At 37.5% G+C, this 143701-nt stretch overlaps 9 protein-coding genes and 2 pseudogenes across 24 annotated transcripts; 4 read left to right on the top strand and 7 right to left on the bottom strand.

Annotated features, from left to right (window-relative positions):
- Nucleotides 1–4230: 4230 nt before the first annotated feature.
- On the bottom strand, nt 4231–15125 carry LOC148854041 (zinc finger MYND domain protein). The gene is made up of 7 exons (XM_088983581.1): nt 14553–15125; nt 9939–10079; nt 9491–9856; nt 8905–9147; nt 7936–8028; nt 4683–4883; nt 4231–4597 (listed from the first exon to the last, which is right to left on the bottom strand). Exons 1-7 carry the CDS (start codon nt 14889–14891, stop codon nt 4385–4387), a joined length of 1596 nt encoding a protein of 531 aa, XP_088839707.1. The 5' UTR covers nt 14892–15125; the 3' UTR covers nt 4231–4384.
- Nucleotides 15126–30660: 15535 nt separating this feature from the next.
- LOC148854042 (ARM repeat superfamily protein) lies at nt 30661–81003 on the top strand. 11 transcript variants are annotated; one of them, XR_016112829.1, is made up of 23 exons: nt 32126–32734; nt 33069–33138; nt 33218–33290; nt 33432–33554; nt 38181–38350; nt 40626–40775; nt 43344–43490; nt 47953–48013; nt 49537–49859; nt 50427–50558; nt 50774–50893; nt 51196–51282; nt 51816–51944; nt 52161–52281; nt 52381–52506; nt 52923–53057; nt 54691–54842; nt 55055–55195; nt 69751–70071; nt 73020–73334; nt 73441–73693; nt 73826–73969; nt 80408–81003. XR_016112829.1 is itself a non-coding variant. In XM_088984085.1 (22 exons), the coding sequence occupies exons 7-21, from the start codon at nt 40653–40655 to the stop codon at nt 73949–73951; spliced, it is 2244 nt and encodes a 747-aa protein (XP_088840211.1). In that variant the 5' UTR covers nt 32314–32903; nt 33069–33138; nt 33218–33290; nt 33432–33554; nt 38181–38350; nt 39017–39101; nt 40626–40652; the 3' UTR covers nt 73952–73969; nt 80408–81003. The 11 variants fall into 11 exon arrangements, 10 of the variants coding, with proteins under 10 accessions (XP_088840203.1, XP_088840206.1, XP_088840201.1 ...); XM_088984085.1 differs by lacking the exons at nt 73020–73334; nt 73441–73693 and adding an exon at nt 39017–39101 and having other exon boundaries at nt 32314–32903; XM_088984077.1 differs by lacking the exons at nt 32126–32734; nt 73020–73334; nt 73441–73693 and adding an exon at nt 30661–30754.
- A 1035-nt stretch (nt 81004–82038) lies between these two features.
- LOC148854043 (zinc ion binding protein) lies at nt 82039–90822 on the bottom strand. 5 transcript variants are annotated; one of them, XR_016113171.1, is made up of 12 exons: nt 90330–90822; nt 89951–90064; nt 89676–89794; nt 86745–86791; nt 86547–86647; nt 85713–85800; nt 83646–83754; nt 83247–83418; nt 82972–83043; nt 82705–82834; nt 82445–82529; nt 82039–82349 (listed from the first exon to the last, which is right to left on the bottom strand). XR_016113171.1 is itself a non-coding variant. In XM_088985658.1 (12 exons), exons 1-12 carry the CDS (start codon nt 90429–90431, stop codon nt 82321–82323), a joined length of 1152 nt encoding a protein of 383 aa, XP_088841784.1. In that variant the 5' UTR covers nt 90432–90822; the 3' UTR covers nt 82039–82320. The 5 variants fall into 5 exon arrangements, 3 of the variants coding, with proteins under 3 accessions (XP_088841784.1, XP_088841783.1, XP_088841785.1); XM_088985658.1 differs by having other exon boundaries at nt 82705–82818; XM_088985657.1 differs by having other exon boundaries at nt 82445–82532; nt 82705–82818.
- Nucleotides 90823–91500: 678 nt separating this feature from the next.
- Nucleotides 91501–94765, bottom strand: LOC148854044 (E2F transcription factor-like E2FE). Of its 2 annotated transcripts, none has more exons than XM_088985655.1 (11): nt 94401–94765; nt 94242–94309; nt 94073–94125; nt 93914–93991; nt 93760–93816; nt 93564–93669; nt 93263–93330; nt 93108–93180; nt 92928–93001; nt 92414–92825; nt 91501–91946 (listed from the first exon to the last, which is right to left on the bottom strand). In XM_088985655.1, exons 1-11 carry the CDS (start codon nt 94487–94489, stop codon nt 91855–91857), a joined length of 1170 nt encoding a protein of 389 aa, XP_088841781.1. In that variant the 5' UTR covers nt 94490–94765; the 3' UTR covers nt 91501–91854. The 2 variants fall into 2 exon arrangements, with proteins under 2 accessions (XP_088841781.1, XP_088841782.1); XM_088985656.1 differs by having other exon boundaries at nt 92928–92989; nt 94401–94676.
- A 3346-nt stretch (nt 94766–98111) lies between these two features.
- On the bottom strand, nt 98112–105135 carry LOC148854045 (short-chain dehydrogenase reductase 3b pseudogene; annotated as a pseudogene).
- Nucleotides 105136–105877: 742 nt separating this feature from the next.
- Nucleotides 105878–107715, bottom strand: LOC148854046 (protein transport protein SEC13 homolog B). Its single transcript, XM_088984086.1, has 2 exons — nt 107504–107715; nt 105878–107125 (listed from the first exon to the last, which is right to left on the bottom strand). The coding sequence occupies exon 2, from the start codon at nt 107053–107055 to the stop codon at nt 106150–106152; it is 906 nt and encodes a 301-aa protein (XP_088840212.1). The 5' UTR covers nt 107056–107125; nt 107504–107715; the 3' UTR covers nt 105878–106149.
- A 3006-nt stretch (nt 107716–110721) lies between these two features.
- LOC148854047 (uncharacterized) lies at nt 110722–111716 on the bottom strand (annotated as a pseudogene).
- A 3926-nt stretch (nt 111717–115642) lies between these two features.
- LOC148854048 (anaphase-promoting complex subunit 8-like) lies at nt 115643–119362 on the top strand. The gene is made up of 4 exons (XM_088984087.1): nt 115643–116024; nt 116228–116534; nt 117485–118735; nt 118837–119362. The coding sequence occupies exons 1-4, from the start codon at nt 115939–115941 to the stop codon at nt 118921–118923; spliced, it is 1731 nt and encodes a 576-aa protein (XP_088840213.1). The 5' UTR covers nt 115643–115938; the 3' UTR covers nt 118924–119362.
- A 2892-nt stretch (nt 119363–122254) lies between these two features.
- On the bottom strand, nt 122255–124143 carry LOC148854049 (uncharacterized). Its single transcript, XM_088984088.1, has 3 exons — nt 123997–124143; nt 123752–123840; nt 122255–122597 (listed from the first exon to the last, which is right to left on the bottom strand). Exons 1-3 carry the CDS (start codon nt 124030–124032, stop codon nt 122450–122452), a joined length of 273 nt encoding a protein of 90 aa, XP_088840214.1. The 5' UTR covers nt 124033–124143; the 3' UTR covers nt 122255–122449.
- An 8607-nt stretch (nt 124144–132750) lies between these two features.
- Nucleotides 132751–134572, top strand: LOC148854050 (two-component response regulator ARR5-like). Its single transcript, XM_088941110.1, has 5 exons — nt 132751–133374; nt 133491–133564; nt 133658–133735; nt 133832–133902; nt 134188–134572. Exons 1-5 carry the CDS (start codon nt 133176–133178, stop codon nt 134456–134458), a joined length of 693 nt encoding a protein of 230 aa, XP_088797236.1. The 5' UTR covers nt 132751–133175; the 3' UTR covers nt 134459–134572.
- A 4924-nt stretch (nt 134573–139496) lies between these two features.
- On the top strand, nt 139497–142883 carry FH8 (formin 8). Its single transcript, XM_088982723.1, has 2 exons — nt 139497–141194; nt 141300–142883. Exons 1-2 carry the CDS (start codon nt 139834–139836, stop codon nt 142630–142632), a joined length of 2694 nt encoding a protein of 897 aa, XP_088838849.1. The 5' UTR covers nt 139497–139833; the 3' UTR covers nt 142633–142883.
- Nucleotides 142884–143701: the final 818 nt, after the last annotated feature.

Consider the following 143701-nt stretch of genomic DNA (forward strand, 5'->3'; position numbering starts at 1 on the left):
GTAGGTGTATTTTATACATATAAAACGTTGACCCGTGTTAGCTGGTTTGCTCCGAATCCAGCACTTGGAGAAAGAAAAAAGGATTAAGGGGGAAGTTATTAATGGCGCATGGCACCAAATACCCAAAAAAGATAAATGTTATACGTAGTAATAATATTATTATTATGGTGATGAAAGTAATTATAACATGGTAATTCTTTTTGTAAATTAGAAATGTATAATGATATAATGATATATTGATATATAACAAGAGTCGGTTTGTAACAAGTTGTGCTTCAATTTTAAAAATGTAAACTCATTTAAAGTGGTAGTGGTAAAAGAGTCGGTTTGTAATGAAAATTATCTTATATGTTACAAACATCTCTATAATTAGTGATTTAGTGGCAACAATGTTTTTTTTTTCAGGAAAAAGAGTGGTGATTAAATTATATTATAAGTAAAGTTGTATAAGGTAGCATGTTCATAGTAGAGTGTCTTTGATATTTACAAGCAAAATAAGTTAAAAGATGAACTAAAGTGTTCTTATTTTTAGATATGTAAATGAATTTTAAATCCTTAAACTGACTTTGGAGATGCAAGATTCGCCTAAAATGCACTTGATCGAATGCGTGTTAATCATGAATTAATGAAAGTTTTCTACGTTATTAAAAATTTGACTGGTTGAACTGGCTATTGTTGACTCTCATCCGATTGAACCATTCATAAAGGGATTTCATTCGAACTCACTCCCTCAGCCCCTCCCATTTCCTCCACTTCTCCGGTCCCAGTCCTAACCCAGAAAATCATCCCATCAGCCACTCATATACACCGGTGTCCATAAACGTAGTCCATCGGTGGTGACAAGAATTTTGACTGTAAATACAGAAAAGTTATCATCTCCAGTCTCCCACGACTCTTATTTCTTCTTCCCATCTTCTTTTTTCTTCTTCTTCCCATCTTCTTCTTCCAAGAACCATTACTCCTCACACCAACAGTCATCAGTTGTCAGAACAAAGCTACTCTCCCCAAGCCCTAACCTCTGTTTCATTAGTCGTTGTTTTATATTCAAAACCGAGAAACAACAGTAGGATGTGCGATGTGAGATGTTTCTAGTTGACGTGCCCTACCTGTTCATCCTTCAGATTCACCTACCACCGGAGAAAACGAAGAATAAGAGTCGAAGAAGAAGAAGAAAAATGGAGAATCGAAGAAGAAGAGAATAAGGATACGTCACTGTCGCCGGAGCTCTGTCGCTGCCGATGGACAAGGGTTACTCCGTTGTATGGGTAGGGTTCGGTGGAGAGAAATGAAAGAAAGAAAGAACTGAAAGAAGAATCGAAGAAACTGAAAAAACGGGCTTTTTGATTGGATACTCGAACTGGTTCGTTTCCACATGAAATGGACCAGACCACGTTAACGCTCAAACGTGTGTTAACGTTAACGCTCCATATTGATCAGCCATTCACGGGTGCACTCGTCCAGTGCACCCACGGGTGCACAGAATGCGAGCTGGATCTACGTACGTCCCATTACATGTAGTATATTTATTTGATTTTTTTAAGCATATAATATGTATAATATTGTCTCTTTTACCTGTTATTGTAATTTGATGTGTTTCCACCATTAACGTTAACATTGATTGTTTGGCTAATTATCTTTTTCCCTTTTTTTTTTTTTAATTTGGTAACTGTGGCTCTTTGTCTCAAAAGAGGAGTTTCCACCATTAATGTCGACAAAAGCAGAGGTTGAGAATCTACTTGGATGGCTGGTTCATATGGGTCCTACAATCTATGCCCCAATTAACCAAACCCTGTAATCAAGACTTTTACCAAGGAAAAAAAAAGGCTCATGAAGGGGCCACAAGCTAATAAGATGGATTGGGGATCAAAATATAAGTAGGATTTAGCTCTCCTTTGCCACCCCCAGCTCTGCCACGAATTGTCACTGTTCAGATTCAATTTAATTTCTAGGATCCTATTATATCGCAGGAAGACATGTTTGATGCACCGGACACGTGTACAAAGTTCATTATCGTATTCAAGACGCATTATTGTTCAGGTTCTTATTCTTAAACTTTTATTTTACATACTTGTATAGTAAAAAATCTTATATTTTGTATGTATTTGCACTATGGTTTTTTAAAATAAATTGGTGACTGAATCGATCAGGGGTTCAGTTATTGGTTCGAACAGTCTAATCGTTCAACCCGAACGATTGACCCATTCTAACAAAAAAAATAAAAAATTAAAAAACGGTCAAAACCATTTAAACGAGCAACATGTATAATGTAGAACGACAAAGTAAAAAAGCCAAGAAATCTAAAAACTAGAAATACACGGGACTTTTTTTTTGGTTGGATAGAATTTAATGGGAGGATGAGAATGAGATGCATGTATCATATATAAAATGCATATTTGCCTTGGGTTATACATGCAGGTCATAAAAATTAAATTCAACTGTTATATGGTTAATGTTTAATTTGCAGGCATGCTTGAGCTGTAAAGCAGGCTGGGTTGTTCGCGTGCTGGCATTACTCGGGCCATGCTGGGCTTGGGTTCCAGGCCCAATTCGGCATGGCCCACGTATATGTATATAAATTTTATTTTTCAATATCATCATACTATTTTATTCCAGTTTCATTGTATTTTTTCAATTTTATTTTATTATTTTATATAAATAATTGTATATATTAAAATTCATATGGAATAAAATTTTAAGATTTTTTTTTATTTATTGTCTATCTTATTATTTTTTTAATTTTCATTTTTCAATTAAAAAAACAAAAATCGTGCTGGCTCATGGCTCGAGCTTAGGCCATGGACTGTTCCAAGCTCCCCTCTTGGTAGATTTATGCCAAGCAGGCACGGCCCACTACAATGCAGGCGACACTAGCGATTTTAATGATGATGAGTTATGAGTGATGACTACTAAACAAACTCAATTAAGTTTTCTTTATCAAAATACTAATTTTCCCCTAGTTTGGAAGGAGTACAAATACAATTATGTAGAGTGCAAAACCTTGTATTTTATATTATTTTGTATGTATTTGTATTGTACATATTTGTATTTGTACTCCTTCCAAACTGAGCAAGAAAGAAAAGGGCAAATTTTGCCCAGTGAAATTTCAGAAAGTAAGCCCATTGCACTTTTATAAATAGTATAATATAAATGATCAAAATATAAAATCTCTCGTGTAATGGTGTGGTGTTATATTACACACACATAGGACAAGCCCAGATCTCATGCAAACAAAAAACTCTACACACACGGCATCTAACCACATCAGAATTTCCCATACCTGTGTTAAATTCATGGGGAGATGCCCACAGTGCATGGCTCGATGCCCATGCCTTCGAATTTTTGGTTGCTGGAGATCCTTTTACAAACTTCCCAAACAATGTTGGCAATTTCGGCATAAGGATTAAAAGCACAATATGGATAACCACAGTTAATCAGTTTGGCTTCAGGAAACAGAAACTAAAACATGGTAAAAGGATTCAACCGATTAACTGAATGCATGGCTCCAACAGATTGACGGGTTCATGTAACAAAAGGGAAGGAAATTAAGGAATCTCAGGAGAAATCGACTTCAGTGCTCACAAGATCGTGTTCACACCGCTCACACGGTCCCAGTGGTTCTCCAAAACCCATAAAACTATTTCATTGATTCATGCACAGAATAATACTGATAGTAGACATATTGACGTGGCACCGTTGCTTATCAAAGGGGAAAATGTGCATACGTATGAGGGATTGAGCCATTGAGGGTGCAAGGCCCACAGGAAGCAATATGCAACTAGAGTACTGGACAATACAGACATGTCAAAGTTCAACTAATTAGTTTCATCGTTTCACTAGACGATCACTACGAATGAATACTCCGCGCACATCACAGACAAATACGCCAACGTCTCATAGCTAGAACTATGATATCATTCGCATTTCTACAAGGTTCCTTGCTCTCCTGGTTGGTGCAACTCAACAAAAATTTAGTCATTATGTAAATCCAAACTCGTATGTGTTTTAAGTTTGTATTGGGATCCAAAGTCCTCAGTATGGATTTGGATATGATGGTTAAGTCAAAATGTTCTTACCAAGAGATGACAAATTGCCAAGTCATCAGTCGATGTGTCAATTGTTTTTGTTTTGAAAAAACAAAATCACACAAAATAAACATGATTTGAATTTTGAACCCCGGAGACCCGCATTTGAAATTTAAGAAAGCAAGCAAGAATATGCTGATCTTGAAGATTTCAGGGAGAAACATGTGAAAATACGTATTGCTTATTTACACATACCATGATTATCTCCAAGGAGGACATCAGTAACTTCTTAGTAACATCATACAAGCTCAGAGAGAATATTTCAGGACTACAAATAGCACCTACAGCTCCAGTTCAAGTTTTCAACACCTTACCGGCCTCTCATATGTTGGTGGTAAGGAGGGGCAATTTTCATTCATGCTGGCATATGGCTCAATGGTATTATACTGAGGCAATTCCATTTGGTACTCTCCAAGAATCTGGCAGAATGGAAGCTCACCATCTGCATTACTGCACCAACTTGGTAGGCGTGTTCGGTTATTCTCAAATATCTTTAGCATGTAAGCATCACGAATCTGCAAGCAACAGCAAAACTTTGTCAGATAACTAACTACTCGTTTACCTGAGTTGAGATAGACATAAGATGCATTTTACACTTACAGTGAACTCAGTGACCTGAATAGAACTGGAAATAGGATAAAAAATTCCAGCCTCTTTATACATCTCAAGTATAAATGCAACGCATGTTGTTGATTTTCCATCACTGTACACCCATTCATCTTGTTCTGGGATGATAAGTAATTGATCAAAGGAAATGCCACGCCTCTCACTTTCAGCGAGTATTCCAGGCAAGTCCAAACCCTATATCCAACTAGGCATGAATGTTATTTCCAATAAATATAAAAATCTTAATAATTTAGACAAGATGCAAGACGCAATAGTAGTAACGATTAAGGGTCATACCAACCCACAGGAAGCACACAAAAGATGCACATGACAGATAACAACTTAGACTTCCAATGCATATTTGTGGAAATCCATTTTAATAATATACAGATCACATCATTGGGTCAACATGTAAACTGCTTCCATATAAACTAATATGAGCTTTAATATTTTGCAATGTTCTGATATGGAGAATTATGGATTTTTTTTGCAAATATGAGTCGATATTTGTCATTGGACTGAAGAATTTCCTCCATGATTACATCAACAATATACTTGTAGGAGACCTAGTATCTGTCTTTTTCTAGTTCGCAATCTTTCACTTCCCATTCTAATTAACTGTATTCTCCTTCTCGATACATTCCCCCTATAAGCGCTGTCTGGGAAGAGTGTAAATACAAATACTGTCATTTTCATGAACCTTGCTTTTTTTTTTTTTTTTATATGTTCTGAAGGGCTACACAACGGGGGTAGCCCATCTCCCAACCCAGGTGCAGGCGGGATTCGATCCCAAGTCTCCGCTACGACCAGCAGGAGAGATTACCAACCAGCTGCTTGGCACCTTGCTTCATGAACCTTGCATATTTGTGTTCAGTCTTCCAAAATGGAGCTATAATGTCTTATTTATTTCAAACCCTTTACCTTTATTTTTTTATAAAGTTTTGTCTCCCTCATATTTTGCTACTTTTGTTTTACTTCTACAAAATTCCCTATGTCTCTCTAGTTGACAAAGTGACATAGGATTGGTATAATACAAGGATGAATCTATGAGAGTAATAATGAACTGATTTTAAGACTGACAGTAGAGATTAACAAGGTCTAGAAAGTTCTAGACAAATTCTTTGAGAACTATAGGTTCTCCACAAGATGGTGGAAAATAGAAAATTCAAAACTAAGTATACAGATGGATTTTTTATTTATTTTTTGATGAATGAATGGTATTCTATTAAATAGAGATAGAAATAGTACAAGCATGAAGCACCCTAAGAGGAGGCACGAGGTGTTACCTCCCCTTAAAGGTGGTTCCAAACCCAACTCTTTTCAGAATGCAGTTACAAATTAGCCAAAAACAGAGAATCCCTTGAAGCCCCTTGTTTAGCTAAAGAATCTGCCAATCTACTAACCCACTGAAAGCTAACTGACATGGTTCTTGTAAGCCATTTGACTTTTTTGATGATGTCCCTATATATCCAAACAACAGTTTCTGGGTCTGACATCCATCCCACTATCACCTTAGAATCTCCTTCAATTATCAAATTAGTCACTCCAAGTTGGTTGGAAATCTGTAGTCCTTGTAGAGTCTCCATAACCCACTGGACCTAAGCATAAGGACAGAATATTGCCATCCTTATTCCTCAAGATCCCTCCTATACCCAAAGGTCCAGGATTGCCTTGACTGCTCCCATCAAAGTTCGACTTTACAACTCCTTCCGGAGGGGGTAACCAACTTGCTTGTGTTCTATTTTTCTTGGATGATGTGGAGGCCACTGCTGCCCAATTCCTTGTGTTCAATCTTTCTTCCTACTAAATTTTATCTCAAAACTCCATCTAAAAGTCTAAAAACTGTAGTTCCTGAAATTCTGGCAAAATTTTCCAAGTTTTTGTCTTTTTGTGGAATACCTACCCAATATCCCAGTTAAATTGCCCCTACAGTACAGATGGAATTTTTTAATGAGACCATGTATACCTACATATTGTAGGGGCAATTTAAGTAGACGGCATACTGGGTAGGTATTCCACAAAAAGACAAACTCTGAGAAAATTTTCCCAGGATTTCAGGAACTACAGTTTTTAGACTTTTAGATGGAGTTTTGAGATAAAACTTAGTAGGAAGAAAGATGATTGAAACTCATGGAGGAAAATTAGGGATGCCCATTACATAAAATACAGAATTGCTACTACCATATGTTGACTCGAAGAAAAACTAAATGACTATTATGAAATTTTAAATACAACTAAATTATGACTAAACAAATCAAAATACTAGGGTGTGAATAGGCAACATGTAAAATGAGGAAATACTCTTTCTATCTAAAAATACAAAGAAAAAAACATAGTCAAATTTACTTGCTTACCCCTTAATCACAAAGTATATTCAAATATTCTTCTATCAGTTTAAAAAGAAGTTGCAACCAAGGTCAATTTAAATGTTATACATGGTAGGATTAGGATCCCTCTTTTTTTCACTTGAAACCAAATCAAAATATCATTTCATCTCTAGACACAATCTTCATTTTTTTATGCTTAGACAAAATGTCAAAACAGCACAATGCATCATAAGATGCTAGTATGCACCAAAATGAAACAATCAAAACATATTTGTAATGGGACTCCTAGACAAGGTGTCAGGAGAAACAACACCTATTAATGCATGGATTTTCCAAGCTCTTCAAGCTTTTAATGAAGTTTTTAGTAATGTGATTTATGCAGTTTGATATATGGGACATCCATTAGCAAAGCAAGGGGTGAATAGAGAGTCTTTGTTTTGGGCTGTGTTGTAACTTGATTTTTGTTCAGGGGTCACCTTTTCCTTCTGTAGGTGACAGTTTGTAATTCTGATTTTACCATTTCCTATCAAAAAAAAAAAAAGCGAGGCCTAGGGAGGGTCAGATGTACACAGCCTTACCCCTGCACAGAGAGGCTGTTTCTAAAGATTCGAGCCCTGGTCACCCAGGTCGCAATGGAGAAACCTGACTGTTACGCCAAGGCCCACCCTCAATTTCAAGACCTCGGATACAGGACCAAAAATCGGCAATGACCTAGTCTTCCTGTATATAGTAAATGCATAACTCCCAACAGTATACAAGCATCTCTTCATCCTAGAATATACAATTTTTAGAAGTTTAAGGTCTGCCATATCCACTTAATCTTGAATGTAAGAGTCATTAAATCCGAGCAATGAAAAAAATAATTAGGCCAATAGAATCATGCAACATATTAAAGAAATTCAGGAAAAGCTATAACATACATCAGTTCCCAGACGCTTGTTTAGAGCTTCATTCCACATATTAGCAGCATATGCCGGTTGCAATCTAGTCCACATAAACATGACAGAAAGGACCTTGTAAACATGGGGAACAAGTTAGCCATGTCTGAAAAGGCCATGCATGTTTATGTACATACAGCAACAAATACAGATAAATTAGAGATAGAGACAGCAAAAAAGGTGCGCATGTAAACAAAATCAAGTGTATGTATCATGGGCAACATAGTTGGGCTGACTGGCTAGCCGTAAATGGAGAATTCATGAGCATTCCAGCCAAATTTGGAACCTTCTAGATTGAACTTAGTAGATCTTCCTTGAGGTGTCTAGATGAACTTAGACATGCTCTAGTATATTCTTGTTGAAGGGTGTAGAAATGTTAAGGTCTAGGACTCTAGAATGGTTCTAGATGTATCCATTGAGAAGAGTGCAGAATGTTTCTAGAGAAGTCTTGTATGGAGGTGGAACATGTATAAATAGGAGCCACCTCCCTCATTTTTAAATTATCCAAGTAGTCAAGCCTTGTAGAGTAGTTGTAACCATTTCCTTAATGTAATTCTATTTTCTTCTTGTGCAACACTTAGTATGTCCTTGTGTGCTTTGGTGTGTCCTTAGAATTTAAGCTTGAAGGGTCAATTAAGTAGTACATGACTTAGCCAAAGAAGCAGTCAGATTGTGATATATGGATATGGTTAGATACTATATTACCTGATGCAAATATATACACAAAGAGAGAAGGCACATATTCAATGAATTAATCATATTTTACCACAACTATTGTTCCCATCCTCATTCACATGATTGACATAAGTTTATATTCCATTCTCAAAATTTGTCAGTAAGTTTTTTTAGTGATCAATCAACAGGAATAAATCACCAGGCTATGAAGGCCATAAGCAATTTTAAAAACAATGGAAGCTTAAGACACATCCTGTACTTTGTGACAACACATACCAAGTGAGCATCAAGAGGAGGTGGATAATTTTCATCCATGGTATCGATCCAACTAAATATCATGTTATGATAACCATATGGCTTGCCTGCCATGTTCCGAGAAAAGGCCCATGCTGCAGTAGCATTAAACTTTACACGCAATTCAGGATGCAAGGGAAGCAATGCTATATGCGGATTAGAGTTATCCTTGAGTGATAGTTCCCACCATTCATCCCATGGAATTATTACAATAATTTCCTCTCCCTGCACATCACCAATATATAATAGTGAACCTCTAATTTATTGCAATGTTTATACTTGTATGTTTTAAATTCTGAAAACAGCTTATGGTTTAAGATGTTATGGAAATAATAATTGAAACTGTCAATGAACTATAAACTGGATAATAATAAAAACTGTTGGTGATTAACAAAAAAAAAAAAAACAGAATATTGGTGTCTCTCATTAAAAAGCATCTATTTCACATAAGAATGCAGCCATTCTAGATGAATTCATAAACTATTCTGATTTTCCTAGCATGCAATTCAAGCTCAAGATTCATTTTGGTTCTTTCTGCCATATTATTCCTAAATGATCATCCACATACCTTGTCATTCTCATGCCCTGACTCACCAACCCATAAATTTCCCATTTCATCCTTCAAGCAAACTGCTGTGTGACCAGCAAATGCACCTGTTACCCATTTTTCTAATGTCTCAAAACCACCCCACCGCCCACGGATCTTTGAAATTGCTAAGAAATCACCAGAATGAACATCCTCTGGATTGATAATGGAACGCCAAGGCTGAGGACGCTTTTTAAATGATGCCCCCATGTGCTTCTCTAAAAAGGCTATGTTTGCACTCTGACCCCAAGCAGTGTTGGAAAATAGAGGCAACACGTCAAGCAGAGAGAGCAATGTTCCCAGCATTCCTGATGGCATAAGAAACACAGATATTCCATGCTGCTTTACCTGGTCCATAGTCACCAAGAATGTCATCTTTAGACTTATATTATCAAATGTGAAGCAGAAACGAGTCAATCAAGAGTTATACATATTCCAACTCTGCAGGTTCCTCCCATGATGCAATCTCCAAGGTGTGCTCCCTAGAAGAAAAGTAATAATCCCAGGTTACCCTATAGGGTGTAGCAAACACATAAAGATCCATACAGGTCCAGCTGTGAGCTTCGCCAGTCTGCAAAAGGAAGGGGAAGTCAACCAAGAAAATAAAGTAAACAAAAAAGGCAAATGATTCAAAGATCTACAATTCAAACATGTATGAGGCCATAAACTAATAACATATATAGCATATGCAGGATTCTTACTCAGAACATGTTAAGCATATAAGCAACCATGGAAATTCAGTTATGGTAGCAAAGCTATCACTTACGAAACATAAAGATCAATACACCAGTTCTCCAAAACTTGAGAAGATCAACTGCCATAGTGCTGTCTAAATCTAATACATGTTTGCAATTTATAGATACAGTGTACATTATAAAATTGATTTAAGGGATCATTTATGGTGGAGGCAAAGGGTCCTTTCTTGATGTATATATGTGTGTGTGTGTGTGTGCGCCATGTCAGAATGGTTCTCCATTCTCCCCTACCATTTATCTATTTTGTGGTTTTTTTTTAATTTTTATTTTTAAGATTGAACAAAATAACTCAAGTAGCCAATCAACTTTAGGTCTTTAAGACTTTCACTTCTTCTCATTAACCCTATCTTCTCTTTCTCATTAACTCCTTTGATTATCTCTCCTCATTAATCATTCCATTAACTCTCTCTCTCTCTCTCTCTCTCTCTCCTCTGGTAACTCACTCCACTAATTCTTTCTCCTCTCCATTACTCCATTAAATTGCTCTTTTTCATTTTTATTAGGCCCACAAATTTCAAGGCCAAGTCGGACCTAATATTCAAGGCCAGCGTGAGCCCAACCCAGCCTATAAACAAATAACAGTTTAAAAAGTAGCTAATAAAAATATCATAAATAGTTAAATCACCTAAAAATAATGTGAGAGAGAGAGAATTCTAAGGCATAGTTCCCACCCCTTCCATCATTAACCTATTTTAGCATATTTCTAAAGGCATCTTCCATTATTAGTCTATTGTATTCCAAGGAGAGAGAGAATTTTACTCTCATCTAAACTTTTATTTCATATTCAAATTCTATTTAATTGGTTAATTTTCAGAAAATTCTAATTTGAAACCTAATAACAAAAATGAACAAAAAATTACTAAAGTTAATAAAAATATTAAATTTTAGCAAGTTTTTATCTAACGACTATTAAGAATTAAGAAATTAACGAAAATCAGTAGTTCATAAATTAAAATACATTTGAATTCTATTTAAAAATAATTAATATTGATAGGATAGTTAAAAATACTAATAATAAGTAACAAAATATTAAAAGTAATAAAGCAAACCATTTGCATTCTATATAAAAATTACAAAAAAAAATTAAAATAATAAAACTAATAATGGCCAAATTAGAATTGTCATTAGACTCTACTTAGGAATGACCATTTATAACTTAGCCCAACCCGGCTAAGCCAATAAATTTGCGGGCTCAAGCAACAATTTTCTTTTAAGCCAGGTCTAGCTTAGGTCTACACTACACCAAACCCACACATAATGCAGGCAGTAGGTGATGTAGCGTGATCTGACTGCTCCCTGCTGAAGGATGATCTGGCTTCCAATCGAACGGTGAGCTAGGTGAATTTGCAAGACGAAGATCAGAGAACTCGGGGTGGCTAACCCAGCGAGGTCGCTCCGATGCTTAAGTTAGTAATCTGATGCGAACTGAATAGCTTTGAGAACTTAGAGAGCTAGAGAGCTAGAGAGCAGAAAAATCGCGCATACCTTGTGTCATTGCGGTTGGTGCCTTTATATAGGCATTGTTTGGTGTAGGCTTCACGCACCGCATCCGAGATTCCCGGGAGGTTGTGCCTTACCGATCCGAAATCCTCAGAGGTAACCACTATGCACGTTGACCATCCTCTAGAACATTCGATACGCGGGCCAAATTCAAAGAAACGTGGGAGTGTCAGGGTATGCATGTTGAATTTGTCGGCGAGCACATCTCGCAGATCACCGCCTGGTCCTTAGTTAGGTCGGCAAGCCCTCGAGAGAGGTCATGCCTCGCGTCGAGGTCACTTCGGCCGATGACGAGGTGCTGCAGGTCGGCCCTGGACGAGGTGCTACAAGCCAACCTAAGTTGTGGTCGAGGTCGCCAAGTCAGCGATAAAGGCAGGTTGCCAGGTCAGGGCGAAGACGAACTACGATCTGGGACTCCAAATCATCGCTTAGGTGGCATCTAGGTGTCGTCCAGTTGTTTTGGGATGCCATGTGTCATGAGATTATTGGAGGGCCAAATCCGCCCTCATCAGTAGGGTTGTAAACGGATTGGATCCAACTACATTTGCATCTGATTATGAAATCTCTAGATCCGCATCCACATCTAATTATTATGTTGGATTTTGGATTTAATTTGCAACCATATTATTGTGTTTAAAATGGCCAAAAATTTTAAAAGTTTTAAAAAACTAATTATTTTTAAAGTATATATGTATAATTAATGTATATAAATATAAAATATTAAATGTATCAATTATAAACTTTATATAATTATACATAATATCTATGTGTATACATAATTATACTACATATATACATAAAATAATAATTTTTATTAGACTTGGATTTTAGTCGGATCAGATGGGGTTAAATCCGCATCATATCCAATTATTAATCGGATGCAAATTCTAACATCCAAATTTGAGTTATGAGATAATCGAATTCAAAGTCGAATCGGGTATCATACTTTCAAAGTCCATTGACAACCCTAGCAAACAGGGCCCAAGCTAAGCAACCCCTAAGCTCGACCTAGAAGTTATATACATATATGGTAAATATTATTATATAATATTTAGATAACAAATTTTGTATTAATATATAGATAGAAATTTTTATATATTTTTTATAATAGACAAATTAAATAAAAATTTTAGTTTGTAAAAAAAACCATAGTTTTATAATTAACACGAGCAAGCTTGTCTCTATCCTAAGCCTAAACAAATATTATTACACTTGAGGTGTGGGCCAAGCTAGGGCAGACAACCTTTTAAAAACTATTATTACACTATCAAAATCTGGCCCAAAATCTTTTATTTTTTGGTTCATTAGGCTACACAATGGGGGTAGCCCATCTCCTATAGTTCCTTCGGCTTCGATATTATCTAAAAATAGTTAAAATACCAAAAATAATGCATGCATGGGTTGTACTTGGTTTGGTTAGTCCAATTATGAATGTCACAATGCTCTTAGGGGTGCAACTTGGATGGGTTGGGTCAAGTTGAGGATCAACCCAAACCCAACCTAAAGTCTTATTCCTCAAGTTCAGATTTAGATTAATTTAATTATGACTAAAAAATTAATATATAGATTATTTTAATTATGACTACAGCCTAATTTTATATATTTACTAATATTTAAGTATTTTAAATATTTAAGTAATATTCACAAAAAAATGTAACATTTAAGCATTAATAAAATAGAACACTAATAGATAATATGGAGAAATAATCATTTTATTAAGTAATTAGAATAATTTATTGTTTTTGTTAGAATTTATTAATAAAATTAATCCAAATTATTAAGTTACTAAATTATTTTTGTAAGAAATTACTAAAATAAAGATTTTGTATTTTATTTTACTAAAATAAAGATTAAGTATTTTAAACAACATTGCATTTGTTCCTTATAATAGTTATCGGTTTCTGTTGTTTCACTTTCTCTTGACAGATCCTGTGCATCACATGGATCCCCACTAGTGGTCAAATATTGGGCTACCAAGTGTGAGAACATAGGTTCGAACCTGGGAGCAGCCACTTTGTACAATAAATGCCAAAGGTAAGGTCTGGATACCCTCCCAAAACCCCAGATAGCTAGGACCCAACATTGGGTAGTTGCCTTTTTATACATAGTGGAGAGCAATCAAGGGACCTAGTAAAAGGAAAGGAAAAGAAACATTATTCGAGAAAGCAGATCAACCATAAAAGGCCTGTTTACATATGTTAACTAGTTGGAGGAACTTCTAAATATTCTTCAGCTGCATCATACTATGAATATCATTTAGGTCCTTATTAATCAATACAAAGATTCACCCATTTGAGTATGCACAGTTCATAGAATAAAAGCATAAAACAGCTGAAATATAAAACCAGAAGAATGGCCCAAGCCCCCCCTCCCCGAATATTTTCAAGAATCATATTTCGTTAACATAGAAATCCTCTCATGCACGCCTAGTAAACATGTAAGAAAGGGCAAATAAGTGAAGTACTGTACAGCCATCAACCCAGTTTCTGAATGGTGTTAAATATTCGAATTGAATAAAACAAGAACTAACTTTTTTCGAATTATATCAAGGCCAGTTACTCCAGTTTACTGAAACATTTTTTTCTTTTCCTGCAGCGACTATCCACACAATCAATCTAGGGTCTATAGAGCTTTGTAAGACATAATTCAGTCAATTCTATGTGTTAATCCAATTCCCGACAACATCAGCGACATAAAACTACACCCAAACAGGGAATTAAAAAGAAGATGGATTATGAATTGAAGAATTAAAGATATTGATAAAAAAATCGAAGAAATAGAGGACGAACCGTGAGATATATAATACCGCCTCCCAAGCCCTTTTCATCGGTTTTTCCACTAGTGAACTCGAACCTAGCTTCATTACCATAAAAGCAAGCTCCTTTCCACTTGGTAGACGCATTGTTGGGAGAAACCGATCCGACAAAAGATGGCAAGAGATCAACGGCACTGTGGATAGTATTAAGCACAGGCCACGAAACCTGACGAGGCAGAACCGGAAGGACGTCCTTAACCCTAAATGGAACCTTCAAAGCATGTCCAGAATCCAAACCAGTCCCTAGCGCTAAAAAGAATAAGAGCCCCAACCACGTGTGGCGACGGAACAACGTCATCGATGAAGATGCCATGGGTTCAGTTCGAACTGCTTATCCTTTCTTTCTGCAACTTGGGAGTTGCAGAGAAACCCTAGGTTTGAGGTTGCAAGGTCAGGGATGAAGAGAATTTTGATCCATGTTTGAAAAATGAAATGGATTGAATGGAAACTTGGAAAAGGCCTGAGTTGAAATCAGATATTTAACCAGAATTGAGTAGCCAAAAAACAAGATAATTAATTACAATAATTGGTTAATTAATCATTACATATTCCTTTTTTCACGTGGATTAGCTGAATTTGATAGCTGCTATTGTGGCTGTGGACCAATCATTTTCCTCCACACCAGTCAGAAATTCAAATGAGAGATTGCAAATGCACGACTGGTGTTGAGTAAAATGATTGACCCACAGCCATTTCAACAGCAATGAAATTCAGCCATGATCGTTCTATTCGTGTCGCTACTCGCTAAGGACCACAACACAATGAGCACGATCTGATCTTACGTGGAATCTTCTCGTAAGAAGGCAAGCTCTTCGCTTGTCTGTTAAATGGCACCCGGAGTTCTAAACTTCTAATCACCTACAATTGTCGACGTGTCATATTGTCATTGGTCCTATATCGTCCGGTTCTCGCAGAGGATTGACATCCGCTCACCACGTAGTTGTTTCTATATGGGATGTCGTATGCAACTAGTCATGATCCGTCCTAGCGGTACCTTCTCAGAATATTCCAGTTTTCCCAATGTATCATTCCACCAGATGCCCTACGGGCTACGATAAATAAGGGGCGTTCATCGGCCAGGCTGGGCTTAGCACCTGTGGTGAAGGTTATACCCGACCCGAATGACTTAGGTTATATCCAACCTAAATCATTTCTTTTTACTTCTGCCCGAGTCATTCTTTCTATTTCTAGCTCTTCCCCGCTCCCTTCAATTTGTAATAGATCACATTCCTGGTATGTGCTGTAAGTGGTTTGTATGCACCTCACTAAACCACCTCACTCTCAATTTATCATATATTATAGCTTATAGCTACTCTTCAGTATATATGGTGTATGCATCCATCTAATACTTCACATTTATGAAGAAATCCAATTAGCTTAATGAGATGGGTGTTTGGCAGGCTGTGGAACCAATAATAACACCCCACGCCATTGAAAGAATGCATGGGGCTCATGGTGAGAAATTAAATGATCGTAGGTCCCATGTATTTTATTACTAACGTTGAGTTTTATCATTGGTTCTACAATCCACTGAACAACTATTGTGTTCAATTAATCCTTTCTCATTCATGACAACTCAGTCTTTAGATATTATTTCTCAACTGCCCAAGACTATTCTCTATACGACATTACTGACCTTACAATTATTTAATAGAACTTTTTCTTAGTATAAGTGGCATTTGCCGATCACATGAGACTCTTAATGCACCTCACAATTTATACTTTAATTGCATAGGTGGCATCTCCATAGTCTCTCTCATTATGAATTATTGAGCCAAAGTAACAAAAGATGTCATATTTAATTGTCTTTTAGTCCTTATTAACAATCATGGTATATATATATATATATATATACATACATCTTTCACTATTAGACCTTTTCAAGGGCCAAGTAGCCTAATAGGCCAATTGAACATGGACTGTTCTTTTTGGGCTTGAACACGACTTTACGCATGTTGGCTCGAGCTCATGCCCAAAACACTAGGATATATATATATATATATATATATATATATACATACATATACATTTGTCACTAACTTTTTTTAGGTCAGGTTCATGCTTTTCTCAAAATAGCTCAAATTGAGCCTAAGCCCACCCCAATAATATTTTGCAATTATCTATTCTCTTTTCTCAAATTAATTTGAGATTTTTAGTATTTTTTGGGTTTTGAGGTCATTTAATACAAATAAATCTAGCTTGGGCTTTAACATATTCTATTCTAAATATTTTAGTATACAACAAACCTTTAGGTATTTTTGGTTTCCAAGACTACATTTGGGCTCAAGATCTAGGCTTCATGGTTGGACCGGACTTAGGTTTAGGCCTAAACATATTACATTATGAAGAGGTAAAATCAGGCCTGTGAACAAGTCTAGTCACTTCTAACATATAAGCACACATGACATCAAAGTTTTGCTAAGGTTACGAAAATGCCAATGTTACATTGACTCTAAATGGACCAAAATACTAAATGTGACTTACCTTGAATCCAGATTGCTTGAAACAGAAACTGTGTGCACATGATGTCCAATTGCACATCAAGAATATCTCTTATATATGTAAGTCAAATTCATGTGGAGATGTACCCAGTGTGTGGTTGGATGCCTGTGCATCCAGGGTTTGCACATAATTTTTTCTTTCAAGTAAGAGTATATTTGAGACAAGCGAGTGGGATATTCAGCCATTTGAAATTGGCTTGCCAAAATAACATCATGCTTGTGCTCGATTTGAGCTAGAGACTTGAGTTTTAATTATATATATGTATGTACAAAACAAATACTATACATGTAAACAATTATTTTTGAAACTCGAGCTCACGAACCTCTCACAAGCTAAGCTTCATTGGGCTCGAGCTTGGTTCAGAGATCGATTTAGATCAAACCAAATCAAGCTTTTATGAACTGAGCTCAAATAGCTTATAATAAGTTCAATTCATATAATCCCTACTTTCAAAGTGTTCCATCTCAATTTACCTTCAAATGCATCACATGTTGTCCAACATATCTAATAGATTAATCATGTAATAATTCAAGATTGATGGGTTAGAAGAGCAAATACTGGGGGAGTGATCATTACCATGGATATTAGTACATTGCTTGGTTATGGAACATGGAACACCCATTAAGCAATCATTTGGGTATGTGATGAGACGGGATCTGCTCCTCACAAATGGGCACCTCACACGCACATCCATCGTGTATTGGGAACATCTCCCATAAATATTTATTAATAAGTACGAAAGATGTTCCCAATGCATGGTAGGATGTGCGTGTGAGGTGCCAGTTGTGAGGAGCTGATCTGGTCTCATGTGTGACATATGTCCAAAGCATCTTGTGGATGGTTTGAAACACGACATCAAAATTTATTTCATATACCAAAATCTCATTAATTGGGTTGCACGAGAGTATGTTGGATGATTACTATATGTAATACAATGAATGATTGACTTTTTTTAAAAGCATATTACGATTTAATTGAAGGGAAGGGAGAGATCCATCATATGGATGGTCGAACCATGCAAAGTGGTTGGGCAATTTTTCAAAAAAATGTTTTTATCCCTTATGAGAATCGTATTACCTGATTTAGAAAAACTGTATTTTTCAATGTTCATTCTTGAAACAAATCGGACCAGATCTGTAACAAAAAAGATTGAGGGATATACCTAATATGGAATACACAAATGTAACTCCCAACGTAGGTGTTCACGCCCAAAGAGGTCACCAAATCCTACCTCCACTGAATGTGACAGTTTAGGATGAAGTGTGATCAGCAAAGCAGTTCTTCAATAAGAACTACCATCATTCAACAAGGACCACGCAAGGGAGTGTGAGCATAACTTTATATCTGATTTTTCTAGCAAAAATCAAAATCAATATCAAATCTTGATCAGTCCAAGACTATGGAGATCGAACAAGGTAGGGCGGCAAGAACATAGGAAAGAATTGGGTTCTGCAAAAGTGTTTAACAGAAGGAATTCACCCTTTATTTATAACCTATATGGATCAACTTCCTAATCCTACCAGGAAATAGTTCTTTGATCCAAATCTTTATTTGGAACTGAACTCTTAATTGGATAAGACTTATCTTATCCTCTTGCTAATCCAAATCCATATCTAATCTCAAATTTGCTCACTTTTAATTAATCTCATTAACCCATTTCAAAATAGGCTTTAGGTCCATCAAGTTATTAGGCTCACTTCCTTTTTAATTTGTTGGCTAGCTTGGTTATCTTTGTATAGCATGGGACCCTAACATTGATCTCCACAAAAACCATATGGGTTCAGCCTAGCCTCCGTTACAAGGCCTAGCCGAATTCACTACCAAACACAGTGAATCCCTGAGCCCATCAGTATGAGCACTTAGTAGGCTCAACATTTACACTAAATGGTCATTGGTTCCATCCACCTTATGAAGGCCCAAGGACTATGGACTTAAGTGAGATTAGCCCATCAGGTAAAAACCCTAGGTGGTCTTACACTTAACCTCTTAGTCCATAATGATTAGACACTGTCCGACAAGAGAGGACCTCTCCCTCGACTACAAGGTACAGTTCACACTCTCTACTCAGACTGCCCCAACATACCCAGGTTATGACCCCTGCTAAGAATCTCACTGATTGGCATATCAAAGACAGCCTAATCCAACACCTAGTGCAGTATCATAATCAAGTCTAGGGGTTAGTGTAACTTTCAAATTTTTTCCATCTATCTCCAAGGTCCAAGGCACAACTGGAAATTGGTCCGGTTTAAAGTTTCAAGCAAACCCACACTACATGTGCTTCGGGTCTCACCCTGTCAGCTAAGAGAAACCACCCTAACTGACTTGGCAGTACATTAGTGTCAAACTTGGTAGGATAAACCTCCCTAAGTTTATCCAATGGCTGTGAATATTCTAAACTAATACGACTCTCATAAGTGTCCAGTTGAAAGGTATTGCACAAAAACACATCAGATATAACATAAATCAATTATGTACTTTATTCATTTACAATAAATGTCAAAATGTACATCAATCTGATTGGAGCTAAGGGACTGTCTAACATGAATTCATGTGATTTCAATCACACCTCAATAGGACTCAATAGATTCACACACACACACACACACACACACACACACACACACACACACACACACACACATTATAAGGACCACACCATGGAATGCCCCCAAATATTTAAAAAATAATGTGTTAACCATATCTCACCTTTTTTTTACATTGAAATTTTGTAAAGATGTATACATCAAAAGTTGGCTTAAGTGCAAACATCTATTTAGACACAAATTATAGTTAGCTTAGGGGGGATTAGCTTGGTACAATTGGATTTGGTTTACTTTGAAGCCATTAATTTCACTATGTGAAAAAAAAACACGTCGGGATCTGTTGACCACACCGCCTTGTTGGCTACTTCATCCAACCACATGATGGGAAGAGGACAATTTTGTTATCAATATTCACATCCAAACTCCCATAGTTGCACTGTTGATATGGGCAAATTTCTTAAACTACCCTTAAGGTTTAAGAAATTGACTAACTATACCACTATTGTTTCATTGTTGTCTTAAAGTACTCTTACTATTTATAACCATTGGGCAAATTTTTTAAACTACCCCTAAGGTTTAGGAAATTGACTAACTATATCCCTACTATTTCAGTATTGTCTTAAAGTACTCTTACTGTTTATGTTAATTGACTAAATATTCCTTATCGTTAGTGTTCGTTAACAGAATGATTAAAAAGACTATTTTGCGCATCACTCAAAAAACTCAGATTCATGGTTAAACGGAATACATCATTGGTGATCTTCAAGCTCCATCGACAATTCAATTTTGCAACTCATCACTCTCTCTCTCTCTTACCTTTTATATTTTTTTTTGCTTCGCAGCAATTTCCAATAAAAAAGCGACTACCATCCTAGTGGTGGTAAGTGTAGTTCAAGCTATTCGATAATGTCATTGTCACCGATCTTGCCGATCACCACTTAATATATCACTATGATTGGATTTGAGGGAGATGAAGAGAATTAATGGAGTTGGTTTACATTTTCTTGGAAAGGAAGCCCTTTTTTTCATAATCAATTATGGGTTTCATAAGCTCTTACGTCTAAACGCCACTATACCATGAAAGATAATCAAATAGGGCAGTAGCAATTTGAGACATTAAAATTTGAAACTCAAAAGAAGGCAACGACAAAGGAGTTTCAGAAGCTCCCACATTTTGTCTCCTTCTCTCTCAAAATGTCTCTTATTCCTCTCTCATTCCCTACTTCTCTTCTCCCCCTCTCTCTCTCTTGTTTTCTTTCTCTGCTACCGCATCGCCTCCCCCTTTTCTTGTAACATATTTGTATGGATCTCTTTTTCTCTCTCTCTCTCTCTCTCTCTTTCTCTATCTCTATTATCTCCCTATCTTTATCCCCTTCTCTCTCTCTTGTTTTCTCTTTCTTTGTCGTTGTAGTAGATTTGTATCGCATTCCCCCTTTTCTTCAATCAGCGTCAAATTTGTATAGAACTATAGATCTCTTTCTTCTTATCTCATTCGTTATCTATCTTCCCCCTCTCGATCCCCTTCTTCTTCTTCTCCTATCTCTCTCTCCCTCTCTGTCTCTCTTTCTCATTTTCCCATTCGCTATTGTTGCAACGGTATCGCATTCCCCCTTTCTTCGGTCAACAACAAATCTATATCACTATGATCTTGCAAAGTTCACAACGGTGACCAATGTTAGTTATAGGAGAGGATATTGATATTCAGGTAATGACAAATGTGGAGCATCGTTACAACCAAGAGCTCTTTGGCTTATCCAAATCTTGGAGCCCATAGGGGCTCTTGGTCACCGCAACTTCAAGATCATGCCAAACTAACTAAAATAGAAAGTCCTAATTCATATCTCTTGTGACCACAAGAGCTCTTGGTCACACCCAGATCTTGGAGAAGAGTCTTGGTGGAACTCGCTTAGGGTTTCTTTGGTGAGCTAGGGATGGATTTATTTGAACCAATCCATAGTGAAACCAACCCAAATGACAAATGCCCGCTCCTTCTACTGCAAGAACCCCGTTCTTCCGGGGAAGTACTGGTAGAGAGAGAAAAAATAAGAGGGTAAGAGAGAGACCAAGGGAGAACCAAAGTAAGAAAAGGAGAGATTCTAAAGGGTATTTTTGGATTAAAAAAATGGTCATGTGATGTCACATGTGATTGAATGTGACAGAAAGTTAACGATAGGGGAGGTTTTAGACAATTGTCTAAAACAGTAGGAGTACTTTAAGTCAATACTAATACAATAGGGGTAGAGCTAGTCAATTTCCTAAATCTTAGGGGTAGTTTAAGAAAATTGCCCTTTCTTCTATCATGTCAAGGTAAATAAATAAATCATTTTGACAACAAGGTTATAGGAAATGCAAGGACGGTTATAAGATTCTTCCATTTCTTCTTGTTAGGTAAATCTAGTTCTAATCGCTTTATGAGATAGCAATTATGTTTATTTTGTCCGTCAGAGAGGAAAAAAAACTACACAAGCCCAAATTATTATTTTGAGTTTTATGAGGCTATATATCTAACACTTTTATCAAAGGGCTCAGGTAAATTATGTTGAATCTCATTGCACTTGAGTCATCTTGAAAGCATTGTCCTGATTGTATGGGTTAGCTACATAATTATATAGACATAACTATATTAATAGAAAATGTACATGTTTTTTTAATATGGCAATTTTAGATGGCAACAATAGTGATAATGACAATAATAATGTGTTTAAAATATTTTACAAACTTTTATATTTCCATGTGCACGAAATAATTATTATTTAGTACACATTTTGTTGTTTAATATAATTAATGCATGATATTAAAGATGTATCCAAATGGTTTTTACATAATTTATGTTGTATTTTTTTGTCTTTTATCTTTTATATTTTCACTGTTTAATTGTGATATCACTGATTGAACAATATATACAACGATACACATATATGCAAAATAAAAATTATACATGTAACAATTATTTTTGAAGCTCGAGCTCTCGAGCCTCATAAGCTAATCTTCATTGGGCTCGAGTTTGGCTCGGAGCTCGACTTTTATGAACTAATATCAAATAGTTTATGATAAGTTTAATTCATATAAATCCCTGCTTTCAAGGCATCTCATATCGACTTACTTTCAAATATACATGTTGTCAAATATATCTAATAGGTTAACCATGTAGTAATTCAAGATTGTTGGGTTAAAAGAGAAAATAACAAGGAAATGATCATTGCCATGGATATTAGGTACATTGCTTGGTTATGAAAACATGGTACGCTCATTAAGCAATCATTTGGATGTGTGACATGTTTTGAAAGCATTTTGTGGATGGCTTTGAAACACAAGACATCAAAATTTATCTCATATACCAAAATCCCATTAATTGATTTGCACGAGAATATGTTGGACAATTACTATATGTAATACAATGAATGATTGACCTTTTTTTGAAAGTGTGTCATGATTAAATCCATGTAATTTCAACCACACTTCAATAGGTCTCAATAGATTCACACACACACATTATAGGGACCACACCATGGAATGCCCCTAAATGCTAAAAATAAAAGGTGTTAACCATATCTCACCCTTTTTTACATTTAAATTTTGTAAAAATGACCCAAATTTATATGTATCTTAGGGGAGTGAGCTTAATACAATTGGATTTGGTTTACTTTTAAGCCATTGATTTTACAATGTGAAAAAAATGTGTTATGATTGTTGACCATACTACATTGTTGGCCACATTTGTCCAATCGCACAATAGGAACATGGCAATTTTGTTATCAAGATTCACATCCAAACTCCCATAGCTGTACTATTGCTTTCTTCTATTATATAAGGATAAATAAGGGAATCCTTTAACTAGGAGGTTATAGGAAATTCAATGAAGGTTATAAGATTATTCCATTTTTTATTGCTATGTAAATCTAGTTGTAATCATTTTATGAGATAGCAATTGTGTTACTTTGTCCATTAGAGAGGAAATAAAACTACATGGCTCCAAATTATTATTTCAAGTTTTATGTGATTGTACATCTAGCACTTTTATGCAAGGCCTAAAGTAAATCATGTTGAATACAACTACACTTGAATCAACTGGAAAATATTGTCCCAATTATGTGGGGCTGGCTATATAATTATATTACTAGCACATGTACAGATGGCAATATTAAACAATGATGATGGTGATGACGACAACAATAATGACATGTGTTCAAATTTTCTACAAATTTGTATATTTCTATGTGCATGAAAATAATTATTATTTATTACACCTTCTTTTTTGTTTAATATGACGAATGCATAATATCTAGAATGTGCCCAAATGATTTTTTACAAAATTTTATTTTTTTGTGTTTTATCTTTTATATTTTTCATTGCTTAATTATGATATCATGGGTTGACCAATTTGGTTCAAATGGTTTGATTGCTTACTATTTATGTAGACAAATGAAGTTTTTACATTTTGATTAATTAAAAAAAATGTGTTTTACATTATTAAATATATCGGATATAGATCTCATCATTAGAAGTTATTGGTGGAAAATAACAACAATAATAATAATAACAACAACAATAACAATAATAACAATAACAACAACGACAATAGTCCAAATTACATTGTCTACATTCACATGTAGAGAGAGAGAGAGAGATACTATATTCAAAAAGGAAGTATTTTAGTAAAAAAAAAGAGGTTCCACAAGATCATTTATACCCATTTTAGTCAAATGGGCATTCTACATTTTCTTGTTGTTTTATTTCACAAAATTTATTATTTGACAATAACATATTGGTTTGACTAACTTGATTAGATGGTTGAATTACTTACTCGTCACTTGGATAGAATAATGGTTTTGTTTTTGCATTTGTTTAAAAAACATGGGTTAAAAATATTGAATATAAATATAATTAATACAAGTTATTAGTAAAAAAATATTTGAAATATAGTAAGATAGAAATGAGAGTTAATACCTTAAATATAAAACTCCATGATAATGGATTAAACTAGGTGAAAAGTATATAATTTTCAAACCTTACTGATGAGGGTGGATTTTGCCCTCAAATGATATTGTGACACATGGCACCTCAGAACAACTAGGTGACACCTGGAACCACTTAGGCAACAACTTGCCTTAGCCAAGTTGATGGTGTCCCACCTAGCGGCCTAGCCCAGGCACGAACTGGTGGCGTGGCACAGGCGCCAACTTGGCAGACTGGCCCAGGCGCCGACCTGGCGACTTGCGAGACGTGCTCGCCGACAAATTCGGCATGCATATCCTAACACTCCTACGATCCTTGGAATTTAGCCCACGTGCCGAATGATCTAGAGGGTGGTCAACATGCACGGCGATTGCCTCAAGGAATCTCGGATGCGGTGCGTGAAGCCCACGCCAAACAATGCCTATATAAAGGCACCAACTCCAATGGCATAGGAGGGCAAGTAAGCATATTCTAGCTCTCATACTTCATTATTTTTAGCTCGTAGTCTACTATGAGAGTATTGACTTAATCATCGGAACGACCTCGCCGGGTTAGCCACCCCGGGTCCTCTGACATTGATTCCTTGCAGGTCCCTAAAGAACTATGAAGCTCAATAATCAATCTAGCTTGCCACCAATCAGCTCAGCAACTAATAGTTAGCTCGACCCTCTGGTTAGCTCGGCACCTAATAGGTAGCTCAGCCCTCTAGTCAGCTCATCACCTAATAGGCATCCCGACACTCTGGTCAGCTCGGCACCTAATAGGCAACTCAACCCTCTGGTTAGCTCGTCACCTAATAGGCAGCTCGACACTCTGGTAAGCTCAGCCCTCTGGTTAGCTCGTCACCTAATAGGCAACTTGACCCAGTCAGTTCGACACCTACTAACCTGCCCAGCTCGGCACCTAATCTGCCCCCAGCTTGGCTTGGTCAGTTCAGCCTCCAGGTCCTCACCCAGCAAAATTCTCCATTTCGGCCTCTGAGTCATCGGGGCACTTGGAAGCAAACCGAATGATGAGGTACTTAACACAAAAAATTGATACCTCACCAAAAATCGATTCATCAATTGGCGCCGTCTGTGGGAAACGCTACAAAAAGCTTAATTCTCATCCTCTGAAAGGCTAAGTCCTCTTCTTCTAGAAATCTAAGTTCTCACCTTTTAGAAACTAAAAGCTCTCACTTTCTAGTTTCCATATTTTATGAACTCAATGACTATGCATGAAGTTTATGGCCAACAGACTAAGCAGCTCTACTAACTTTATTTCAACTCAGATAAAGCTTCATCAATCATCTTCGCGAGGTACCCTCTACAAATATGAGCTCTTCGTGGCTTCCGCGGGAGTAGGCGGCCAACAGATTGCATGGGCGCCCCTGCCGGTCGAGCCTTCCAAGGCTTCCATGTGAGTTGGTGACTTAAAGTCAGTAGTGCTGCCCCCGTAGGTCAAGCTCCTAATAGCTTTTTGTAGGAGTGGGTAACCGACGTCACTAACGAGGCTGATGCAACGCAGCCGTAGATCTAAGGTGCCGAGCGAATAAAAGACCTCGGCACCACATAAAACCTAGTCACCTCTTCGGCATGGGCAAAATCAAAGATCAATGATAGTGGACTACGAGTCACTCCCAGAACCTAAGGGCTAAAGTGCCGAGTTGGCAAAGACTTCGGCACAACATAAGACCCAGTCGCCTCTTCGGCATGGGCAAAATCAAGGGTAAGGAGAGTGGATTGCGAATCGCTCCCAGAGCCTAAGGAATTGAATCAACGCTTACGAACTCATCGAATTAGTCATTTCAGGCCAAAATGAGCAATCTACTCCCTTCGCTTACTTTCAACTCAGGAGTGGGGGACAAATGATGATGGCGAATTTGGTCCTCTAATGATATTGTGACACATGGCACCTTGTAACAACTAGGTGACACCCGAAACCACTTAGGCAACAACTTGCCTTAGCCAAGTTGATGGTGTCCCACCTGGCGGCCTGGCCCAGGTGCGAACTGGTGGCTTGGCCGAGGCGCGACCTGGTGGCATGGCCAAGGTGCGATCTGGCGGCTTGGCCCAAGCGCGACCTGGTGGCCTGGCCCAAGCGCGACCTGGTGGCCTGGCCCAGGTGCAACCTGATGGCCTGGCTTAGGCGCAACCTGGTGGCCTGGCACAGGCACTAACCTGGTAGCCTGGTACAGGCACCGACCTGGCAGCCTAGCACAGGCGCCGTCCTGGCAACCTACGAGACGTGCTCGCCGACAAATTCGTCATGCATATCCTAACACTCCCACGATCCTTGGAAGTTGTCCCACGTGCCGAACGATTTGGAGGGTGGTCAACGTGCATGGCCGTTTCCTCAAGGAATCTCAGACCACTTAGATGACTTCTCGGAAATCTCGTATGCGGTGCGTGAAGCCCACGCCAAACAATGCCTATATAAAGGCACCAATCCCAATGGCATAGGGGGGCAAGTAAGCATATTCTACTCTCATACTTCATGATTTTTAGCTCGTAGTCTACTATGAGAGTACTGACTTAATCATCGGAGCAACCTCGCCGGGTTAGCCACCCCGGGTCTTTTGACATTGATTCCTTGCAGGTCTCTAAAGAACTACGAAGCTCAACAATCAATCTAGCTTGGCAACTAATAGGTAGCTCAGCCCTCTGGTCAGCTTGGCACCTAATAGGCAACTCGGCCCTCTGGTCAGCTCGTCACCTAATAGGTAGCTCGGTCCTCTGGTCAGCTCGTCACCTAATAGGTAGCTCGGTCCTCTGGTCAGCTTGTCACCTAATATGCAGCTCGACCCAGTCAGTTCGACACCTAACCTGCCCTGTTGGGCTTAGTCAGCTCGGCACCTAATCTGCCCCTAGCTCAGCCTCCAGGTCCTCACCCAGCAAAATTCTCCACTTCGGCCTCTAAGTCATCGACCACTTGGAAGCTGACCGAATGACGAGGTACTTAGCACAAAAAAATAATACCTCACCAAAAACCGATTCATCACTCATAATTAATGAAAAGCTAAATTAAAAAAATAGGGATGTATGTAATAATCACGCTCATATTGGATGTATAATGGGATCAAAATCACATCCAATCCGATTATTGAATGTATGTTGAACCTAATTTTTGAATCCAAAGAATTGTGCCGAATGCTAATTTTGGGGTTTAGATTTGGGAGTCAATTGACCATTCTCTATTATGGGTCTAACACGGGTATAAACACATTCCAAACTTAGACTCCCGTCCATTAAAAACAACAAATTTTCCTATCCCCATCGGGTATTCTATCATTTGACATCGACTAAGTTGGATATGGGGAATTTGAGATTGCTCAAACAAGGATGAGGACAAGGAGGGATATTAATTTAAATATTTGATTGGGAATATGGAATTATGGGTTGGGATGTGAAGTCCCTTTTGTGGTTTTAGTATTTTAAATAGTTTTAAAGTATTATTTATGTATACACAAATTACTTATTTTAAAACATTAAATATGTTTATATTCACTTCAACTCAGATATATATTAAACTAATTTAGAATCTTAGATTAGCGGATTGTTATTTTTTAGGGTAAATTACATATATGTACCTTGTTCTTTGGGGGGTAGTGACATATAGGTATCTTGAACTTTCAATTGTGACACTTGAGTACCTTGAACTCTCAGAAATAGACACCTATGCCCATCCATTAGTATCCGGTCAGTTATCTATAGCATATGAAGTCATGTGCAACTTTAAATATTAAAAATACCAAAACTACCCTTATCATGTATTTTCACCTTGTTTTCTTCTTCTTATTCAACGATGGCAACGTTAAATCTTCTTCCATGGCAATAGAGTTTTTTCTAGACCTTCGTTTTATGTATCAACATGAGAGCTAGTGGTAATATGTTGTTGATAAGTCATCATCTGATGTTGGGTTGGACTGTGATTTGCCAACTGACGACTATTGTTTTATTGTTTTAGTTATTAGTGGGATAATCAAAACTCTGTCAAAGAGAGTTTTTGGATTGATAAAGTAAAACGAGGTTTCCAATCTCTTGAAGTTGTAACAAATGTCGTGATTGGTGACTTGAGTGAGGGTGTTACGAGTTTTGAACGCCATCATCTCCAACAATGCTTAGAGCATTGCCAGTTAGGTTCAGTATACCAAAATCAATGGTGAAGGCATGATTGGTTTACCAAACGATGGTGTTGGATGCTGCATGGAGGACATAGAAGTATAAGCGGGTTCGTTGTCTATGTGGATTGTAGATGGCAATAACTACAAAATTTCCACTGATTTGAAGCATGTGATGTTTGGGTAGATAAGCTCTAAGTTGTTAGAGGAGAATTGCAGAGGTTAAGGGGAAGATGGATCCTATGCATAGACAATGGGGAGAGAGGGATGGTGGGTGGAAGTTGGAAGAAGATATATGGTTGCGTAATTGAATGTGAGTTAATCTACTTTTTTCTATGAAGGCATAAAATGTGATTGTTCCACGGTTGTGTTGATCGGGACAACTGACAACGAACTTGACATCGGTTTGGTAGACCAAGGGCTGGTTGATTGTTGGAGTAGGATAGGTGTATTGGACAAGTTAGGGATTTCAATGGTGTTGCATTTTTAGTGATGATTTTACTCCGTTAGCAAAACCCTTTCATTTAATTCAACCATTGCCATTGTCGCCATTGAGTGATTTTGGTTGAACTCAACCCTCTTTGGCCTATTTCTAGGAACCGGAATGATAAAGAATGTTGTGGCTGCTGCCCAAACCAAGTATTGCCCAACTTATGTCTTTTCGTATCTACCTCTTTAGTAACGATGAACAGGTTTTTGTGATTCAGGTTGGCATTTCTTAGGCTGATTTTTTGAGTGCAAAATTGTATTCTGGAGGTTATTTTACGCTGAACTACTGAGTATTGAGTGGAGGAAGCATCGTACAATGCCAAAGGAGTTGGCCTATGCATAACTCTGGTTTGACTAGTTGGATGTTCATGTTTGCTTGGCTTCCATTCTAATACTTAGAACCAAGGTCATGAGAAATGCTATTGCCATGGAAGAAGATCCAACATTGTCATTGCGGACGAAAAATAAAACAAGGGAAAATACATGAGAAGGGTAGTTTTGATATTTTATAATATTCAAAGTTGCACATGACTTTGCGTGTTATGGATAGCTAACGGAGTACTAACAGATCAACCTACGTGTCTATTTCCAAGAGTTTAAGGTACTCAAATGTCGCAATTGAAAGTTCAGGGTATTTATATGTCACTATCCCCAAAGTATAGGTTATCTATTTATAATTTACCCTATTTTTTTAAATAAAATTTGTTCAATAAAAATTTTTAAATAATAATAATAAAAAAAAGAATTGGAATCATGTCCAAGGAATTCACATCAGCTCCCCCACATGGAGGCACCCCACAAACGTCGCACAACACATTTCAGCCACGTATTGGGAACATCTCCTAATAGTGGTTCATCATTTCACGTAATATCATCAGATAATGTTCCAAATACACAGCCGGGATGTGCTGTGGGACGATGTAGGGCGCCTCATTGTGAGAGGCTGATTTGAACTCTTGTCAAAGATCAGGATGGGGGTTTATGTTTCTTTTCGATGGAGACCGGGGTCGAGGATAGGGTAGGGAGTATGCCCCTTGCTTCCAACCCGACCCGTTGACATTCTTACATCAAACAGTGGTAGCTGGCAACCCCGAAAATTTGCGGGCCAGGCTTGCAAATGCAAACCTTGGAAGTTGGAAACATCAACCGGGCATGTTTGGAACTGTTTACGTTTATCGAAAAAACAACGCCATATCAGCATTTGGTGGGATAGAAGATTTTTGGCTCAAAAATCATTGTTTGGTATGTGCATTTATTAAAAAAACGCAATTAAACGTTTATGTATTTATTTGCATTGGTTTTTCGTGAATATAGCCGTTGGGGGAAATTTCTCGCTTCCTCCAATGCCTGGGCATTTCATGAAACGATGAGCTGACGTGCATTCGATGTGGCTTCTAACGTGTCATCCAGAGGTGGTGATCCGGTGCAACCCGAATCTACCATTCTAAAGGTGGATATCTTCTTGCTCACTCGATGACCTAGATGCTAAAGCACCAAAGAGAAGTCTTTCGCTGTCTCAGAAGAGAACACCCAGTCCAGTGACGATAAGAGAGGATTCTTCGCCGAAGGGAGTAGCAGCTGCCGCCGGTAAGAAGGTCTTCGTTTTCTCCCTATTTTCTCTATGATTTCTCTTTGCAATTCAGATTTCTTAGGTTGATTGCAGTCCAGCTATCTTAAAGTTCTGGTCACAATGCAAACTATACTGATTATGTGCCATATACATTAAAACTGTGAAACTTCATATGAACTTTCCCTCAACTTATTTTCTAATTCTCTTATTTTCTATCAAAGTATTATCATACCAAACACAACCTTGGGATCCAGGTACTAGTAAGACATATTTTTAAGAAGAAAAAAATATATGTCAGAGACATGTTGAAATATATAAAGGTTTGAATTTCTGAATGTAAAGCTACCAAAATTCATTAAAAGCATTGAGTACATTTTGTTATTTTAAGAAGTTAATAGTCATTCTAATAAAATAACCAATTTGCATAAATGGGTAAAACAAAAGTTGCCTGTAAAGCAATCCGAAGTCTATAACTAACACAACAAATAACTCTCTCAGGGGTGGGGAAGAAGAAGAAGAATACTAAGGCTTCTACATTTGGTTTTAGCATACCTTGGCCTAAGTCTGCAAGGCATACTAACTTATAATACCTTGGCTTGATACCTAGGTTGTTTTTTTATTCCATCTTATGAAAGAAAAATGATAAAAATATGGAACCTGTCTAATAGTGTAAACTTTTTTTTTTTGAATTTAACTATGTACGGAAAGGAAAACTGAATAGATTTCACAATGATGTAGGCTTATATACAAAAACTTATATGACTTGTTACTTAACATTGCAAACTTGTTAGTATGGAATACAAAAGGATTTTGTGCTTTTATTTTTATTAATTTTATTGGATGCAATTGAGAGAGAGAGAGAGTAGTAAATTGGGATGTGAAATTTACTTAAATTTGGGCTTTGGCCGGCCCAAGCCATGCCCAAATTGATCTACCTTGTCAATGGTATATTTGTTATTCAAAAGAAAAAAAGATAAGTGGTTTGATAAAATGTTGTAAAGAAGATAGATACTGGCAACTTTACATTATTGCTCAGTTTTATTTTGAAGACTGATACATATATATACATAGAGAGAGAGAGAGTCAAAGTGAAAGTATCATCTATCCACCGTTCGTTGGATGTGGATTATATCATATATTAACCATTAGATCTGAAAATTAGTCTTCAAATTGAAGCATATGTAATTTAGACCGTTGGATTGACTAATGTTTTTTGAAACACCCTACCAACAGCAAATGAAAAAGCATTTATTATTGTTGAAGCGTAAAAGGACGTTTATTGAAATGCCCAAATTAAAATTAACCAAACAACAAAATGGAATTACTAGATAAACGTTTTTTTGATAAATGCCCACTCAATAAACACAAACGAAACCAAACACATAATTAACCAACCATAATAAAGAGACCCGGTTCATGACCTGGTTCCGCAGTTCCGCCACCGCCATCGCCAAGAATCCCATTTACTAAACCGGTAAACCCTAACTAAACACACCAGTTCAAGACGAGAATCTATCTACTACGCGATTGCCGCCAACTTCTCGTATTTACGAAACTCGACGATGCTTAACCAAGCAAAGACATCTTCCAAAACCGTAGTTTCAAGACACCGGAGAGAAGAACTACGCTCTCATTCTCTCTTTCATCATTGACTAGTTGTATCAAGGATTTGCATAAAAAGGCAACTGTAACTCTTTGTTGAGTATAGTATCCTCTCTAGCAACTGGATTGTGAGTGAATCTTGTTGTAGAATTAAAAGGGAAAGAAGAAGAAAGAGGCAATTATAATAGGAAGTGAAAGGACATTTAGAATGCGCATCACAAGATTTCTGGACGGGATGGTTGTGGATCCACGAGTTGTTCATTGAAAGCCAAGGAGACAAATTACTCCATAGAAGCGAAATTGTTTTTTTTTTGTCACGCTGAACTGAACTTGGTGATTAAATTTATATCATCCCTCGCTTGCATTTCGTCATCAGAGAAGGCGATCGAAGCGAAGTGAGTTTCTTCCATTGAAAATCTAGCTCCTGTTAGGTCTAATATCGAGTAATTTGTTCGCATGGGTAAATCCCTACTCTGCTGCAAGTTTGTTTCCTGGGGTTTTATTTGTTCCACTCAATGGAGCTGTGTTCGGGAGTTTTTGCCTTAAGAAATTACAGTTCTACAGGTGGTTTGGCTTTTGAAGGATCTCTTGTTATAATATGATAAACGTTGTTTAGGATCTTAATCATCATAAACTACGGCGAACGATTGGCTCCCTGTAAAATTATTGTATTTCATTCGTTAGTCGATATTTTTTTCGATCCAATTTATTTTGCTGGTATTACTTCAGCACAGAAGCTATGGCACGTTCTAAGCCGACCTCGTCTAAGAAGCAACCGAAGAGAGGCGTGGACTTCAAAGTAATTTCCTGCTCAATTCTGTTCATTTAGCAAGGCATTAAGAGATTATATTCATATTTGTTCCTGTAAATTTGTGCAGAAAATAAAACGGAAGATTGGTCGGAAACTACCACCGCCCAAGAATGCTACCAATACTGAAATCATATCTAAAGGTACGTTGATCCCCAGTTTGAGGACGTTGTTTTTGCACTCGAAATGATTTTGTCTGGATGAACCATTTCTTAATATTGTAACTTTCCATGTTATCTGGCCTGATAACAAATGTTTTTATTGGACTCATGTGGAATGAGCAGCAATTATTCTTCCCGAACAAAGTGTGGCATCGGAGAGGGCAGGTTTAGCTGTGAGTAAAAAAGGGTTGACGTTAAAGGAATTACTTCAGCAAACATCCCATCATAATGCCAAAGTTCGCAGAGGTATTTATCATTGCCCCTAATCTTTACTTATGGCAGTGTAAAGGGAAACTTTATTTACATTTATTGGTTTCTATTTTTGTTTAAGTTGTTAGGGAGGTAATGAAGTGATAGAATTGTTTATACAAACCATCAGCTACACAAATACATACATTTTCTCAAAAATAGTACACTTGACACTTGTATTGAGATGAGGTCCAAAACACCATTCTTGTGATTGTTGCAAAATACCGTGGTTTGGTTTTCTATACTTTGTGATTGAATCTCATAGAAGGTGGGCCCTTTCCTTTCCCTCTCAAGTTGATGGGTCTCAAATTCCAAAGGATTTAATGGAATGTGACAAGATGATCTCAGAAGATATCTAGAGGAAATTCTTGCATCCTCTCCCGTGTTCTTATCTGTAGGCCTCCCTTGTGAAAGATGAGGTGAGGCTACAGTTTGATGGAAGCACATCAGACAATTCTCATAAACCCGTTGGATGCTGGTATAGCTGGAGCTATTTTAGATCAGGACTTGGGAGGGAGCCATTATTTGGATGTAAGGCTGATTGGGATGTTGATTCCACAAAAAAGCCAAGGTCATGTCTGTCCTTATAATGTTGCAGATGACCAGGCAGAAATACTTATTTTAGTTGTTCATCAGGGAGACTAGGTCAATGCCTTTGGATGGAGCAAAATATGGGAGAAGGTCCATGGAGACTTGCTAATTTCTTAAAAAAACAAGGAAAAGACAACTCATTAGCTCAGAAGTCAGAACAGCTGGTTTTCAAGGAATTTCACTTCTACGGCTAATGGGCTTGCTGAATTGAGTTATAAAGGCTTCTGTGTATGGTTGCAGCTTCTTTCCTTCACAGTTTTAGCAATGCCATCAAACTTAGACTCGATGCAAAACCGTTTTGGTTACCCAGTCACCAGTTGAATGGTTCAACCGTTTAACTTGCTATGCAAAAAAGGCATATAGTTCCTGGTTATCTTTTAAAGATAGTTTAATCAGTGATTTAAAAGGCGCGCCTCAGGCACACAGGCGAGGCGCATTTCAGGGTATGCGCCTCGCCTAGGTCCTAGGCGCAGCCCTTTCTTTTTTGCTTTTTTTTGAACATAATGGCTGGGTCGAGGGATCTGCCCCCGGACCCCTGTGCCATGCTCCTCCAAGAACCCTCAGTTTGGTAATATTGTTCATTCATTCATCTTAATAAAATGCCTTCTTAAAAAGCAAATAAAACTAAAATCATTATTTTTTGTGTTAAAACTAGGAACTTAAGACCTAACGTGGGCTTGTTTGGGCTTGCCTCGAGGGGCATGGCACAAAGCTGGCTCGTAGAGTCAGGAATGTAATATGTTTTACATTACATTAGCTATATGAAGTACTGCAATTGAGTGAAAAAAGAAATTACAGGTTTTACATGCTTGAAAATGTTTTATATGTTTGATTTTATTTTTAAATTCTCATTTGAATATGCTCTACGTCTTATGTTTATGTATTTTAATTTTAGATAATAGGTTTTTTAAAACATTATTTTAAAATTTTACTTCATATTTTTATTAATATTATTTTTAATATTTTTACTTTTTTTGAATTTTGTTGGCATTTTTTTTTATTTTTTTTAATTTTTTGTGCCTTGCATAAAAAAGGTGCGTGCCTCGCCTTGCGCTCTGCACCTTAGGTGCAAATTGACCCCTGCGCCTTTTTTGTGCCTTGCGCTTTTAAAACACTGAGTTTAATCAACATAAGCTTAAAACAATAAATGTCATAGTCTAAGAACCAAATAACTTAAAGAGCATTTTGGGTGCAGTTTCCTGGTTAAATTGGAAAATGTCCACGATGGGTTTGAATGGGTGTTAACAAATGTTTATGGTTCCAATTGGTATAGAGAAAGAAACCTAATGTGGGAAGAGTTGGCTGATATCAGGGGCTTATGGGAAGGGCCCTGGTTTATTGGCGGTGATTTTGATGTGGTAAGATTTGCAAAAGAAATGAGCATACTAGGCAGAGAGTAACAACCATCATGATGAAATTCAATGTTTTTATTGGTACTTTTGACTTGAGAGACATACCTCTGGGGTAATCTAGATTTACTTGGTCCATCCTTCAAGCTAATCCAATCTGTTCTAAATTGGACAGATTCTTGGTCTTGGTTGATTGTGAAGAGCATTGGAGTGGTTTATTAGGGAGAACTTTGCCTAGACTTACCTTTGGGTTTTTGACCATTGGCTGATTTGTGTCTTTCAACAAGGAGTGGTTGATGGCCTTACCCCTATTAGGTTTGAGAACATGTGGCTAACACTTCTTGTATTCAAACAAAGAGTGAAGGAATGGTGGAGTGAACAACAATTGAGGATGGAATGGGAGGGGCAGAAATTTATGAAGAAGTTACAGAGGTTGAAGGCAAAAGTAAAAGAATGGACTAAGCTGATTTTTGGTAGACTAGAAGAGAAGGAGACAATTCTAATTCTACAAATTGAGGACATAGATAGAAGGGAATTAGAAGGGCCTTTTGAGAGAGGAAGACATAACTCATAAGATCAAGGTTTCAGTTGAAGAAGGAACTCCAAGAAACTCTATTAAGGGAAGAAATAAGTTGGAAGAAATGGATTAGGGAGGGAGATGGTAATGCTAAGTATTTTCATGCAATTGCAAATGGTAGAAGAAGGAAAAATATTATCTCTTGTTTAGAAATTGAGGGTAGAGAAGCCACAGATCAAGCTGAGATAGCTAAGGCCTTTGTGGATCACTTTAAATAAATTTATTTAAGGCCTCTGAGAGAAAGATGGACAGTTGAAGGTTTGAATTGGGAAACTATTGATGCCTTCTAGAACCAACTTTTAGAAAAAGAGGTTTGAGGAAGATGAGATTAAGGAAGCAATATTTGCCATGGTTAGATCCAAGGCTCTGGACCCGGATAGTTTCACAATGGCTTTTTATCAAGATTGTTGGGAGATTATTAAGCCATATCTTCTTAGAGTGTTTAAAGATGAATGAATTCAACCTTTATCACCTTGGTGCCAAAAAAGGCCAATGCAGATCATTCGAGGGATTTCAGGCCAATCAACTTGGTTACTAGCATTTATAAAATAATCACCGAGGTGTTATCTCTGAGAATCAAACAAGTTCTTACTTCGATCATCTCTCATTTACCAAGGGGCTTTTATTTAGGATTAACATATTGTGGACCAAATTCTTATTGCTAATTAATGTGTGGAGGCCCAGAAAAGAGCTAAGAAAAACGGGGTGGCCATTAAGTTGGATCTGGAGAAAGCTTATGATTTGGTAGATTGGGAGTTTTTAATTAGTATTATGAGGACCTATGAGTTTGGAGATTTGTGGTGCAAGTGGATCAAAGGCTGCCTGCAAACTAGTCATTTTTCAGTGGTTGTGAACGAGTCAGTGAAGGCCTGGAGGGTTTTTTGAAGCCATTAGAGGGAGAGCCCCTCTCTCCCTTTCTTTTCCTTTTGGTGGTAGAGGTTCTGATTAGATTGAGTTTTAAGGCTAGCCAGTTGCATCTCTTTAAAGGTTGGGAGGTTGGAAGGAATAGTGTGGTGGTATCCCATCTCCAGTTTGTAGATGACATTTGGATCTTTTGTGAGAGGGAAAATATAAATGGGATTGAAGTCTTAAAGCTAATGGTTAGCTGCTTTGGAAGAATGTCTAACTTAAGAATCAATTGGAATAAGAGTGTGGTGGTGGGTATAAATGTTATTGAAGAGGAGTTGGGCTCATTTGCGGAGATCTTGGGGTGTGAGAGAGGTGTGTGGCCCTTAAAATATTTAGGCTTACCTCTTGGTGGCAATTCGAGGTCTGTTAGCTTTTGGAACCCTGTGGTGGAGAGAATTGAGAAAAGGCTTGCTGGTTGGAAAAGGAATTACATATCTTTAGGGGGGAGAATTACTTTGATCAAATTCACCTTGGGAATAGAAAAATTGATGAGAGATTTCTTGTGAGAGCTTGGAGATAGAAAAAAGATCATTTGGTTAGGTGGGAGAAGGTGGTCAAATGGAAGGAAGAGGGTAGGTTGGGTCTGGGAAACATTAGGAAGAAAAGCACTACGCTTCCCCCCAGACAATGACAGATTGTGGCGTAAAGTGGTTTCAAGTATTAAAGACAATCTTGTGTCTAATTTCTTTGGGTTATCTTCTTCCCCCAGGGAAGGTTGGAACTTGGGGCTCGTGAGAAACCTGAGAGGATTTGAAATCCCTTTGTGTCTAACCTTTTGAATATCTTGAACAACTTGGTTTTCGATGAGCCCAGGGAAGATAGACGTGTGTGGAATCTCAGTCCCTCTGGGTCATTCACTTGGTAATCCTTTTTCTCTTCACTGGTAGCCTCTACTCCTTTCCATTCCTTCCTTGTTAAAGAAGTCTGGTGTGCCCATGTCCCCCCAAAAGTTAGTGCCTTCTGCTGGGAAGCTTATCATGAAAGCATCAGCATGGGTGATTTGTTGCAAAAGAAAATACTAAATTGGTGCTTGTCTCCCAATTGTTGCATTTTGTGTAATGTAGGCCAAACAACATTTAAAGAAAATATTATTTCATGATTTGTTGACTAGATTTTGCTTCCACTAATTGGTTTGTACCCTTGTACTAACTGAAGAGTCTATGATGCTGAGACAAAGTGTTTTTCTGTTTGATGAAGATGCGTTGACTGGTATTAGGGATTTGGTGCTTAAATACCCAGCAGAGCTGACATTACACAAACTTGCCATAATAGAGAAGCTGCGTGAACGCATTAGTGATGAGGACAAAGTTGTCCGCGAGACACTCTATCAGCTTCTGAAATTAGTGATTTTCCCTGCCTTGAAAGAGGTAACATGCAACATCTTTTCTTCCATAAGTATTTATACAAAAGTTTATGTTCCATAGAGGACAAACTTATTGATCTCTGATGCTGGGGAGTACATTGACTATCCTTAATTGAGATTTGAATGGATAATTTTGAAATTGGCCATTATATTTTTTTTCCTTTTGAATGGCGGAATCAACATATCATTATGGTGATTGGTGAATCACTTGGCTCTTCAAAAGTGAAATGGTAATGACCTTGAATATCTATTACTTGGATAAGGAGATAGCAAATGGATTAGTTGGCTGTCTTGGCAGATCAGGTTAACATATGGAAGCATTATATTTGGGGACTGCAATCCTTTGGGGAGGAATGAACTTTTATGATGATGTAGCTGATTGATTCAAGGGAAATCCCTTCTGGTAGATTGGTTATGGTCTGGTTTCTCTCTTTTTTTCCCCTCTGTTCTCTTTTTAGTCTCTCATTTGTTTTTATTTTTTAATGAAAAAGGTCTTCACTGATAATAAAAGAGCCTTAATGCTTATCATGTTATAAATAAAAAAATTCTTTAAGGCTCATTGGCATAATAAGAAAGAAAAAAGATGCTTTATGACTCATTGAAATATTTTAAAGCACATGGTTTTCCAATGTCGCAGGGAGTGAATGACTATGAATGAGTTCTCTTACAGGGTGCAACCATGCAAGATTTGTATACAAGTGGCATATCTGTACTTCTGGTGAACATGCACCACACAGTACTCTTACATTCAGTAGGTCAGGCACCAATTATCTATGTCAAAAGGATGTACAGATAAAAAAGGTTTTAAGCCTGTTAAGCTTAACTTATAAGATTGATCTTTGTTGCAGCAGAATGCCTTGGGGTCACTGAAATGGGACTGTTCTCCCCTATCTGTTCACTGTAGGCTGAAAATAGTGTACATTTCCATCAAAGGGTAGCACAGTAATTTTATAATCAGAAGGATGCATATAGATAAAAAGGTTTTAATTTGTCAGTCACAACTTCTAGGGTTGATTTATGTTGCAGCTGGCCACCTAACGCATATAAATCGTGCATTGGATTTCTGGGTAGATCAAATGATTTAACTTCAAAGAAATGTTTATGATTGTTCTGGAAGAAGTAGAACAAAATGTTCAACCAGAAGCAGGACCCTTTCCAGTTTCAAAATATGAATGGCTGAAACTATAGTTAAAAAACTGTATTTTTTGATAGTCAACAATAATGGATTTTATTTGTGAGCAAAAGAATCCTCTCCACAAGAGTGGAGGTAATGTACAATAAACAGACAGCTTGACCAACATTCCATTTTTACATATAATGGCAAGTACAGCAAATGTTTGCAAAAGCCCCATCTGGGCCTGGACTATCCCATTCCAGGCTTCCCATATTAACTCCTGCCTTAATCAAACTATTAAAATCTAGGTTGAAAACTTTTCAAGCAGTTTTTTTCTTTTCTCAGTTCCTTTTTTGATGTTTTATTATTTTTATTTTTATTAGTCTATTTATGGCATGATGTTGATGTCACAGTTGAACCAATTGAAATAAGTTGGACTGGATGCCTTTCCATTTTGATGCCTGGTTTGGTTTTCAAACTGTTGATTGAAAAGGGATCTGCATCTCTATCTGTTCTCCTATAGGCTGAATAAGAATATAGAATGTGTGACTTAATATTTTGTTGGAGCTGGGAATAACATGTACTCATATGCGTGTGCAACCAAATTGGTTTGAGTCTTGGAGGATTTGCAGGTCAAGTCAGGGAAAGTCCCTGATTAAAATTGCTAGGTTTAAAAAAGTTCAAAGTATCGATACGATATGCCCGATGGCGTATCGTATCGTATCTTTTGGGGTCTGAAACGCCTGTTTACAGGTATTTTGGGACCCCACTCTTTTTTAATAAAAAATATGTTAAAATATCTTCCCAAAAACCAAAATTTGAAAAAAAACAAAAAAAAAAGCCATTTCCGCTTGTATCTAAGTACCGATACACCTCTGCCGATACAGAGGCATATCGTTACTTTGAACCATGGGTTTAATTTCACTATAGTTGGGGGGTTATTTTTGATGTTGATATATGATTTTTTTCCCAATCTAAATTCATGCCATCTTGGGAGCCAATTGGTTTGTCACTTCATCTCAATGCCTTATTTCTTACGGGAGTAACAAATGCAATGTTCTCTCTCTCAGCATTCTTTAAAATTTGTTTTTCTTTTCCTTTTTCCTTTTGTAAAACTAACATTTTTGCCCATACTAATTGCTTCTTATCGTTTTCTTCATTCTAGGATGTTCCAGGATCCTTAATCTCATTGATGATGGCCTATATATTTAATGGAATGACACATTTAGCAACTGATATACGGTTCATGGCTTTCAAATTTTTTGATCTTGTTGTCCAGCATTATCCATCTTCATTTTTCATGTATGCTGAAAAGGTACACACGTCATTCCCTTAGTATTTTATGGAAATTTGTTACTTGTTAGTGTACTATGTGCAAGTCTGATAGAGGCTTCTTTGTGCAACATAAATAAATAAATAAAAGCCAAATGTTAGGTCCATATCCAGTCTACTTTTTTCTCCCAAGACCCAGATAACTGGGATCAACACTGGGTAATGGCCTTTGCTTGTTTGTTTGTTTTGTTTTTTTGTTTTTTCGTTTTTTTTGTAGAGTAAAAAGAGACAGTTCATTAAAAAAAAGAAAGAAATACAATCCAAGAGGCGACAAGTTGGCACCTCACCATACAAACAACTGAAACAGAAAAACTACAGGAATGACATCTGAATTTCAAGTACATTCCAAAAATTTTCCCTCAAATCTGATTTACTAAGTTGGGCAAAATCTGGAAGCACCCAACCCAATCGACCACTTGCTTCCCAACCACAGTCACCAATGATTTGATGTTCTTAGACTTGTCTTCGAATAGCCTTCTATTTCTTTCGTTCCAGAGGGTCCAGAATACAGCAAAAGGGATACAGCTCCATATTATCTTTGATAGAAAACGGTAACTTTCACTAAGCTTGGAAATTATGGAATTACAATTGTCACCTTCTTAAATAAGGTGACCCCTCATAACATAATCAAATTACAAATTACAAACATGCCCAAAATAAAGTCTCCCTATTAACCACCCCTTGCTTTGTTAAAACATCAACCAAACCATGTGCTAACCCAATTAAACTGTGCTCCAAGCTCCCTTGTCAAGTTTATTATTTCCCTCACATGGTGTCTAAACCAAGTGCCCAAATTATTTGTTTGCATCCAGCCTACGACCAATTTTGAATCCCCCTCCACTTCTAAATGTTAAACTCCCAATTGTTTAGCCAATCTGAGCCCTTGAAAGAGTGCTATTACTTCTGCCCTTAGTGAGCCACCCACTCCTATTGGGTCAGAGAAAAGGGCGAAGGTTCTTCCTTCCACATCTCTAAACACACCCCCAATTCCAGAAGGACCAGGATTGCCTATAGAGCTGCCATCAAAGTTCAATTTCACAGAATGCTGTAAAGGAGGGGTCCAGTCCTCAAGTATGGTAGGAGTGGAGAAACCTGCTACTATGTTCCATTCTCTGGGCAAATGATCTATAGAGAAATCCTTGAAGAGGTCCATAGTTTTCAGCCAATGTATGGCCTTGAAGGTGATGCCTTCTATAAGCTGAAGCAATGTTTTTTCTTGCCCTTGGAAAATCCCTTTTTTTTTTGAGAAGGTAAATTATCATTGTATTAGAATGAATAAACAACGTACAGCAAGATGATGTACTATGGAAACAAAAAAAAACTGTTCTCTCTAACCTTGATCCCCACTTTGCTTTACAAAAAGATTATCCTGTACAAAAAAGGATTCAAAACCTACACCCTTAAACAATCTGTGACCAGACAACCAATAGAACATCTTCCCCACAATTTTCTGAAAAATGGAATCAGCAGAACTTATCTTGCTCTTGAAGATCCGTGCATTTCTTTCTGGTGAAAGACACCAGAATACCACTGCTGGGGTTATATTCCAGATTAATTTTCCTCTTTTATTCAGTCCTTTCTCCCTCCAACCCTTTACAAAGTCCTCTACTGGTCCTGGGCAGCACCTTTGTACTCCTGTTATTTCTCTCTGCCCAAACTTCCCAAATAATGTCTGCTCTCATTGTTCGCCACACTTGAGGGAGGAGTCCACTTACAATCAAAGAGAGAATAGAACCATTCCCAGATATGAGTTACAAAAGGACAGGAGATTAATAGATGATTCACTGTCTCACCAGATGCAATTTCTTTGTTCCCTCTACCCCTTCCCACAAAAAGTCCCTCTGAAGTTTCTCAAAGTTTTTCAGCCACCTTTACTGGAATCTTCAAAAAAGAGAGGTAATAAATTTGTATAAACGTGACAGAACACTTCTAATCAAAGTGATTCTGCCCCCCCAATGAGAGGTATTTTGCTTTCCAGCTCTCCAACCTCTTCTCCATCCTCTCAACAATTGGCCTCCAAAACCCAACTGCAGAAGCTTTAGATCCCACTGGCAAACCCAAATAAAGGAAATGCAACCTTCCAGCTTGGCATTCAAACACCATAGCAAAATGATCCAACCCCTCCCTCCCCACAAACCCCACCCCAATCAACATACTCTTGGCCAGATTTACTTTCAAACCTGTTAGCATTTCAAAATTAGCCAGTATAGCCTAAGGTTCAGCACCTGGTCCACTGAGGCATCCAGGAAAATAAGGGTGTCATCAGTGTACTGAAGATGAGAAATATAGAGATGGCTATATTTTATCTGCCTTGCCATTGTTGATGCCAGAGTCTTAGTGGGACTGGGTATTGGCTTAGATCCTTGTTTCATTTTCTGTCTTGCTTGTTATGTGTTTAGTAATCTAAATCTTTTGAAGGTTCATATATGTCTATTTTCTTATGGTGAATGGAGTTAATTTAATTTATTGGTTTTGCATCAATGTTTCATATTCTTTTTATTTTTGGTGTATGCTTTTTGACAAATTTCTTTAATTGTTCTTCATTCAACAGGTTCTCCAGAATTATGAGGATATTTTACGTAAGAACCATATCTATTTACAGGACAGGAGCAAGCTCAAGAATGCTCTTGTTGGGTTGGTTCGTTGCTTATCACTGTTACCATGTAATAGGAGAACTGTGGATCCATCATATGGAAAAGTACCTCCTACTAAATCTGCTTCTGAATAAATAAATTTATTATCATTCATAAAAAAAAGTACCTCCTAGTAACGATGAAAACTAACTACTACTTTCTGGGTTGCACATTCATCTTTTTCCTTTGTTCTTTTTGTTGTTTTGAGAATGCCATTTTTTTTTTCTTTTCTCATTTGCAAATTGATATTCTAGAACATCTGGGTGCTCAGGTTGATTGTATTACTTGGTGAGTGGCACTTTGGAATTCATATCCTTTTTATTGGCCTTTGTGTTAGTCAATGGTTTTTCTCTTTCCCCTTACAAAGACAAGCATGTATCCTGATGTGTTTCTTTCTCAGAATATGGTCTTTTCTTGGGATGTAGGATTGTGGAGAGGCCTAAGAGAAACTCTTGATGTCATTCGCCTGGCATTTCTTTGATAAGTCCAAATCTGAATATCTGATTGTAGAATTTGATCAAAGAATCCTATTGTTTCTTGTTGAGCAGTACCTCTTAAGACGTGTTTTTTTGGAGGTAAACAGTTGACAATGAATACTTCTGAGACCCTTAAAAGGAGAAGATTTAACTGGCATTTGGCTCATCTTGTACATATGTATTTCGTATTTGAGAAATTTTCTTTTCACCATTTGGATGTAGTTGGACTCCTTCGAGGATGTAGGAAGTCTTTGTAAGGCCTCTTTCTTCTCTTCACCCAAGAAGGGAAATTATTGTAGAAGTGCACATGGGCTGCAATTTTGTGGAAAGTTTGGGAGGAGATGAATGCTATAACATTTAAAGACAAGCCCCGAACTAAAGGAATATCATTGAAAACATCTCTATGAAGGAGGCATATTGGGTAAAAATTGTGAGCATCTTTGCCCCATTTTATAGATGATGCTAGGACCAGCACACCCTCAAATTTGTCCCCTCCAGCCCCTATCCTCATCAAACAAAATTTTGATGGCTGATACTTGGGCAACCCTGGATTTTCAGGCATAGGTGCAGTTTTTAGAAACAGTGAAGGATATATCCTAGTAATTGATTGTTTTTTATTTTTATTTTTTATGCATCATAACTATTTTTTCTGGACCAATAGGTCATGGAGACTCAACAGGGTTTGAATTGTTAGTAGTGTAGCATGGACTAAAACCTGCTAAAACTCTTAATTACTAAGATGTTGTGGTGGAAAGGGACTTGTCAATGGTTGTAGACTCACTTAAAAGCAGCAGTACTGGTTCTTTGACTTACAAATACATTATGAAAGAAAACAACTGGTTAGGGAATTGCTTATTGCATTCAAATCCCTAGGAGATGAACTAACTAGTTGCAGCTAGCCCAATATTAAAAAGAGGTGCTTGGCATAACTCTGATTGTACATTTTTTTATTTTCTTTAATAAAGATTCTGATCACTAATATAAAAATAATTTCAATAGAAACCTAGTTTTCTACTTTGCATTCCCTTTTTTGTTTTTTTTTTCAGTTTGTTTAAAATGGTAAAACCATTACTAGTGTAAGACTTATTTAGGTTATTGAGGACCTTTTTGGAAACCTTATTGAGTTTATTTCCCATTATAAGTAGGTTAAGACTTAAGAGCCATTGTGTGTTAATTAAATTAAACTTAATTATATCATCTTACCTTCTAGTGTGCAAGTTATGAACTCTGTTGTATTAAGTACATATGTAGCAGATGTAGATAAAAAATGGGGTAAAACTACTTTCCTATATATGTTTTAAGTTTTTTTTTTTTTTTTTTTTTTACATATATGCTTTTAATTTCTCAAAAGTTTTGAAGTGGAGATAATCTTATGTTCTATGATGGTTCAACTCGATTTGGTTCACCCTTCTTTACATTTTACAATACAATTATGATTTTGAAAACATTGTTTATGATGTGCATACTTATCACCTTAAGAAAAAGAAAAAAAAAATGAAAAGTGAAATTGGGAGTATTTTTTGGCAGAAGGGAGGCTCAGGTCCTTCAATTTCACAAATTAGAGGATTGGTATCATAATACCCCGCAACTTTTGCTCTTCCAAGCTGGTGTTTGATACAAAATCTTCAGACTGGGCAAAACATTAGGACTCGCACTGTGAAAATAGAAGAGGATTTTAGAGTAGTAATGGGATGAATAAGAGGTGGCAGCAAAGGAAATTTGAACTATAGGAATACCATGAGAGAGATTAAAGCTGCAAAAAGGAATGCGAGCATCACATACTTTTGGCTGCATAGATCAGGAAATGGGTTCCTTGATACCTGGGCTAAAGAGGGTGTACTAGTACTATCCTTGGGGGAATTTATGTTTAAATTGGGGCAGACATCTAAGGCTCTAAGCTCCAATATAACTAAAAGGTTCTGGTGATGATATTACCATCTAAGGCTCTAAAATGTTCTGTATTCTCAAAGAACCAAATTTCCTTCAACCGCCACTAATCCTCCCCCTCAAACACCTCCTGCCCAACATCATCTTCATTCCACATTTCTCCTCTCTCCCCTGTTACATTTTTCTTCATCTGCTCTTCCTTTCTACTCCTCTCAAACCTCTCAAACGCTTTTCTAGCAAACTCCTCTCCACCCCAAAAGAATAAACCAAGGCTTTTTCCCCACCTGAGCGCCTCTTTCTACAAATTTTTCTCAAGGTGCAGAGCTTCAATCTTTTCCACCTTTATTAAACTATGGTTGGCATCTCTCCAGGTCATCTCATTCCTTTCACCACAATTTTGTTTTCCTCTTGAGTTCAGTCAACCCTTAGAGATCTTGACCTGAGTAGATCAAGATGTCCCCCCCCTTACTTTCCACCTTGTCCTTTTCTTCTATCTTCCTCTTGCGCCCCACCTCCACCCCAAGTTTTCTAATCACAACTTCCTTAACTAAAGAGTTTTTAGCAGGAGGAGATTATCACCCTTATCTCTAGCAACAACAACTATTTCCCTTTCAATGACACCTTTGACCGCTTTGAAGTTCTCACCCTTCTCTTCCACCTTTCCATCTTCCAATACTCCTCCTTCCAACCGGGGCTCCACACCTGCTTTCTCCTTTGAGTCACACAGCAGATTTGTGACCAGAGGAGAACCGCCAACCCTAGTCGTTCGAGCTTTAACCATCTCAACATCAGAAGACGCATGATTCTCTATTTTTCAGCATCAACACAGTTACCAGGGCCTAGAGAACATTCGAGTGAAAGTGAAACATCGCTTCTGATGTTCTTAAGATCAGTATATTCCTTCATGTCAAGCCAAATAATCTTCTTCCTACCTGATCTGTCGAACTCGAAAGCCATCCAAATCCTGTCCTCCACCTTAATTCTTCAAAGCTTAAGCGGCCTGGATCTGTTTGACGCCCCAACCTTTTGAACCTAAGATGTTTAAAAGAGAGGCCAAACATCATGTTAACCTGTAACCTACCCAGACGGTTCTTTCTTTGAGGCCCAAAAAACTACTTCCTTGAAAAATAGTCCTCACTCAAACCTTCAACAAGTCACGTGGCCCAACTTAAAAAGTTGGAAATATTTTGCGAGCTAACTTCAACTCCCGAGTCCTCTTCCTCCTCAAGTTTATCAATCACATGTCCCTTCGTTTCGCATGGCACATCATCATTTTTAGCAATTAGATGTACCCACCCTTTCATTCGAATAGGCCCCACTCCCTTCACAAAACTTCAAGACTTTACCCTTCTCATTAACTCTTCTCCCCATCGAGCCCCCCCCCCCCCCCCCCCACAAGCATTACATTTTAAAATTCCAGGATTGCCCTCATCTTCAATCTCCTTTCCTTTGTCGAACTGACCTTTCGGCTCCCTAGCTATCTCCTTGAGTGGACGACACCTCTCACCGCCAATCACTCTCCCCAAACCCATGTTATCAACCCACATCAGAGGGTACCACTACGATTCTTAAATTACATAACTCTCCAGCAAATCATAAGGACAAGGGGTGTGCCCCCTTTATCAAAAATAGTTAGGATTGTGCCTCCTTTGTCAAAAATGTGATTTTCCCAAAAATCCCCCTTTTTATTGCATTAATCTTTCTTTGTTGCTTATAAAAAAGAAAGAGTTGGATTGGTCTGTTGTATTGTAGTCTTTCTATGTTATAATTTTAATAAATCCACTTTTGCTACCTATGAAAAAAATATGGGCATTGTGGTGGTCACCTTTCTTTATTTATAATGGCTCTTCACACCTAGAGTTTAGAGCCTAGTGTGCCTGAATCTATCAAAAGACAGTTTTTTTTTTTTTTTTTTCCACCGGCAGTCTCTAATAGGTTCATAAAGCTTGTTTTCATTACCATTGCTTTTATTTTGTTTTGGCGAGTATATTCTCATATAATTTAATTTCTATTTTCTGCACTGCATATTGTTTATATTTGTCATTTTTTGCCTATCAATTTTCTCTTAAACTTTAATGAACTTCCAGACCACTTATTTGCATGGTTTCATTAATTTTAAATTAATATTGTCTACTTCTAATTGTTATGTCCTTTAACATTTCAGAATACTGAAACTCAAGGGTCATTGCATGCATATGAGCTTGAGGTGCCTAAAGAGCATACTGGTATGCAACTATAGCTTCCTTCTACTTTCTTTTACTTTTTAGTTGGTAAGCACTGGGATATATGTATGCTGTTGTATTAAGAGAATACTGAACTGGGTTGTGGCAACTTGAAGTCCATAGTTCTTTCACTTTTCATAATTTATTTTTATGTTTTCTTGGTAACAGTGGAAAATATGTTAAGACAAAAAATGGAGTGTAGACAAGTAGAATGAACCCCCCCTCCAAAAAAAAAAAAAAAAAAGAAAGAAAAAACCACCACACACACACACACAAAAATACACACTAAAGAGATCACAGAACATGCACCTACTCCCACCCTGTGGCTACTGAGCCATGTCAATGCAAGCAATCTTAAAAGGAGTGTCTCGCACAAATAAAGATCCAAAATAGAAAAAGGTTAAGTTTCAACTTCTGAATCCTTATGAACCAAATGCCAAGAGATAACCATGCTGTTGTACCTTCATTGAACCATTTTCTTTTGTCTAGGAATTTTGTTGAGTAACTTCTTTCTCCATGCTGCTCATTTGACAGGAAAGCCACTGATGTCCACATTATCCCTTTTTGCTATGAAGTCAACATGATTTGAATTAGTGTTACTTGTATTGGTTATGTTTCCTAGATATAGGAAGGACATGGCTGCATATGGTATCGGATATAATATTTACACTAAAAATTGAATTATCCAACATGATCTGACACCCTTGTACAGGGTCCTGGTATCATAGGCCATTTTGACTATTTTCTTTTTTCATCAACTATAGAGTCTCTGTGTGTGTGCTTCCCTACCTGGGGGGGGATCTTTCAGGTAGACATAATGTATTATGCTGGATATAGTTGTCCTTTACAGGCTCAGCTTCTAGACTTATACTTGGAGGTCAGTATCAGATATAATATCGACTTTTCTAGGTTTATCATTTTGTTTTTATGCATTCCTCTGTCCTATTGTTCTTATTCTTTTTGTCTCTAAGTAGTTCACCTTATGGTTGTCTTAGCAGTAAAAAATTATAAAAATAGTGATTGAAGAGAAGGAAGCAAGAAGAATAGACGGATACAAGAAGAAAAGAGTAAGAGAAGAGGGAAAAACAGTTGGTCCACTCTTAAACTTTATATATTTAGCTCTTTAAATGTGATGAAATTACATCAATGCCCTTGTTAAGTAATAATAAGAAAAACATACATAGCTTTTCTACTGATTCCTACAGATTGCTCAACATTTGTTCCCGTTGCATTGAAGTTTCTCCAGTAATAGAAGTAATTTTACTGCTGTCTGTCACTCCTGCCCTTTAACTCTTGGCCTTAGTTATTTGTATCCTTGAATGTTAGAAGCAGTGCAGCATGTCTTTTATGTTTTAATTGTCTTGCACTAGTTATTGTTAGTCTTTTATAATCTTAAAGGGAAAACTTTATATTGGTTTGTCATTTAACTTCCAGTTTGATTTTGTGTTTCATTCCATATTCCATTTTTTCTTTGAAAATAAGATACCAATGTTTGATTGCATCATTCGCTTTTCCTCTTTGTGCAGATCTCTCTTCCATCATTAAGAGACTAGAAGATATTTTGCCTATCTTGGTCAACTGTTTCCAAGATTTCATTCTATTAGTTCACCCAATGTCATCTCTTGATTCCCAGTCATTTGATTGCATGCTATACTTACTTCAGAGCATAGATCTTTCAGTGAAGTTTTTTCTTTATGGGATTGATAAGCATCAAACAGATTTTGGAGTAACAAAGCCTACATATAATGAGAAGGATATGCCGAGGTGGGGAGAGATTGCAACACCAGTGTTTTTGAGGAAATTTTTGGAAGTGTTTCCCCTTAACCAACTTCATAACACTTCAGGAAAAGTGGGTGAATTTCTTTTTCTGAGACTGCTTTATTATTTTTGCAATTTGCATTTGGGTTGCTAATTTCTGTTTAATTGTAACCCAACACATAGGATTTATATGCACTTTCAACAATTTCTGTATATTCCAAAGTCCAAAGCTATCTGCATCCATTTAGTAATACTCAGACGTCTCCCTCCATCTCTACCTACTCATAACCCAAGGAAAATATCATTCTGATTCCCAAATTGGCATGAAAATTTCTACTCTAGTGAAGCCTTTATCACCTATCCAGCTAGTAAACACCAATGAAATCCCCCTTTTTTAAACATCTGTTATTATTGGCAGTCTTTTTTGCTTGTTGCTTTGTCTATTCAGGCATTTTAGTTTTACCCTTGTATTGGAATTGATGATTAGACCTCTCTCTCAGTGGTCAGTGCTGCTAACTTATTCTTCTAATACTGGTAACTTATTAAAACTTCTTCTGTTGGGTCATGAATGCACTCACATGTAATATTGGCAAGTTTGATATGTGTACCATTTCTATAGTGACACAATTGCTTTGATAATTCTTTTGCCTCATGGCAGGATGAAGACAAATTCTTTATCTTGAACATTGAGATTACAGAAATCTTTCTGCATGCTAATGAATGGATCTTTACTTCTGCCATTTTAATGGAAAGGTTCCTGGAATTTATAGAAAATCTGCTGTCTGGGAAGGTCTGCTACTTACGCTTCTACTTTCCTGTTAAAGTCATGGCATTACATGCTTGTCAGTTAAAAAACAATTGTTTTTTCTTTTAATAAATTTTCCTTTGCTATAAAAATAATAGTGATTACATCACTGTTACTAGTTATACCCATTCTCACTGTTTTAACCTTGTTTATTCATCTTACACATTGATTTAATGATATTATATAATATTATTTTGCAGATTCGCTTTAATTCAAGGTCTGGTAAAGCACTGCAAGAAAAACATTTAACTTCACTACTTCCATTTATTCCAAGGCTTGTATCACTAGTGGCAAACACTTGGAAGTCGCGCCTTCTACAGGTTTGGCTTCTTTATCCAGAATTCATTCTTCTTAAAATCTGGACTTCTTGATGACATTGAGTATTGAATATGACATCTTCATTTCTTTTAAAGGAAATGACACTGCCAGGTTCCAGCAATTAATTGGGTGTTAATCTTTTTATCTGTAGCATATTCTTTTAGATTTGATAATCAATATGTATTTGCATCACATTCCTGTCATTTTATTCTTGATCTTCATTTTCAATTTTCTTGAAGTTCCCTTTGAAAACATATACATATTTGAAGATACAATTAAAGTTATTAAACGCTTTCCGCTGCAGGCATTTACTATGGCATTCAAGGATTGTAAACCAGAGTCTACATTGAATTTGTCTTTCCTTTCTGCAATAGAAGAAATGCTACTTCCTGTAAACTCCCTCTCCTATACTTTTTAAAGAAATGATTTCTCTTAGCTTCCTTACAACTCATAGGAGGTGAATATACCATGAAAGTATGAATCTTACTTTCCTTTAGGGCCCGTTTGGTTCACAGGAATAGGGGTCTGGAATTGGAATAGGAATGGGCCATTCCGATTCCAACTGTTTGGTTGGGCAGAATTAGAATCCCATTCCCATTCCTGGTGGAATGGCATTCCCCCATTTGAGATAATGGCCATTCCCTCCCTCTCCCTTGGGAATGAAATTCCATTCCAGCTGATTTCAATTCCCATTCTGATTCCAATCTGAACCAAACAGACTATGGGAATAGACCATTTTGGTTCTGATTCTGACGGATTTTGATTCCGATTCCAATTCCAATCGTGAACGAAACGGACCTTTAGCCTTTTCTTCTATTTTTCTATATGAGAATCATTGAACTGTTTGGCATGTAAACCAGTGACAACATATAGAATATGTGTATGTTTCCATCACTTACTTTTTTCTTTCCTTCCACTACAAAGTCAAAGAGGCAGGGCATACTGTTATTAGATGTAAGTGAACCAGAGATATTAGACCATCAGATTACTTGGATACGCGAGCTTCCAGTTTTGCTGGTTCGTCTGGGTGATACACTGTCTTCATTGTCTAAGGTTTGCATTTACATTACAACATTAATTTCAATGTTTCAATTGGGCAATGTAGCCCTTTATCTTCCTAGATACATGTGCATTTTGAATTGCTGAATCTGGCTGGAAAGATTGAGGGACGATGTCTTTTTTTGTTGCAGATTTTTTTTCACTTCATTTTTAGTTCATAAATAAATCGTTTTTTTCCTTTTAGTATTGAATGCAAAATGTTCTTTGTAGGTTATATTGCATCTTCTACTTCGCCTTGGACAATATGCTCCTATGAACTCCTCCCTTGCTTGGGAATATGATATCATGCAACATACATTAGGAGAATTCTATAGTACGTGTCTAGATGATGGTAAGATCAAAGCAATAAACTAGGTCAATTATTATATGCATCATATAAGTGAGTTTTTCTTGCCTTCTTGCCTTATTGGTTAGACTTCTCTTTTTGCAGGAAGCATATTATATGGTCCTTTCATGAAGCTCCCCAAAGACTGTCAGGAACTTTCTGTTTGTTGTCTATATTACTTCTCCAGTTTGGATTCACTTTTGCTTAGATCATTAGTATATTGCTGTTTGTGTAAGTATTAGCTGTCTTTTGATCCACTCTGTTTCCACATAGATTTGGTGTACTATGTTTCTCTTTTCTTCCATGGCCTTCTTTGATAAAATATTATATACGTGTCAAACAGTGTTTTTTATTTGGATATTTTCTTTTATGTTCCATTTCTTTAATAGAATTTCTGTCCCTTGTTATTGTCAATAAAAACATGTAAAAATAGAAAAAAATTCTACAAAACATGTTCCATCAAACAGTATGTTGATGCTCTACAAATTGCGGGGACTTTCTTAGTTTCTTATTACTAATCTAGTTAGTTTATTTAACTTCATTTCTAGCTGCCTCTTTTACTTTTGGTTCCCTTTCTGCAAGACTATCATTTGCTTGCTTATGGTTTGTTTTTGTATTCTCATTGCTTCAATGCCACTTCATTGCAGGTGATAATTTGGAACCATCTGTATTGTTTCGAATTATAGAGGTTCTCCACTCAGCTTATAAAATTGGACATCTCCAGCTCGTGGATTTAATCAGTTTCTTTGTCACCTTAGTTGCACGTTGGAAGGCTTTGCCTGGTAATTTGAATCCGTTTTTGTGGCATGGTTCTAAATTTCAAAATTGCTAGAAATATTCTCTTTGCTTTGGGTGTATATTGATTCCTTACAAATATCACCAATTTATTAGCAGATTAGGGAAAATTGAGGAAAGATTGGGCAAGCATGGTTGAAGCATAATTTTTCACAGTTCGGAAAATATGGAAAATGGGGATATATTTTTAACTATCACTTGATATCTTGAAGCATGTGCAAAAATAATGGAAAATGTTAAAAGGTTAGGGAAGGAATGAAACTTTTAATGAAACTCCAAAAATCAAAATGTATCCTGGGATCCTGCATGGTGACTGCCAATGTTTTGGAGTATGACCCCTCCAACGGGATGGTCAAATTTAACTTTGTTGGATGCTGTTTTGGGAACCTGGGGCCATCAGAAGTGGAAGGGTCTTTTAGAGATTATGAGGATCAGATTTTGCTGCTATGCCCATGATCATAGTTACCCTTTTTTTTGGTTTTTTCATTTTGAGTCTGGGTTTGTAGTTCATAATTTTCCAGTCATAAAAGAATCCAGCTGATGAAGGGTAGGCAGCTTAAGTTTTTTTTTTTTTTTTTTTTGAAATTGAAGGTAAAAGAAGAAAGGGATATAGTGGTAGTGTTCTTTGGTTGACTTGCCACTTGTAGATGCACCACATATCTTGCCTTAATCAGATTGTTTGATTGGAAAAAGAAAATTCAATCATTAACATAAAGAAATTTTGAAGAAAAGTGATTGGCCAAAGAGTTGCGAAGCCAGCTATGTTGTATGGAGCAGAGTATTTGGCAGTCAAGAGACAACATGTCTAGAAAATGAATGTGGCAGAAATGTGAATGCTAAGATGGATGAGTGGAAAAACTAGAAAGGATAAGATTAGGAATGACACTATTCGTGGGAACCTAGGAGTAGCTCCAATGGGTGATAAAATGAGAGAGTACACTAAGATGGCTTGTGCACGCTCATAGTAGTCCACCAACTGCAGCAGTTAGAAGAAGTGATTTGTTACACATTGAAGGGGCTAGAAGTGTTTTGGGTAGACCAAAAAGGACACGAGTATAAGTAGTAAGAAATTATTTAAGCACTAATAATTTAGCAGTGGATATGGCTTTAAATAGAATGGACTGGCGAGACAGGATTCGTGTTGCCAACTCCATATAGTTGGGATAAGGCATAGATGATGGTGATGATGAGAAATTGAAGAAAAGTACCATTAATTGGGTTTTGCCTCTAAAATTGAGCTTTTTAACTTGTAGATTGCCAGATTGATTAGTTTTAGTGAGAAGGACACATGGAGTAGCCGATTCAAGAGTATGGTTAACAAATCTAAGTCCCTAGTTAGCAAAGTCTCCCATTTTTGCCAGAACCTGAAAAAATGCACATAAAATTTTTAAAATATCTGTGATATTTCACAACACTTGATGCATATATTGGCATTCATTGGGAAAATTACTGAAGTTTTCTTTTGTTTGAGATTTGTAAAACCCATGATGTTTTGCCATGTAAATACTCTCATCTGAAGCAACAACATAACCATTTCCAAATGTCTTGGTGAACCAAATATGATAATTGCAGAGTTTAAAAAATTTTATATACCTTAACTCCAAGTTGAAACCTTTGCAGGAAGGCTTTATGCTCATGTGGAGAATGGTAAAAAGATATCAAACCACGAAACTTTTAAGGCCATAACTGGTGCAGTCTGCTCTTGTCTCCGTCAGATGGGTGATGATGCTCTAATATTTCAAATAGTGCAGAGAGTTATACTTGATGAAATAGTGAGCTAACTGTGCTATCTGTAATTTATATTGCTTCATTCCATTTTTCTTATATACATCATGCTCTTAATCATCATACTTGAGAGAGCACTTTTTAAGCACAAGATTTTTCCACTTAGTTTACTCATTTTGCATATCAGATACTTCATTTTCCGGTGGGGATTATTTCTACTGCAATTTGGGATCTCTAATGGTGCTCTTTTTTTCCTCAGCCCCTCAATCCACCTATTGACAACCTGTGTGGAATGCTAAGGTTGCTTGTTATACTGGACTCCAGACCAACGAAACTTTCAGAGCAAAGTATAATCATTCTAAGCAATTCCATTTCAGAATACTTGATTGATGCTGCTTCTGTAAGTGTTATCTCGTCACCTATAATCTCTAGTTATACAGTAGGTTTTCAATTGTGTTGCTGCCTTGCATGCAAAGTCTTTTTCTTAAACAGGAGCATATTCCCTCAACTCCTCTCTGTGGGGCTCATGCTGGCAATATAGTAATTCTTACCTAGACCTCCATTAGATTTTCATAATGCAAATGAAGGTTATTCTAATTTTAGTTTGTGAAAAAATTACCTCCAGATTTCTTTCTGATTGGCCACATCTTGGTGCTTGTGCATAATGTCACCAGCATATCTACAAGAACAGGATGACCAAAATAAACTAACAAAAAAGGGGGTAAACAATTCCACACTTCAAAATTTCTGTTAATTCCCCCCACAGTATTCTGCTCAAGGTTCTTCTTCCCTTTTAGAGAATAAAACCTATTCAAGGACCTCACTTAACAGCTTAAGCTTTTAGGTTCAATGGTTCTTTGAGATGGTATCAGAGCCACTTTGACCAAGTGGTCTAGCGTTCGATTCTCATCACCCCCATTATAATTAATTAAGTTTCAGCACAAAGTATGGGTGGGCCTGTGCTGTCCATGCTTCAAGCCCAATGGGCTTTCGTGTGAGGGGGCATGTTAGAGAATAAAACCTATTCAAGGACCTCACTTAACAGCTTGAGCTTTTAAGTTCAATGGTTCTTTGAGATTCCCAATCAATTGTGTAAATGTATTGTCTAATTTTGAGCAAATAGAATTTTCTTGTATGCTAGACCAGGTGATTGTTGCATCCTAACTCCTAAGCAGGATTTCCTTCAGCAATCAGTTGTTTATAAATGTGTTGAACTTTCTAATGCTTGCTGTGATTCTAGAGGTCCCCCCTTTCTTTTCTTCACAAAATCTTATTGGAGTCCCCAATTCTTCATGACGCTCTAATGAGTAGTTGATGTTTCTCTTGCCCCCGAGAATGCGAAGACAATATTGGTAATACTGTGATAATGAAAATGTGAGGAGTGTTAGTTAAGGATGTGAATGGATTAAAGGAGAGATTAGAGTTTTTGCATTGTTGCCTGGTTGGGATATTTCTCGAAGCTGATCCCGATGTAAGCGATGTAGAAGATTCTGTGTTTAGAGAATGGCAAGGAAGGGGTTTAGAGAAAGTGCAAAGATTGGGGGCTTGTACATTCTTGTTTAGCTTGAGGAGAAAACGTGATATGGAAAGGGTTTTGGAATGAGAAAAGGAAGGGTCATCAGGTCGGTAGAGCTATGGGTGGATAGGTGGAGTCCAGACTTTGGGCAACTGTCAAAGGAGAGAGACGAAGTATGGATTGACGTTTACGTCATTCCATTGCATGCTTGGAGCATAGAGACCTTCAGAGTCATTGGAAATGCTTGTGGCAAGTTCAGATGTATCGACTTTAGAAATTGCCGGTGGGAGCAAATCCAATTTTCCAAGATCTTCGTGCAAATATAGAATGCTTGGTTGATTCCAACGTTGTTGGACCTTTTTACGTTGGAGAAGTTTACCAATTGGGGATTGCAGTTGTGGGGAGGGATTAGTGCATAAACCAGAGATGCTTCACTGGAGGAGATATAACAGAAAGAAATATTTTGGAAAGAGAGGAGAAAAAGAAGAAGAAGGGAAGGGAACAGTTGTAGTTCACAGGAGAACAACCAAAAGAGGAAGTGGAAGAAAATGAAAGGGTACAGATGAGTAGGGGTAAAAAGGGATATAACATTGGGGGATCCTAGTTGAATATAGAGGGTAAAGGTGGAAATTCAAAAGAAAGGGTAAAGTTCAAGTCGATTATTAGAGGTGGGCCCAGGGTTAAGAAAAACATCAAAGTAAAAAGGAGTGAAGATAGATATTTGAAAGAGAGGAATAACATTAAAAATGGGGAAGGGGAAATTAAAGAGACGAAAAGGAAAAGGGATAGTTGTAGTGGTGATGGATCAACTTCCAATAAGCTTGGGGAACATTTGAACAAGGGAGTGGTGCAAGTAATACAACGGATTGGTAGGAAGATGACATTGGATGGTTACGTTTGCTGCACAACAAGATCCATTTATAGAGAAAAAAATTAGAAAAGGGAAGTCAGTTAAGGAACCAGAGAAAGAAAAGAAGATAACAGAAAAGGGGGATTCTCAAGCTAACGTTCAAAAGATTCAGAAGGCACATCCGAAAGGGGAAAGTGACAGTGGTGGCCCGGATTGGACGGAGGAGAGGAGTGAATGAGAATCACAAGGAAGGAGGAGCAGTAGCAAAGGATTTCCGGGTTGAAGAGCCGCACAAAAAAGTGAGAATGAGAGAAGGTGACATAATTGGCGAGATCGAGGAGGCGGTCTCTGGCAAAGCACAAGAAGAGTACAATGAGTCAGGAGACATCAACACGGATCATCAGGAAGGTACTGAGAACCTTGAGATTTCTACAGAAGGAGGTGAGGAGGGAAGGGAGACCTAGGCGAGGAAGGAGTGAGAGGAGCGGATTTTGACGAAAAACAGGGATGGGGATGGTGAAAAAGTAGAAAAAGGGGAGAAGGGAAGGGGTAGTAGGGAGGGACAGCTGGAAAGTGAGGAGTCAATTAAAGGGATTGGAAAGGGGGCGGTGGAAAAGAGTAGGTGGGAGGAAGGTGAGAGAGAAGACACTGGGGAGAGAGAAGAGTAGGGGATTAACCTTGAGGGAAGGGGTGGATAAGAAGAAGCTTAGGACAAGGCCTCTGGAGGAAAAAGGAGAAGAAGGGGATGATGTGCAGGAGGAAATAGAAATCGATGAAACCCATGTACCTCAGAAATCTGCTGATTTGGAGAGAGTGCTTGAGACAGACATAAAGGTGACTAAAATCCTGAGACTTTTTTTCTTAAGAGGAGAGAATTTTGCAAGAAAGCTTTTGGGGAGGTAGAAGGGAAAGAAGAGGAAGAACAAGCATTAAGGGGTCAGGAAGGGGCTGAGGAAGTAGAGGAGATTGAGGAGGAATAAAAAAATGAAAATAAAAAATAAGGGGAAATGAGAACATGCTCATGGAATGTAAGCAGTTTAAGAGATTTCAAAAGAAGGGAGGTTATAAAGAACTTTGTTAGAAGGTACAAAATAGACTTGCTGCTTTTACAAGAAAAAAAAACTGGAAAAAGTCGATAGGAAGATTTTAAGTAAGATATGGAATTCCAGGGACAGGGATTGGGAGGTTCTGGACTTGGAAGGTTTGTCAGGTGGAATTAACTCTATTTGGGATTCTGGGATGTTTTATTGCGAGGTTTTCTGTTTCAGTGGTGCTGGAACATGCTCCTTCAGGTTCAAAGGTCCTTGTCTCTGATGTGTATGGACCTAACTTGGATAGAGATAGGGGGTTATTATGGGAGGAATTGGAGGGATTCCATGAAGCCACAGTAAGCTCATGGCTGATTGGAGGAGACTTTAATGTGGTGAGGTGAATTGGGGAAATTAATGGTGGGAGGGATAGAAGAATGTCTGTGGCAATGTGGTCTTTTAGAGATTTTATCAGTAGAAATGAATTAGAAGAGCTGGTGCCAGTAGGGTCTAAGTTCACATGGTCAAATGGGCAGGACTCAACCAATTCTTAGGAGAGTGGATAGATTTCTGCTGAATGGGGATTTGGACCAGATGGTGGAGAGTCTGAAAAAGAAGGGCTATCAGTTTTTTTATTTTATTTTTTGGATCAATAACAAGTAAACTTTATTAGAAGAAAGAGCCAAGTACAATGCAGAGGGGGGTATCGGTTTCCTAGTAGAGGCCCCCTTTGCTTGTCAGATGAGGAACCTATTACCTGCTGGTGCGCTGCAGCTTCATTAGAAGTATTTGTGTCTACTTTTTCAACCTTTTTCAGCATGGCTGGGTGGGATCCTAGAGGTACTGAGATCTTTGGCTGCTGGCTGAGGGTGCAAGGCAGCATCAAAGCAAAAATAATATGGAGCTGTGTTCCTTTTGCTATATGCTGGGAGGTTTGGAAGGGAAAGAAGGTAGAGAATTTTCGAGGACAAAATGAGAAGCAATAGAAATTTGGGGGCTGTCATCAGTTCAAGGATCGTTGGTTGGGTTTTTGTTTTGCCAGAATTTGAAGGCTTAAGTAAAGCAAATTTCGGAGCTGATTTTTGGAACACTTCGAGTGTTCCAAGTCTATCTGTGATCTTTTTGTTTCTTCTTTGGGCCTTTCTTGTAAGCGATGGGGTGACTCCTTGTCACCAGAACATTGTATCTTCCTGTTTGATTGAATGAAAATTTTTTCTTCATTGATCTTCAAAAAACAAAAAACAAAAAAAAAACCTAAGGCTCCTCCCATAGGCCTCTCATGTAGGAGGTAGGTCCATAAATGTTGGTTAAAATCCATACAAACCCGTCTTCTTTGTTCTTATGTCTTATCAACAAAGAGAAGCACCTGCCAGTTCCTCTAAAATTTCAAATATGCTGTCTTCCTATATTGTTATAATTCCCCCTAAAGATCCATTGATGGTAATGGATTCATTCTTTTATTTCTTCACACATGCTTTCTTTTTTTTTTTAGACAAGTTAACTGAATCTCATTAAAACGAAAAAGAGGTACACAAGCAGGTGCACATGACAAATAGGAGTAAACCCCTATTAAGGGTGGATTCGAGCTAAGTCGAGCTGGTTACTTGGCTATTTGAGCTCGGCTTGCAGAAATATTGTTTGGCTCGAGCTTGCGCTCGGTTGGAGCTAGATACTTGAGCTCGAGCTCGACTCAGTTCAAAATCTCACAAGTTCGAGCTTGAGGTCAACTGCAAGCCAAGCTTTTTCTAAAATAATTGTACATATAAAAAGTATAAACTATTATAGAAAATAAAAATATTATATATATATAATATTATATACAATAAAAATTATCTATTTATTATACTAGGCTTGATTAGGCTTGCGAGCCTTACGAGCCAAGCTTCAATGGGCTTGAACTCGGCTCGATTAGCAAACAAGCCTGTATATCGGACTTGAGCTCGGCTCAAAGCTCGATTTAAACCGAGTCGAGCTGAGCTCGAATAACTCGTGAGAATCTCGACTCGTGGCCACTCCTAACCCCTATAGATTACATAGGAGGAATCCTTTCATTGTACAAGTCCTCTAAGAGGCACCTATTTTTGTTCACCTATGCTTTCTATTACCTGTTTCTTCCAATTTTGTTTCTTGGAGCATGACATCATCTTGTGCTCCTGAGAAAGTCTTTTAGGCTTAGTTTGGAAAGAGTACAAATACAAATATGTACAATACAAAAACATACAGTTGGAAATTACACCTATGGTAATTCAGATAATGTAAGAAAAGAAGAAAGAGAGAAAGAGAAAGAAGAAGAAAGAAGTTTCAGCAATAGGTTGTGGAAGAAGAAAAGGGGAGAGGAAAGAAGAATTCGAACCTCTCTCTCTAGCCCCCTTTCATCACTTCTATTAATAATTCTGAGTACAATTACTTGGATGCCCTTAATGGGCAGCCAGCACTAAAGAAATAATTAAAGAAAATAAAAGAAGGCCCATAACTAAGAAACATAACTTTTAAATACTACTTAAAAGAAATAAAGAACACTTAGGCCCATTTGGCCCATTCTCACTACACTCCCCCTCAATCTGAGCATAGATGTCAATCATGCCCAGCTTGCTTACATAATGTCGAAGCTTTGCCTTTGGGACTCCCTGAGTTAGAAAATTTGCTAGCTGCTCTTCGATGCAATGAAAGGTAGACACACCTCTTCTGAAGCCACTCTGTCCCGTATAAAGTGTCTGTCTACCTCAATGTGCTTAGTTCTATCATGTTGAATTGGGTTGTGAGCAATGTTAATAGCAGCTTGGTTATCACAATACAACAATAGTGGCTCGTCACATGAAACACCCATCTCATTAAGGAGAGATCTAAGCCATAACAACTTAGAAACACCATGGGCCATAGCTCTATACTCTACCTCAGTTGAAGATCTAGCAACCGCTGATTGCTTTTGCTTCTCCAGGAAACAATATTTTTGGCTATCATAGCACAATATCCCGATGTGGATCTCTTGTCATTCACATTTCTTGCCCAATCAGCATCTGTATATGCTTCTTCCTTCATGTGTCCATGTTTAGCAAATAATATACCCTTCCCAAGGGTTCCCTTAAGGTAGCATAACACCCTTTCTGCAGCAGCCATATATGCGTCTTTGGGAGCATGCATGAATTGGATGATGACACTCACAACATATGAAATGTCTGGATGAGTCATACATAGATAAAGAAGTTTCCCCAGTAATCTCTGAAACACTCCCCTATCAGCTAAAATTCATCCATCATTTTTTTTTATCACTAACATTTCATTAATTGATCACATAAATAATTGCTTGGGGGAAGATAAACTTTCTTATCTTCCAACTAGAGCTTGAGCTCCCAAGAACAGAAAAAGGAAAGAATTACACTTGTGCCCAAAACATTGACTCCCTCTCGACCCCTTTCTTTGCCAACCCTTCAGCAAAAGAGTTAGCAGCTAATCTTTTCACCCAACTGATCTTGACTTCCATCTCTTGAACCAGCCACCCAAATTTCCTCCCCTCATTATTGTACATCCATAACCTGCTAGTTTCTTTATTCAACCACCCTACCACCACCTCCGAGTCCCCTTCAATTATGAGTTTTCTTGTACTCATCTCCTTTGCCATTTGGACTCCTTTCAAAACTGCAATGATCTCAGCCCTGAGAAAGTCACCCACTCCAAATGGGCCTGAGAACAGGGCTGAAACAAACCCATTCTCATCCCTAAACACATCCCCAATCCCCGACTGTCCAGGATTCCTCCAACTAATCCCATCAAAATTTAGATTTAAGAGACCAGCCAGTGGGGGTGTCCAAGACACACTCAGTACTGTTTTGGTCCGGGTGCATTTAGCAGTCTTGCCCCACTTCCTCAACAAATCATCCACTATGAAGTCTGTTAACAGCTCTGAAGATTTCAGCCACTATACTACCCTTAAATGGATCAAATTCTCTCGGTTCTTTATTGCCTCTCTTTACTTAAGAGAAGATCTTGGAGTTTCTTTCCTCCCACAGAGCCCAACATACTGCAGCCCTCAAACATCTCCACATGGTCCTTCCCCTTTTCATTTGACACCTAAAGAAAGGAGAAAAAAGACTTTGCAAGTTTGATGGAGGATTCCACCTACACCCAAAGAGGGATAAAGCCCACACCCAAATGGACTTTGCAAACTGGCAAGACACCAATAGGTGAAAATCAGTCTCCCCATCCGCTTTACAGGGAACACACTTGTGAGGGGATAAACATATCTTGGGTCTCTTCTTTTGGAGCAGATCACCAATATTGATTCTTTCCAGAAAAACTTCCTAGCAAAAACTACCAACCCTAGGGGGAATTGGTCTACACCAAACCTCATTAACTGGGAAGGGAGGGGCAACAAGACTGGGGGACTGACTTAAGACTTTGAAAAAAGAGGCACAGGAAAACGAGCCAGTGGGGTTGGGGGTCCAAATTATAGAATCCAACTTAGCAGGGTCCAAGAAAACATTAACAAGGATACCAAGGAGACACGAAATACTATCCAAGTTTGAATCTCTCATAGACCTTCTCAAGCCCAAATTCCACCCAAACCTAGAAGAGGAAGATGAGGGGGTAAAGAAGGAAGAAACTAGCTCATGTTTTAAGTCAGAAAGGCCATACAAGGAAGGAAATAGATCCTTAAGAGAGGCATTCTCCACCCATGTTTGTTCCCAGAATTTTATGGAGTTACCTGAGTTCAAATCATACCTGATGAGAGGGGAGAAAGTTAGAAGTAGATCATGAATGGCTTTCCAAGGTGACGCGCTTGTGGTCCTAGCTTGGATCCCAACATCCCATCCATTTTGCTCCAGCCCATGTATGCTTACTATTTCTTTAGCCCATAGTCTCTCCTTTTCTATTGGGTCCACAATCATTTCTCCAGAATAGCCAAATTCCTTTTCTTGATGTTCCCAAGCCCCAAGCCACCTAGGTTTTTTCTCCTAGTCATCACCTCCCAACTCACCCTATGGTCCCTTTTGTCCTCTCCCGGCTCCCATAGGAAATCTCTCATCATCTTCTCCAATCTGTTAGCTACCTTTGCTGGGATTTTTAACACTGAAAGGAAATAAATGGGTAAGTTGGCTAAAGTAGCCTTAACCAGTGTAATCCTCCCTCCAAGGGAAAGGTAATTCTTCTTCCAAGAGGCAAGTCTCTTTTCAAATCTTTCCACCACTGGATTCTAGAAACTCTCTTTCTTTGGCTTATCACCCAAGGCATCCCTAGATAATTCAATGGCCATCTTGAAACGTCACAACCTAGAAACTCTCTTTCTTTGGGTTGGATGCAATTTTGCTCTTTCCCTGCCTCCTCCAAATTCACACCCACTACACAACTTTTCTCAAAATTCACCTTTAGGTTGGACATTTGTTCAAAGAGTTGTATCATCAATTTCATGTTCCTGATGTACCTCAAGTTCCCTCCTTCACAGAACAAAATTGTGTCATCTGCAAATTGTAAGTGGGTAAGGGGAATTTCCTCCCTCTCAAGTCTCCAACCTCTTAAGAGGCCCCTAGAATCTACTCTATCAGTCTCCCCAGGACATTAGCAACTAGAGTGAATAGAAAGGGAGATAGGGGGTCCTCCTATCTTATTCCCCTAACGGCTGGAAAGAAGCCCCACCACTGTCCCATTCACTAGCACAGAATAACGACAGTTCCGAACACGCCCCAAGATCCATTTACACCATCTAGTCCCAAATCCAAATTTGGTCATAACTTTTATCAAGAACGACAATTCCACCAAGTCATAAGCCTTTTCCAAATCTAGCTTACAAACCACTCCCTTCTTCTTGTCCTTAAATTCTCCACACTTTCATTGGCAATCAGGATTTGATCAGTAATTTGTCTTCCACTCACAAAAGCTCATTGATTTGGAGAGATTATTACTGGCAAAACTTCCTTCATCCTCAAAGACAAAACCTTTGCTAAGATCTTATACAAGCTATTTACCAGACTGATTGGCCTAAAGTTCTTTGGATGGGATGCATCTTTGTTTTTTGGAACCAATGCTAAGAAAGTGGAGTTCAGACTCGGGTTAACCACACCTCTTCTATAAAATTCCTCAAACACTAGCAATAGGTCACCTTTCACGATATCCCCAACAGTCTTGATAGTAAGCCATTGTAAAGACTCCCCATGATGGGGCAGCCACCCAGCTTATCCCTTGGCTTTCCATACACTCATTGCCCATCTATTATCAAATTCCATTCTTTTGGATTCCTGTATTAATACAATGTTCGGGTCAAACCTCTTTAATCGTTGCTCTTTTCCTTGCACTTCTTATACCCCTCACACTCCAGCTAAGTATCTTCATTATCATCTCTTTCTTAGTTCCCTTCTTCACCTACCCACTACTTCCCCCCTTTTCTTTTCTTATCACCTTCCACATCCCTTTTTAATCTCTCAATTTCACTCAGTTTTTTTTTCTCCACTTTGATCTCCTTTTTCTTTTGTAGGTTACCTTTCAAGGCATCCAAGTTCTCCATTCTACATCCCAGCTTCCCTACAAATTCTGCTATTGAATCCTTTTTCCTGTCTCCCTCCACTAATGTCCTTTTTGCCATTTCCCTTTCATTTCTCCTCTCCTTTCCCACTCTCCTCTCAATTGACCCCTCCCCTATGATCTCATTCATATCCTTCATCCACAACACATTTTGTTCCACTTCACTAAATATTCCTTCAATAATTTCCCACACCTTCTCATTCCTATTACCCTCCCTATCAAGTATCAACTCCCCCCCTTGGTCCTTCATCACCCTCTCCGCAATCTTAGAGCACCCACCGCCTTTGTTGGCTTGACATACTAGGGCTGCAGAACTTGGAATGGGATCAAAATCTAGAAGATTGGACACAAAAAACGTGTCAGTAACAAAAGCTGAATTTACTCAGTTACCTGGGTTTGTCTTGAGGGATGGAGTTGAATCCGGGCAAAAATTCTCAGCCTCCCTTACTAGTTTTGAGAGTTGGTAATTATTTGTCTCCATGGATTGGTTGGGGAAGCATTTATGTCCTTTGGACTATTTGGCAATCTGTCATCTCTCCCCGTTGTTTACCCCTTGTTGATGTATTCTTGCGCTGCTTAAGGTTCTCCTGATTTACCTCTTTATTTGCGCCTTGCACAATCTGAAGCCTTGGAGATGGGTTATTCTCGTAAGACTTTGTCGCCCCACTTCAAGACTCCCGGGACTCCTCTCATTGCCCGTTGAGCCTTCCTGGCTGTCTGGAATGCTCCTCCTCTACTCTTCTATGTCCCCTGGAATAGGCCTACAATGTTCTCCACCCATATCAACTTAATCATAATCTCCATCATCCTTCACACTACCAATACTGGTACCAACGACTCAGCTATCATCCGAGTCTTCACTATTCTCCCTGCAGCGATCCCATCCTTCGTCCACCCCAACCTCTTCTTCACATCTCTCTCTTTTGAATATGGGGTTTGGTCTCTTTGTGGAGTGACTCAAGGAGCATGGTTTTGTTCGATCTCGATGGCGCATCCACTGTAAATCACCTTGTCTGCCAATTTCCACTACTGTGTCTTGCCCTTAACGGTCCTCCCCATTGTAGACAATGATAGACCGTAAGAATGTAAGGTTTTTGCTCCTAGTCACCACCTCCCAACTCACCCTAAACCTACCTCTACCTCTATTGTGGAGTGCGGGCACAAGAACTCTAATGAATAACCCCAAACCTCTCAAAATAGGAGGTAAGGTCATTCTCAAAATATTCCTTAGCATTGTCTGAACGGAATATTTTGATGCAGGTATTAAACTGAGTATGTGTTCATGGAATTGTTGCACAAGTTTAGGCACTTCAGCCCGAGAGTGCATAAGGTAAATCCAAGTATATCGTGAAAAATCATCAATAAACAGAATGAAATATTTATACCCACCCAGACATGGTAAATGGTAAGGCCCCCACATATCAGAGTAAACAATATTAAAAGGAATAGTTGATCTTTTATTACTTGAAGGATAAGTGTTCTTACAATGCTTTGATAACTCACATGACTCACAATGAAGACTCAATAGACTAATTCCTTTAAATAACTTCGGAAACAACTGACTCAATGAAGAAAATGGCAAATGACCCAAATGATTATGACATAACATAATACGACTAGTGGACTCTAAAACAAATGCAATTCTCTTAGGTTGTACTTGGCTCTGCTCAGGCATATTTAATAGATAGATCCCATTTGCTTCATGGGCACTCCCAATCACCTTCTTAGATTCCATGTCCTGAAAAACACTATATGAAGGAAAAAAATGGTCACACTGCAATTCATGGATTTAGTCAAATTACTAATTGAAAGCAAATTGGTATTAAGTTTAGGTACATGAAGAACAAGTGATAAGGTCAAGGCATTAGAGGTCTTAATGTCTCCCATTCCTGTGATAGGGGCTAGGGAGCCATCAACAAGGGATATCTTGTCTCAGCTAGAAAGAAGTTGGTAAGAGGTGAATAATTGTGACACTGGTCATATGGTCAGAAGCACCAGAATCAATTATCCAAAAGGTTTTTTGAGTACTTGAGACAGAAGCATGATGTGTAATGGCACAAATACCTGAGTGAGCATATGTAGAGGAAGGAATAGTCTCTAAAGGGGTTGTAGCAGTGGACTCCAAGTGATTGATGATTTGGCATACTTCTCATATTGAGCCCTGGCGGCTGTAAGTTGTTCTCCCACTGACTTCTCTCCACCTTATCCTTGTTTACCTTGTGAAGAGGTGGCTCTACATTTGCATTTCCACCTTTTCCAGTTTCAACCCTTTTTCCACCATTTTCTTTCTTGACTCTGGCAGGAACGAGCTCTATATGCAACTTCCAACATGTGTCTTTAGTGTGTTTAGGCTTCTTGCAGTATTCACAGATAACATCTTTCTTCCAGTGCTAACCTTCAGCTTCATCCCAACATTAACATAGTGATCAACCTGCGGCTCAACAGACTGAACCTGTCTTCTGATCTCCTCACTGCTCACCATAACATATGCCTGAGACAAAGCCACCTCATCCTTTGCTAAAACATTATGCCTCACAATATCACACTCTGAGTTGAGTCCAGTGAGGAATCCAAAGACCCGATTTCTCTCCACCAACCTCCTATATGTTTCTGCATCCTTTGTGCAACACCCAAACAACAGTCTCCATCAGATCAATCTCTTGCCAAAGATTTCATCATAGAGAAGTAGACTGCTAAGGGCTTCTCCCCCTATCTAAGATTGTTGACATCATGCTTCAGTTTGTAGGCCCGAGCAACATTAAGCTTTTGGGAATAGGTCTCTGTGACACTATCCCACGCTTCTTTTGTAGTTTAATCCACAAGTAATGCTGACTAATTTGTGGTTGCATAGAATTCACCAACCAACCCACTATCGTGTAGTTTTCTTGCATCCACCTTTCATAGGGAGGATCCTTCTCCTCCAGTTTCTTCTTGCTCCTGGTAATATAACCCCATTTTCCTCTACTACATACATGTATCTTAATAGATTGAGACCAAACTAAATAATTGGTCCCATCTAGCTTCACAGTAGTCATAGCCCCTAAAAGATTCTCCACTAACCCCCCATGTCCAAACTCGAAATCTACGGAATATTTGGTCTCTCCTCTAATTTGCTCCATTGAGTAAACGGATGCAAACGAAAATCAAATTAGGGCTTTACTAGGCTAGATTTAGTGTTCTAAGCAAAGAAGAACCTTTCAACCCACCCAAAATTAGGGTTTCGTAGGGTCCTACGGGATGGGGAGAAAGAGAGAAACTTTAACCACCCCTTCCAGAGGTTCCAGAATCCAATCCAACCAAAACCGCCCCTAATAGAAATCAAAAGGCTTACCTCTGATCCCCAAGCACCTGGTTCAAACTATCTCTACGACCTATAACAAGGTTTTTCTAGTTTTCTAGGGTTTTTTGGAAAAAATCTCCAAGAACCTGCCCTAGGCTTCAACTAAGGATGAAAAACCTCCACAAAACTCTCCAAAAACCTTCCTAACTAGGCTGTGTAAGTTGTTTTATTGATCAACCGATCAGTTCTTCATACACACTATGTATGGGCAAAGAAAGGAGAAAAGGTCGAAAGTGAGAATCCGCTCTGATACCAAGTTGAAAATTACACCTACAATAGTTCAGATAATGCAAGAAAAGAGAGAAAGAGAAAGAAGTTTCAGCAATAAGTTGTGGAAGAAGAAAAGAAGGGCAGAGAGAAAAGAAGAATTTGAACCTCTCTAGCCCCCTTTCACCACTTTTATTAATAATTCTAAGTCTGAGTACAATTACTTGGATGCCCTTAATGGGGCGGCCAGCACTAATGAAATAATTAAAGAAAATAAAAGAAGGCCTATAACTAAGAAACATAACTTTTAAATACTACTTAAAAGAAATAAAGAACACTAAGGCCCATTCAACCCATTCTCACTACACATACAAAATAATACAAAATACAAGGTTTTGCGTTCTACACATTTGTATTTGGACTCCTAAACTGAGCCTTATGGTTCTTCTTTTCCTCCTGCAATCTAAACTCCTAATATCCCAACTTATTAGTTTCATTTCTTGCTATTCCCTTGTCATCCTTCTTTTCTTTATTCAATTCAAGCCACTCCTTTGTGTATTCTTTTCAAATATGTTTCTTTAATATTGCACACTGAGGAGGTTAGTAATTCCGCCTCCATTCTCCTTTTTCTAGTTCTTGATTGTTGCTCCCTTTCTCTGAGCTCTTCCAGGTTCAATCTCAATCCATCCAGTAATGTCTGTCCTATCAGTGTCTTGTCCTGCTGGATCCCTCTCCTCCAACCTTTTCTCTATATTCCTAGCCCCCCCCCCCCTTCCCCTCCCATGTCGTTATGGTTCTGAGGAGAGTTGCACAAAAGCCTCCCTCCCAAATAATACTCTCAATCCAGTTGTCCACATCTGTTGCAGGCAAGATGAATAAATAAAAGCACAACACAAAATATATTCTAGTTCATTCTACAAATATTCTTGTGTCTTATTTATCAAAAAAAAGAAAAAACCTGTATCTTCTGTTTTGATTCTAAGATTGGGCTCAAACATGGGCTGAGCCATGAGGCTCATTGGCCTTAAGTGAGGGATTGGCCCCAAAAGGGAATGCCTATGACCTAAAGTAGATAGCTAGTCTTTGGGCATTGGGTTGGATTTATGGGCCTTCCTGCATTACAACAAGTTGCTTTACCATTCTTTAACCTTAACCATTTCAGAATGCTTACTTGGTACTTCTCAATTCTACTGCCTAATATTGTCACATGCTGATTTTCTTCTTATATAGTTGTACTCTTCCTTGTGATGATTAACTAATTTATTATTTTCTTTTGATAAATATGGATGTTCTGGAATGAACATATGGGATTTTTCTCTTAAAGCTATACTTAAGCTTGTTTCTGTTGTCATATCCTGCATGGTACTTCAATGCTAGTTAAATCAATTGCTCTTGGCATCTCATCTTTTCTCTGTTTCTTGTCCATATGTTTCTTTTTGGTCATATATTGGCAAAAATAGAATATGCTTATTTGATTCTTCTATTTTCAAATTTCATGCAGTACATTCCAGAAAATGGTGATGAAGTTACAGACTCCAATCAGATAAGCATATGCCAGTATTATCTCGTGCCATGCTTTTTTCTGTTTGATAGAAGTGATAAGCTCTTAAATCTTGTTTTGGATTTGATGGGATCATCAATTGGTGAGGATAATTCATCACTTGCTTGTAATCATGATACCCAACATACACTTGATCTATCAAGTAGGATTGTTGCAGTTGTGTCCATCCTCTTGTACATGTACCAGGATATAAAAATCCGACGAAGACTCTCTTCATGTAAGGGAGAGATTACACGCATTTTGCAGAAAATGCGCTTACAGGTATGCTGCTGTTCTTCAAGCATTAAGATGTTTTATTTCTTAGTTTTTTTTTTATAAGTTCAAGCATGAAGTTGTTTAAACAATGGTCTTGCTTTTCTTCGATGTGGATGACTTGAATAGGCAATTACCATCATCTTTTTGATTTCTACCTTTAGACTTGGAAAGTAGCCAATATGCTATTATTAATCAATGTAATGATAAAGGCAAGTGACCCACTAAATATATTCTCCTAAGCCAGTCTTTGAATCTTTGCACCTTTAGCAGCTTAATTTTATTTATTTTTACTAGTGTAAGCTGATTAACTGTGCCCAAGTGAAGGCCAAGCCTTCGAAGGTCCAAGGCAATAGTAGTGTGAGATCGAAGGAGAGGGGAAATTCGTAGGGTAAGTGGCCCAAGTGAAGGTCAAGCCTCCGAATGTCCAAGGCAGTGGTAGTGCGAGATCGAAGGAGAGAGAAGGGAAATTCGTAGGGTAAGTGGCAGTGTGAGAGTGGATAAGCATATGGCAATAGCAGGCTCGAAATAACATCTCATGAATACAGAATGTAAGCGATCTCACTAAACGTAGCAAGCTCCTTATGGGGATCTCACAATGATTGTTAGAGATCATGACATTTCATCAATAAGATAAGGCAAGTGCAATATCACTAAGGTAGGATGAGTGTGTGATCTCGTGTAAGGAAGGATGAGACTAGAGAGATCTAAGGTCTCACAATTTTATCTTCCGAGTAGTGTGCAATCTCGTGTAAGGAATACCTCACCTCAGTATGCCCTTAGAGAGCCTGCTTAGCATGAGGTCCAAGATGCCATGGGGCGTTTGGAACTTTAGATCATGACATGTTGCAGAGGTTAGGGAAATTGTACATAATGGTACCTGGTACTTTCCATATGGTTCCCAAGAGCATGGTATAACCGTCTTGCAGTCCCCAGGACATGTGCCCTTGAGAAAAACATGGGATTTGCCTCCCGCTTGTTTATTAAGGGCATAGAAGATTCTGGAAGGGTTTCATCCCATTGCGTGGTGATTCTTTCCTATAAATAGGGAACCAAGCTCTGTGCTAAGGATCTTTTTTCCTAATTCCCCAATCCTGAGCTTACGGATCAGATCCCTTTCTGCTCTCTTTGATCCTTAGTGTTCAAATCCCAACTTTAGAGCTTTCAGACTAACCTTATCCCATCGACTTACAGGCAGGAGAGTGAGGAGAGAGAGATTAGAAAGGAGAGAGAATATGGGTTTCTTTTCCATAATATGGATCTATTGTGTTGTTATTCATGGGCCCCCATTTGGCTATGGGGCCCTTATTTATAATGTTTTTGGATCTCCCGCATTCTAGAATTTTCTTATGTTTTGTCTTTGCCTATTTTGCCCTGTAATTGATATTCTAGAATGTTCTAACACTAAATTGATGCAAATGGCTCTTAATCAATTGATGAATAGATCTGGTCCGGTCCGGTTTGACTCGGGTTCTTGCTGGTTCAAGTGGGTTAATGTACTTTTATGAACCCACTGTCTTACAACTAGTTGCAGGGGAAATTGGCATGAAGCTACCTAATGGATTATTGACATGCTATACACAATACCAGATTATTTCACATGCTACTGGTACAAATATAACCCATTTGCATGGAGCATAGTTCTGGTGAAACCTGTTGGCTTTTGAACACTAATTCCAGTTTCCCATGGGTTTTGGTGTCTAAAATGTCTTCTTATCGAGATTTTAATTATTGATCACTAACTTCAAACTTGATGAATGAGATCAGATCATCAGACTGGTTTATTGTAATACTCTTCTGGTGCAATTCAATACACAGTTATTATTATTTTTTTCCTGTCATGCATTATGGTATATTGAAGCTATGAGCACGAAATTATCTAGTTATGTTTCTTCCTCTATTTTTTATCAAAGATTTTGGACCCCTAATACCCTAGGCTTGTTTTCTTGTTCTTCCTTCTCTAAAGTTCTTTGCTGATTGTTCAACCCATTTCCGATGAGAACTCTTTGGGTGGGTCCTACTGCAAAAGTCGAAGTATTATTTTGGGAAGCCTTTTGGAGGATAATCAATACATGTGACTCTCTTCAGTGGATGATTAAATGGTCCCTTTCTCCTTGTAATAACCATGGAATTCTATCGGTTGGTCAAGTTTCCGAAGGTCCAGGGGGAATGCCATGAAGAGAGAAGAAGATGGAGAGGAATGGTTGCATAGAACAGTCGGGAGGAGGAGAGAGATCCCTAAGAAACCCTAGGGTTGTGGTTATATGGTAGTGTCTAACATGGGGGAGAGTTGTTCTCCCTCCTATCTATGAGGGTCATCCTCTTTTTATAGTTGTGTTATTAGGGTTTAAAGGAGGTGTTGAGGAAGTGCTCTTCCTCTTTCAGGAAGGTATTCATGATTTGCTGAAGTGTCTATCGAGGTTTTTCCACGTCCGATGAGGATCTTTTAGGATTAGGGTTTTCATATCCGCTAAGATTCTTGTACGTTTCTAATTCTATCCCCTTTTATGCTTGCTCAAGATCCCATATCGGGAATGGTCGCAAAGCTTTCAGTGATTTTAACGGCAAATGTAATGTTCAGCACAGCTCGTATCGTGATTACCTTTGTGCTATCAAGATCCTCACTGTAATCAGTCCAATGGTAAACTACATGTACTTACACTCCCAATATGTGCTTCTTTGCTTGAAGAGTGGAGATTGTGCAAGTAATCTCCTTCTTAAGTGTCCTTTCATAACAAAGGTTTGAAGCTATTTTATCAATCTCTTCATTACTTCTCTATTACACTAGAAGAGGGAAGTTTTCAGCATTGCAGGAGGGCAACCGTTTTGTGCTATATTTGGTGTGAATGGAATTCCAGATTTTTTTAAAACAAAAGCCAACATATAGAAGCATTATTGACATTTGCATGGTCTGTGTTGCACACTGGGTGAAACACTAAAGATGAATTTATTTGCAGTTGATTTGGTAGTAAGAGGCTGGAGTACTGTGCTAGCTTTACTCCAAGACGAGCAATATCTGAACCATGGACAGCATCTGCACAAAGACACATTGAGCTTCGTTTTGATGATAGTTTTCTTTGGAACCGAGTACAAGCAGGTGTAGTGGAAAAGGCAAGAGGTCATGATGGTAACTTTTTAATGAGTTATTCAAGCCCAGCTGGGGTTGGTAACTTGTTAAGGGTTGAATTCTAGCTCCACTACAAGGACGGGAACTTGTGAAGAACATTGGCTGGAACAGGATTTTGTTGAGAGAGACTATCAATTGGTAATAGGTTGGTTGCAATCAAAAGCTAAGGGACCTTGATTTCTTTGATCTTTGTTTAGAGAAGAAATAGCTGTACCTTCCAACCTGAATTGCCCGTTCATCTGGATTTGCAGGTCTGCCAAGAGCTTGGCAGATAATCCAGCAAGGATGGGAATCAAAAAGAGTGACTTGGAATTGGGGATGCCTGGGCCTTTTGAAAAACTGAACTTGTAACTGTTTACAATCTATTCTTTTGTTGTAGTCAGCCACTGTCTTCATTGAATTGCTGTCTTACTCTTGCAAGTTAAATTGGAATCTGTGGTTCTCATCTGCTCTCTATTAATTAAAGAAAAGCACAGTTACTGATTCAAAAAACTTATTATCCAGGTATATACACCATAATAGTATGGGAATGATGAATCGAGAACTTTGAAGGATTGCCATGTTCTTTAATTATCAATTGATGTCAAATACATTGAGTAAAGTCATTGACTATTTTATTCTATATGGTTAATGCAGTCTTCAAATGAAATGGGCAATACACTTGAAGAAAAACACAAAATACAGTTTTCATTTGATCGTCTGAAGATTGCAGCAGATCAATTAAATTGTTGGGATGCTGATGAACTCAAAATAATTTCTTAATTTGAATAACTTGCACATGTAAGTCTTCCCACCATTGCTTGCCCCAAACTTCTCTGTTACTCATTTTTTAAGATCCCATAATATATGCTATTTCCTGCAAAAACATTTGACTACATCAGATTTGCCTTTATTTGCATGTAGCATTTGTTATAGAAACTCTGATAGTTATAAAGAGATATTTGCCATGTTTTTGATAAATCTACTTGCTTCCTTTTCTTCTAGATAAGGTGTTTGTATATTGATGGCTTTACCATGATTTATTGATTATCCTATAGCTGTAGAGACCCTTAAAAATCTGTTTAGTAAGGTTTCTAAATTTCAAGATTGTTTTGGTAGATTAATGGGTTATCCTTTGAAGGGATCTGGTCCCCTAACATAGGAATTTAGTCTGCAAGCCTCTTAAAAGTGCAGGTTAGAAACTAGAGCTCTTTGCTATCATTGGTCACGCCAAGTAGCCTGATGGAAGTTCTTCAATGCTGGTTGTATGGTGACTTGGGTAATTGTCAGAGTTTGTGCCTTCATGGAGATTGATTTCCATTGCCACCTTTTGACTGTAAATGCAAGAATTCTCTAGGGAAAAAATGACAAAATAATGTAGAATGGTAGATATAAATTAGTTTCGCATTCCTTCACCAATTTCAAAATTTTTGGGTGGTAGGATATTGGTATTTTCTGAATATTAAAAATTTATTTTCTAGTTGTAGTTGTCTTAAGAATATGGTTTTAATTTTTCTAGAAACTTGTGGCTATTTAAAAAATACTACGTATGGTAACTTTCAGGATTTTCTGTTTATATTATAGGAATCCCATAATTACTATTTATAGTAAAACATCTATTTACTATTTTTAGTAAATTCTGGTGTCTTCACTTTAAGTTAGTTATAGCAGGAATAAGAAAGTGTTATTAAGGGTTACTATTGGATTTTTCTTAGTTGTAAAGCAACTAGAAGTTGATTTGTGTCAGTTTCTTAATCCAATTCAGAGTCTGTGAAGGGACATTCAAGTTCATAAGTTGTCTGTAAATAGTCATTGTAATTGCAATATAAAAAGAGTTGGTTTGATGAAATAAAGTTTGATTTAGTGAATTTTGGTTGCTGCCATCAATTTTCTCATTATTTTCTTCTCTCACTTGTTTTTTCCAAGCAATCTATTTCTCTGTTGTTTACCCTAAGGCTATGTTTGGTTTGAAGGAAAAAGTAGGGAAAGGAAGGGAAAAGTAGGGAAACCTATACAAGGTTTGTAAAGCTTTCCCTACCCTTCCCTACCTTTTGTTCCATATTCTTCATCCTCAATCAGCCAAAGCACCTTCACCCTGCAAAGCTGTCCACCAGATTTGAAATTTGTAGGACCCCTACCCCATCCTACATCACAAAACCTCTTAAGGCAGTGATCAACAAAGTTAGCAGGCTCTTGTTTTTACTTTTACCCTTCAATGCATTGGTTTTAGTTTTTTTTTTTTTTTAGGAGATCTCATGTTAAGCCAAGGGGTTTGTCTTTTAGACCATCTACATGTCTCGGGGGCCATTTCTTGGTGCAATGGTAAAATCTAATGCTCATAAATGTAACAATGGAGGTTTGAATCTTACAGCAACCGCTGAGTGCAGAAAATGACAGTAGTTAAGTTTGTATACTGTCCTCCCGCTCCCAGGACCCCAGATAAACTGGGAACAGAAATGGGTGATGTCCTCCCGCTCCTGAGAGGGGATTTTCCCCCTTTTTTCTGATCAATAACAGGAATTTCATCAACAGAAAAATAAAATAAAATTAACCTACAAGGGGGGAGCTAAACCATTCCAACGCCACAAGGATGTCGACAAACACCGAAAAAAGAACGAAAAGAATTACATCTGAACTCAAAAAACAGAATTCCTATTCCTATTCAGTCTTTAAGGTTGGCAAAGGAGATAGAATAAAGTTCTGGAAGGACCGTTGGTGCTTGGATGGCCCATTTGGTGGAACCATTATTTGGACCCAATGTGGGGTTAACCAAGACTCTTCAGTGGCTGAGAGTTATAACTATTCTGGAGGAACCATTATTTAGACCCCCCTTCAAGGAGAAGCTTGTTTGATTGGGAGCTGGAAGAGACTGTGGAGCTGCTGGGGCTGCTTCAAAATCAGAGGATAGATATAAATTTGGAGAATGAATGGAGCTGGAAATGGAATTCAGATGGTTGTTTCTCTGTTAAGTCCTTGGCCCTCAAGCTGAACAGTTCAGGTCCTTCAGATTTTCCTGCCAATCAGAATTGGAATCCAACAAGCCCCTCCAAGTCTAACTTTCTTGTTTGGACAATGGCTCTTGATAAATGTTTGACTAGAGCTAACCTGGAGAGGTGTGGCATTAAGATTCCGGATCCTCTTGTGGTCTGTGTGGTTCTGTCCCAGAAATAACAGATCACCTATGCATTCATTGCCCGGCTTCCTCCTGGTGAGGGGACATTTCCTGAAAGCTCTGGGTATTAATTGAGTGATGCCAAGATCAGTCAAGGACCTGCTGTGCTGTTGGAGATTTAAAGGCCTAAACAAGAAAGGAAAATTAGTGTGGAGGACTGTTGGAGCCCAAACACCCCCTTCGAACCCAACAGCAGGTGCGGAGCAGACTCCCACCGATGAGCATTTCACTAGAAGACAGAGAGGCTGGCATGCCACGCTGGCAGAGCCTTTTCCAGAGTTAGTTACACTGCCACAAGAAGATATTTTCTTCATGATTGAGTCGTTAGGCCAGCTATACAAGGCCCTGATCATTTAACAAGTGGTGTGAATGAATCTCTCTTTACTATCTCTCTCTCTCTCTGTGTTATCTTCTTCCTCCCATCCCCGTTCTTCCACCCTTTCTGTTTCAGGAGGTTAAACCACCCTCGAAGGGGCTTCCAAGGTGAGCGGCATCTCATCAAGGACCATTCCTGCAGCTGTTTTGTGGTCTATTTGGGCTGAGAGGAATAATAGAATTTTCTGTTATAGAGCTAAAAGTCCTGAAGAATTAGTGCAGAGAGCTGTGGGCAAGCTGATCTCTTGGGTGTCGGTTACTGAGGATTTTAAGCATCAGATTCTGTCACTTATTTTGTTCTCAGTCTTGGGCCCTGTTTGAGAACACTTGAAAGAAGTACTTCTTTTAACAAGTACTTCTTTTAAGACATGGGACCACACATTAAGTGGTTTTTAAGTACTTATGGGTGTTTGGTAAAAAAGTGGGGAAGTACTTCTTTTAAAGTACTTGTTTGAAAAAGTGACTTCAAGTTGGTTTTTTTTTAAGTACTTCTTGAAGTACTCCAAAAAAATAGGACGAACCAGTCCCTAATAAATTGTTATAATGCCTAAAATACCCCCGCGCTCAAAAAGCACTGTTCATAATCTTCTTCCCTGACTTGTCCCCACTCCCCAGTCTGATGCTTCACGGCTTCAGCTTCGTCATCTTCCTTCAGCCCCTCCCTTGCTCTGTCCCTTCATCTACCTCACCTCCCTGCCAACCAACTTTGCCATTGGAAACCTTTCGTCTTTCTTTTCTTCTAGTCGCCAAATCTTTGCCCCTCTTCTTAAGTTCCTCTCTCGATCTCTCCCCTATTTCTCTCCCTGCTACTGCAATTCTTAGTTGGAACTTTTCTTCTATTTAGAACAGGTCCAGCCACGTTGGAATCTTCACCGCATTGTCAGTTTCAATCAGGATTCTGGCGAACTGTAACTGCTCCCAGTGGCGGTTCCTATCATCAAAATTTCTGAATTTGCGTACTGCATTTCCTATAGCTTTGAGCGTCTCTGTACTCCATGTGTGCAGCAGCACTTCGTAAAAGAGAATGCGGTGAGCGCAAGGTGGGTTCCATCTCTGTGCTTCATGCATCGAGAAGAGAACAACTCCCTTCTTTTCTTTTTTGGTGACTGAAGAAACTGTTCAATTGGAATACTATTCTATTGTCGAAAGTGGATGAAATACTGGTACCCAGAAAGAGAAACTGGAATTGAAGCTCGGATAACTTTAATTGGAACCGAGAAACAGGGAAAGAAGATACCCCTGAAAAATTCAAAAAAATGGGTAAATTAGTGACAAATATGGGCTGTTTCTGATGAAGAAATGTATCATTCTTCTTGGGTTTTTTTTACTTGAAACTCCTGTTTTTTCTTCATTCTTGTATTTTTTTTTACATTGTTTGAATTGTTTTTTATGCAAATAATGATGTTGAAAATGAGTGAAGTGAGGGTTAAATTTGTCATTTGTGTCAATATAAGCAGTTATGGGGAAAGTAGCTTACCAAATATTCTCACCCCAATAAGTGCTTAAAAACATAGTAAGTGATTTAAAAAGTGGGTTACTAAACAGCCTTAAGTGGTTGTTAAAATAAGTACTTGTGAAACAAGTACTTTTTTTAACAAGTACTTAATCATCAAACAGGGCCTTGGTGGAGTCTGTAATCTGATTTGCACTCAGGCCGTCTTTTTGGCCTGGGTTTTGTTGTACACTTGTATTTTCTCCTATTCTGTTTGAATAAATTTACCTTACCTTTTTCCAAAAACAAAACCGTGGGTTTGTGCAAAGAAGACCATCTACATCACTGGTAATAAGAGGTGTTCTGTTACAAGTTGAAGGGGCTAATAGAGCTAGGGGCAGACCAAAAAGGACATGGGTTGAAGTAATGAAAAATGATTTGGGGGCCCATAATTTAACAATGAATGTGACACTGAACACAACAGAATGGAGGAGCAGGATTCACGTAGCTGACCCATATTGTTGGGAAGATGAGTACTAATTATCAAAAAAAAAAAAAAAAGATGAGTGTTCGTTTTAGTGGCCATCACTAAAATAAATTCACTGTAGACAGAAGAATGTTAAGTATGTGAATTGGCATTTTATCGAATATTGTTGGCTATAGTTGAGATGCATTTATTATCATACAAGTAAAGTTATGTCCTGTAAAATAAATGCACAAATCCCTGATTGAGCGAGTAGAGAAAGGCATACTGAATCAATTTTGGTATTATTTTTGGTCATTGAACTTCTTTTCCTTTTATTTGTTTTTTGAATGATTTTGAGCCTGTTGGAACATAAGAGTGCATGATGCAAGATGGTAATAAGATTTTGGTTTGCAATAACATACATTATTTATGTGGTATAGTGAAGCTCCAATGCAAGATTACAATGGCCACAACCCCAGTATATGCGGATAACAACTCCCTTACATGATATGTTCAATTAATTAACCTTCATCCAAGAACAGAAAAGCAGAGGCCACCTATAATCAGTTTGCATGGACACGTCATATTCTGATATCCGGTCCTTGCGACACTGGCAAAAATGTAGACCTTCCAGATGCACAATGTGCCACATGCAACTTACGTGCTAATCTACCGTGAGAAGGGTGAACTTTAGACAGAAATCTAAGCAATGTTTAATTCAGGGATGTCCACTTAGATGTTTTTTCTTGGTGACACCAAAATGCCAACAAGAAAGAATTTGTTGTAAGACTTGGACTGGACTGGATGTCGGACCGTCAGGCAAAGGAGCTGGAGGGCATTATGATTTTTGAAGCTTTAGTTTTTAGATTTTTCAAGAACCATTTCACCCACACTATTAAGCCAGGCAAATTGTTGAAAACTGTCTGGGTTCAACGACATACCTGGGTCACTGATTCATCATATATTGTAAAAGGACAACAAGAACTGAAACCTTTTATTGACAAAGAATTGTATGTTATATTAAGCCATAACATTCGTGGTTTTGAAAACCGGACGGGCCAGATGGTTGGATCGGTTGACCCAGTAAATGGTCAGTTTTCTGGTTCCATTTCACCTTAAAACTGCTTTTTGGCCAAAGATTGTTTATTTGGTCAGCAACCCTCTGACCTAGGTGGTTGAACTGTCGACTCGGACAATAGTTTTTTGGCCATTATTTATTTTATTTTATTTTTTAAGTCGGGCCATCCGTTCGAACCAGATGGTCAGACTGTTCAACCCGAGAGCTGGTCCCCAAAACAGTTCCATGTCCAATCTGGTTTTTATAACCTTATTTTGTGTTTGTATGGTATTTCTTTAATGCCTACATTCACCAAATATATATGTGCTTTTTACAAAACAAAACAAAAAAAAAAATGATTTACAAGGCTTGGACCTAGAAAATTAGAAAAATAACCATTAAACCACAGACAATTACACATTATGGTATATGTATAATATATTTGTAATATGACTGACATGGGTTCATTGGTTCAACCTAGTGATTGAATCGCTTGACATATGATATGGCCTGGTGGCATTTTTGGTTTGGTGAATGGTCTAATAATATTGATTAGATAAGTAGCATTTTATAGTATTGCTAAGAATCACATATATTTTAATAAACTCAAGGCCATTGCACGAAGTATTGATTTTTTATTAAAGAGTAAAATTGATAAGTTCTTTAACATTTATTATTATCTGCTCAGAAAAATCTCTATTTAGCGATGAAGTTGCAGGTTATTTTCCATTTTGCAGTTAATTGATCCTTTCTGGGAACAGTAGAAGCCATGTCTAATAAGCTTGCTTGAAACTCACCAAGGGCGTAAAGCAGTATCAAGTTTTGGTATTCGGTGGATCTGGCACAGCATCATATTAAAATGATCACAGGACCATGTTGAAATTCTATTGATTCATCGATAACGAGAACTTTTATTTGTTGTAAAAAAGAGGGGTACAGGTGGACACTCGGAAAACCATGAATAGCTCTGAACCACCCGAAGAGGAAAAAAACAAGTAAACAACACCTGCATATGCAAAGAGGCCCTGTACACAAGCTATGGATTCTAGGGGCACCGCTGACGCTCATATAGGAGACCAGTGGACTGATTAGCAAAGTCTGCAATTTTGAGCTGAAAGTAGCAGATTGAGAGACTGTTTTCCACATCTGCTATTTGAGATAGGGACCTCGAAAATGATATTTTCATATTGGTTGCCTTGAGGTGGTGATTGTAATGTAAATATAATATATATTTTTGTTATTTTATGTTAAAGAAAATGTAGTTTGGGGCTTGCTGATAATTGGAGGAAACTGGAAAGTTCCCCCTTTCATTACAAGAACCAAAATTTTCTAATTTTCCTTGTTTAACGACTGTATCTGCATGAAACGACAGGTTAGTGGACGTTGGAGCAAGAAACCATATCCCATCTCCCGTCGGCCGTCGCATCATATTTTGTACTAAACAGTAAGTAATGCCTCATATTTTGTACTAAACAGTAAGTAATGCCATATTCATCCATGGATCAGAAAGGGAGAAGAGTGATGATCCAGCGGGTGAATTCAATCATTGGGTCAAAAACTCTGAAAAAAAATTAATCCCAAATAACCAAATTTAAATAAATCGTGACCGAACAATCAATATTTTGTTGAAATCTCTGAACAAAATTTAAATCCCAAAAAACCAAGTTTCAAACCGAGAGATGAAACACGTTAAGATAGCATGGTTCGTTCAGTTCCAATTCTCCAGCAGCCCAGCTGCATACCCGTTTGGTGCTGAACACTTGGGAGAAAATGTCCACAGCATCATTTCATTACTTGGATACGGGATGCCTTTCAACAATAAGAGCAAAGCTATGAAATGAACCTAAGAAGCAAGCAGACCATCAGCTGTGGACGATAGAAATTTAGTTTAATAAAGCCGAAGGTTTATGGTGTATCAGTATGACTCGAGAGGAGGCTATTCGTTCAGTTTTGATGGTACACTACAATCCTCTCCCAAGATTTTTGAGCCACTCGGAAATTTGATAATTGAAGAATCGATTAACGTGAGCAAAGATCATTTGTGGATATTAGAAAAGCTGATGCTGTGTAAAGCCTATAGCCTATAGGCACAAAATCTGTCCCTAAAACGTGCTCTGATGCCCCAAATTCCTACAAGCCTAAAGAGCTGTCCATCTCTGATAGGCAACATATCACTGACTTGCAGCATTGTTCACCAACTTCTACAAAAAATAATTATAAGTAAAAAATATTATAATAAAAATCTAAGAGGACTCTAATCCCGGAGCACCAGCCCGAAATCAAACATATTTTACTGTCCAACCCGCGAACAGCATTGAATGGGCATTAACAGCAAGGATCAATAGACGACACCAATAAATCATCAATGTATCAGTAAAAATGTCAAATTTCACTATAGAAAAGATTTATTGTCTAATGAAATGTGCATTTTGATTATAGGTTGTAATCACATTGTGTCACCGATACTATAATACGAAAGATCTTCACCAAATGGAACGTATCGATGGCTGCCACTAAATTGAATGCACCAAAGGCTCACTGTAAATGTCGCATGAAGTTTCAGCCAATTCATCTCCTGGAGACTGCCTCAGGTACCATTTACCACATATAGTTTGATTGTACATCAAACTCGATCTACTAGTCTTCTTTGTCAGTGCAAACTGATTACAATCATCAAGCCTGAAGAATTTCTGTTTTCTTACTGCTCCTTGGATGGAAATTCCGAGCCTATAGCAAACACCAATTCATCACTTAAGCGTGCTTAGTTTACATACCAAAGACGAAGCAATTTGAGTAGCAAGGGAGAAACAAAGCACTATCTTCCACCGTCATTGGCTGCCTAAATGGATTTAATTGAACCTGCTAGTCATAAAAAATGCAAGCCAATTAAGTAAACTAGTTATTGGTCAAAAAAATAGGTAAATTAGTTTTTACCCTTTTCTTAATCAAGGGTTTTTCTTGTTTCTTTTCTTTTAGGCCTTCAGGTTCCAATTTTGTTCGAAAGAATTAGGGAAGAAGTGGCAGGTGCACATACAGGAAGCCTCAGAGCACGGTTTGTTACAGAGCTAATACAACATGCAGCCAAATGCGCAGCTTCTTCACAGTAATCAGAAAAAATAGCGGGGACATCCATCTCCTTTATTGTCTCCTGACAACAAAAAACACTGGGATATTTTATAAATTACAAATAAATATCAAAAAAGCCTTACATTTAACTTAGGGAAAGAAATTTTTGGGTTGTTTAAGAAGATTAAAAAATGAACCATTAGGAATGGAGATTAAAGAGGCAAAGGAGACCTACTATTGTTGGTAACCAGCTAGAATAAGCAGCAATGCCAGCATTTGAAGCAATGATTAGATGAGGAAAGGATTCCTGCACATGGGACAAAATCATGAGAAAACCAAAGATAAGGAGAAATTGGATGAAAATTTCACATGATCAAAAGCCCAAATTGAGAAAAGCCAGGTCCTCTGCATACAAAGTTTAAAAATTACGTTGACATAAATAGTGTCATAGTCTGTGTGTGTGTGTGTGTGTGTGTGTGAGAGAGAGACAGAGAGAGAGAGAGAGAGAACCTTCACTATTTCTTTATATCTATCATGATAGAAACCTTTATGAAGCCGCATAGTCACTGCTGAATTTCTGCCATGGGTAACTAGAAGACTGGCATTATCACTAGAAGATTTGCAAGAGCAATCTACCTCAACACAATGAACATAACTCCTAAGATCAATCCTCTCACCATCCCTGCCAGTCCAAATGCAAAGATGTATTAAAATAACATCAAAGAGGGAAAATGCAAGAAAATTTTATATTTTCTTTCCTTCTCCTTATGTTTACCATGTATGCCAATACTTGCCCTGGTAGGAGAAGGCTTTGTTGGATTTAGTAAAACCAAATTAAATAAGGCATAGGTCTTCAAAATGAAAAAATAAATAAATAAGACTACTGTGGCATAATTGGCTGTAGCCAACCTAAATTGCGGAACTGCTGGTCCAACAAGTTCCATATGCACCTGTACACCAGGAAAAAGTGCATGTAACTCTGCAAATCCGGCAAGTTGAAGAAGCTCTTTATCAGGCCCTACCAATATTTATTCATGAAGAAAACCTAAAAATTAGTATAACAAGAAAAACAATAATACAACATAGACAAATAATGAAATAATTATAAAAAAAACAAAGACAAATAATGAATTTAGCTTTTATAAAGTCAAAAAAAATGAGGGTAGAGAAGTTGCTTGAAAAAGAAAGATCTTTCAACTTGCTATTATCAAAACTATTACATATGGATTCAAATTTATGACCACCATTACAATTATCTTCATTTTTCCAAATCCTTAGATGATTATAGAAGGTCATAAGAGATTGAATACAAAACAGAATTTTTGCTGATCCATGATAATATTAACATGTGACAACTGAAAATAAGAATGAAAAACATCTCCGAGGTACAAAAATTAAATGTTAAATATGGATGCCCTGCCCACCAGTCTAATTAAGAAAAAAGAACTGTTTCACAAAAAAGGAACCAATCTAAATGTCATACAAGGACCTAGCAACAAAACATAATTTGGGAGCTAATCGCCATTTATCATCAAATGCTCTTTAGGGGCCATTGCTTGGTGTAATGGACAGTGCGAGAATGCAGGTTTGAGTCAGAGCAACCACTAGGTGCAAAAAATACCAAAGGTTAGGCTAGTATCCAATCCACCCCTTCCAAGACCTCAGAAAGCAGGGACCAACAAATGCTTTTCTACAAAACTTGAGGGGTTAAGTTTTTATGTTCCCAGTATTTAAATTTATTTCCTGGTTATTTAATAAATTCTGGGACAAAAGGGTGTTTAGAGAGGGATCCCCCCAAAGGGATGGCAGACAAGAAATCTTGTGAAACCTTCTTCCTGGCAATCTTTTGCCAAGGGAGGAAGGTGGGTGGGGTGGTTCCTGCTTTAATTAACTGCACATGAATTGCACATAAGCCATCCAGGGAAGATAGATTTGTCTGAAGCCTTTGTAAGTCCTTTGTTTACTTTAAAAAGAAAAAAGTTAAAACTGTTCACTCTTTCTGCAGTCCTTGTCATAATAGCAAAAGGGAAAAAAAAGGAAAAAAGGGAAAAGAACAAATAATATTGTCCATAAAATACTCTCCTGACTTCTAGAAAACACAATAGTCACCAACTCTGTCAAGGAGTTCGCGAATCACGGGTCTTTAGACCCATCCAAACAAGGTGTTTATGCAGGATGCCAAAGACCATGCGCCCCTAACAGAATGAAGAGACATCCATGAACATGATTCCTTGCCCCGCATCCACCCAATTACAATTTGATAGTCTCCTCAATCTATAATTTATCATAACAAATGGAGGTAGCCCTTGTAAAAGACAAAACAACTCAGCCGAAATGGGATTCCTTTGATTAATGAAGCATGTTTTCAATGTTTTGAAAACCAGAGGCCCAGGATAGGCTTAGCACCTTTGACAGGGGCTATAGTCCAGGCCAGGTCCCAGGCCTATGATTTTAAATGTAAAAACATTAAATATATAATAAAAGCATTCTATATATATATATATATATTATATGACAAGTAATATGTATAAAATTTATGTTATACTTTATATAATATAAAGTAACACAGCGCACTGGATAATGCATCAGGCCCAGAAATTTCTGGGACGGGCCACAAATGATCATCACTACCAATGACTTCTCATAAAGTGAATATGTCTCACCAATAGGGTGCACTTCATGAAGTCCCCCTCAGAAAAAGCATAAAGCAATCCCAGAATTGTTGGATGAACTTAGCCACAAACGGTTATGTGTTTTTTATTACCAAGAAGCAATTCAGAAGAAAAGGATAATATAGAAAAGGATGTGATCTAAGTTGCATGTACAATATAAAACTACCATATTGACAGAAACAAATTTTAGCAAAAAGATAACTAAATTTGCAGGTTCTCCTAAATAAAAGTACCACTGCACATGAGAAAAAGAAATTACTTCGAAAATTATTGCTCAATCAGCAGAAAGCAAGTAAAGATATACCTAGATAGTGAATATGGATCTTGTTGCTACCTCCATCAACTGATCTTGTTATAGTAGCAAGTTGAATAGCATGGTATACTGTAAGTGTCTGAAATTAAAATAGATATACAAATCAATAACTGAAGAAGTTATAAATTATAGAAAATAGAAACAGCATGAAGGATGTCTAAATACAATAAACAAACAGAAGTAGGTGATTATTGACAATGAATTTTACCTGTATTTTGTGGCATAAATCAAAGTCATCTCATACATCAGAGGTATTTTTTTATTACTAACCTGCTTTGAATTTTATTGATATAGTAAAGTTATGTATAAAATTCCAGCAGAGATTTTTTGTATCCTTTGATTTATTTTGCACCCTAATTTATGATGTAACTATTTCCTTTGCTAAACATAAAACCACTGAATTTATGTACCCCTGTAAAGACTAATTTTTTAATTCTTTTTTTCCACTGAACAACTTAATAAAACACTAGAAAATTAATCTTATAACTTGGTCACCAAACCATAGGTCCATAACATCTTGGGGATATATAACAATATCACAGACAGAAACCTGTGGTTAAGCATGAGAAGAATATCAATATAAGGAAGCTGTCCCATAGTTTCTTTTGACTCTTTTCCCTATAAAATATGATTAGGCCTTTCTTTGGGAAAAGGTAAGCAGGGGTTAAAGCCAACATCAACTTGCTATGTTAGAAAAACAATCAAATTACAAACAATAACAGGTAAGCCCATAGGCATCCTTTGAGATTACAACAACAGTCTAATAGGTTACGAAAACACCCAATGAAAAAGGAATATTATAGCAAAAATAGACTTATAGCATACCCAGTGGAGTAACAAAGCAACAGGTGAATGCAATGGGAGGCACCGCCACTCATAGTAGTCTTTCCAACTTCTCAAACAGATTGATATTGGAGTTATTGGCTCTACATGATTTTCAAGGTAACCAATAAAAGTATCATCTATTACTGAGAATGAATGATGGTTGCAAGCAACAAAAACTAAAAGCTAAGAGAAAATTACCACAGCATGGGCATAAAGTGCTTGGAAGATTCCAATCATCAATTATCCTGTGAATACACACCAGAACAATAAAAAAAGAAAGACTGTGTTATTACAATAAATTTAAAATAAAAATTTTAAAGGAACACCATCAATTATCCCTTATACATATATTACCACATAATTTTAAGGTTAACTTTTGTAGCACTCTTGGCAATTTAAATCAAAGAAAAATATACAACAGTGTATTTAGTAATAAAAATACAGATAGAAAATAGTAAAAAGAATCACATGACAATTGCAGCATCATAACCATTATAAAGGTGCAATACCTTAATTGCCAACCACCTTAATCTTGATCTAAAAGAAAGGTATTGGAGATAATAATGGCAGGCTTTGACCATTACCACTGTTACAATGGTTAAAACTGCTGTTACAGCAGTATTTTATTTTCTAAATCATTACAAGTAATCAGCTATTTTGTTGAATCATATATTACATTTCATGAATAAATAATGCTCTTATGGCACTTAAATGTTATTATACAATTCCAAAGCTTGCTTTGGGAAGCAGCTCATTAGCAATGCCACTTTTTCTGAATATAAAACAAACCTCTCAAGACACTTGCTCACCTATCCTTTTGCTAGTTTAAAAAAAGAGAAGAGATAGAGAAATGCACACATACATCATCATCATCCAAGCCTTATCCCAATTATATGGGGTTGGCTAGAAGAATCCTGTTTTGCCAATCCATTCTATTAAAAGTCATATCCACTGTTAATTTATTAGTGCTTAAATTGTTTCTACTACTTCTACCCACATTCGTTTTGGTTTATCCTAGCTCTTCTAGCCCCTCCCACTTGTAACAAATCACTTCTTCTAACAGGAACTGCTGGTGGCCTTCTATGCACGTGACTAAACCATCTTAGTCTACCCTCTCTCATTTTATCACCTATTGGAGTTACTCCTAGGTTTCTACGGATGGCCTCATTCCTGATCCTATCTTTTCTAACTTTTCCACTCATCCATCTTAGCATTTGCATTTCCATTATGCTCGTTTTCTCAACATGTTGTTTCTTAACTGTCCAACACTCTGCTCCATACAACACAGCTGGCCTTACAACTGTTTTATAGAATTTTATTTATAATCTAATAGTAGTCTCCTATCACACAAAAGTCCAAATACACACCTCCATTTTGCCCAACTTACTCTAATTCTTTGAATGACATCCTCCTTAATCTCTCCCTTGTTATGAATTATTGAACCAAGGTACTAGAAATGGGCACATTGAGTTATCTCTTGGTCTTTAATCCTAAGTGTATCCTGATTTACACTCTTATAATAAATCTACATGTCATATACTCAGTTTTAGCCCTACTTACTTTAAAACCTCTTGTTTCTAGGGCTGCATTTAATCCTTCATTAGTTTCATCAATTAAAACAATGACATCCCCAAACATGCACTATGGAGCTTCTTCCTAAATATGTTTAGTTAATTCATCTATGATCAATGCAAATAAATAAGGGCTAAGCATTAAACCTTGGTGAAGACCCATCATAACTGTAAAAGCCAAAGTCTCTCCCAATAGTGGTCTAACATTGGTTGTTGCCATGGTTCAAAGTATCGATACGATACGCCCCATATTGGGGCGTATTGTATCATATCTTTTGAAAAAGATACGGTCCGAAACACCTATTTCCAGGTGTTTCGGACCCCCAACTTTTTTTAATAATAAAAAACATCCTATAAGCTTCCCAAAAAACCAAACTTTGAAAAAAAAAAATGTGTGTATCGGCCGTTTCTAAGTATCGATACGATACGGCTGAAATGCATAATGTATCGATACTTTGAACCTTGGTTGTTGCCCCCCTCAACATATCCTTAATTAGGTCTATATACTCACTTTGAACCCCTTTCTTTTTCAAGATCCACCATATTATCTCTCTAGGAAGTCTATTATAAGCCTGTTCTAGATCCATGAACACAATATGAAGATCATTCTTCTTCCATGGCTGATCTCCCTGGCATAAATCCAAATTGGTTTTCTAATACACTTGTTTCAAGTTGTAATCTTTATTCAATTATTCTCTCCCAAAGTTTCATAGCATGGCTTATGAGTTTAATCTCTCAATAGTTATTACAATTTGTATATCACCTTTGTTCTTAAATATTGGCATCATACTGATATTTCTCCAATCATTAGGCATCATCTTTTCTTTTACTATCTTATTAGATAGCTTAGTTAGTCATAACAAGCCTACCTCTCCCATACTTTTCCACATTTCTATTGGAACCCCATCAAATCCTAACGCCTTTCCTTTGTCCTTCTTATTTAGTGCCTCTTTTACTTCAATAAGTCTAACTTTACATAAACTTATTGCATCATTAGATCTTGAAGGTATAACAATGAGAAATAACTGAATAATATCATTGCATCATGCATAAACTTATTGCATCATGATCTGTTGCAATACATAGATCATGGGGACAAAATAATATCATTAAGCATGGCTATTAAGGTATAGCAATGAGAAATGACTGAATAAAAATTAAGACTATAGTAGTTGTCTTTAATACATAATATGCTCCAAATATGAATGGCATGGTATAATAAAGCATCCCTTCATCCACAATAGGTTAGCTTCTCAACGCATCTCAATATGATAGGTTACATGTTGAAGAACTACAGGACCAGAGAGTGGTAATGGTGGATGCTTGTACAGTTCCATTTATTGTATTTATGATGTTTCTAATTCCAATGATACTATAACATTTTGATAACCATAGGTTTTTAGTATGGCACAAATTATTGACTTAATCACTTCCATTTAGAGAAGCATTTAGGTTCCTATCATCGAACATTTATATAGGATACAAGAACAAAACAATGGGCACACAATGTAGTTTCTACCCCCACATCTCCATGCAGACGGAGAGGATAAAAGTAAACCTTAAATGGTCAGAAGAAGCAACCGAAGTCCCACAACTACATTCATATTTCCACATTCCGACAAGATGAAGTCTCCTTGTCATCAAAAAGGAGCAACGGGTCACCTGTTTTTCACAAACCTAATTCAAAAGAAAAAGACACAGAAGAAGCATGTCAATGAAACTTATCACTAATCTAGTCATGCAGACAGAAAGAACAAAACTAGGATAGAAATTTTAGTCGACTTTGGCATAAAGAGCCATCTACCAACTGCCAACAACCAAATTACCAGTCACCTGAAGCGTAGCTTCCTTAGAGAATGTAAAGGGGAAATCGTGCAAGACCTCTGCGGACCTCATTTGTAGTTCTAACCTTTCACATTCTTCTTTGTGATCTCTCCAATGTGAAAGCTGAAGAGAAACAAACATAATAAGAGATAAAATCAAAAAATTAACGCCCTTCACATATTTTCCGAAATAAAACTAAACCAACGAGCTGAGTGCCGACCCAAATAAAACTACGTTTTCCATTAAATCAAAAGAGAAATTTTAGTTTCGGGCATTAACACGGATGGATTGTACAGCCATAACTATGTTTTCCGGCTTGTCACTGAAATTCAGTAGCAACTAGCAACAACAACTTGATAGAGTTGGAAAAGAATGAACTTTATCATGCCTGGTGAGAAACGGAACAGTAAGCGACGGCTCCGCAACGACCACAACGTCTTGTAGCTGGACCGATGCAGCGCGTTCCCCGTCCCTTCGCAGCGCATTCCATCGTTTCCCAACCCTCTTCCACGGTCTACAACGCTGCAACCACCCCTACTACATATTATTATTTTCGCAGTGCACGATTACTAATTCATCCAGAGTTCAACCGACGAGTTTTGGAATCGCTGATTCTGGCAATAACAGACGCCTTTACGCACGCTGAGTGTTGGATGTTGGTTGAGACTTGAGAGCTGAGAGTCTGAGACAAACAAAACCTTCGTCTACGGACGGAACGTCTGCCTCTTTACTCTTTGGACAAGAAATTGGAACAAGTACAGCGATCCTGACTCCTGAGCCCACTATAACTCCCACTCCCACTAAGCCCACGTTATCAAGATCGGGATCCGGTACTAATCCTTGCCTACTCTGTGGCATTAGTTTTTGGACGGCCCACTTATCTGAAATTCGAAAATTAACGCGTGACAAATTATGTGTTTGATTCCGTTTAGGTTTTTTCATTCAACTTTTTTATTTAATTTGTTTGTAAAATAGAGAAAGATAATAATTATAATTATTTATAATTATTAGGTTTGACACCAGTATAATAGTGACAAAACTTTGGGACATGTGGGAAGCGTATTATTGGTAGCAGATCCAAACTCAACTACAAGTCTGATCGAACCCGCATGGGCCCGCCCTACGCGCGCCAGACGTGCACATCCAACCGTGTAGTCTGCACAATGTATTAAGTTCAAAACTATGAAAGAGGTTCGGGTATTGTACATTCTAGAGATGATTAAATGTTAGATGACGAGTATGTGCATTGTCAAGTAATTTCGTTCGCCCTGCGTCTCTTATTCGTATAAGCAAATAGGATTTGAAAATTTAAGACAAGACCGAACCTTGAAAATGAACAAGCCGATACGAGTTGGTTTGGTTTTCCAGAATTCAGGCAACACTAGGCTTGCAGCTTGCTAACGAGTAACGACCGGTCGACCACGACCCATCGTCTGTCACCTAAACTGCATCAATTGCATAATGCACTTATCTTACAATGCCCATGGTTTTGAATGTAAAATAGTTCCAGTGGCCACTGTGAGCTAAAATTCAAGCAATATACCATCATCATATGCTAATGCTCCACAAATTCAATTCCCAAATTTTATTGTAGAAACGTAGAATTAGAAGATACATTGAGTTACTAAAAAAAATTGATTTTTATCCCATTTAAAATTACAATGAACAGAAAATGGAAAAGGAAAAGCATAGTACAGACAACTAAGCTGGATCATCAAATGCTAAAAACAAAAAAAAAGGTCGACATTATGTAATGATGTGGAGTGGAGGACAGCCATTCCAGTTGGTGCATAGAGTACATACACCCAACTTTAAGGCCATCTCTTCTTTCTCAATAAAAATGGAGTAAAAAATGGCATTTCATTATTGTACATCTCTACTTAGTTAATGGAGAGTTTAAGAAAAGGGGTAAATCAGGAGAGCTGTTGTATTGGTTTCTTGCCAGCAACTTCAATGTACCATGACTTCCATGCCTCCATGTAATGAGCAAATAGGTCACTCAAAGCTGTACACACAACCCATTGCATGTTAGTCACTATACTTTTCATTTAATATAACAAGCAGCTCTGCACCAAGTTGTCTTCCTAGCAGTAGTACAAGAGCGCATTCCTACAGCTTGCAGATGATTTGAAAAAGCACATTCGCTTTTTCACTTTTGGCAATGTGACTGTGAAGACCAGACCAAACCAGAGATCGGGGTTCAGCACAGATCACGGCCATCAGATCTTTGATTGGAAAACAGCCAACCATTTTGATAATCATATAACATAAGTATATGAATGGCACAATATGAGTAATGCACGCACAAAAAGGAACAAGACCGTAAAAAATAAATATCACTGCATCACCATAATCGTCATCCAATCCACTACTACTTCAATTTAATTAACCCATTTATGTTTGGGCTGTGCATATTAATGCAATGACATAGCATAGAAGTAAACTAATGTTAAAGTTATTCCCGTTCTATACCTTGATTGTGGTATTGAGGACGATAAGTAGAGGCTAGACTCTCCCAATCTTGCACCCTGTTAGAGCTGTTCTTATCGGAATCACCGACTTTGGGAATCCCAACTGGACTGAAAGGACCAAACACAAAACCTTTGGAACTCTGCTTTGACTGTTGTTCCGCCTGATTTCTATCAATATGTTTGTTCAAATCCTCTTGATCCATCTGGTTTTGCATTTGTGCTTTCGTATTCTGGTTTAGCTTCTCATCTTTCAAATGAACCATCTTAGTCCTCTTAAGATTAGTGTTAGTAATGTCAGCCCCGAACACTCTTTTCCTAGTGTCTTTCAAATCCAAATTGGTAAATCCGTTCTCAATTTTTCCTTTCATCCCCAACCACCTGAACGCTGGTTTCCTGCTCTCTGAGTGATGAGTCTGCAAATCAACCAGGAGAAAATTGAAGCTATGGGGATTTTCAAAACAGAACGAGCATAATCCTTTTATATTTCCTTCCTTCCCATTGATGAAATATCTTACCTTTTCAATGAGGTTCATGGAAGACAATACATTTGCAATGTCGTATAGCCTTCTAACTTTTGCTGCAGAGTTATCTTATGAAAAGAGTATTAGTCATGGAGCTGTGCTTTCTCTCCAAAATATCTACCTAGTTATGTCGGTGATAATTCCAAATGAAATATAACAAAGCAAGATCATTACTTCTCATCTGTGAAGAATTTTGGGCATCACCAAGCAATATCCTTGCAGCTTCATCTAGTGAGATCAAATCCGCCTGAATGAAAAGGAACAAAAATTATTAGAATTCCATAACAACAAAACTGTAACAGGCGAGAAATCGCAAAATTTGAGCTTACATTAGAGCAGAGAAAGAGCTTGACAAAATTCTGTGTAAGAAGCCCGAGAGATTTCTCTCTTCTGTTGTCTGCATACACATAAAATGTAAAAAAAAAAAAAAAAAAAAAAAAAGACAAATCAAATATGATCAAATTTCGTATCCCAGATAACCTGTCAGTTCAAACACTTCTAAGCTATATTTTTTTCTTTCCTAGAAGTTAGTGAACATGAGATGCTTAAGATTGTAGAGAGGTTGTGTAAATACATAAAAGTTTTCCGTTGTTTAATTCGGAAAATAAGATGAACTTAGGAGAAAATTACCAGCTTTTGAAGATGTGGAAGGCTTAAGAACGGAGTTCGGGCTTGATTTGTCATCCCCATTTACGGTGTTAGGATCCAAGGATTTTTCATCTTCATCATCTGAGATCTGAGGTAGAAAAAGGCTACTTTCAATTAGCACTAGAAGAAAAAACAGAAATGTAATAATGGGAAAAAAGCTTATAAAAGTTTAACCTACTTTTCCATAGTTGCAGGCATCAAAAGTGTTAAATAAGTTTTCCCTCAAAGCCTCTTCCTAATCAAAGATCATAGCAGACAGAATTAGGGAATCTTTTGAAAATTTCTCCACTGAGATCTCTTTAAGCCAAAGGAAAGCAGAAAAATTAAATTACCTTAAGTTCCTTTAGAGCCTGAGGAATTCCCCCAAATCCCTTCCAAGAATACCTGTTTTTCGCTTTCCTTGCCAAGACCTATCAAAAACCTAATTTGCTAAGGATTTGCCCATCTCAAGAACTGAAACAAAACAAATGGGAAGAGATGAGAGATCATACTCCAACGCTTTCCAATACATTGACAATGTCATAGATCCGCCGCCGCTCAACTCCTGAAACCTCATAAATATTAAGAAACCTAGATCAAAACTTCAGACGCTAGAAACAAAAAGCAAACAGAATAAGCAAAATAAAAGCAAAGAAAGGAGCTTAAGGGTCTGACAAAAACCTAATCGGTTTGCAGCATCATCCAGTCCGATTGATTCAACGCCATCTCGATTGTACAAAGTCAAAAAACTGCCGAAAACATAGTCAAAGGAGTCAAAGGATATGAGGGGGCCGGATGATGGAGCAAGATCTACTAGAAAGAAAAAGAAGCAAGGATTACTTAGAGCACAGGAGTCCAAGGGATTTCTGCTTCCTGCTATAGGCATGATGCCTTGCTTCGGGCTCTCGAAACGCAGACATGGAAGACATCTCTTTAGTTCTTTTTCCTCCTCGTCTTTGATATCTACTTCTTCTGGATCTTCTGGTGTCACAGATCAAATAACCGCAGAATTCAATTATAGATCAGTTGAAGGCAGCGAAAGTATTGTCGTGGAGAAGAGATCCAGAGTTCTGAGAGGGAAAAAAGAGATTAGGAGACCGTTAAAAAAGGTGGGAGATTTTGTTCACCTGGCGGGTTAGGAATTTCAAACAGCGGCTCGGTTCCGAGCCATTTTTGAACAGGCCGCGGGAATTCAAATTGAGAACATAACGCGCGTCGCGCGCCGGTTCTTAAATTACCAAGATAACCTTGCCCACTCGCCCGTTTGAGGGTCGTTTTGGTAATTCCGTGGCTTAGATTCGTTAAACAAAAGCATGTCCTTGTTTTAATTGGCGAAAATGCTCCCCCTAGAGCATACGAAATTACAGAATCACCCTTGCTTTTAAATAGGATTAATTTAGGGGGAGAGTGGGGGGGCGAGTTTTACGAGGGAGAGGGAATCTGCAATTGGCTTGGTCCTTCCCTGCCTCACGGCTCTCGCCAAGACAGCAAATCACATGTTTGCTTGAATTTCTTGCCATGTAATTGAAGCAACACGTGACGTTACCAAGCCATCAGTTAATGGAAGCCCTCAAGGTCTATGTGGTCCCACTATAGGCAAACGAATTATTTGTGCCACTGCCACGTTATTTTTAATATATAAGTGGCACGCGTACAACGCGTACGAGTACAACTGAATTCCTACCCAAATTTGGGTGGACCGCCCCCGGCACGATGTGAATCAGCACGCATGGCCCACGTTAATAATATATAAATATACATATTAGGGTTATTTACTTAAACACCTCTATAATATACATATTTACTGAAAAACATATCTTTATTAATTTTTCATTTAAAAAAAACCTTGAATCCATGCCCTTTCACATGTTTTTTCACTCCCTTAAGTCTTTAAGAGGCAAAGTTGTCATTCCCTTATGGAAATACAATTTCGTGATGGAGGAGGGTTGAATAAAGCAATTGGAAATCACAGGGATGTATAAATTCGTATTTTCTTAATTGTTTCTTTTATAAAATAGAATTTTGTGCCGGTCCATACACCGGGCCTCTTCCCCAATTTGTCGTGCCATGCTGGCTCATGGCACTTACTTCAGGCACAATCCACATTATACCTGTCTATTTTCAACTTTCCCTCTCCATTTTCTGTTTCTCTAAGCCAAAAGCAGCTTTGTTTATGCTAAAAACACCAAAAGCAGCAAACGTAACACGGTCCATGGTGCTTTTACAAATAGCATGGAAAAAGAGTAGGATTTGAATTAATCAATTCTTTAGGCTGTGTTTGATTTGAAAGAAAAGGTAGGAAAAGGTAGAGTTTCCCAACTTCTTCTTTCAAACTAAACAGCCTTAAAGTGTGAAGATGATGTATTTATATAATTTGATCAAAGTTGGATGTTATAATCTATATCCGATTAATAATCAGATTGAAATTGGATTTGACCCTATCCGATTCAATTAAAGTCTAAATCTGATTATATTAAATATTTATTAATTTATATGATTATAAAAATATATTCTATGTATTATATTATATATAATAATAAATTTAATATATTATGTTTATATTAATTTATTATATATAAAAGTTGAAAAATAAATAAATTATTAATTAACTTTACTGGTATTTAAAAAAACATGGCGGAATTGGATTAATCCAAACCTGATCAGAGTCCACTATGATTCGAATTCCAATCCGGATCTTTAAGTCCAGTTGGATTTTGGATTAAAATCAGACGTAAATTCTCATTAATCGGATCGAATGCGGATTTTGATCATCCAATCTGAATCTGGTCCAATTATATCCCTAGGTTTATGACAGTATAGTCCATGTCCACAGTCCACCTCACATGTACCAACGCCATATTTGCTGTAGACTTATGGGCATTGACTTTGTTGTAGATTCAATGAATGAACGCCACCTATTATTTGCACAGGTGATGGTGTTCCCATGTATGCTTTACTTAACACAACCCACCTTTTAGTCTAACAGTAATATTTATTTACTTCTATTACTTATTTTTAATTTATGTACGTAATACATAATTCATGAATCCAAAAATTGCATTTTTTTTTCTTCATTTCCTATTTTCACTCTTCTTCTCTTCCTCAATCCTTACCTTCTCTTCATTCCCTAAACCCTAATCTACTGGTTTTTGGTATATGAATTGAACCAAAACAACCTAAATACTTCATCATAAAAGGATATGCACACTCCAAACCCTCATATAGATATTTGTCATTTGATAAGTCTTCACTCTACTTTCAGCACCAGTAGATTTCAACAATCTAAGTTAAATGGTTTGATTATTTGAATCCAATTTTCCCCTCTTTTGGCCACTGACAAATAATTATCATGTGAGTTTTTTGGTAGAAAATATAATCCCTTAAGAACAAAAAATTATTATATGATTGTTTTAAAACTTCTGAAACTTGGGTAGAAATTAAGTTAGAAGTCATCATTCACATACTCTAAGAAAGGCTTTCTATTGAAAACTATTATTATTCACATAACTTCAATTCCTTGGATTGGATCCCTTCTTCAACTTTTCACAATGAAAAGTACAACTGGTCACTGGGTGTGATTAATACATCAACAGTACCTTCTTTTATTCTAGTTCCATATGCGAACACGAACAATGCTTACACTCGGGATTTGAATTGGAGCCACACCTCTGTTATGAATTGAGAGATGTGTAACTCCAATTCACTACAGATAGAGAATCAATAGAAAAAGTAAATAGAAAATCTGGACTCGAAAAACAGGGGGAAGGAAATCGTTGTCTTAAGAAATTGAAAAGAAAAATAAAGTAAATAATATTAATTACTAATATGCAAAGAACACATGGCAGTCATTCACTGGGTCTACAGCAGGTCCGACTTCATCTTTCATATATCTTCTCCGAAGCATTAGCGGAGTTGCAGGGAATCAAACAAACTGGCCGATAAAACATAACCTATCACAGGGACAGTGTAATGTTGAAGATAGAAGCCTCAAGGAGTTCAGATAGACCACTGTGGGAGATTTGGGCTGTTCTGGAAGGCATCCTATCTTTTCCCAATCATACATACACTTTACTGTTGGTTTAATTTGTTTCTACCCTTTGAATTATATTTTACTGATGAATCTAACTTTACCCATGCTCTTTCCTTGTTTACTAAATTTGGAAACAACACAAATATATATATATATATATATATATATAACGTCTATTTCGTAGTTTTACGTTTCAATCAAAATACAACAACGTTTTTAAAAACGAACCGGAAATAGAACCTGTAAGGGAACCGGTTTCCGGTTAAGTGGTTCAACCGTCCGGGTTGAATGGTTTGACTTGTGATATCATAAATAAATTAAAAATAAAAAATATATTTATATATAATAAAAAATAGTATAAAAGTAAAAAAAATAAAACTATCTAAATAAAAAATAATATAGTACAAAATACATAAAAATATAAAATTTTTAAAAAATACAGAAAAACACAAAAAAAGTCAAAAAATTACAGAAAAATAAAACCACAAAACTTCGACAAGATATCTCTCTTTGTCTCTCTCTCATTGGATGGTGGAATAACTATGACTAACCATTGTGAATCCTCCGTCTACTTCGTCTGAAGCAAGAAACATAGCAGCCTCTGCTATATGGGCAGACTTTAAGTTAGTGCCCTTCAAGTTGGTTGCAGCACAAGTGACAGCTTCCATGCTATCTGGGTCCAGATTGTAGGCATTGTAGGCCAATGGGGTAGCATCTCCAAAAGGGAGATGCAATTGACCCTGATGCCATGAGCCCCCAGCTCACTACAGGCTTACTAGAGCAGCCCCACCAATGCATGTTAGAAGTGGTGTATGTACGAGGAGCAAAGCCACCCAAGGCCGCTGCCACAGTTTTAGTGCAGACGATTGAGCCCCATATCTTTCTCTCCACCATAGCCCAACCTGCGTGCTTAATCGTCGTTGCCACCCCTCGCACATTGGTGAGCATGGTGTTGTTGAACTCTTCCATGTACATCTCTAAAATGCTACTTAAAGGACCCAATATCCCTGCTGATTGACACAGGTGATTGTCGATGCAAATGGCTGCAACTCTTACTACTGCTAGAAACCCTCACTCGTCGTTTCAAACTTGGTCGCAAGCAAGCTCGCCATCCGCCACTACAAGTGTTAGCTGCTGCAAGGCCCGCCAACTCTTACTATTGCCTGCAAGTGCTGCCTGCTGCCTGCAAGTTTGCCGTCGCGGGTCGGACACTAGAGGTGCTGGCCGCCACAGGTGGCCAGTTGGGTGTGAGGGTTGAGAGGAGGGAACTCGAGAAACCCTAAAGCTAAATTGACTAAACATTCATATTGGGTTGGAGAGAAGGTATTTTATTTTGTTTTTTATTTAAAACTGAAAATAAAAAGAGTAACCCACAAATTGTTGCCCGGGTCGAACGGTTTAGCGGTCCGACCGCACGGGTCAGCGATTTTCTAACTTTTTCAACAAATTTTAAAAATTTCCGATTTTTAGTAAAATCGGACCTGAGGGCTGACCGGTTACCGGTTTTTTCCCATCCAACTGTCTAGTCCAGTCTGGTTTTGAAAACCATGTAATATAATATTATATTATAATAAATTGTATATTATAAAATACAAAATTCTATATTATTTACATATTATATAATATATTTTAAGCATTGTATATGATATTATGGAAAAAGTAATGTTTTATATATTAAATTAAATTATGATATTTCATGTATTATAATAATTAAGCATGTTATATTAGAGGATTATGTGAGATTCCAATGTTAAATGGCGAATTTTTAGAAGGGCAACATTATCCAAATAACCTCTTAATAGAGTAGAGTCACGTAGGCGAGGTGATACGAGTTGATGCATTTCTTCATCATGTAGAGTCTAATCCAGAGTTGATCACTAGAGTTTCGTGGGGATGGTCTTGTTTATAATCCAGAAAGAAGCACACCTATGTTTCCTTTTCTATCCCACATTTTTATTTCCACCCTCTTTGTCTATGCCTTAAATGAGTTTGAATATGTTACGAACAAGATTATGGCCCCATGTATTTTAAGATTAGTGTGGAGTCTTACTATTGGTTCTACAGCCTGCTGAACAGTTATAACATTCAGCTAATTCTATTTCTACTATGTGAAGATGGTGTGAGGCGTACTCTGTGAGAAGCATATCTGAACTCATGCATCTGACACCCCCTGATGCAATCTCCTGAAAGCAAAATCCTTCCAAACACTTTGCAAACTGGGCACCCAGCCCAACAATGGAAATATCTCCCCATGAATTTATGATATTAGGAGAGATATTCCTGATGTGCAGCTGGATTCTATATTCTTACTTCTTCCAGTTTTAGTTATTGCTTTTGGAAAATCCAGGCTCCTCGAAACAAATCATGGTTTTCGTCAGTTTTCAAAACATTGGAACAAATATATGCATATACATATCTATCACAAACTTGTACCCTTCGAATTTTCTCTCCTTTTCACCCTTTTGGTCACCTCAGAAGATATGATTTATTTCAATTGGTAATATAGCTAAGGAATTTTTTTTTGTATGACTTGTTTGTACACATCCCTGTAAATTTGTTTGTAGATAACCTAAAGCAATAAGCTGCTGGAACTCTAGACAAGTTGCACATTCTACTCTTCAAAGCAATTCTTCCCGCTGCAACCTTACATATGAGAAAATACTACTCAGGACCCATGTGATGCACGGGTTTTATTAACAGAATGCCAAGCAAATTGAACACTATCACATTATTAGCGAGCCCATAAGATAAACCCGTGGATGAGAAAACAGATTGTGGTGTGGACCAATCCATGAGATAGCGTGGATCAGTCCACACCACAGCCAATGGCACAAAACTGAATATATTGTGGTCAATCCACACACTAAACACCACCTTAACTAGACGCTTATGCTCTTTGATGGTGAGAAGAATTTGAAACTCTGTTATTTGCAACTTCCCTCTTAAATTACCATTTAAAAAAATTGGAGATTACCATTTCAGGCGGCAACTACATGGGCTTCTAGAGGGAATCTTGCACCCCTCTAGAATTGCCCCCTTAGGTAATAGAGCACAGAGAGGCCATCCCCGCCTCGTCCTTAGTGATGGGGCGGGTTAGAGGCCGGGCACCCATTTCCTATCGGAGATGGGGAATCCCCAAATTTTTCCCACCTCAAGGCAACCACCTAAAAATAATATAATTTATAAATATTTTACAAATAGGACTATGGGAATTTGGAGGTATTTTAAGAATTTGATTATGACAATTTAGGGGTATTTTATAAATGGAATTGTGGGATTCTAGGATTATAAGAATATATGAAAAACATAGAATTGTTTTAAAAAATAATATTAATTCTATTGATATTTTACAAACTTAACATCGAGTTTGTGGAATCATATGCAAACATCGTTAGAGAAAAATATTTTCCCCGTCCCCACCCTATATTTTCCCCATCCCTATTTAAAATTCGAGAAAACTTGCCCCATTCGGGTGGCATAGGGTAGGGCCCTAGTTTTACATGGAAAATTGTCACCCCTACAATTCTAATAATTTTCTATAACTAATTAACTAGCATTAAATTAAATTACAATATTTTATGATAATTTCCAAAAATTATTTATAAAAACAACAAATTAATGTGAATTAATGTAAATTATTTACTTTTTAAGCCTAAATTATTTACTATTAATCAAAGCGATGTAATTATGGTAAATTACATGGATTTTAATTAAAAGTAAATCATTTGTTGTTAATTAATGTAAAACCAAGTATGGTTGAAGTCAACCAAGTAGCCTAGACCAATGGGGATAGATTTAATTATTTTCCTAAATGATTTCATATTTATTTATTAAAATAATAATAATGGATTGTTATTTAAATAATTGTGAAACAATATTTGATAGATTAATTTCCTAATTTGATTTTCCTAAAATTGTTAATAATTATTTAGTTGAATAATAATAATGGGCTATTATTTAAGCAGTTTTGGAGAATATTCTTTTGTAGATTAATTTCCTGATATTTTAATTATTATTTATTTAAAAAAAGTATGGATTATTAGTTAAAGAGCTTCCTAAATTATTTGATAATAACTATAATTATTGATTTTATAAAAATTAGTAAATTACGCCAATTAGTAATATCTTTTATGAATAAGTAATTGTTATGAACATTTAATGAAAATTTATTCAATTACAATGATTAATGTAAATTATGCTAAAACATTAAAAATTTAAACATTTATTAATTAACCAATGGCTAGTTTTCACTAATGATTGGTCAGTTTTGAGTAACCAACTCTCTAACCCGACCATATTAGTATGCCTAGCCAAACAATCTCCAATTGAACTGAATTGCCTACTGAATACTCATAATTTCAACTAAATTAATAGTTTAATTTCTAACAAATAACAATAGTTTAATCTCCAATAATTATTGAAAATTTATAGCAAAAATACACAACTAATGAAAATATATTTATAACGAAAATACAATAAATAGCTAATAAAAAACTTTAAAACCTTTAAATTATTTAATCTACTTCCACTATTTCAATGATATTTATTTTTTCATTTATTTATATTTTATATTCTTATTAAAGTTACTACAGAATTTTGTTATTTAATTTATTTTTTTGTTTTTAAACAATGTTTAAAATATGGTTCAATATTCACATTTTTTTATATTGAAAACATTTTAAATTTATTTAAAAATAGCATATAAAACATAAATAATTATTAAATAATACCTTGACTCACTTTGAACAGAGTAAGTTTTCTCGAATCTTAAATAGGGATGGTGAAGAGAGAGGGTGGGGATGGGTAAAATATTTTTGCTCCAAATCAGGAATAGGGTTTTGCATATAATTCCCTAAACCCATGGGTAAATTAGTAAACTATCAGTAGATTTAATATTGATTTTAAAATATCATTAAGTTTTTCCTCGTATTCTTATAATCCTAGGATCCTACAATTCCATTTATAAAATGCCCCCAAATTCCCATAATCCTATTTGTAAAATATCTACAAATTAGATTATTTTTAAGTGATTACCTTGGGGTGGGGAAAATTTGGGGATTCCCCCATCTTTGACGGGGAATGGATGTCTCACCTCCAACCCGCCCCACCATCGGGGATGCGGTAGAGTGTCTTGACATTTTGTGCATCTTATGGGGCCGCACTAGTTATAATTACTTAATGTGCTTTTGATTGTTTTTTTTTAAGTTATAACATAATTTTGTTATCTAATCTATTTTTTGTTTTTAAAATAATATATAAGATAAGATTTAATTACTAATATTTTGATAGTAAAAGTGCTTAAAATTTTATTGTTTATAATACTATTTAATTATTTAAATAATACCATTATTTAAAATTTTAAAATATTAATGATTTGTTAAATTTAATAATCCATGAAATTATAATTTATACTATTATTACATAGTTTCGTTATTTTAACTATTTAAAATTTAGTTACATTAAATATTTTTATTTAAATATTTAAAGAAATTTATAAATATTTAATCTTTTTGTTATTTAAATTGTATTTATTTAAAGTAATTATGTAATCTTAAATATTTTGTTACATAATTATTTAGCTATTTTTAATATTTTGTTATTTAAATAATTTTTATTTATATTTTTAAACTAATATTTAGTTATCAAGTTGAATAATCCATAAAATTATAATTTACATTGTTATTACATAATTTCATTATAAATTTTATAAAAATATAAAATTATTAATAATATGAATATTATTAAACCTAATATGATTATTTTGTGTTTTGAATAAATATTTTAAAGTTACTACATAATTTTATTATAATATTTAAATAATTTTTTAATTTAAACTTTCTTTAGATAGATATAGATGAAAAGTGGGATAGAGGATAAATAGAAATTGGAGATAACTTAGGAGATAAATAGGAATTAGTGAAAGATAAAGATATAATTTAAGGAGAAAGTGGGTGATAGTAATTTCCTAATAAAAAGGAGAGGAAAAAAAGGAGATAAGCCATGTTAGGCGGCAACTCCTATTGTTTTTAGAGGGAATCTTGCACCCCCTCTAAAATTGCTTAGTTTGGGTAAGGAAGCAAGGAGATGACTGCTGACATGGTTGTGTTTGGTTCTATATGCATTTATTGAAAAAACACCACCACATCAGTGCCACATAGGTGTTAGTGTTTATTTAAGATAAATCAAAATGAAACAACTGTTTGGTTTCACCGTTTATCAAATAAATGGTAGAAAACTGAAACGCTTTGATTTTTGTGCATGGGGCATTTGGGGAAACATTAAGTTTTTGTTTCCCCTAACACCCCATGGTTTTTCTTGAAACCAAATGCTGATGTGGCACACTTTAATGGGTATTAATCTAAGGTGGAGAGTAAAAAACGTATAAAGTGAAGCCCAACCAAACAACAAAAACAGGAACCAAACACATTATATAAATAAACATTTAAAGTGAAAAAGTACATACTATATAAACAGTCATTATGGTGGTAATATTCAACACCAATAGTAGCCATAAAAAAAAAAAGATCAATAGTATCCATCATCATTTATCACATGGACCTATGCTCCCATGGCAAACCAAAAGTACCTGGGGAAGATTTTGATCATTTTTTAAGTTACGATGTCACACAATAATGATGCCAAAGCTTCTCTTTCTCCGCAGCACCCAACCTTTCTTGTCTCAGGACATTCCACAACGAAGCTACTAATAATCTCATAGCAATAAACCATTGCAGTTGCATACTTTCACCATCGCAGCTTATCTAATTGATCAAGCTCTACTGTTATACATAACAAGTGTTCATACCTCTATCGCAGAAGCCAAACTGTCAATATCCAACTTCTTATCTTTACCTCTGCTCACTTTCTTCTGTTGAGGATCCTTCCCTTTATTTCTGTGCACATTGATTATTTGTTTCTCATTCAAAACCCTATCAATCCCTCTTTTCCATAATACCTTTTCTTCTCCTCAAAACCTCTGGACTCTTCAGGCCTGTGGAACTTTTGATAGCTTAAACTTCATCTTTTAACAAGAACCACATTAAGTCAGCAACTCTATTCAAGGAACTGTTATCTTTCATACCACATCTCTTAACTTCAGTACCAATAGTTAAAAAGGCAACCCTAAGTTTAGTTCTACTTTCTAGAGTTTGATTTTCTCAATGTCTCTATCAAACTGCTTTTGAGTTCTAATATGTAGAGTAATTTTCACATTCACCTTTTCTTTTTTCTTTGGGTACTTCCCTTCATAATCTTCCATTCTGCTTGTAGTGCTACTTGATTTAAAATTTCTTAGCAGTTGGCAATTTAATTACCACCTTCAGTAGCAGTGTTACTCCTCAATGTCGTCATATTTGTTTTCTTTACATATTCCCCTTCATAAACTTTTCACATCATTCTGCTTACAGTACTACTTGATTCAAGAATTTCTTAGCAACTGGAAATTTAATTACCACCTTCAGCAGCAGCATTACTACTCATATTTGTTTTCTTCACCCACTGACCTTTATAATTATTCATACCATTCAGCTTATAGTGCCACTTCATCTAAAAATTTCTTAGCAATTGGAACTTAATTCTCACCTTCAGCAGCAATATTACTCCTCAACTTTTTTTACATAGCTCCCTGCATAACTTTCCATATTATTCTTCTTAAAGTGCTACTTGATTAAAGATTTTTTTGCAAATGGACGTGACTGTGTCACCAGAGAGCAAGAAACTAGCTAGCATAGTTCACAAAACAAAATGATTAACTAAGTAGGCATTCTCATTTTACGCCTGGAGTAATTAAGCACAGCGGGAGAGATGAGGAATCTATTCCATGAGAAAGAACATCTTTTATCCAGTCGAGTGGGATGGCAGGAGCCAATCAGTTTTCAACTAACAATATAAGCTCACAGAAGATTTTGAGGTAGTTCAATAAGATGCTTACTTTTGTATGTTTAACAGTAAGATTGTTCAACATTTCTACTTTTACCAGGTCTTGTGAAATTTTAAAACACTCTTTTTCAGCTAAGTAACACCAATAATGGTGAATTCTGAATTCAGTGGGACAACACCACACTTCCATCCAGAGAAATTTCACTTAATTTTTAAAATTCAAAGGAAACAACCTGCACTTAATCTGTAGACATCAAAGTAACTCGAAAAATAAATATATAAATACCTGCATAGAATCAATGTATTCCGAAAAAAGAATGATATACATACACTGTAATTATGCAGTTACGAAATCTGGTGAAATAAAAGTAAAACCATAAATTTTGTCAATATATCTCAAGCATCAAAATGATATAACAGGAAAATGCCTGCTAAGAGTTCATTAACCTTCTTTTGTTTCACCCTAAATCCAATAAAACCAAGAGTCTTAACTGAAACATCAAAAGAACAGTACATGAAAATAAGGGTAAGGTTTAGTTCACGAATGGTGAAATTGGAAAAGGAATACAAAAATAAAATTGGGGAAAAACAGTCAACCTATTGCTCAACATTCACGACGATAAAAAGAAAAAAATAAGTAGTTGCAAGATGAAGAAGGAGCTAAAAAATTGAACCCCAGGCCTAAGGCTCGACAGTAGTCACCTGTTGCCATTCCCCGTCCACTGCTTCCTTCCACAATGTAACATTGTTGTTCCCATCAGCCACAGCCAAAATATTTCCAGTCAACGACCAGGAGACCCTCCAAACAGGGGTCTTGAAATCCTTCAAGATCTTACCTTCCCATTGATCCCCTTCCTTGGCCACAGTCCATATGATAACCTTTCCATCCTGCGAAGCACTTGCAATAGTTGATTTTGGAAGGCCCAGATTTGGTGCCCATGCCACATCCCTAACCCAATCAGTGTGCATCTGAAGAGCAGGGAAGCAATCCATCTTCCAATTCCCATTGGAAAGTTTCCAGACCTTCACTGTGTTGTCACAGCCACCAGAGACAAGCTTCTGAACAGGGTCAAGCACAGCAGACCTAACAAGAGCACCGGGAGCCATCGACGGGGCCCATGAAACAGAGGTAACGCCAACAGGGTGAGCCTGGTCAATCTTCGTCGTATCCCACCCACCATCAGCCCTGGCAGTAAAAACCGATATATTACCATCAGATGATCCAGAAGCCAAGCAGAGACCAAGTTCATGAGGCGCCCAAGCAATAGAATTAACAGAAGATTTGTGATCAGTGAAGATCTGGGCTTGCGTCCACTCGTTCTGATTGCCTTCCTTCCAAATTATCACTTTGCCATCATAAGAGCAAGAAGCAAGGATGGACCCAAACTTTGGGTGAGCCCATGCAACCTGCCAAACAGGCCCTTGGTGCCCGCTCAAGGTAGCAAGATCCTGGGAACCAGAGCTGCCCACACCAATTATTTTGATTGTGCTATCGGAAGAAGCCGTAGCCAAGCGCTTGCCATAATAATCCATGGCCACATCGTGAACGGTATCTTGGTGACCAGTTTCAATCTTCTGTGAAGGCATCGTTCCTTTACCTTCGTTTTCTTTATATCTCCTCCAATAGATACCCTAATTCTGACTTCTCAACTAGTTCCTGCAGAAAAATCGAATTGGGGTAAGCATTAGGCGCCTATAAACAACGTTCCGATGCCAAACTGAACATAGAAGGGTTTTTCCCCCCTCACGATGACGCGAATTCAATTTTCTGGCTTTTTTTTGACAATTTTGTGCATACTGTAGACAATGAGCATCACAAATCCAACAAGAAACTCTTCTAACAACATAAATTCTGAGATGTAAATGGAAGGAGGAGATTGAAGCTTGAAACCCTAGATCTCACGAAAAAAGATAACAATATGAAATGAATCTCGAAAATGGATTGGAAGAATAAATTGAAGATGAAAAATGTGGCTACAAATGCATCAACATTAGAAAGCGCAGCGAAGAAGAGAAACAGAGAAGAAAACACCACCTCCCAAACCGACCACCGACGGGCTCAGCGACAAGTACCAACTTCGCTGATGAGAATTGCGCGAAAGGCCGCGTTCTATCGACTACCACGATGAACTTCGACGGGCCCTAATAGAGTAATATCTGACATAAAACTGGTTGTTTGATTTCGGAACGTCTCGGCGTGAAACATTTTAAGATTTAGGTTTGTTTGGCCGCAAGGATGTGGCAAAAGACTGGATCTAGAGTTGATCATCTTTACTTTAGACCGGCCCAGAATCTCGGTCCAGCCCAGTTCAGAAACTTTCGGGCTTCGGCCTAGATTTTCTTGTCCAGTTTCCGGGCTAGACCTGGGCCCAATATCTGAAGCCTGGTCCGGCCTGACCAGGAATATACATGCATATATTATAAGGGAAATTTCTTGAATTACCCCTAAATTTTAATAAATGGATTTATACACTCTTATAGTTTGCAAAATCCCTGAAGGCTGCATTTGTTTTTAGTTTAAATGCGAATTGACATAAAATTCTACTATTCATTCACATTTATATGCATTTATTTTCAGTGTAATGTTTACATTAAAAATCGATGTGAAAACTTCCATTAGTTGAAATTTTCATCGATTATTACATCCAAAACTAAAGTTCCTAATTTTTTTTATAATAAACATCATCATTAAGCAATTCACAGACAAATCGAAATGTTGAATTCACCCCTTAATTATTCTTCAAATTTTTAAATTTAAACACCAACCACCCATTGTTCCAATAACCCCTAAGGTTGTGTTTGGAAACGATGCAAATGGAGCATAAATTCCAGTTCAGGGTAAATTTGCATTCTGGTTCACTTTTGCCTGTGTTTAACAATATTATATTTATGCATTGAGAAATGACCGATCAGTGCATATCAATAAAAAAAGAAAGTAAATTTGCATTCATGTGGGCTTTTGATTATATATATATATATATATATTATTGGAATTCATGTTGAAATCCATTATAACTAAATATCTGTTTGGTAAGAATGTAAATTTATCAGTGCAAAACTAAATCAATTTTACATATATAAACCATTTTACACTCTAATTATTTACATTCACACTTATTTGCGTCGTTTCAAAAGGCAGCCTAATGTTCATTGTTTGAGTAGTAGTTCCAATCACATTTCGATGTTATCCATAACCACATTTCATGGCGGAGAGAGGACGGATGGCTTGTTTTCAAATAGTCATTACCAAGATTGGGTTTTCTGACAAATAAGCACTGAGCATAGCCAGAAGACGAAGAGCGGAAAGTCCCATTACTTCACCCAGGTGGATCACAAATGGAAGACAGACTTCATATACATAGTAATTGCATTTTGGACCTATAGACACAAGACTTATGGACCACTATAAAAATCTCTTCTTGAGTAATCCAAACCAATCATATGATTCCTTGCAACTCAGTCCCTCGCCGTCATATAATGCTCTCTTTCATAAAGCATCAACTGTGACTGAAGTAGCCACCTCCATCAATTTTCCTTGTACTTGATAGGTAAAAACAATGAACATTTTGTTATAAAGCATATAAAGGGTAGACCTTCAGTTATATAAGATTGTCTATTTCACATCAAGCCTTAAGATATAGAGTAAGAGGATTTAAGAAACCTCCCTTTCAGAATCTTGGGATTTGTGAAAGCTTTGCCTGATCTCACTCACCGTGGAGACTTGATGTGGGATACTGCACCAACTGTCAATACATGTTGTGGACAAGCTAGTGTAATGTAAATCAGTATCCAAGTGCTCTTTAAATTCCTTTTCTTGTTCCCAGGTTCTTCTAAAGTTTTATACACCTCCACCCAAACAAATAAAGAAACTATAATAACATTCTTGATATTCCTTTTAGATCTCATTTGCTTTTCAGTAAGTTATTTATTTGGATAAGTGCATTTACTTATGTTCTTTTTTTGTTCTAGGTAAATAAGACAGTGACCATTTTAGCCATAAAATCTACTATTAAAAAGGGCATCTTTGTTCCATCCAAGTGTTGGCAATTTTCTCTCAAATGTAGAAATGGTAGGCAAGTGATACCCATTAAAATAAATTTTCTCTGGTCCCTACATAAATATGAAAAAATAACATAGATTTTTTTGGTCAATGGGAGCCAAAATCCCATTGACCAACTCCCCCCCCCCCCCCTCAAAATCCCAAAAACAACCCCCTCCCCAATTCCTTAGTGTTGATTTGAAGTTCAAATGATTTCTCAAGTTCAGGATGTTTTAGTTTTGGGGTTAAAAAAAAAAAAAAAGGCAAAATTGAGTTTTAAAAGTTACAACAGTAACATGGAAACACATGTAGACAAAATGTAATGGTGTTATAACAGTAGGGGTAGAATTAGACAATTGTAAGAAAACTAAGAGTACTTTAAGAGGTTTTGCAAAGAGTAGATGTAGTCCATTTGTTGTTCTCTCTCCCCTATTATTTCATGTTTGTCTCCCCTCTGCTCTTACACATTCCATTAAACTAGTAACTCGACAAAATCAAAAGTCACTCAAATTATATGTTTTTTTTTTCTTCTATATGAGATTGGCAAAATGATTTTTGTCCAACCATTTCATTTTGTCTAACCTTATTAACTACAACTAAATTATGGGTTATTAAGGGTTTTTCTGTATTTTGGATATTTTGCGGATAAGTCATGTGTGGTTCAATTCTCATTCCTTTTAAAATTACAAAATAGACAAAATGGGTAAAAATGAGGAACATGGGAAAATATTGATACGAACCAAATGTTTTTTTCAAAAAAAATATATTTTTTTTTTGTGGCAACAATGAGAATGAGAATAAATTTTGAACCCATTTGATTATAAACTCCATTTTCATTATTTTTTCCATCAATTAAAATAATAATATGGGTATACCTATGATGCTTATTAATAAATATACAGTGAAATCATGCAATACCCATATAACAAAACACAAATCAATCATATGAGCCCCACATCAATAACACAAAATATATAAAAAAAATAACAAGAAAGTAAAAAATCTTTTGCATTTAGTTGCGTAGAGAAAACAGATAAAAGAAATCTAGAAGCAACTAGCACCCATTTAAAACTAATTAAAATGAAATTACTTTGTTGAATTGAGTTGATAATTGTGCAAATCAAGAAAAGAGCTTGGGATTTGAAAATAATAAAAAGAAAAAGGATTTTAAACATTGTAAAATTAAAAATAAAATTAGTAAGATACCTAACAATTTCATCAAAATGATAATAGTATATTCAATAAATATAACACCAACAGACAGGGTGCATTTCCAATAGACAGCAAGTAATCCCGTTGCATGCATGCAGCATTCAACTACCATCAACAATGCTCGACGAATATCATCTGAAAGAACCTTTTTCCTGCAAAATTTCAAGAGGGGATTGGGGTATCGGGCACACTCCTTGAACGTGGCAATCATCGATTTCCCTTTGGTAGTCTTTTTCTCGGCCTTTGGTATTTCGTCGGGCTCGTGATTTCACTCAATCAGCAACCTCTTAAGGAAAAAAATAATCTTGTCCTCATCACATAAATCCTGAAATTCGCCTTCATCCGCTTAAATCCTTATCTTTGTGAGCACCAGAGGAGCTTCCGTTCTCACTCAAATCATCATCAGCACTTCCTCCGCCCGTCTCTCCATCCTCCTTGTTCTTCCTCTTCCGGTCACTCAAAATCTCCGTTTTCTGTCACTTCCTTAACTCGACAATGTCTTGAAGGAAATCATTCGTTTGTCCTTCCGTCATATCACTATTAACCTCAAAATTCCGGCCTTGAGGATAAGCTTAAGCCTGCTAAGCCACGCTTCATCATCTTCACCAAAGAGGGTGATAGGTTGCTTTAGGAATCAGAATCGACAGATGACTTCTTGTTTAAGGAGGACGAGGTCGTTGATTTTTTTCTCATCAGTAAGGGTTTCTTGTGTTTTGGAGGAAGCGGAAGAAGGAAGGTCCGATTTGGAGTTAGGGTTTGAAGAGGAGGTGGTGGTGGCGGCGCCGGAGGAGTTATGCTTGTCGCAGGGGCTTTGGCTTCTAACTCGCACTTCTCTTCTTCACGAAGGGAGTTTTTTCTGCTCGATTTTGGATCGTTTGAAGGCTTTCTTGACTCAGATGTCTTCTGCCAAACTTTTCCTTTCCAACGACGAAATGTCTCTTGATTCTTGTTCACTCTCCGGCAAGCTGACCGTGCGACAGAAGGGTAGTTTCGGCATTTAATAAATTTTAAACAGTGGGATGAGAATCTTTTTGGAAATTAACAGTGGGGATTTTCTCTAATGATAAAATTTTAGGGATCTTTATGGCAAACTAAAGTATAAGGGTGACATTGTCACTAACGCTATAGTACAATGTGGTATTTATAATTTAATTTATCCCGAATTTTTATTGGCCGATGTTCAGCGGTTAATGTCCGCCAGCATAAGAACCGCCTGTCATCCCTCAGTAAAACTATACCATGGTTTTTTAGACTTGGGCTGGGTTGATGAGTGCCAACATACAAGTTCTTTAAAGATTGAATATGAACAATACGATCGAGGCACGGGTACTTTTCATGCTGCAAGTTAGTTCAATTTTTATGACAAGAGCTTTGCCTATCTTATTCATTCATATCTATTCTTGTCCATAATAAGTAAGAATCGAAAGAATAAAGCACACCAAACATGGCCTTAAACGATCACTATGTGTAATGCAATGACTGATTGAAATATTTTATTTTAAAATTTGATAATTAGAACATGGAATATGGTGTGGTTGAAACTATGTGCTTTCAACTGCACACCAATAGGGCCGAATAGATTCAAACAAACCATGCCTTACAAAGACCACATTGCTAAGCACTGCCCAAATCATTCTTTGATCATTTGTGTCCAACGGTCATATTGCAAGTGATATGGAAGATATTTGTACCATTTATAAAAACGATGATGGTAAGATTGTTTAGTAAAAAATCCTGATTTTACTTTCCCTTTTTACCTTCTACTATTTTTGTTTTTTTAGTATTTAACTATCATGAGGTCATATGTTGTCCATCATAAAAAATAAATAAATAAGAATGCAAACTATTAACATGGTTGTAGATCCTATAACCAATTACACACATGACACATAAAGACTGCTAAATGGTGGTTGGAGATCCCAATAACTAATAACTTATCATTATTTATGTTTTTTGCTGAAATCATATATCAATCAATTATTCTATAAATTCACCCTATATTTAGAATAAAAATTAAAAATTCATGAACCTCACTTAGGATTAACATAGTGCATGTGAAATCATCTAAACACCAAAACTTGAAAAGAATACAAAAGAGATCTCTTATTGAATTAATATTAATTTTAGTTAGATAATAAGAATCCTATTATGGGCTTAATATTAATTTAGGGTTTGCTTGGATACTTTTTTTAGCTATGGGTGAAATATAGTTGTAGATTCAATAACAAGGATTCAATTGTATATTATAGCCATGTTATGGTTTTCTAGAGAAGGTTTCACATTCAATGGACCATAAGAAATATATCTTCTCTAAAGAAGGAATCGTAATTAAAATTAGAGAAAGTTCCCGATTAGTACCCTATACTTTGGCTCGAGTGAGAACTTGGTCCCTGAACTTTAAAATGTGACAATCCAATACCCTAACTTTCAAAATGTGATAATCCAGTACCTGCCATTAACTACGTTAATCAGCTGTTAAGTGGCATTTGAAAAGTCAAAACTACCATTCGAATGCCATCTAATTCACTTTATCAACCAGTCAAACGTTGACAAAAAACTGAACAAACACAAATCCTACCCTCTTCTATTCAAAAAAGTTGGTGATCGTCTAGAATAAGCTAGAATTTGGGATTGTTCGTTTTATTGCCAATGTTTGGATGGTTGATAAAGATAATTATATGGCATTCAAATGGCATCTTTTATCTTTCAAATGTCACTGAACGGCTGATTAACGGATTGGTTAACAGAAGGTATTGGATTGTCACATTTTGAAAGTTCAAGATTTGGACTATCGCGTTTTAAAGTTCGGGGACCAAATTGTCACTTGAGCAAAAGTACAAGGTACTGATTGAGAATTTTCCCTTAAAATTATATGAATGTTTAGTTTTGATCAAAAGTGAAATATACAAAAGAAAGGCAAGAACTACTTATGGGAAGAAACTTTCATATGCTTTTGGAAGAAAATAAAATATTTTAAAAATCTTAAAAACAAGACCTAGCCCTCTCTCTATATTTACCATTAGGGGTGGATTCGACCTGAATAGTACCAAGCTCGATCTTGGCTCGAGCTCGAGCTCGACTTGAGTAAAAAATTTATAAGATAAAGCTTGGCTTAACTCGAGCTTGATTTTAAGAAAAATATTTTATATAAATAATAAATTATATATAAAAATAATATTTTTATTATATATATCACTTTCTATAATTTTATTATGTATATATATTTATATATCTTGGCTCATTTCATAATCGAGCCTCTGAATTGGGCTCGAGCTTGAGCAGCTCGTGAAAAGCTCGCCTCATTGCCACCCTTATTTACCACGGTAGTAGAATCATCGTTGAAGAGGAAGATAACCAACAACTAAGAAGACGAAGGCGAATAGTGTGGCTGGATGGTTTTAGAGTAAAAAACAATATTAAATTTTGATTTGTTGTTTAGTTACCAAAAAGAATAAAAGTTTTTACTATCCATTGTTATAAAAAATCAAACCATTTTATTAAACTAATGATATCCTAGAAGATGAATACTATGCCTAACCAGTGGTATAAATTGGAAAGACATACCCCATTTCATCACCTAAACCCAAAAGGTCTAAGTTATAATCTGTTAAGAACAGATAGAAACAAACTAATCAAAGGCATTTCCGTTTGAGTGAGGAAAAGAGATAAATAGAGAAGTGAACTTGAAAGTGAAGATCATAACAAATTTTTAGAGGGAGATTCATATTTACAAAGAGGCTAACCAACTAGCGGATGCTCTTGCAAAACTTGGTTGCTTAGCATCTAAGAAAATTGTTTATGATTGCACAAATACTCTTCCTTCACATGTACAAAACTTGATTATAGTAGATGTTATAGGTCTTCTTTTTTTGAGACAGCGTTGATTCTAGCCCCCCCCCCCCCCCCCTTGGTGGCCACTCCTCCACCAGGAGTAAATTTTGGGGCTAAAAAAAATCTTTGCAGGGAAAGGAATGATGATGAATGTTTTGAAAAAGAGGGAAAAAAAGATATTCCAAAGACCATAACTACTACAATTCAATAGGCTAGACGTATTAACTATTAAGGTTGATTTTTTTTTTTTCAAGTTGACATATAAATTTATTACATGTTTTTAAGTTGAATTCTTAGAAAGTGAACTCCCATAACAATAGTCTACGTTAAAAAAATGAATAGGTAGAACAAAGAAATGTTTTTGGCCCTCTAATAGTATCAACTTAAATATAGATGGGGGAAGTTTTGATGAGGTTAAAAGTTCCATAGTGCCCCAATCAAATGTGAAATATTATATTCACTAAAAAAGTCAGAATATTATTATACTATAGTGTCTCTATCTTGATACCAAAACCATTGATTAAAAGTTTTTTATTTATGTTTCATAGGCTACACAAATGAGGGTAGCCCATCCCTCATCCCCTTAACAGTAGTGGTAGTGGGATATGATAATTAACAAGTGACACGGTTGACAAGGTATAGGATGCCAAATGCCACTATGGGTTTGGATTAGATTGTAGCTACTAAGGACCTAAATCCAAATTGAGGTCAATACCATATTTTCATCCCAAATTATATTTTTGTTATCATACTTTATTTGCATTAATGAATTTAATTATATTTTTAATTATTGATTTTTACATTTATTTTCTCTCAACTAGTTTTGAGAATATGGAACATGACGATTAACAAAAAAGTGGATTTTAGTTACGACTGGGTCATGTTGTGCTCTCAAACCCAATTAATGGCATAGGCATTTTGGGACTAGCCCTAACAAACCCCATAAGGTGAGTGTAAATTTTGGTAAGCTTTTGCTTGCATTGCATATTTTATTTGCATCAGTGTAAATGCATGGAGTGCAAATGGGCCGAGTGTGACCAACTGAAGAGTGACTCAGTTGCTATGTTAATTGGTTTGCTTCAATAGAGATGCGGATTTGATTCCCGCTACGCCTGACTCTCGGAAATCGTAGCTCCACCTAGGAAATCATAGGAAATTACACCCAGGAAATCCTATGTTAATTGGTTTGTTTCAATAGGATTCACACCCTAGGAAATCCTGTTTTGAAACAGCCTGGGCCCGGGCTCACCACGATAATTGTCACTTCAGTCACCGTGATGCACTGCACGACGGATCGAGTACTCCCGGTGCATGTTAGCAACGGGCCGATGCCAAGTTCAATTTTGGGGTTTATAACCTTAAGCGCGAGAATTTCAGAAGAGTAAGAAATGGGTTCAAAAGAGAGTTGCAGAACCGAGCTACGAACGGCAATCCGTCAGCTTAACGATCGTTGCCTCTACTCTGCCTCAAAATGGTATCAATAAACCCTAAGCCACTGTCAACGTTATTCTTTTTGAAGCTGCTGCCTCCCGCTTCATTTCAATTTCAGATCGCATTAATCGGTCTCAAAGTCCTTATTTATTTCTCGTGTTATCACCATTCCAATACTTAAATTTGGCGCCTCTATTTATACCTGTTCCTTTGATTCACGGGCATCGAATTGATCAACGTTTGCAGGGCAGCAGAACAGCTGGTGGGAATCGAACAAGATCCAGCAAAGTTCACACCTTCTCACACCAGATTCCAGCGCGGGAGTTCAAGCATTCGCAGGAGATTCCGTACTAACGAGCTTCCTTCCACGCCCACTGCTGGTGTTTCGTATATCACCACTCCAGTTCCAGAGGAAGACGACCTTGTCGATAGCGATTGTTATCTTCTTGCTAAGTCCTACTTCGATTGCCGGGAGTACCGGAGGGCTGCTCATGCGCTTCGAGACCAGACGGGGAAGAAATCAGTTTTCTTGCGTTGCTACGCCCTTTATCTGGTTTGATATCATCTTAACGTTCGTTAATATTTTTTCTCTCCAATTTGCTCCCTTTATTCCTTACTACCTTCGTATCCCCTCGTTGGATTCTTTTTATGTATACTTTCCTATGTGATAGTAAGGATTGTTTGCATTTTCGGGTTGTATTTTGGAATTTGTTTTAATTGCCAGTTTGTAATAGGAATTGCATTACAAAAGCATGATAATTATGAGCTTTGACGGGCTCTATGTGCATTTTATGGCTTTGTCTGCAAAAAATGAGCTTGGAAAAAATAATTGGTAGCTCCATATCACTATGATTGCTTGTATCCAACTCTAAGAGAAAGTGTGCCATTGATCTGCTCGAATGGATCTTTGAAAGCGAAGCATTTAGCTTGGAGTTGCCATATCTATCGGATGATTGTCAGACTGAGATTTTTCTACCGCAGCACTTCTCATATAAGATGCTTACGTTTTAATCCTCAATTGTGTGAGTTAGACTGTTAAGCCTAACCTGTCAAAGATACTTTTCCTCCTCAAGCTTTGTGTATCCATGAACAGACACTAGTTCGCAGCCCACAAAAGGATTCACATCTGCAAGACCAACACAGTAAATGGAACAAGAACTAAAATCTAAAATCAGTTGAAACACCATATTCTTTCATCATCTGATTACCACCCTTATTTTAGATTTGTCTCCTAATTGGTACCTTATTGTAGGAAATTAAAGAGTTGGCAGTTAGCACTGCCCACATTTTCATTGTTGCTATGTAGTATATCTGGTGTTTACTTTTATGGTTATGTGACAAAATGTGTATCAGAGAACTTGCAACATCATTGACATATTAGTCCATAAGATGAACAATAAAGATTGTAGCCAATTAACATCAAATCAATATGCTTTATAAAGCTTTTGTTGTTTTTCTAAGTTTGCACATAGTTATCTTTGTCTCATTTTATTGCTAATGAAGGCTGGTGAAAAGCGGAAAGAGGAAGAGATGATAGAACTTGAGGGACCCTTGGGTAAGAGTGATGCTGTAAACCATGAGTTGGTTTCTCTTGAGAGAGAATTGTCAACATACCGCAAGAATGGTACTATTGATCCTTTTGGCCTTTATTTGTATGGTGTCATTCTTAAGGAGAAAGGACGTGAGGATCTTGCACGAACAGTCCTTGTGGAGTCTGTTAATAGTTACCCTTGGAACTGGAACGCCTGGTCAGAACTGCAGTCATTGTGCACCACCATTGATATCTTGAACAATCTTAATCTTAAGAATCATTGGATGAAAGACTTCTTCCTTGCCAGTGCACACCAAGGACTCAGGATGCACAGTGAATCCTTATCAAAATACGAATATCTTCAAGGGACTTTTCCTTTCAGCAATTACATTCAGGCGCAAATTGCAAAAGCCCAGTATAGTTTGAGGGAATTTGAGCAAGTTGAAGTTATCTTTGAAGAACTTCTAAGAAATGATCCTCATCGAGTGGAGGACATGGATATGTACTCAAATGTGCTTTATGCGAAAGAGAGCTTTTCTTCCCTGAGTTACCTTGCCCACAGGGTGTTCTTGACTGATAAATATCGGCCCGAGTCTTGTTGCATTATTGGGAATTATTACAGTCTGAAGGGGCAACACGAGAAGTCTGTTGTGTATTTCAGAAGGGCACTCAAACTGAACAAGAATTACTTGTCAGCTTGGACTCTGATGGGTCATGAGTACGTTGAGATGAAGAACATCCCAGCTGCTATTGATGCATATCGGCGGGCTGTAGATATTGATCCATGTGATTATCGGGCCTGGTATGGTTTGGGACAAGCATATGAGATGATGTGTATGCCCTTTTATGCGCTATACTATTTCCGGAAATCAGTATACTTGCAGCCAAATGATTCCCGATTGTGGATTGCCATGGCTCAGTGTTATGAAACTGAGCAGCTTCACATGCTTGAGGAGGCAATCAAGTGTTACTGGAGGGCAGCAAATTGTAACGACAGAGAGGCAATTGCGTTACACCAGTTGGCAAAGTTGCATAATGAACTTGGGCGCACTGAAGAGGCAGCTTTTTACTACAAAAGGGATTTGGAAAGGATGGAAGCCGAGGAAAGGGAGGGGCCAAATATGGTAGAAGCTTTGCTTTTTCTTGCCACATACTGCAAAGCACAAAAAAGGTTTGAGGAAGCAGAGGTTTATTGTACCAGACTTCTGGACTATACAGGCCCAGTGAGTAACCTAATCTGTTACTTTAACTCATTTGACAATTTTTTTAAATGCCCAAACATTTCTGTTCAGCTTTACTAATTCTTATATCTCTGCGAGTTCAGGAGAAGGAAACAGCAAAGAGTCTTCTACGGGGAATGAGAGCAGCACAGTCTTTGCCTTCAATGGATGTTGAGCATTTCCCTCCATGAGAATTTCATTCCAATATAAAAAATGATTGAACACAGGTACATCCCACCGAGTCCTGGTTTACTGAAACAAATATGATAAAAATATGCCATAGGTCAGATCAGACCAGTGAAGAACATCCAAACGTCGCATGCTGGAGAGAAACAATTGCTTCAGAATCCTTATTCCAGGGCGGTAACTTGAGCTTTATAGAAAATTCAGTCTGAACCCTACATTCCCACTTGATCAAGTCTTGTAAGTTACATGTTTGGAACTCTATAAATCATTTACTAAGCATTGCTAGTGGTATACATAGTACTCACTTTGGTATTTGTAGATAAAAGCATTTAAAGGTTAAGCAGTAGAACAACTGGCAATTATTTATGACTGATAACTTTGCTGGTAACTTTTCTTTATCTGTTTGCTTGATTATATATTCCTTTTCAGTTGAATTTGTTATTATTTTTCCTCTTTTTCACTATGTACAGCAAGGAAATGGTGTTTCTAATTAGTCATCATTCTCTTTGAATTCTCAAGTTAATCATAGAATTTGATATCCAGAAAAAAATAACAGCTTTGGTGGTTTTTATTTGATTGGATTTACAGTTCATGCTTACGGGTATATACTGTCATTTGAAAGAATTTAAATTGGTCATGAAACAAAACAAGTATTGAAAAGATGTCTTCCCATCTGTGAGACTGGTTATAGAATCTTCAAGCTTGTTCAGAGCAGTGGTGATGTATACCAATATATCTGTGGAAGGTATAGGTCCTATGATTCATGGGTTTTAGCTTGTGCCATTTACTGCTTAAAACTATCCAGTTCAATGATGTTAACCATCGTTTAAAGGCTCTTTTTTGTCAGTTTGATTATTTCATTACCTTTTTGGCTCATTAATCATGATGGTTTTTCAGCTGGTGGCATTTACTGCTGAAAATTATTCAATTAAATGATGATAATCATCGTTTGAATTTTTTTTTGTTTGATTTTTTATTGCCTTTTTCTTTGTTCATGAATCATGATGGGTTTCCTGATGTCAAGTATATGTTTGGCATTGATGCTGCAAACTGTGCTGCTGATGTGTGGGTTGGAAGCACCGTTAAAACAGTGCCTTTTTTTTTTGTTTGGAATCGTTGCTGCCAGGTAGGACGTTTCCTGGAGCAACAGCAACTTTTTCTGTTTGGTACCAATGCTCTAGGAAACGTTTTCTGCTCTTCTACGGATTATCCACTGCCACATCACTGCCCTGTTGGCAGCAACGAGCTGCAGCTCCAGGAAATGCCAAATTTAGCATTGCTCCAAGCCAAGCCAAGGTTCAAAATATCGATACACCCGCTATGCCGGTAGGGGCATATCGGGCGTTTCGATACTTGTTCTTTTACCCTTTTTTATTTTTATTTTTTCAAAACTGGTCCAGGGGAGCCGGTCTAGTATCCCTCCATCCCCTGAACCGGTCAGACCCCCGATACACCCACTGTAGGGGCGTATCGGAAGGGTCCCGGAACAATACGTATCGGCCAATACGTAAGGATACTTTGAACCTTGTTCCAAGCCATGCCTTTCCGATTTCTAAGGCGTGGCTTGGAGCACTGTTTTTTGTGGAAAAACGGTTCCATAGCTGTTTCCTGGAGCACTGTTTTTTCTTACATGGCACTGATGTGGTGCCGTTTTCTTGAGCAACAGCAACGATGCCAAACGGACCCCAAATGGGTGCAGAGGACCAGTTGCTTATGATCATTTGAGCACATCAATTTTTGGTTTATTGTGTTTAGGATGTTTACTGGGTAGTGTGTTGGATGTATATTTTTTTGATAAGTAGGTAGTGTGTTGGATATTCTGTTATTAAGCCAAGTTTCCCTAGCGTGTGATTCACGCTCGAGATGCTACTGCTAGAAGTTCCCTTGTCGTGGTGGTCAATGCATTATGCATGTGCTTAGGGGAATAAAAGCTGTGCCATCTCTGTGGATGGGTAGGCATATGCTATTTACAGACATGAATGCTATTTTGAAAGCAGCCCGATATGAATGTCTTTGTATTAGCAGGTCTTGAGCAACAGTATGTCGTTAGAGACGGTGCTTCTCAATGGCATAATGACTGTTGTCTATTGATGAGGGAATTTGGTCTGGATTGAGAATGCATATGGCCCAGCTAGGATCCTAGGACATGCTAATAATTGAACAAAGTTTAGGACTGTAGGATAAAATTGATTATCGTGAAAGAAATTGGTAATAGAAATAGAAATTTCAAGCCTGAAATCCATTAAAAAATGACAACTCTTTAACAATCTAACTTAAGAGCGTAACTATACCATAAGCTAGATTTCAAAATGACTAGGGCCCTTAAAGAGAGGCGTAAAGAAATATCCTCGTTGAAAAGGCGTAAAAATAATGGAAATATTGCCAAAAGGAATGTTATAGGCTTCTTTTATGCTTTAGACAAATGGAGCCTTAAAGTTGAGACCTGAAACTAGCTGGCTTCCCTGTAATCAGACATCAGAGACCACCTGCTTAATCAATTACTCTGTTCATGGACCGAAAGCGCACAACAAATGTTTACACTTTACAGACTGGACGTGCTTGCTTGTTTCCGAGAATAACCTCCAAAACCAAGGCTGAAGCCCATGGGATTAAGTTATCAGTTTTCTCTGGCACCGTCTGGATTGCCCCATTATTATTGGTATACGAGGATCGAGTATGGATCATAATCTTGCAACGTATCGGCTGTACTGTATCAGCATGTAGATCGAAATTTTGCAATGCATCTGCCAATGAGCATCGTCAGCGGGTAACTATACATATTTGTATTTTTAATTTAACAAACTGATCCTTAAAAAGAGTTTGCAGTCAAAAGTACAACCACATTTCGAATTGGTAATATTTCGTTAGATTTTTTGTTTTGGTAATGAATATTTCATTAAACAATCTGGCATATATTACTTGAGAAAAATACCTCTTGCCGCTGCGTGTTCTCGGTTCACCATATTTTAGAATGGAGTACAAGGAACCCTTTTGTTCACCATATAGGCTTTGGCATTTGCATTTTAAATATGCATTTTCCACGATGATTGTGATGTGCACCCCTTTCAAACTATCTCATTTTAACTCTTGTAACTTGCAACATTTATTTGCAAATTCAACCTCAAATTCATTTTTAGAGAGTCAAGCATCGCAAGACAGGGTTTAGCCATGACTGAGAACCCAACCACATCCAGATTTGGCAACACAAAAATTGTTAAAAGTTATGGGCGGACTATCAGTCAGTGTCGGTGAATGCGGTGTTATTTACTATGATTTCACCATCATCTGTCAAAAACGTTTCTACTCCAAGTGATAAAACACCACAATAATACCACATGACTTATAATCTGGATTCTGTCCTTGATCGATTTTGCATCAACTAAAATCAACAAAGGTTCTTCAGTTCGATCACACCCAAAAGGTTCAACTTCAACTTCAACCACTCTCCAATCTCAAATCACAATCACAATTAATATTAGAATAAATGGTCTACCCTCAAGCTCTCAACCATCACCAACAATTGAATGTTGTCTACTTTGGGTTGGTAAAGAAGTTATTAATGGAGGGCATGATCTCGGGGGTCCTGTTGCGAACAAGCTTCCTGAGGGTGTGCTCAGCGTATTTCTCCCCTTCTGAGAAGTTCTCCAGCACTCCAGCAGCTCTAGTTTCCTTGCTCACCCTGGTTCCAGTTCCAGGGAAAAAACATAAACATCCATAAGTAAAACATTATAGTTTCACACTTCCATGTGAAGCAACTGCCTTGAAATCAGAATTATTAAATTGGAAAATACGGAAAATCCAAATATCTTCACTTTTCATAAGTTATTTACTGGAAAGTGTTTTCTTACGCATGTTTTTTATTTACCAGGTAAATAATATAATAATCATTTTAGCCATAAAAATTATTATTAAAAGTGTTGATAATTTTCCCCAAGATGAAAAACTTAATTTGCCCACCTAGAAGCCTGATCCCCACATAAATCTGCAAAAACAACATGAATTTCATTTATTGGTCGGATGATCCCATCGACCAACTTCCCCAAGTTGTGATGTATTTCTAGAATGTTTATGCTGGAAGAAATTCCAGCAATGGTGTTAAGCAGGGAAAAGATATACCAATTCGCTTCACTACCAAGCAGAGCTTTATGGTTAAATGACTTCAAATACTGGGGTCACATTGGAATGAAACTTGTTGCAGTAGTACAAAGGTTTTGAAGCTCCAGTTAGGAACTTTGAAGGTGTACAGAGGAATAAGACTTGCTTAGTTTTACTTTGGAACTAATATCGCCAAATAAAAACTAACCTGCTAAGATACTTCAGGAAAAAAATGGAGATTAGTTAAATGGACTGTCCTGTGATAAAAAGATAAATCATCACAGAAAGAAAAAAAAAAAAGCTGACTTAAAAGCTTATTTCCAAGTTCCAACAACTCTAAAAAGAAATATAAAACAGAGATGGAAGCTTCCGAGAAGGGAAATCAACAGAGATATTAAATGCCATGCAATCAACTTGAGGCAGAAGGAGCAGCAATTGAAAAGTTTACAGATCCTCCAGAAAAGTAGAGCCAAGACGATCAACCCAAAGGTTGGAGAACTTGGATCGAATTCTTTTTAAGTGCTTTTTTTTGGGGGGGGGGGTCTGAGGATTGTGTACCTAGTGCATCAATTTAGATGGTCCGAATTTCTGGAAAGAGGCATCCTACTTTGATAAATCCATCGACTTTTTATCTATCGTTGCTCTATAATAATACATCTATACTCAGACCATCCATGTATTAACCAATAATGCATAGAAGAATCAAGTAGAAAGAGATGGGGCTTGATGGTAGATCACCTCACTTCAGGGTTGATGCAGATGTTGCGCACCAACTGAAACCCGCAAATTCCTACAGCAACACCAACAGCGGCGAACAGAGGATAAACCTTCACAAGACCCCAAAAATGAAAAAAAAAACCCATAGAAATCATGAGATTTATAGATATGACGAATACCAAAAAGATATCAAATAGAGAATAAGAAAAGAAAAAGGTCTGAATGATCCCTAAAAGAAAAAAAAAAAGAGAAAAGAAAAGAAAAACCTCGGGCCTCAGCCATCGATTGACAGAGGAAGCCATGGGATAATGCAGCACAAGGATTCCTTCAGGAACGAAAGAGAGCAGACGGACGGCAGTAGAAAGTAAAGTGATGACGGCTCGCAAATCGCAATCGCAAGTTGGCAACCAACTAAGCGGAACACCAAGTCTGGCCCCTTATATTTGTTTCTTCCACCAATCTCGTGGTACTGGTAAGTGGTTAGTATATCCACATTCTAGGAATGATGTAAAGGGACAAAAATGCCCCTTATTTCATTAACAATGACTTTGGAAGATTCAACAGTTTGTTGACCAGAGAGCATCAAACCAGCAGTGCAGTCATTCTCAAACGTCGGATTTGAATCAAAAGTTAAAACTACTATTACAGTATCCTCTTTTTACACTGGGCATTGTTAATGGATAATCCGCTGGATTTATTCGGATCCATTTGACATGTGAATTGTATCATTCTTGGGTGCGGGTTCCCGTGTATTTTACATATCGGACCTTTGCACTAGCGCTGCAAGGCGGCTCGTTTGGGTTGAGGCCAACCCTAGTTCAACCGTAAGTTTTAAACCCAGCCCTAACCCTAATCAGTTTCGATTTATCTAATCCTAATCCTAATTAAATTCTTTCAATCCTAATCGAATTCAAATCAATTTCGATTTGGACTGAAACTAACTTTCTTCCAATCCTTTAAGATCTTAACTCAATTTTTATTATATATATTAATCTTATGTTTTATTATTATTTATTTATTTATTAATATTTTTATTGGTTGTTTAAGTATAAAATTCATAAAAAAAAAGTGTTCGAAATGACTATAGTTTATTATGATGACTTGTAATAGATATTTCATGGGCAACAAGCTATATAGGTGACAAATAACAGGAGATAAAGAATAAAATACTCAGAAAATATAAAATATGTTATCAAGGTTTTAGTATTTCTAATTAGAATCAAGTGGAGTGATTATCTTAAATAAAATATGCGATAGTATGTGATGGTGGCTATACAACTATCATGTATCTCAACAAATCAATGTATGATATATATGTATTACAAAGTCGGGTTGCCCGAGTGGTCAACCCTAACCCGTTTCTTTTTTGGTTGGGTTAGTATTGGGTTTGGACTAACCCGGATCAAGTTGCAGTTTAAATACTTTGCACACGACAAAGCCATTTTAGCCCATTCAAATTTGAGGGCGAAAGCATATATTTAATTTCCGTTTGGTTTGTGGGAATCGGAATTTGGAATTGGAATCTGAATGGGCTATCCCAATTTCAAATGTTTGGTTGAACAGAATCGAATCCCATTCCCATTCTTGCTAGAATGACATTCCCCCATTTGATGGAATGGCCATTCCCTACCCCTTCCTTTAGAATGCTGATTCCATTTCTCATTCTTATTCATGTTTAAACCAAAGAAATATACCATTCCAGTTCCAATTCCGGCTGTGAATCAAATATTGGGAAGAATGAGTGAGAAAATATGAAAGATCATAAAAATGGATTAAGCTAAAAAAAATTAAGTGCGGCTTCAGTAAGTCATCAAATTACTTAACATAGACTATGATGATTTAAAATAAACGACTATTTTTAGCCACCATAATAAAAACTGAAACATAAGAGTCCGAGATTGAAGGAAATAGAAAAAAGTCAGTCGCAGAACATGGATTGAAATAGCCAGAAATGATTTTAGGAGATAAGGAAAACTGATTTTAGAGAAGCAGGAGCAACACAAACATGGGTTGAAGCAGTGAGAAATGATTTTAGAGCTCATGACGAGAAGCCATTTGACAGAATAAATTGGGTAGGGATGTCAAATGGGAGTTCTGATCTGCTCCCAATAAAGCGCTTCTTACACCAATTTCATAACAAATCCTAGCTGTTGGTCGGGATATCTCCTGTACTTTGTGTGTGTTTTTATTGATAGGAGATGGTCATGGTGGGATGTGATGTGAGGTCTGTATGAGATATAATCTGTGATGAGCAAATCCCAATTCCAATGGGACACTAGTAAACCAATTTTGACTCGACCCCATTGGGTCGGAGTTGAGTCAGCTTTGGGCTAATTGAGGTCAACAACTCAAGTTGTTGACATAGTAACATTTAAATCATTTTAAATACAGTTTCTGCTGAACCGTTAGGTCGAGTGGCCAGATGTTTCGTTTGGATTTTGGTTGAGATCGACAATCCATAAGTTGAATTATTTTTGCTTTGGATTGCAGGTCAACACTTCAACTGATCGGGTTGAATAGGTCAAAGTGTGGCGCATCATCAATTGAAAGAGGAGCCAGCAGTTTGATTCTTTGGGTCAATTGGGTGAATGGTTCAGTAGCAGTCAACGATGTTTTTCGGTGCAATAAAACTGGCCCTAAGTCTTATGCTCAGATCCCGATTGAAGTCCGGATTAGGCCATTCCACCACCTCAGAAATATGAAATTACAGCTTCCTATAGTCTATTAATAGCCCCTATAAACTGCATTTTATCTGAAAAATTGGCATTGATTTCTGGTCGAGTTGAACAGTCATTCTCCCAGAGTTCATTGAATGTGCTTTCTATTCCCAATTCATATATAAAATGATGGAAAAAAAAAAAACTCATCTACAAAGTAATGATGAATATTCTTCTTACTTTTTGACAAACTAGACTATTCTCCTAGTTTCTGTGGAGTGATAGCTCATGCATGCCCCTGGTATACGTTTGCTTTCCGAAAAAGGCTTTACATTTACATTTACAAATTTGTAACATTATTAAATAACGAAGTAGGGAAAGGTAGGAGGTTGGAACCTGTTTTGTTGGCAGGTGACCTCGACTCAGTTTAGTTATTACTAGACCTGTTCATAGGTCGGGTGGCCCAACAGGCCGGTTCGGCTTCCAGATGGGTTTGAACATGGTTATAGGTCTGTGGGTTTAAATTTGGACCAAAAAGCCCAATCCGCAATAAATTTGAATCGGATTCGGGTTTTGTCAAAATAGCCCAGTCCGATTCAAGCTAATATTAGACTTAAAGTGAGTAATGTGATTAATGTCCGTTTGAATAAATTTTTTGATTTAAGAATGTAAAACTGTGTTTTAAAATATAAAAGAAAGGGGAAAAAAACCATCTTGTAGGCCCATTGTTTATTTAAATAGGAAAAAAAAACTATTTGAATTTTTAATTCTAATTTGAATAGGAAAAATTATTATTTTTTTATTAGGTCGGGTTTCAGGCTTTTTATCATGGCCGGGCTCGGGCCCAAGTTATAGGCCCGTTGGTCGGGCTGGGCTCGGGCTCGAGCTCGGGCCTAGCATATTTCCCTTAATGACAAATGAAAGCTCGGCCTGACCCGGCCCATGAATAGGTCTAGTTATGACTCCGTGTTTTTCCTGATATTTCCAACAAAATTGAGCAGCGTTATGCCGTTCCGTGCAGGCTACCGTCACATGACTGGATTTTCTAACCACTACTTTATACATGATGCTAACTGCACTTTTGGCTTAATTGGAGAAGAATACAAATACAAATATATTTATATTTAGTACAAATACAAGGTTCAGAAATATATAGGGGTATCCTTACCAAAAAAGAAAAATAAATATATAAGACTGGATTTTCTAACCACTACTTTATACATGATGCTAACTGCACTTTTGGCTTAATTCGAGAAGAATACAAATACAAATATATTTATATTTAGTACAAATACAAGGTTCAGAAATATATAGGGGTATCCTTACCAAAAAAGAAAAATAAATATATAAGGGTGACCATCGACCGGTTTTGGATTGGATCTAATCCAATCCAAACCTTATCAAACAGGATTTGGATGGTCCATTATAATTATTGGATTGGGCCAATCTAAAACAAATTGGTCTGATCTACGAAAGTACCTTTACAAGAATGTATACTTAAAAAAACATTTATATGAAAGTAATACTTTTATAAAAATATTTTTACGAACTACTTTCATAAAAAATGATTTTACAAAAGTGCGTTTTCAATGCCAAAAGGGTATATTTTTGTAATTTTTAGATTTTTTTATTTAAATATATTTTTGTAAATTTTTATATGTTATGCTTTTTTATATAACTTTTGATATTTCATTCGGTTTATTTTGGATGCAATCCAATCCATTTACATTTTAATGGATTGGATTGAATTTGATTTGTATTGAATTGAATCCAGTCCATTTGTAAGTATAGACTTACATTGAACTGGATCAAGTTGGACCAAATCCAGTCCAATTGAAACCTCTAGAAACATAATATACACGTCACAAATTTATGCTTATGATACCATTCACATAAATTTCTGTCCAAGAATAAATAGAGTGAATTGACTTGGGGCCTTGGACTAAGCATCAGTGCATCACTTATCCTGGATGGACCCTGCCCCCCTTATTAGATGGATGATGTAGTTTGGCCATGGAATCCCTCCACATGTTGTAGAACAATATGGCAAAACCGATCATATATCGATCCCATCCCACTTAATTAAAAAAAAAGTTAATAAAATAAAAAGCTCCTATCTCGTGTTAGAATATGAAATTTAGAAAATAAGAGCAATTTGGGTATTTAAAAATGTCTAATACATCAAAGTTTGATGCCCATGAAGGCATCTTCGGTATATTTTCCTAAGGCTCAATTTTGAAAGAGTATAAATGTAAATATATACAAAATATAAAATTTTGCACATTTATACTCCTTCCAAACTCAGCTCAGCCCAAGGGAGGTGTTTCACTTTCAGCACCATAGTATATAAGGAATTAAGGATGTTAACGTAGTTTATCCTATAGAAAATTAATCACGCAGTTCAAGATTCCTTAACTGAGCAATATGAACGAGAGGATGCATGAAGAATCTTGTTGAAGTCCAACTTGCACTATTATGAAGAGGGTTTTCTTCCTGGGGGATGTATTCTTTCTCATATCAGTTATCACAAGTTCAACAATTAACAACTTGTAACAATATTGGGGGACCGGATCTCTCTTTCTTCTCACAGCGTTGAAGCTTTGAAGGTGCTCGCCTAAAAAGTAGTGATATGGGGCACTCTTCGCAAATAGATGACAGATCTAATTCCAAGAATCTTGTGATCGATCAAGCACACAAATGGCTGGAGTTTCAGGTCTTATAAGCATTACTAGTTTATCAAGGGTTTGTACTCTATTCCTTCAGATGCATTTTCTGCCCTTCCAGCTGGTTGGTGGCGGTCCACTGAGCATTGGTATTTTTTTTTTCTCTACTAAAGTCGAGAAAAGGCTAGCTATTTGTATGAATACAATTTGAGAGAAACAGAAAGCCGAAGGAAAGCTATCAAACTAATTAAGCCGAGCCTTTTAAGGATGAGTGCAGATTTTGCATCAGAATAGTGAAAAAGGTGCACTGCCGATAAGTGTAAATGTGACAAAAAGTATGAATTTTGCATCAGATAAGAGTACAAATCAATAGATACAAACAGAAATTTATATTTAATTAAGATTTGCATTACAAACAAAGGGAGCCATGGGAGGACTAAAGGAAGGCCGAGTTGTCCACTCAAGGTTCATAAATTTGATATACCCCTATTTGCTGAAAGGGATTTGTCAGAATTTTGAACCTTGTGCTTATAATTTTTAATAATCTCTTTTTTTTTTTTTTTTAATTAAGGAGGAGGGGGTAAAAGAACATACTTTAGGCTGTATTTGGTTTGAAGGAAAGAATGAGAAAAGATGGGAAAACCTTTACAAAATTTGTATAGGTTTTTCTACATTTTTCTTCCTTTCCCTAAAGAGGATGAAGAGATTATAATTTGCAACTAAGAGGAGGAAACAGGGCCTGGTAAGTAGATCCCAGAAAAGGCTCAATCCAAAGATGGGCCGGGTTAAAAGTAGCATTGCATTCATGTCCACCCATGTGTCTGAGAGAATCATAAGCTTCACATGAAAACATGGTCTAAATAGCCGTAATTTCCACCGGTTGATGATCCTACTTTATTAATGGGCGAAAGAAGATGTATTATCAGAATTTGAAGAGACAAGATACAAGAATACAATAGAATGAATTATAATAGTATTAAATCTATAATAAGTTACAATGAACCCACCTAATTTTGCCATATTGAAGATTATTGAATGATTTATATATGCTGCTTCTCTACTCTAACATGCTTCCATTCTTTCTCTTTATTGTCCTTGTTGTTGTTGATGTAGTGTTGAAGAATGAAGAATGGTTAAAGGAAAGTGAAGTGAGCCTCTTTACCGATAAAGCAAATCAATACATGTTGTTCGTAATCTCATCCTTAATATTCTATTATCTTTTCCAAATCAAGGACGTGCTTATTAAAAATAATTGTGTCCCACGCGGCCTCCTTGTCTGGAATCCAGATCCTTATTTGATTCCTGAAACGACTTTGGCTGGTTAAACAAAGCCGTGTGGCTTAAGGGTGTTTCGGTCGCTTTGTCCCTCCATTTTGTGGCCGACACTAAGTCAACCGGACCGGGTTTATGGTTGTATGGTGCCTCTCTACGCATTAAAAAAGGAGGGAGGACTCACTTTTGAGTTTGTAGGTCTTCTAGTTTTGGTAGGTTAACGGTGGGAATCGAAGCATTATTAGTAGGTCCGGGGTGGGTCTCTTTTTCTCTGTGGGATCAACGTTGGATCAGATCAATCCACTTGCACAAATGCAATCCCATGCTCATGTTTGCAGGGGATGACTCACTTTTAGGGTTAGGGCATTTTAGACTTTGGACTTTCGGTTTAATGTGTCTAGAAAGTCAACTTGTTTGTTTATGGGTGAGCGTGAGAAACAACGTCAATTCATTCACACCACTGAATCTATCATGTGCTATCATGCAAATCGGTCCTCCTTGTCCTTCTGTGTGAGTGGGCCAGCTTAATAAGATAGCCCCGATATTTCCGTGACGTCTCGTCGTTTTCTTCTTCGGAACTCGGAAGGTAACGACTAGCCGGGAAGCGATCGCAATTCGCGGGACTCTTTTTTTTTTTTTTTTTCCTTTCCAATTTCCACGTAGATGTAAAATTTGTAAATGTAAAAAGGAGAAAGAAGGGAAATGAGAAGACGAAACACGTAACGCGTTACGTCTTGTCAACAAAGAAGAAGGGTCTCTTCTCATCCCATCTCATGTAATGTAATTGGGGAATTGGAAATTTGGAATTGGAAGGGTGGAAAGAAACACCGGAGGAGATGGCATGGGCGCATGGGAGGAAGGATGACTTCTCGCTCCTCGGTGTAACGGTGTTGTCATCTCCATCTTCAGTAATTCACTTTCTGGCTACTAATCCTCTGCCACTCGAATTCTTCCTCACTCCTTTGCTTAAATTGCGTGGTGGTGGGCTCCATTCATCCAATTTTAAAGTAAATTTTCGCAAACTCCCCTGAAGTTTTTCATCATTGCTAAAACCCCTCTTAAAGTTTTAATAGTTATAATTCCTTCCTGAAACTTTTTAATACAGTTGCAAGTTAATTCCTTATATTAGAACCAGGCACAAAAATTTATCTAAGATATCCATGTAATTATTGTTAAATCTAATTATTTTTTATAAATTTTATGAATTAACAAAATAAGGAATTTAAAGTTAACGATAAATTTAAAAAAATATATCAAATTCAAAAAAGAGGTCGAAAGAGTTTGAACAAGCCATTCATATGAAAAAAAAAACATTTTTATCAATACTAGCTGCATAGCTATTTTGAACATTTTATAATTATTTTAAAGGACTCGAATAAAAGAGGCCAAATTGCAACTAGGTCCATAATTCATTAATTTGAGGGGAGCTGGGGAGGTGATTTCAATTAACAAAATTCAGAGGAGGTTTCATCAGCAACTAAAAACTCCCGGGGGGGGGGGGCGGGGGTTTTACGAGATCAACAGGATGATTTTGATGAGCCAGGTGAAAATCTGTCACAGTGACTATTCCAGCGATCTTCGTGAGATCTTGTCCTTTTTAATTTTTCCACGGAAAGAAATAGAAGCCTCCGTTTGTGGGACCCGCTATTCGATTGCATTGGAACTCCCAAATCTCCCAAATCTCTACTATTTGACCATTAATTCTAGAGAAGTGGGGGTGTGGGGTCCAGCTATATCATTCTCTGATGCTGCGATCAACCCCGGCACCGGCTCAGCCAGTCTTACGTCTTACGTTGGTTACGGCGAAGGTTATCTGTCACCGGCAAAACAACGGGTTCCCCTTCCTTTACCATCGTTCGACTCGGCTGCCGTGCCCAGACGGGATCGAGGCTCGAGCCTCCGATCGCCTTGGTTCCGACTTCCGTGTCGGAACGAGTTCGTGTCAACCGGGATTTGACGGCGCGGTCTTCGATTGACTGCAGGTCAACATTGCTGTTAATTGAGCCACCCAACTGGATGGGACCACTTCCAGTTTCCAGTCGAAAAAAACCCAAAAAACATCATCCCTTCTTCCCTCTCTTTTTTGTTTTTCTTTATGGTTTTTAATCTTTTTCATTATTTTTTTGCTAGAATCACTTACTTTACTTGTTACTTCAATAGTTCAACGATCTTTAATTTATCGCGATATGCCATATATGGAAAGAAGGTTCCACACTTTAGACGTACGGAATTTATAAAGTCTCGGTTTCCTATATGACGATCTCAACCGTCCAGCAATGCATCGATCTCTAATAGTGGGGGCCATTTCAAAAAGAAAATTAGAAAGTCCGTTCAAGGTTTTTTTTTTTTTTTTCACGCGGGAAATTGGAATTTTAATTTGGTGAGTCGGTACATACACAAAAACTTGATCTTTCTCTCTTGCGAGTTTAGCTCGAGATTTTCAAATTCAATCGAAAAAATGTTTTTTTTTTTTTAATTTTTATTTGAAAAGAAAAAATATTTTTTTGGTCTTGTGATGACGTGTCAAATGATACGGAGTCGAAGAATAGACGACAACAGAAAGAGAGAGAATTTGGGTGGATTTGCAGATCGGAAGAAAGTGGATTTCAGAATCTCACCTTGCTTTAAAAAAAGCAGAATTCAGATTTGTTTTGGAAAGGGAGAGAGAAGATTGAGATTTGGAAGTGTGAGTGGGGGAGAGAGAGAGAGAGAGACAAGGACAGAGACGTAATCCTAGTGTATAAAAAGGAGGGAGCCAAAGAGTGGTTCTTTTGTTCTCATCGTTTACGAAGAAGAAAGACTCCGCGAAAGAAGAAGAGATTCCCTAACGAGATTCGGCAGAAATTCGACTGAATGGCGAGAAGCAATGTTTTTTCCCGGCGACAGAGGCCGGAAAAGTTCGAAGACTTGGATCCTTCTCTAGAAGTGGTTGAAGATTTGGATCCCTCGCCTTCGACGGTGGAGTCTGAAGGGCTACACGTTCTTGCAGTTGACGATAGCCTCGTTGATCGTAAAGTCATCGAACGCTTGCTCAGGATCTCTTCTTGTAAAGGTCTCTTTCAGATGTTCTCTTCCTTTTTTCAATTCCTCTGAATGGTGTTTGGTTCTTCTTCATACTTGTCGCTGTTTGTTTTAGTTGGCTAATACCTAAGTTGTTGAAATCTTCAGTTACCGCGGTGGATAGCGGAAGGAGAGCTCTGCAATTTTTAGGTTTGGATGGGGAGAACTCTGTTGGATTAGATGTAAGTGAACTTAGCTGATCATGGCTCTGTATGGTATCTCCATTAGATTTTGTTTTGTTTTTAGAGGCTTACCTATTTCGTTTATAATTGTAGGGGTTGAAGGTGAATATGGTTATCACCGATTATTGTATGCCTGGGATGACCGGATATGAGCTGCTCAAGAAAATAAAGGTTAGATTTAATTTTCTTTTGAACCATGCTCTGGCGGTTTCAAAACAGAGAAAGAACATCAAATTCGTTATTTACTTATTTACATTTTTAAAGCAGGAATCCTCGGCCTTCAGAGAGGTACCTGTGGTGATCATGTCTTCTGAAAACGTATTGGCTCGGATTGACAGGTATTTTCTACCTATCCTCTATTTTCTTAATCTCTTCTCTCCTTTCTTGCGTTCAGGAGTTTAAAAGTATTAACTCTGCTTTAAAAAGACCGAGCAAGCGTTACTAATAAGAGTCATTTAGCTCTGTTTTGAGAAAAAATTCATAAAGATGATCTAGTGATCAAGCTGCTTCGGATTTTGTTTTGATGGTTTTGTTTGAACTTGTGTGCTCTGTAGAGCTAGTGGAGGATAAGACATGGAATACAACTATTAACAGACTACTTTTGGTTCTTTTTGTTTGAACAGATGTTTGGAAGAAGGGGCAGAGGAATTTATAGTGAAGCCAGTAAAGTTGTCGGACGTGAAGCGTCTAAAGCATAATTTAACGAGAGAGGAGGGTCAGGAAAATGAACCCAGATGGTCCTACAAGAGGAAATTGCAAGATGGACCTTCATCCCCACCATCATCGCCCCTGTCGTCATCACCCTCTTCATCGTCCACGTCCACCTTCACCTTGTCATCTCCGTCGTCGCCGGAGTCACCATCAAGACGAGCTAAAGTAGCCAGCAGCGAATAACTCTTCCCATTCTTTTTCTTTTTATTGTAGGTTTTTTTAGATAATTTCTAGCCATGTGTACCATTGATTTTGGTTTAATTACATATAAGTTTTGCGTTTTTTTTTTTTTTTAAATTTTCACTAATCTCAAATAAACTTTCTACATTTTTCTTTTTGCGAAGGGGGAAAGGAACCGAATAGTGAAGCCGATCGGGTTATGGATAGGAATAGGATTACTGGACTTGTAATAGGGTGGGCTGTTGGTTGTCTCAAGGTCCAACAGCCAAGAGTTGTGCCCCAGTCATGGTTTTAACGCAGGGTCTTCGTTCATAGGCTGTAAACACTGGAACGTAATAGCTGTAGAGAGTTATAGGAGGTCCAATAGATGCAGAAGGGGTCTGTTCATTGAGTGACTTGTAGCCCATAAGGTCTCTTGGCGTTTGGAGTTGAGGAAGGTGGTTGGGTTTCAGTTAATTTTTAAAATAAAAAACATGTAGTTTGGCAGGACAAATTAGCTAATCGATTGGCTAAGGATGGGGGTTGTATGCATGTAGGGTTCCTTGAGTTAAAGAGCTGGACCAGCTGGTTAGGTTTGCCTAATTTATTAATTGATTCGGATTATAATAGGACTCTGACGAAATCAGGATTCAGGAAGTGGTCCATTGTTTCAGACATTGTTTGTTGGAGAGAGAACAAATCAGTATTGGTGGCTCTGTTATGACGAACCCGGACTTACAAAAATACAATCTGCTACATTTGAATACGGCTATACAATTATGATATCTTGTGCTGGACTCTTGTATATGTTTGGGAACCTTGAAAGTAGAAAAACTTGGAAGTGAGAAGATTCATGGTGTATGGTTTGGGGGACTATGTTTCAAGTTTCAACACATGAACCTCTTATATCACGACAGGACAAAAGAAAACATAAACACGGGTTTCTTCTGTGTGCACACACTGATACTGGGAGGGGAGGTTGTCATTTGGAAGCTGTTACATAGCAGTATGTATACCTACCCATAATCCATGCATGGCTTTCTGCACTGTCCAAAACCCACGACAACTAATACCTAAACACATTCCCAATCCCAAAGTCATTTCCATTGATTCCTATTTCCTTCCACAAGCTCAACTCCAAACTCGAATTGAATTCAAATCCAATCCAGGGATTCATTCAATTCAATATGGTCCACCCCCGATCCTAAATCCCTATACGGCTATACCCCATCTTTATTCAATCCCTGTGCATCTCTCTATTTATTTGCTTATTTAAGCGGATACCCCCCACTGTTCCAACGGTAAACTAAAAAGAGAATTTCTGTCCATTATTTATATCAGTTGCAAATGTAGTATTACTAGTATTAGCCTTTTTGCTTGTCTATATAAAACTAGCATACGAGTGTCATTTCCTTGTAAAAAGGAAGCGCGTTTCTTATACTGAAACCTTTCAACTATTATTTCTACCCCTTTAATTGCAAAATCTTGTTCACCTCTTTTAATTTGCTTTTCAATGTAAAATTAAAATCAATATTCAACCCTTACAAAATTATCTTTATTACTTTCTAGCTACGAACCATGAAAGGGGGACATCGACATGGCCCTCTCCCTCGCTAAAGGTCTAAACAGAAACCTCCCTAATGTTAAAAAGTTGTTTTTTTTTTTTTATTTTTTAATAACACTACTCCATAGTAATTGTATAAGTTGTATTCTACTAGGTTGGCATGAAACAATGCAGCATCTGAAGATTTCCACCTTATCCATGCATGTTTTCCTGTTAAGCTTAGGATTCTCCCAAACATGCACCACAGTGGGGGATCTATTACTATAATTGGGATCACCTGCCAACAGAAGACGTTCCAACACTCTCCCAACATGATCTTCACACCACACCTCTCTCGCCATGAGACTCAGATTCACCATATATGAGATGTGTGGTATCAGATAATGTTGGCAGGGTATTGGATAAGAGTGCAAGTTGGGCAGTTGGGTCGGGTTTATGGTCAACCCAGGCCCAACCCTGAAATTTGGGTTTAAGGCCTGATCCTGAGGTCAAGCCTGATTTTCCCAACCCGAGCCCAGCCTAGCCCAGCCCAGCCCTCCCTGTAATTTGATGCATTTGGGTTGGGCTTGGGTCCGGGCCTGGCTCTGGTTAGTCAATGAACCCACTCTAAAATTATACATTTATAAATGTATTTATGAAAATATATATATATACAAATATGTTTGCAAAATATCTATACAAGTGTTATATATACAAATATGTATGTGTATATATATATAAATATGTATGTAATATTTACATATATACATATATCTATTTACAAAAAATGTATATAATTGGACCGGGTTCAGGCTATCTAAAGGCTAGGGCCTGAGTTCGGCCAGAAAAATAAAAAAGCCTGACTTATTGGGCCCAAACCCAGCCCAAGGACCGAAAATCCAAGCTCAGCTTGTATAATATTCTAGGTTGGGATGATTCGGGCTTGGGCTGAGTCCGCCCAAGTTTCACCCCTAGTATTGAAACATCATTTGTTGGCTGGTAATCCGGACACCTGTGTGTATCTTCACTAACATGTTTTCCACCTCTACCCACTACCCTAACTCTAAAATCATCCCCTTGGAAGTCTTCCATAGATTCTTTTTGTAGTGTTTCAATGTGAGTGTCCTCGTTGCAAGAGTGACGAGATGTCTCTTGAGCTGCCGTCTGCCGATGTGTTGGTATGACGGACGGGGACCTACCAACCTACCATCGAGTGGGTCCTCTATTAAGTATTGCAACTTTATACTTCTTTACGGAGGAATCGGATTCTATTGGACCATCAATGACATACTTTTTCTGCTACAATTTTCAAATTCTGTCGAAATTTTACTTGGATAGATCCATTTGACGATGGGCCCGAATCTTTTCTTATGATTGATGAGTCACACGGCAATTGATATTTGAGAGGGCACCTCAACCCTCTTAGTAGGTGAGGATGCCCGAGTAGGCAGATTACTTGGTTGTGCGGTTGGGCCTGTTGTATATAATTGGTAAATGGGTTTGGCCCAGTTAAAGCCCAACTCTAAGACCCGGACCTTAATCTCAGGCTTACCCCAACCTGCAGTAAAACCTGAATTCGGCAAACCTGGTTGGGTTTCAAGGTATTCTTATTCATATTTTGCATTTTCATAAATTTATAGTTTAATTTAAAAATATAATAAAAGAAAATTACATAAAATTGTCATTGGATAATGCATACACACATGAGAAAAACTATGATGCCGAAAAGGTACGATCCCATTCCCATAGCAACCGAAGTTTTTAATCTTCAAACATGGCAAGAGGGGAGGTTCAGGTCAGCAATCTTCTTGAAAATAAGACATAGGAGGCAGTACTCAAATGCATGCACCATACCATACCCAATAAATGCTCCTTGAGAATAGGTGGCATAACTACCCAAGTCACAATCCCGATATAAATTATATTTGTAAGTATCCAAGTGGCTGTCTTTTTTTTTTTTTTCGCTTCAAAAGTGGTTGTCTATTTAGTCAATCAAAAAGTGACTTCCTAACTGTTGGGCAGTGGGCGCTTTTAAGTAGACATGTTGATGGGCTGGGCTTCAATTTAGTTTTTACCAAAACGTGAATTATTGAATGGGCTTGTCTAAAGTCCAAGCCTGAACAGTGAAATATCGAGCCCAAAGCCCAACCTGGGTTACAGCCAGTTTACCCACTTCATGAAACTCCTAATTTGATGTTTCTATCATAAATGCTAACACTAGTCCAATTGATACATTTTTTTTCGTGGAATTAGTAATCTGATATGATGTGACAATATAATTTCTCAAAAATGTGTATATCCATAAATCTCAAATGTTTTTTTTAAACCCCATTTCCAATAGAAACAGCAATGATACGAAAGAGAACCTTGTGTTACTGTGTTAGAGAGTTAGAGTGGTTTGATACAGCGGTACAGCCTAAGATATATCTAGCCACGTTTGAATTACTTTCCCTCGATCTTCAATCTTCTGTTTCTCTCTTTTGTTACATCAAAGCAAACACAGCCTTGCAGATATCGGTGGGATGACTACGGATTTTGAACGACACTCTTTAGGCGTGGCCGTTTAGGTCGTCTTAACTCTTAAATCTTAAATGCAGTTGAAATGTGGTTGAGAAGGGGGACCATTCCATCTACAACCGGTAGATACATATTTTAATTTTAATTTTGTCTTCGTACATTTTTAATTATATACAAGAAGAAACTTGAGTAGGTCACATGTCTAATTTATTTTTACTTCTTAAAAATAAAATTTCAAAGACCGATGAATAATGTATTTCATGGTTTCATACGAGAAGAAAATAGTAATAATGATCTGGGTATCCCAAACCCACCCGGTTCGGCCAAAATTTGGTTGAAACAGCAAGACTTTGTTCATTGTTAGCCTTATATGTATACCACATTGACCTGTTTAATTAAGCATAATTTTGTCTGCTACTGGCGGCAAAAAGCCCAAAACTTAATTAGCCCAACTCGTTGAGCGTAATGAACCTGGGGAGGCTGGCCCATGATTGAACTCTTATCTTGTTTACCTTTAAACGTGGGCCCCTTCAATTGCCGGTTTTGAGTAGGTCACAGGTCCCTCTTTTTGGGGCTAAAATTTTCAAGAATCTTAGCCCCAGGTTGAGTCACTACTCTAAACGCTGACCTGGTAATCTTGATGGCAGATTAGGTAATCGTTGAATGGCCTCATTCGCAGTAGCCCGAACTTACAAACAATCACATATATTTGAATAATCTCTTCCTTGTAGAAAAAAAAAAAAATCGATTAATAAATGTGTTGAAATTACCAAACCCATAATTAAGCGCGTTAAAAAAAAATTGGATGATTGGGAGTCTACCTTATGACTTTTGATTTTAAACTTACGTGGCATGATATCCTTTTTCTAATTAATAGTTTTTAATACTGATCAAACGCTGCAGCAGTTCATCTTCAAGTCTTATATTCAAAATCCATCAAACACCCGTTCAACGCTTTTCAAGTCGTCCTCTACAAATCAGACGGGGTAGGAGTAGGGAGTTGGACGGACCAAACCCATCATCACAATTCAGTGATTCACGACTACCGCCCCGACCATTTCTTTGCTTCACTTTCAAACTCTCAAATTACCCAAATGCCATTCAGCCATTGTTTGTGCTGACTGCTGAGTTTGCAGATTCCGGTGACCATGAGGACAGATGTGTCATATCAAGTGCTCAAAGGCCCCGGAAGAATCTTAAAAATACTCGTCCACAAACAACCACTCTTGTTTGAAACTGTCAGCAACGAAAACTCGAAATTATTAACCCAAAAATGTAGAAGAAACGACACTCTGTTTCAATCTTCTCTGCAAACTTCGCCTTAGGTTTTACGGGTGTAATGGTTCGGTCATGGATTCTTCCTTCTATTTTCTATTTCTTTTTCTTGTTTTCTTTTCTTCCTTTCTCTTCTTCTCAGCCGAATCCTCCACAGAACATCGAAACTTTCTTTCCGACTCCAACGTTCAATTCTACGAACGACGTTACCGGTCTATCGGTAAATGAGACATCGTTACCACCGAGCCCAGTGAACCCACCCTCGCACTTGCACACACAAACAATCGTTAAGGCCATCGCAATTACTGCTGCCTGCACTCTTGTTGTTGCCGGGGTCTTCTTCTTTTTCCTTCAAAGATATACCATCAAACGACTTCGCCGCCGTGATGACCAAAACCAGACGGTTTTTCGTCGCGATCAAGTTGTGGTTTCCCGTGGTGATTTCAGGCGATATGATCTTAAAGGGGTGATTGTTGATGAGAATGGATTGGATGTGCTGTACTGGAGGAAGCTTGAGGGTGGACAGAAAAAGAGAAGTTTCCGTAAGGTCAGACAACAGCTCGACGATGGAGAAGAAGAATTGGACGCCCGTAAACAAGAGCGACGCAGGAGAACTGAACCAATTCAGGAAATTCCTCTGCTTCATGAGAGCTCTTCAGCTTCCTCTTCGGAAATTAGGCGGGAAAGACGAGATCCACGTCGAGAAGAGGCTAGCTCACCCATATATGATTGGATTCCTCTACACGAAGTGGACAGACCACCGTCGCCAACCCCACCACCAACTCCTCCACTGCTAGCAGCCTCACCTGCGCGACCTCCAGTATCGACACCCTCGCCTAGACCAATTCCGGCATCAGTGCCCCCACCTTCATTACCACCACCACCGCCGTCACCACATCCACTATCAGCGCGCCCACCTGTGTCATCAACATCACCGCCACCACCACCACCACCTCCTCCTCGTCCTCCACAAATTTCAGAGGCGATTCCAGCGAATAGAAGCCCTGTAGCGCCTCCTCCTTCTCCTCCTCCCGCTCCTCGTCCTTCTCCGCAAACTTCAGAGGCGATACCAACGAAGAAAAGTCCTGCACCTCCCCCTCCTCCTCGGCCGCAAAATTCAGAGGCGATTCCAGCGAAGAAAAGTCCTGCAGCGCCTCCTCCTCCTCCTCCACCAGTACCGCTGAAGAAAACGCCAGCACCACCGGCGCCACCACCTAAGCCGGGAGGTTTTGCTTCATCGTCCAAAGTTCCTCCTCCGCCAAGAGGGAAATCGATCAAAAGTACACGTGCAGAGACTAAATCAGAAGAGAGTACGAAGGAGAAAAACTCTAGCCAAGTGAAACTCAAGCCTTTACACTGGGATAAGGTGGCGGCTAATGCCGAGCACTCTATGGTGTGGGACAAGATGAGTGAAGGCTCATTCCGGTATAATTGAAACTAAAACGTCTATCTATTGTTCTTTTGCTTTTAAGGTAGGTTGATGAGCAAGTCATCACACAGTCATCACACTAATCCATATTTCTTCTACAGGTTTGACGACAATCTCATGGAAGCCCTGTTCGGTAGTGTTGCCACCAACCGGAAATCCCCTGAAAGAACCAGGACGTCAACGGATCCGAGTAGCTCCAACTCCGGTCAGCCTGCGCGCACCTTCATCCTCGACCCACGGAAATCCCAAAACACAGCGATAGTGCTTAGATCTCTCGCCATTTCTCGTCAAGAGATCCTTGATTCCATCCTTGAGGGCCGTGGCCTTAGTGCTGATACCCTTGAAAAGCTTACCAAAATTGCCCCAACTAAAGAAGAAGAAGCCCGTCTACTTGGATTCAGCGGCAATCCCAGCAAGCTTGCCGCCGCAGAATCCTTCCTCTTCGACATCCTCAAAGCTGTTCCCTCCGCCTTTTCTCGTCTCAACGCAATGCTTTTCAGATTAAACTACGAACCAGAAATCCTCCAGTTGAAAGAGTCCTTACAGACGCTTGAATTGGCTTGCAAGGAGCTGCGAGCTCGTGGGCTTTTCTTCAAACTTTTAGAAGCCATCCTTAAGGCAGGCAATCTCATGAATGCTGGAACATCAAGAGGGAATGCCCAGGCGTTCAACCTTAATTCACTTCGAAAGCTCTCAGACGTTAAAAGCACAGATGGCAAGACTACACTCCTCCACTTTGTTGTGCAAGAAGTAGTTCGGAGCGAAGGGAAACGCTGTGTGATCAATAGGAATCACAGCCTCGGCAGAAGTTACAGTCGAAGCAGCAGCAGCAATGGTAGTGGGAGCTCCGAGGCTTCAGCTGCAAAAGAAGAAAGACAAAGGGAATATATAATGCATGGGTTGCCGGTGGTTGGAGGACTAAGCGTTGAGTTTTCTAACGTAAAGAAATCAGCGGCAATAGACTACGATGCCTGCGTCAAAACATGCTCCGTTCTAGTAGCCCACATTGTCGAAATTGGGGAGATTTTTGAGAGATGCAGTATCAACGAGGGAGGTGGGTTTGTGAGGGAGATGAAAGTGTTTTTGGATAGAGCTGAAGAAGAGGTTAAGACGTTGAGAGAGGAACAGACCAGGGTAATGGAGCTTGTGAAGAGAACAACGGAGTATTACCAGCCAGGGTCTTTGAAGGACAAAGGGACTCACCCACTTCAGTTATTTGTTATAATTAAAGATTTTCTTGCCATGGTTGATCAGGCATGTATAGACATTACTCGAGAGTTGCAGAGGAAGAAGATAGAAAGCTCTCGTACACCAACACAAATGTCACCCATAAAGAGGATTACAGTGAAATTTCCACAGTTGCCTCCACATTTCATGTCTGATAAATCTAGGACCTCCTCTTCGAGTTCCAGTGATTCAGATGATGACTTCTAAAATTATCTACTGAAAGATTTAGATTGGGTTAGTGTATATAGACAAGAAGAGTTCACAGGGCGGAGTTATTTAAAGGAGAGAGAAATTATATATGAAATGCTGAAATGGAGGATAGAGAAACAGACCTCGTGAATTTATTAATTAATTGAATGATGTCAGAGCGTTCATTCTTGTTTTAGAGCGAGGATTGATATGGGAACGTCAACAAATTGTTGGAGTTACAATGAAAAAATTTATTTTCATTCTTGTAATGCAAATTGCCTTACGAACTTTTTATTTTGATTACATTTGTCGCTGCACCTAGTTTGGGTGGTTATGGGTTTGGGTATGGATACCCACGTTGAATAGCCCTTTAGAAGATATCACAAAAAAAAAAAAAGAAAAAAAAGAAAAGATATGCATGCTACCTATTATTATTATAGGTTGATTGATGGAATTTCTGTCCAGCAAGGGATGAATTTGGAACCTTGGTCATCTGGTCTGAACCTCAGTCAAACAGTTCTGGGGTCCAGTTGACATGGAGTCATAACCGTTTTTCGGATGAACTGGTCTGACCTTCCAATCTGGTTCAATTTTCAAAATCATGAGAGACCCAGTTGCCTCGTAAATTTACAAAAAAAAAAAAAGAAAGAAAAGAAAAGGAACAGATAGAGAATGAAAATATGGGACTTGGGCGATCGATCTAAAACTTGATAGAAAAGCATTATTTTTTTATTTTTTTAATATAAAATTTAAACATTTTATACATATATTTGACAGTGTTTGGTATGGTTTCTGTTTATTTAAAAAACAATGCAAGTTCATTGTCATGTGGGCGTTTGTTCCAAAATATTATTTGGTAAGTCTGCTTATCAAATAAATGTTTGTCTCGATTTTTGTATAAATCAACCATTGGGGAAATTTTCATTTTAGTGTTTATTTATTGTTATGCATATGGTGCCTAATGACATATAATGGCGCCTAACAATCAAGTAACAGTGGAAAAATGTTTATCAATCATTTTTTTTTTCGGTTTTGAAAATAAATAAAATACAAACATTTTTCAAATAGATGGAAGCCATACCAAACA

This window comes from Nelumbo lutea, chromosome 4, assembly GCF_056320005.1.
Source record: "Nelumbo lutea isolate HS-2025 chromosome 4, American lotus-T2T, whole genome shotgun sequence".
In the NCBI taxonomy this organism is placed as follows: domain Eukaryota; kingdom Viridiplantae; phylum Streptophyta; class Magnoliopsida; order Proteales; family Nelumbonaceae; genus Nelumbo; species Nelumbo lutea.

Coding starts and splice junctions, on each gene's coding strand:
- LOC148854041 (XM_088983581.1), bottom strand. CDS start 14,891: ATGGCATCTTCATCGATGACGTTGTTCCGTCGCCACACGTGGTTGGGG. Junction 9,148..9,490: donor CAGGGCATGAGAATGACAAG/GTATGTGGATGA, acceptor GGTGATGTGCAG/GGAGAGGAAATTATTGTAAT. Junction 4,598..4,682: donor TTCAGGTCACTGAGTTCACT/GTAAGTGTAAAA, acceptor TGTTGCTTGCAG/ATTCGTGATGCTTACATGCT.
- LOC148854042 (XM_088984077.1), top strand. CDS start 33,079: ATGGCACGTTCTAAGCCGACCTCGTCTAAGAAGCAACCGAAGAGAGGC. Junction 38,351..40,625: donor TTTTCCCTGCCTTGAAAGAG/GTAACATGCAAC, acceptor TCTTCATTCTAG/GATGTTCCAGGATCCTTAAT. Junction 50,559..50,773: donor AAAATCTGCTGTCTGGGAAG/GTCTGCTACTTA, acceptor ATTATTTTGCAG/ATTCGCTTTAATTCAAGGTC.
- LOC148854043 (XM_088985657.1), bottom strand. CDS start 90,431: ATGGAATGCGCTGCGAAGGGACGGGGAACGCGCTGCATCGGTCCAGCT. Junction 86,648..86,744: donor CACTTTATGCCCATGCTGTG/GTAATTTTCTCT, acceptor AAAATCATGTAG/AGCCAATAACTCCAATATCA. Junction 83,044..83,246: donor GATATAAAGAAATAGTGAAG/GTTCTCTCTCTC, acceptor TCCCATGTGCAG/GAATCCTTTCCTCATCTAAT.
- LOC148854044 (XM_088985655.1), bottom strand. CDS start 94,489: ATGTCTTCCATGTCTGCGTTTCGAGAGCCCGAAGCAAGGCATCATGCC. Junction 93,670..93,759: donor ATGCCTGCAACTATGGAAAA/GTAGGTTAAACT, acceptor TTTCTACCTCAG/ATCTCAGATGATGAAGATGA. Junction 93,331..93,563: donor TTCCACATCTTCAAAAGCTG/GTAATTTTCTCC, acceptor ATGTGTATGCAG/ACAACAGAAGAGAGAAATCT.
- LOC148854046 (XM_088984086.1), bottom strand. CDS start 107,055: ATGCCTTCACAGAAGATTGAAACTGGTCACCAAGATACCGTTCACGAT.
- LOC148854048 (XM_088984087.1), top strand. CDS start 115,939: ATGGGTTCAAAAGAGAGTTGCAGAACCGAGCTACGAACGGCAATCCGT. Junction 116,025..116,227: donor CTCTACTCTGCCTCAAAATG/GTATCAATAAAC, acceptor CAACGTTTGCAG/GGCAGCAGAACAGCTGGTGG. Junction 116,535..117,484: donor GTTGCTACGCCCTTTATCTG/GTTTGATATCAT, acceptor TTGCTAATGAAG/GCTGGTGAAAAGCGGAAAGA.
- LOC148854049 (XM_088984088.1), bottom strand. CDS start 124,032: ATGGCTTCCTCTGTCAATCGATGGCTGAGGCCCGAG. Junction 123,841..123,996: donor ATCGATGGCTGAGGCCCGAG/GTTTTTCTTTTC, acceptor GGTCTTGTGAAG/GTTTATCCTCTGTTCGCCGC. Junction 122,598..123,751: donor TGCATCAACCCTGAAGTGAG/GTGATCTACCAT, acceptor AACTGGAACCAG/GGTGAGCAAGGAAACTAGAG.
- LOC148854050 (XM_088941110.1), top strand. CDS start 133,176: ATGGCGAGAAGCAATGTTTTTTCCCGGCGACAGAGGCCGGAAAAGTTC. Junction 133,565..133,657: donor AGAACTCTGTTGGATTAGAT/GTAAGTGAACTT, acceptor TTATAATTGTAG/GGGTTGAAGGTGAATATGGT. Junction 133,736..133,831: donor AGCTGCTCAAGAAAATAAAG/GTTAGATTTAAT, acceptor TTTTTAAAGCAG/GAATCCTCGGCCTTCAGAGA.
- FH8 (XM_088982723.1), top strand. CDS start 139,834: ATGGTTCGGTCATGGATTCTTCCTTCTATTTTCTATTTCTTTTTCTTG. Junction 141,195..141,299: donor ATGAGTGAAGGCTCATTCCG/GTATAATTGAAA, acceptor TTTCTTCTACAG/GTTTGACGACAATCTCATGG.